Here is a 144,179-nt window from a genome sequence, read left to right on the forward strand (position 1 = left end):
GTGTTATCTCTGACTCCAGCATCAGCAGTTCTTACTATCTCTGATAAGTTTCTCCTTTCTCCCCATAACTCTTGATCCCCTTGACAATCAAGACCATATCTATCTCTGTCTTAATCATACTCAATGGCCTGGCCTCCACAGCCCTCTGTGGCAGTGAATTCCATAGATTCCCCACTCTCTGGCTAAAGAAGTTTCTCCTTATCTCCGATCTAAAAGATCTTCCCTTTACTCTTAGGCTGTGCCCTCAGCTGTTGTCTCTCCTGCCAATGGATACATCTTCCCAACATCCACTCTGTCCAGGCTATTCAGTATTCTGTAAGTTTCAAACCCTCTTATCTTTCTAAACTCCATTGAGTATACATCCAATCCTCAAACGTTCTTCACATGTTAAGCTTTTCATTCCTGGGACAATTCTTGTGAGCCCCCTCTGAACTTGTGCCAGGGCCAGTTCATCTTCCCTGAGATATGGGACCCAAAACTGCACACAATACTCCAAATGTGGCCTGACCACAGCCTTGCAGAGCCTCAAGAGTACATCCCTGCTTTTACGTTCAAATCCTCTCAAAATAAATGCCAAAGCTGCATTTGCCTTCCCAACTACTGACTCAACTGCAAGTTAACCTTGAGAGAATCCTGGACTAGAATTCTCAAGTCTTTTTGTACTTCAGGCTTCTGAGTTTTCTCCTCATTTAGAAAATAGTCCAATCTTCTATTCTTCTTACCAAAGTGCATGGCTTCACACTTTCCCATGTTGTACTCCATCTGCCACTTCTTTGCCCACTCTCCTGACCTGTCCGAATCCTCAATACTACCTGTCCCTCTACCTGTCTATATATCATCTGCAAACTTAGCCAGAATACCCTCAGTTCCTTCATCTAGATCATTAATATGTAAAGTGAAAAGTTGTGGTCCCGACACTGATCCTTGTGGAACACCACTTGTTACCAGCTGCCATCCTGAGAAAGACTCTTTTATAATCTCACTCTCTGCTTTCTGCCAGACAGCCAATCTTCTATCCATGCTAGCACCTTGTCTCTAACACTATGGGCCCTTATCTTACTCAGCTGCCTCATGTGCGGCATCTTGTCAAAAGCCTTCTGGATATCCAGGCAGATAGCATCCGCTGGCTCTCCTTTATCGAAAGTGCTTGCTACTTCCTTAAAGAATTCTAACAGATTTGCCAGACGTGACCTCCCCTTGATAAAGGCATGCTGATTTTGCTCTTTTTACCATGCACTTCCAAGTTTTTGGAAATCTCATCCCTCACAACGGACTCTTAAAATCTTACCCACGATCGAGGTTAGGCTAATCGGCCTGTAGTTTTCCATCTTTTGCCTTATTCCCTTTTTAAGCAGGGATGTCACGTTAGCGATTTTCCAGTTCTCTGGGACAGTCCCTGACTCTAGTGATTCCTGAAAGATCACCACTCAAACCTCTGCTATCTTTTCAGCTATTTCCTTAAGAACTCCAGGGTGTAGTTCATCTGCTCCTGGTGATTTTAGCCACCTTCAAGCCATTCAGTTTTTCTAGCACCTTCTCTTCGGTGATGGCCACCACACTCAGTTCTGCCCCCGACTGTCTCAAATTTTTGGGATACTACTTGTGTCTTCCACTGTGAAAACTGAAGCAAAGTAATTATTCAGTTCCTCAGCCATTTCCTTGCTCCCCACTACTACCTCTCCAGTGTCATTTTCCAGTGGCCCGATGTCCACTTTTGCCTCTCTTTTGCCTTTTATATATCTAAATAAACTCTTACAGTCCTCCTTTATATCACTAGCTAGCTTACACTCATATTTAATTTTCTCCCTCCTTATTTCTTCTTTAGTTTGCCTCTTGTTGGTCTTTGTAAGCTTCCTAATCCCCTGGTTTCCCACTGCTCTTCGCCACGTTATATGCTTGCTCTTTTGTTTTCATGCTATTCCCGACATCCCCATTGAGCCATAGTTGCCTCATTGTCCCTGTGCCATGTTTCTTTTTCCGAGGGATGAATTTTTGCTGTGTTTCCTGAATTACTTCGAGAAACTCCTGCCATTGCTGTTCCACTGTCTTTCCTGCTAAGCTCCTCTCCCAGTCAATTCTGCTCAGGTCCTCCCTCATGCCTCTGTATTGGCCTTTATTCAGCTGTAATACCATTTGCTCTGATCCTGTCTTCTCCCTCTCAAATTACAGAGTAAATTCAATCATATTCTGGTCACGGCCTTAAGCTCCCTTATCAAGTCTGCCTCATTGCACAACACTAAATCCAGTACTGTTCGTTCCCTGGTGGTCTCCCACCAGAAGCTGCTTCAAAAAGCCAACTCATAGACATACCACAAATTCCTTTTCTTGCAATCCACTACCAACGTGATTTTCCCAGTCGAGCTGCATATTGAAATCCCCCATGATCACCATAATGTTGCCTTTCTTGCACACCTTTTCTATCTCCCGATGTACCTTGCACCCCAGCTCCTGATTACTGTTTAGAGGCCTGTGCATAATTCCAACTATGGTTTTTTTAACTTCTGCAGTTCCTCAACTCTACCCACCCCGATTCTACACCATCTGACCCTACTTCATTTCTTACTGTTGATTTTAATTTTATTTCTTACTAATGAGTTAGCCCCATCCCCTCTGCCCACTTGCCTATCGTTTCAAGAATATGTATATCCTTTGGCATTCGGCTCCGAATCCTGATCCCCTTGTGAGATAATAGGAGCTGCAGATGCTGGAGAATCCAAGATAATAAATTGTGGAGCTGGATGAACACAGCAGGCCAAGGAGCATCTTAGGAGCACAAAAGCTGACGTTTCGGGCCTAGAGCCTTCATCAGGAAATGGGGAGCGGGCGAGGGTTCTGAAATAAATAGGGAGAGAGGGGAAGACAGATAGAAGACGGATAGAGGAGAAGATGGGTGGAGACAAGAGAGTTGCAGTGGGAGAGAGATCCCCTGATGTTTGTCTGGAGGGAGGAGGGTAACTTCTTCAGGTTAGGCATCCCTGGAAGAGGCTTCGCAGTGAGGTTAAAATTGTATCAGAGATAATAGGAACTGGGGTCTAGGCCCAAAACATCGGCTTTTGTGCTCCTAAGATGCTGCTTAGCCTGCTGTGTTCACCCTGATCCCCTTGCGGCTGTGTGTTTGTGATGTTAACCACGTCATTTCTGTAAGTTTCGATCTGCACCACGAGCTCATTCACTTCCTTTCTTATACTGCGTGCATTCAGATGTAACACCTTCAGTGCTGTATTAACTGTCCATCTTCTCATTGTCACTTGTTGAACCAGTGTGCTTAAAGTTTGATTCTCAACCCTTTCCAAAGACTCATCCTACTTATGTCTGTATTGTAATGTCTGAAGACTTTAATAACCTCTCTTGTGTTCTCCTTTCCTGTCATTTTTCTTTCATATTTTTCTACTCTTTGGAATCTACCCCTACAGGTGTTAGCCTATTGCTTTGTTTCCCCACCGAGGTAAGATTTATCCAGCCCCCCCACCACCCCCCACTTTCTAGTTGAAAATTCTGTTGACCAGCCTATTTACCCTTTCCACAGGAACATTGGTCCCAGCTTGGTTCAGGTGGCGACCATCCCAGTGGTACAGATCGCTCCTGTTCTAATGCTGATGCAAGTGCTCCATGAGAAGGAACCCCTCTTCCCTGCACCACTCCTTTAGCTACATATTTATTTCCCTTATTCTCACGTCTCTATACCAATTTGCCCGTGGTTTGGGCAGTAATCCAGAGATTATAATTCTTGAAGGACCTGCTCTTTAATTTCGTTCCTAACTCCTGATAATTCCTGAACAGGTCCTCTTTCCTAGTCTTGCCTATTTTGTTTGTTCTGATGTGGGCCACAACAACTGGATCCACCCCTCCCTCTCCAAAATCCTTTCAAGCCAGTCAGATCTATGTTAAAGTACTTGCAGTGATTGAGCCTCTGAAACGCTCAGAAATAGAGAATTCCAAACATCCACTTTCCTCTGAGAGAAGACATTCCTTCGCAACACGGGTTTAAACAGTTGCTCCCTTATTCTGTAATTATATCCAGTAGTCTGAGGTTCCTCCACCAGTAGAAACATCTTTTCAACATCTACCCTGTGAGGCCCACTCATAATCTTGTGTGTTTCAATACGGACACTCCTCATTCTTCGAAATTCTAAAGAATAAAGGCCTAACCTGTTTGGTCATTCCTGATTAGTCAACACATGCATCCTAAGAATCAGCCAGGTGAGTCTCTTTTGAACTGCCTCCAATGTTAGTGCTTGTCTGTTATAATATTAGATTTTAAGATGACTTAAAACTATGCTTCCACCAAGACTGCCTATTTCGATCTATCCAGTACACTTTGTGATGCGTAGACTTCCTGAGACTTATTGTTCTTTTGGTTTTAATGATTTCCTCTCTAATTCCTTTTGATCTCTGAAACGTACCCAATATTGCAGCCTGATTGTTTTCCAATGCAGCCAGTTGTGTGGAACGGTGAGACTTACATGACCCACCTACCTGGGGTTAATGCTGGCAAATTTTATGGAATTACTTTCTTTTAGTTGTCTTTTCCATCCTGTTGACAATGTATCTGATTACACCCAGGAGCTTAGTAAACCAAAGGGACAGTAAATGGCTGCTGCTGTCATGGTGGGATCTATAGAAGCTTTTAGGGGCTAAGTAGACTGGGTGGATTCAATAGCTTCATTGGTTTGGTGGAATTTGGCCAATTTCTCCAATCTGCATGTCTGGTTCAAAGCACTCTCCGCAAACCTGAGATAATGGGAACTGCAGATGCTGGAGAATCCAAGATAATAAAATGTGAGGTTGGATGAGCACAGCAGGCCCAGCAGCATCTCAGGAGCACAAAAGCTGACGTTTTGGGCCTAGACCCTTCATTAGAGAGGGGGATGGGGTGAGGGTTCTGGAATACATAGAGAGAGAGAGGGGGAGGCGGACCGAAGATGGAGAGAAAAGAAGATAAGTGGAGAGGAGAGTATAGGTGGGGAGGTAGGGAGGGGATATGTCAGTCCAGGGAAGATGGACAGGTCAAGGAGGTGGGATGAGGTTAGTAGGTAGGAGATGGAGGTGCGGCTTGGGGTGGGAGGAAGGGATGGGTGAGAGGAAGAACAGATTAGGGAGGCAGAGACAAGTTGGACTGGTTTTGGGATGCAGTGGGTGGAGGGGAAGAGCTGGGCTGGTTGTGTGGTGCAGTGGGGGGAGGGGACGAACTGGGCTGGTTTAGGAATGCGGTGGGGGAAGGGGAGATTTTGAAGCTGGTGAAGTCCACGTTGATACCATTGGGCTGCAGGGTTCCCAAGCGGAATATGAGTTGCTGTTCCTGCAACCTTCGGGTGGCATCATTGTGGCACTGCAGGAGGCCCATGATGGACATGTCATCTAAAGAATGGGAGGGGGAGTGGAAATGGTTTGCGACTGGGAGGTGCAGTTGTTTATTGTGAACCGAGCGGAGGTGTTCTCCAAAGCGGTCCCCAAGCCTCCGCTTGGTTTCCCCAATGTAGAGAAAGCGACAGTGGATGCAATATACCACATTGGCAGATGTGCAGGTGAACCTCTGCTTAATGTGGAAAGTCATCTTGGGGCCTGGGATAGGGGTGAGGGAGGAGGTGTGGGGGCAAGTGTAGCATTTCCTGCGGTTGCAGGGGAAGGTGCCGGGTGTGGTGGGGTTGGAGGGCAGTGTGGAGCGAACAAGGGAGTCACGGAGAGAGTGGTCTCTCCGGAAAGCAGACAGGGGTGGGGATGGAAAAATGTCTTGGGTGGTGGGGTCGGATTGTAGATGGCGGAAGTGTCGGAGGATGATGCGTTGTATCTGGGAGGTTGGTGGGGTGGTGTGTGAGAACAGGGGGATCCTCTGTGGGCGGTGGGGGCGGGGTGTGAGGGATGTGTTGCAGGAAATGCGGGAGACGCGGTCAAGGGCGTTCTCGACCACTGTGGGGGGGAAGTTGCGGTCCTTGAAGAACCTGGACATCTGGGATGTGCGGGAGTGGACTGCCTCGTCGTGGGAGCAGATGCGGCGGAGGCAGAGGAATTGGGAATAGGGGATGGAATTTTTGCAGGAGGGTGAGTGTGAGACTGCTTCCGCACCTACACAGGCCCCAAACTCCCCGTCTTCCTCCGTTACATTGATGACTGTATCGGCGCCGCCTCTTGCTCCCCAGAGGAGCTCGAACTGTTCATCCACTTCACCAACACCTTCCACCCCAACCTTCAGTTTACCTGGGCCATCTCCAGCACATCCCTCACCTTCCTGGATCTCTCAGTCTCCGTCTCAGGCAACCAGCTTGTAACTGATGTCCATTTCAAGCCCACCGACTCCCACAGCTACCTAGAATACACCTCCTCCCACTCACCCTCCTGCAAAAATTCCATCCCCTATTCCCAATTCCTCTGCCTCCGCCGCATCTGCTCCCACGACGAGGCAGTCCACTCCCGCACATCCCAGATGTCCAAGTTCTTCAAGGACCGCAACTTCCCCCCCACAGTGGTCGAGAACGCCCTTGACCGCGTCTCCCGCATTTCCTGCAACACATCCCTCACACCCCGCCCCCACCGCCCACAGAGGATCCCCCTGTTCTCACACACCACCCCACCAACCTCCCAGATACAACGCATCATCCTCCGACACTTCCGCCATCTACAATCCGACCCCACCACCCAAGACATTTTTCCATCCCCACCCCTGTCTGCTTTCCGGAGAGACCACTCTCTCCGTGACTCCCTTGTTCGCTCCACACTGCCCTCCAACCCCACCACACCCGGCACCTTCCCCTGCAACCGCAGGAAATGCTACACTTGCCCCCACACCTCCTCCCTCACCCCTATCCCAGGCCCCAAGATGACTTTCCACATTAAGCAGAGGTTCACCTGCACATCTGCCAATGTGGTATATTGCATCCACTGTCGCTTTCTCTACATTGGGGAAACCAAGCGGAGGCTTGGGGACCGCTTTGGAGAACACCTCCGCTCGGTTCACAATAAACAACTGCACCTCCCAGTCGCAAACCACTTCCACTCCCCCTCCCATTCTTTAGATGACATGTCCATCATGGGCCTCCTGCAGTGCCACAATGATGCCACCCGAAGGTTGCAGGAACAGCAACTCATATTCTGCTTGGGAACCCTGCAGCCCAATGGTATCACTGTGGACTTCACCAGCTTCAAAATCTCCCCTTTCCCCCACTGCATTCCTAACCAGCCCAGTTCGTCCCCTCCCCCCACTGCACCACACAACCAGCCCAGCTCTTCCCCTCCACCCACTGCATCCCAAAACCAGTCCAACTTGTCTCTGCCTCCCTAACCTGTTCTTCCTCTCACCCATCCCTTCCTCCCACCCCAAGCCGCACCTCCATCTCTTACCTACTAACCTCATCCCACCTCCTTGACCTGTCCGTCTTCCCTGGACTGACCTATCCCCTCCCTACCTCCCCACCTATACTCTCCTCTCCACCTATCTTCTTTTCTCTCCATCTTCGGTCTGCCTCCCCCTTTCTCCCTATTTATTCCAGAACCCTCACCCCATCCCCCTCTCTGATGAAGGGTCTAGGCCCGAAATGTCAGCCTTTTGTGCTCCTGAGATGCTGCTTGGCCTGCTGTGTTCATCCAGCTTCACACTTTGTTATCCACAAACCTGACTCCTGCTTCATTCATGAAAACTATTTGATATGTTTCACCCCATTTACCAATACTCATATATACTGATTTTGGGAATTAAGTGGGTATCTATAAATAACACCAGACAACTTGTGTTTGCGTCTCAGTTAATGAAGGCAAGTATCCCACATATGTTCTTAGCCACTTTATTCACCTATCCTGATAACTTAAGGGTCCAGTGGACATGCATGCCAAAGTCCTGATGGCCCTAGGTGCTTCCCAGTGAACTACTATTTATCATAGATAATGGGAACTGCAGATGCTGGAGATTCCAAGATAATAAAATGTGAGGCTGGATGAACACAGCAGGCCAAACGTCAGCTTTTGTGCTCCTGAGATGCTGCTTGGCCTGCTGTGTTCATCCAGCCTCACATTTTATTATCTTACTATTTATCATATATTCCTTTGCCTTGTTTGTCCTGCCCAAGTGCGTCATTTCACATTTATTCATGTTGAATTTCATTTGCCACTGATCAGCCCACCTGACCAGCTGGTCTATATCCTCCTGTAACATAAGGCTATCCCCCCTCACTCTTTAACACCCCACCAATTTTTGTATTGTCCAGAAAAATGTCCACCAAAATGTATCCATAGAGGGAGAAATTGTGTACCAGTGTAAATACATAGAAAGCATACTGTTTTGGTGCATTACGGCCTGGTATGGCAACTGCTCTGCCCAGGGCTGTAAGAAACTACAGAAGGTGGTGTGCACAGCCCAGACCATTGCGGAAGCCAATCTTCCATCCGTGGATTCCATTTATATGTCTCATTGCTGTGGAAAGGCTGCCAACCACAAAGACCCATCCCACCCCAGTAGAGCTCTCCTATAACCTTTTCTGTCACGTAGAAGATACAGAAGCTAAAATACACACAACTACAGGATCAAGAACAGTTTCTTCCTGGCCATTATTAGACTGATGAATGGATTCTCTAACTTTAGATAATGTTGATCTTGCTAATGTTGATCTTTCCACGTGCACGCCCTGTGTGTTGTAACCTGTTTGCCTTACCCTGTCCAAGCTTTTATTCACCCTTTTGATCTGTATGTCCTTGCTAATGATGATATGCCTTAGCTGCTCACAAACAAAACTTTTCACTGTACTTAAGTACATGTGACAATGAATCAAATCAAATCAATCAGTAATTTGTTTTAAAACCGCACCATCTCCTTCCACGCTTTCTTTGGTTTAAAGCAGTCCATTTTGGTCCACACTCCAAAACTAAACAGAAAAAAGTCTTCAGCTTTATAAAAGATGAAACGCCACTGTAAGAATCATGCACTTCATCGCAAGACATCTGACACATAAGCAAAAAAAAACAAGGTTTATGTTTGTTCTTCCTCCCCTCCTTATATAATCTTTCAGCACTTTTTAAAACTTTAACTGATTCCATCATTTTAACTTGAGACAACACATCTGTGATCATATTACCATTTCCAGCAGTATAATCTTTACATTGAAAGGTTGAAATAGTAGTATACATCTGAACAGTCTTACATTTTCAATGAACACTATAGATTATGGTCAGTGTAGAATAATATTTCTTTGTTCCTGTATTGGACAGAGACTTCGAAGTGTTGAAGTATCTTGTTTAGCTGCATTCCTGGATCAATTAAACAGGTACACTTTTGCTTCTTTAGAAAGCCATACTTTAGTTTTAACATCCTGTTCTCCTACTTTTTGGACCATTTGTGCTATGCTCTATTCACTGCCCCTTCCATCCTATTTGTATGGGAACATAGGAATTAAGAGTGGGAGCAGACAATTTAGCTCTTCGAGCCCATTTCACCATTTAACATGATCATGGCTGATACTATCCAGGTCTCAACTCCACTTTCCTGCCTGCTTCGCATAGCCATTTATCCTGCTTTTCATTAGAAAAGTACACATTTCTTTCTTGAATCTATTGATTGATTTCTGCTTCTACTGCATTCTGGGGCAGTAAATTCCACAGATTCACAACCTTCTGAGATATTAAGGCGTAGAGCTGGATGAACACTGCAGGCCAAGCAGCATCAGAGGAGCAGGAAAGCTGACGTTTTTGGTCTGGTCCCTTCTTCGGAAAGCTTTCCTGCTCCTCTGCTGTTTGGCCTGCTGCGTTCATCCAGCTCTATACCTATTTATCCCAGATTCTCCAGCATCGGCAGTTCCTACTACCTCTGAGACAAGTAGTTTCTCCTTATCTCAGTTTTAAACCTACCTCCTCTCACTCCATATCAGTGACATCTTGTTTGAGACTGACCCACAAGGGGGAGTATCTGTTCAACGTCCACCATATCAATCCCTTTTAGCAATTTATATACCTCAGCAGATTCCACTCATTTTTCTAAACTCCAGTGAGTACAAGCCCAAGCTATTCAACTGCTCCACACGTAACTGCCCTTTCATTTCTGGAATCAACCTGGTGAACCTTCTTTGAACTGCCTCTAGTGGGGTATACTGCATCCACTGTGCCCGTTGTGGCTTCCTCTACATTGGGGAAACCAAGCAGAGGCTTGGGGACTGCTTTGCAGAATGCCCATGCTAGATTCTCAATAAACAACTGCACCTCCCAGTCACAAACCATTTTAACTCCCCCCTCCTATTCCTCAGATGACATGTCCATCCTGGGCCTCCTGCAGTGCCATAATGATGCCACCCGGAGGTTGCAGGAACAGCAACTCATTCTGCTCGGGAACCCTGCAGCCTATTTGTATCAACGTGGATTTCACCAGCTTCAAAATTTCCCCTCCCCCCACTGCAACCCAAAACCAGCCCAGCTCGTCCCTGCCTCTCTAACCTGTTCTTCCCCACACCTATCCCCTCCTCCCACCTCAAGCCGCACCTCCATTTCCTACCTACTAACCTCATCCCGCCCCCTTGACCTTCCTGTACTCCCTGGACTGACTATCCCCTCCCTACCTTCCCACCTATATGGTCCTCTCCACCTATCTTCTCCTCTATCCATCTTCGGCCCACCTTCCCCTCTCTCCCTATTTATTTCAGAATCCTCTCCCCATTCCCCTTTTTCTGATGAAGGTTCTAGGCCCGAAACGTCAGCTTTTGTGCTCCTAAGATGCTGCTTGGCCTGCTGTGTTCATCCAGCTTCACATTTTGTTATCCAGTGCCACCACAGTTTGGTAAGACAAACAAAGGCAGGACTTTTACAGTTAATGGTAGGTTCTGAGGAGTATTATTGAACAGAGACACCTAGGGGTTCAGGTATATAATACTTTGAAAGTTATGTCACAGGTAGACATGGTGGTGAAGAGGGCATTTGGCACACTTGCCTTCATTGCTCAGATCATTGACGATAGGATTTGGGATGTCACGTTGTGGTTGTACAGGAATGAATGAATGATTTATTGTCACACACATCTAGGGAAATACAGTGAAAAGTTTTCTGTTACCACAATCTGACACTGTATTTAGGTACAAAAGAATAAAAAGGAAGTATTTAAATAGAGTTCATCTTCATCAGATGGTGTCCCAAGGCCTCTGCGAGGTCCCTGCTCCAGGTGTACCACAGCCAGGAGACCCCAGTCCACCATCGCTGTCGCTAACACCTGGTACTAATTCCAGGAGTCCTGCCTTCATAGGCCTGAAGTGTGTAATCCCTGGTTTAGTCATTGTCAAAACCACTCTGACCTTCCTGCAAATCAACAAAAAGAAGAAAGGAAGCAAAAGAAAAATGACAAAAAGGAGAGAGAGAGAGACAGACAGACAGACAGACAATAAAAAGACTGTGGCCAGGTTGGAGCAGATGGGCCTACCATACAGGTGCCACCATCCTGAACAGCAGGACCCACTGTCTCCTCTGCACTGCAGAGCCCACTCTCTCCTTTGTTCTAGAGAGCCTGCTCCCTCCTCTGCACTGCAGGGCCTGCACTCTCCTCCAAACTGCAGGACCCATGTTCTCATCCACACCGCAGGACCCATGCTCCCCTCCACACTGCACGGCCTGCTGTTTCCTTTGCTCTGCAGGGCCTATTCTTTCCTTTACGCAGCAGGGCCCACTCTTTCATCTGCACTGCATGATCTGCCCTCTCCTTTGCTCTGCAGGGCCCAGTCTCTCCTCCACGCTCCCGGACCCATGCTCTCCTCCATGCTGCACAGCCTTTTCTCTTCTATGTTCTGTAGGATCCGCACTCTCGTCCGCGCTGCAGGGCCCACTCTCTCCTCAGCATGCAACGCTGTCCTCTCATCTATGCATTGTAGGACCCGTGCTTTCCTCTGCACTACAGGGTCCACCCTCTCTTCTGCTTTGTGGGGCTTATCTCCCCTGATTAAGCTGGGTCTACTCTTGCCCTGACTAAGCCAATGAGAAAGGCTTTTAAAGGGAAAAAAGGAAACAATAACATAAAAAGCAAAAGAAGATCAAAAGTAAAATGTTTTAAATTAAGAAACAAAGAAATCAGATGGAGACAGGCAAGGATGTTTGGTGAGGTCACTTTTGGAGTGCTGCGTACAGTTCTGATAGTCTGTTAGAGAAGGGATATATTTAAATTTGAGTTCATAAAAGATTTACAAGGATGTTCAGCAGACTAAACGGATTGAGTTATAAGGAGAGGGTGGATAAGCTGGGGTATTTTTCATTGGACTGTAGGAGGTTGCGGGGTTATCTTATAAACGTCTGTAAAACCATGAGGGCCACAGATATGATAAAAATCAAAGGATTTTTTCCCTAGTGTAGGGACGTTTCAAACCTAGGGGACATATTTTTAAGGTGACAAGAGGAAGATTTAAAAGGGATATCAGGAGCAGCATTTTCATGTAGGATGAATAAATAAATAAGAACTGTTTAGAGGGATATAGGCCGAATGCAGGCAAATGGGACTAGTTAAGTTTGGGAATCTTGGTCAGCATGGACGAGTTGGGCCAAAGGGTCTGTTTCCATGTTGTATGACTCAATGACTCCATAAACAGACCAAAACTGGACACAATATTCCAGGTGAAGTCTCACACATGCCTTATATAATTGTAGCAACACTTTACTTTTATTATCCAGTCTTTTTGCAATAAATGCCAGGATTCCATTTGCCTTTCTTGTTATATACAGCACTTGCATACCCACTTTCTCTGATACATGCGCAGAGAGCTGTCTGCACTGATGGCTTTGAATCTGCCACCAATTTAAATAATAATTTGGCCTTTTAGTTTTCTGGCCAAAATGGACAGCCTCGCACTTAGCCACATTAAATTCCATTTGCCAGATTCTGGCCTATTCTCCTAGCTCATCAGCATCCATCTGTAAACTCTGTATCGCCTCATCACAGTCTGCTTTTCCACCTATTTTAGGGTCAAACACAAATTTTGTGATATTACCCTCTGTCCCTCTTTGCACATAGATTGTAGATAGTTGGGGTCCAAGAGCTGAACTGTATGGCACCCCACTAGTTACAGCTTTCTCTTTTACCATTCTACTAATCTACAGCTTTCCCTATCTTTTCTATTTTGCTGCACTTCTTAATGTAATGTGTTATCAGCATAATGCAAATGTTAGTATCCACCAGAACCTTCTGGGATATCTTGTGTCGGTTCACAATCAGCAAACTTTGTTGCAATAATTATTTGAGCTACTTGGGAAAATTGCCCACACAGTGCATTGAACAGAATACTGCCTCCATCATGGTTAAACAGTGAAGGTTTATTACATAATAGTTAGCTGGTTACATTACATATGAGTACCTGAACTTGGGCTACACTGTACAGTTTTGGACCCTATATTTAAGGAAGGATACTGTAATTAACAATCTCCAGACCATTGTCAGACAGAACAATAGAGTTTATGGCAAGGGCATAGAGTCTGTGGTTGGCCAAAGACATAGTTTTGGCCTTCCCATTAATTTGTTGGAGGATGCTGGTGGAGGTTAGGATGTAGGTAAGAAATAAGGATCCAAGAATAGAATTTTTTGATGAGTAATGAAAATGACTGTACAGAATTCAGAAAAGAAGCAATTGTGGATGATTCCCTGGCTAAAGTTAAATGTATAAAAATGGAACAGATGGGTGATAAAAGCAAAAATCCCAAGTATAAGAAGTTTCAAATTTTTAAAACATTGCATTCCTGTGATGAATCTAAAATGAAGCTGAATACACCTGATAGTACAGCTTAATGGTGTCGGACACTTCTATCCATCAACGAGGAAGGTGTAGAAAAGAAAATAATTCTTGTGAATTTACTTTTCTTGCATCTCTTTCTACAAAGACCCTTTCTTGTATCCTCCTATATTTTATCTTTTCTTGTTTACTCAAGTTATTAAAGGTTTTTATGACCTCAGTTGCCCAATCAAGAGCATTTGCAAAGCTTTGGGAAAATTTGGTCAGTGGGTGTTAGACAGCACTGTTTCACTCAGATTGCGATTAGATAAATTTACCATTAATTTTTTTTATCGAAACAAACTGAGGAATTGCGCACCTCAAATCCGGTTTGTTACTACAGTAACCAATTTACGAAGTCAGTATTTCCTTCCCTAATTAAACTCTAGTGATGCCTTATATCCTTTGATGTTACCAATATCCTTGATGGCTGTCAAAGTTAAATGCCACTGTTCAATGATTTTATTGTTTCATCTCAGGCCGTGCTTGAACCTAGCTGAATATCCCCTTATTATGAAAACCTACAGTGACTAATGTTCCTGTGTTGCTTTCATACATCATATACTGAGTAGTTGATACCACAGACCTGACTTTAAATCTGGGCAAGTGTGTGGGTTTTAAATTCGTTAAAATAGCGCCCAAAATTCAAGTTAATAAGAGAATAAAAGTCAGAGGAATTAATGGCTGCCTATACATATCCTCTTTGTTGCAAGTTTCAGCCATTTAGAAAATCCAGGTCTTGGACTCCTGACTCATTCTATTAAGAAATATGCACCTCAGCCTCAAGAATCCCTACTCCCTAATCTAGTCTGCTAGTGGAAGTGATATCTCATAACACACTAACCTAGACTAAGTCCATTATAAAGATGAATGGCTGATTTGATGTTACTTCCACCTTTTAAACACTATTGAGTGGTGTTGAGGTTGGTTGGCTCACTGAGCTGGTTTGTTTTGCAGACATTTAGTTACCATGTCTGGTAACATCCTCAGTGCAGCCTCCGATGAAGTGTCAGTGTGTTTTCCCGCCTGGCTTTTAAACTCTGGGGTCCATTGAGATGGATTGCCTCACTCCGAGTTTTCATTTAGTGGAATGTATATGGGGTCGAGTTCAATGTGTTTATAAATAGCATACTTCATGGAGTGCCATGCTTCTCGGAATTCTCGTGCTTGTCTCTGCCTAGCCTGTCCCAGTTGAAGTTGTGGTTTTCCTTGTCCATGTGGATTGAGATGAGTGAGTATTGGTCGTGTCTTTTTGTAGCCAGTTGGTGTTCATGTACTCTTGTTGTTAGCTTCCTTCCTGTTTGTCTGATGTAGTGTTTCTCGCAGTCTCTGCAGGGTATTTGTAGATGACATTGGCCCTGTCCATGGCAGGAGGTGGGTCTTTAGTTCAGGTGAGCACTTGTAGGGTTGCCGCGGGCTCGTGTGCCACTCTGCTGCCCAGTGATCGTAGGAGTCTTGTGGTGAGTTTCGATGTAATCCTGATGTAGGGTAGAGTGATGAGTGTATTGGGGTGTGTAAAATCTTTCTGATGCTGTTCGTGTACGCACCTTCTGACCCAGTTCTTTGGATATCCATTATCCTTGAACACTTAGAGGTAGACTTCTTCCTCTTGGCGTAGTTCCATGTTTCTGCAGTGTGTTGTTGCCCTTTTAAATAGTGGTCGCATGCAGCTTCATTTGTGTGTGCTGGGATGGTTGCTATTGAAGTTTAGTACCTGGTCTGTGTGTGTCATTTTGGTGTATTTTCCTTTGCAGTTCCCCATTTGTCTTGGGCTCTACCATGGCATTCAGGAATGGGAGTTGTTTGTTCCTCTTCTCCTCCCTGGTGAATCTTATTCTGGTGAAGGTGTTGTTTATAATTTTGCGTGTCTATCCTAATGATGGCAAAAGTGTCGTGTACATAGCGTATTCACAGTTTAGGTTGGATTTGTGGAAAGGTGGTCCTTTCCAGCAAAAGAACCAACCATCTCAGTGAGCCAACCAACCTCAACACCCTCAACCCGAGCTACAGAGCTACTCCAAACTATTGAGCAGTGAATGACTCGGGTTCATAAATTCTTCCTCCTACAAAGCATGCCTGCTACAGATTCTGCCAAATGTCTTGTTATCATGGGATGATTTCCTAATCAATGTAGCAATAATACATCATTGTGTCACTTTAAGCACATCTCAGCTATTTATCAGAGTAAAAGTGATGGGAAGAAACTAAGTCTTCAAGTAATGATTTTGTTGAAATTAAAAACTTCAAAGCTTCATTGAGGAAGGCCCAATCAAGTCTCAGCCAGTGACCTTTTTCAGCGTTTCGGCCATGGAAACTCCACAAGACTTGTGACAGTGGTTTCCAGTGAGTGCATTAACGAGGGTTCTTTCTTGTGGGTTGTAAGTCCAAATGCTTCCAGTTATATGCTGATTAAATGAAGTTTCCCATGTAACTTGCACATCTCGCAAACTGCAAAAATTAGTTACCATGAAGTTGTGAAAGAAGTTGGATTTGCGTATCACTCAAGAATAGCAACCCGAGTCCTTTAAATCTTCAGGTCCTTTAAAATCAAAAGATAGCACGTTTACATTTCAGATGGGATTTTCTGTTTTAGCATGTTCCATTTTAAACTCAGTGGAGAAGGATTTTCAACTGCCCCTAACTCACTGTATTTCGAAACCTTAGCAATTGTGTGGGAATTAAATAACTTGAAGATTTCCAGCTGGATCTTCGAAAGAGATAATGAGAACTACTGATGCTGGAGTCAGAGATAACCCAGTCTGGAGCTGAAGGAACACAGCAGGCCAGATAGCATCAGAGGAACAGGAAAGCTGACTTTTCGGGTCAACATCCTTCTTCAGAAATAGTGGAGGTGTAGGGGGCTTGGATTGCCTCAATGTGGACTTTACTAGCTTCAAAATCTCCCCACCCCCAACCTTGTCCCATGACCAACCCTCCCTCTCATCCCTGCCTCCTTGACCTGTCCATCTTTTCTCCCACCTATCTGCTCCTCCCACCTCACTGACCAACGCCCACCATTGCCTACCTGCACTCACTATCACCAAGCCCCACCTACCACCCCCAGCCCCACCCCTCCTCTCCCTATTTATTTCAGAATCCCATTCCCCTCTCCCATTTCTGAAGAAACATCAACTTTCCCTTCCCTTTGCTGCCTAGCCTGCTGTGTTCATCCTGCTCCACACTGTGTTATCTCCAGCTGGATCTTGTTCAGATTCCTGCCACTAGATGTATTCCTATGAGAGACAGCAGAGGGGAGAGCAATGGCAGGAGGTAGAGAAAAAGGCTGTAGTGGGTTCCAGGTGCCTGCTGAGCAAATATTTAATCAAATACAATTTTAAAAGCATTTTTAAAAATTCCGTGTTGACCAGGATTATCAATCCCCTAACCATTGATTCATCAGGCAAAGTGGCTTGCTAAATTCCCTGGCATTCCTGCAGGAATCCTAGCAACATAACAATATTTTTAGGGCTGTATTGATATGATACACATGCCAAGAAAAATGGTCTTGGTATATTACCTTTCCTAAAAAGGTCTATGTTGCATGCTTAACTTGCCTTTAAAACAGTCCATCTCTAAGAACTCAATAAGGTGTGTGCTTTTTTGAGGAAGTGACATGGATGATTGAGGACAGGGTGGTGGATTTTGTCTACATGGACTATAGCAAGGTCTTCAACAATGTCCCTTATGGCAGTCTGATACAAGAGGTGAGGTCAAAGGATCTGCAGTGAGCTGGTAAGACGGATACTGAACTGGCTTAATCATCGTCTTTTATGATTAAGCTAGTTCTGCATCCATCTTAGCAGAAGAGAATACTGGTGTAGGTGTATTTTTTACAGTAAGGAGGTCTGTGACCAGTGGTATTCCACAGGGATCAGTGCTGGAACTCCTATTGATTGAAATATATATAAATGATTTGGAGGAGAATGTAGATGGTCTAATTAGGATGTTTGCACACAGATTCTGAATCTATGGATAGTGAGGATTGCCATATGATTTAATAAGGTGTTGATAAGCTAGAAACTTGGGCTAAGAAATGACAGGTGGAGTTTAATCTGGACAAATGCAAGTGATGTATTTTTGGAGCTGTGATTCAGGAGGGACATATACAATAAATGGCAGTCAGTAGCATCAACATGCAGATGGATCTAGGCATACATGCCTACAGTTCCCTGAAAGTAGCATCTAGCAGCTAAGGTGGTCAAGAAGGCTTGTGGCATGCTTGCCTTCATGAGTCAGGTATTGAGTATAGAAATAGGCAAGACATGTTGCAGCTGCATAGACAACATTTGGAGTACTGTGTACAGTTCTGATCACCACACTCCCAGAAGGATGTGGGGGGCTTTCGAGAGGACACAAATGTTTCACCAGAATATTGCCCGGTTTGCTATAAGGAGAGATCGGACAAATTGGGTTTGGTTTCAAGCGGCCTGATAGAAGTTTGCAATGTTATGAGAGGCATGGATAGAGTGGATAGTCGGAGTGTTTTTCCGGGGTAGAAATGTTAATTACTAGGGGATGTAGGTTTAAGGTAAAAAGGGATAAGTTGAAGGGAGATGTGGGAGGCAAGTCTTTTATGCAGCGAGTGATAAGTGCTAGGAATGTGCTGACAGAGGTGTTGGTGGAGGCAGATACAGTAGCAATGTTTAAGAGGCATCTAGACAGACATATGAAGAGGTAGGGAGTAGAGGGATACAGACTGCATATCGACAAAAGGTGTTTAGTTTGGAAGGCATCATGTATTGGTGCAGTCTGGGTGGGCTGAAGGGCCTGTTCTTCTGCCGTACTCTTATTTGTTCTTTGTATACAATGTTGTGATTATGCCTGGTAGTATACTGTGAATATGCAAGCTGTGCCCACAGATATCAGTGGTTACTGTAATATCTACTTCAAAAGTCCTAATCATTTTTCCTGTTTCAAATAAACTGACCCACAGAGTTAATCAATCTCTAGAGAGTGGTTGATTATTCAACCATTATTATTAACATAACATGATAAAATGCAGTAGGTAGCAACATGCTGATGAGGCCTATAGTGCTTGAACAGCCAGCATGCAAAGTAAGCTACCGGTGAAACATATGATATAAACTCTTGAATCATTACCAAAGGGCATGAGACTATCCTCAATGGCTTTGTTTGTTACAATGAAGAGTGTTAAAACTAAACGTCACAATAGTTTCACTCTCTCAATGAGAGAGGTGGTAATTTAACCTGAGGGTCAACTTCATTGCAAGCCAAACATCCAGCTGATTAGGTACCTCCATGTCCATTTCAAGCCCACCGACTCCCACAGCTACCTAGAATACACCTCGTCCCACCCACTCTCCTGCAAAAATTCCATCCCCTATTCCCAAATTCCTCCGCCTCCGCCGCATCTGCTCGGAGGATGAGGCATTTCACTCCCGCACATCCCAGATGTCCAAGTTCTTCAAGGACCGCAACTTTCCTCCCGCAGGGGTCGAGAACACCCTTGACCGCGTCTCCGGCATTTCCTGCAACACATCCCTCACACCCCGCCCCCGCCACAACCGCCCAAAGAGGATCCCCCTCGTTCTCACACACCACCCCACCAACCTTCGGATACAACGCATCATCCTTCGACATTTCCGCCATCCACAATCTGACCCCACCACCCAAGACATTTTTCCATCCCCACCCTTGTCTGCCTTCCGGAGAGATCACTCACTCCGTGACTCTCTCTTGTTCGCTCCACACTGCCCTCCAACCCCACCACACCCGGCACCTTCCCCTGCAACCGCAGGAAGTGCTACACTTGCCCCCACACCACCTCCCTCACCCCTATCCCAGGCCCCAAGATGACTTTCCATATTAAGCAGAGGTTCACCTGCATATTTGCCAATGTGTTATACTGTATCCATCGTACCCGGTGTGGCTTCCTCTACATTTGGGGAAACCAAGCGGAGGCTTGGGGACTGCTTTGCAGAACGCCTCCGCTCGGTTCGCAATAAACAACTGCACCTCCCAGTCGCGAACCATTTTAACTCCCCCTTCCATTCTTAGACGACATGTCCATCATGGGACTCCTGCAGTGCCACAATGATGCCACCCGAAGGTTGCAGGAACAGCAACTCATATTCCGCTTGGGAACCCTGCAGCTCAATGGTATCAATGTGGACTTCACCAGCTTCAAAATCTCCCCTTCCCCCACCGCATCCCAAAACCAGCTCAGTTCGTCCCCTCCACCCACTGCATCCCAAAACCAGCCCAGCCTGTCTCTGCCTCCCTAACCTGTTCTTCCTTTCATCCATCCCTTCCTCCCACCTCAAGCTGCACCTCCATTTCCTACCTACTAACCTCATCCCACGTCCTTGACCTGTCCGTCTTTTCTGGACTGACCTATCCCCTCCCTACTTCCCCACCTATACTCTCCTCTCCACCTATCTTCTTTTCTCTCCATCTTCTCATCGCCTCCTCCTCTCTCCCTATTTATTCCAGAACCCTCTCCCCATGCCCCTCTCTGATGAAGGGTCTAGGCCCGAAACATCAGCTTTTGTGCTCCTGAGATGCTGCTTGGCCTGCTGTGTTCATCCAGCTTCACACTTTATCTTGATAAACAAACTAACCTGATTTAGAGGCAGAGATAATGGAAACTGCAGATGCTGGAGAATCCAAGATAACAAAGTGTGGAGCTGGACATCCAGCTCCTCAAGGTGTGTACCGGATTGATAGCATGTATGGGAAGTTCAAATGCACATGATCAGAATGTCCACAAAGTTCCTTAATGCAAATTGGCAACAGCAACATTCTCCTAACAGAATTTAAAATGTTTAAGCAACATTCAGAATTAGTGTTTCTAGATTTAGGTGTGTCCAATGCAGAAAAGCAAAACATTAAGATTTAATTAGCAGTTTGGAATGTAGGTCTCCACAAACTTAACACGTCAGGATTAACAGCCAAAAAGTTGAAATATCTTCAAAACATATGGACTACGTTAACAGATCAATTTGGTGAGATTAAACTTCTGTATTTATCAATTAGAATTTGTGTCTCTTAGAGAGAAGATGCAGAGAAAAGGACTTTTTTTTTGATTTTTCAGATGCAAAGGTTGTCTCAGAATCAACTACATTACTCTCTATCTTAATGAATAATTCCATCATATTACAGTCACTCTTTCCCAAAGGCCTTGCACAGCTAGATTGCCAATTATTCCTATCTCATGACACAATACCCAATCTAGGATGGCCTGTTCTCTAAGTGGTTCCTCAACACGTTGATCCAGAAAACCATACCCTGCACACGCCAGGAATTCCTTTCTGAGGTATCGTTACAGATTTGATTTGCCCAATCTATATGCAGATTAAAGTTGCCCTTAATTACAGGTGCACCTTCATCATTTTCAACTCTAATTTCCTGTTTAATGCCTTTCCCAGCATTGTTACTACAATTTGGAGTCGATCTACAACCATCATTCTTGTTTTCTTCCCTTTGATGTTCTGTCAGACCTATAACCTCCCACTGTTATTTGTTGAAATGGCCTACACTACCTATATCAAATAAGATGAAATAATTCAGATGTCCATGTAGAGGCATTATATAGTCCTTTTACAGGAAAACTTCCATGTCATTGTGTTTTATATTCATTTATGTGCTATAACTGCACAAGAATCACCTTTCTGGTTCTGATGCTCCCCACAAAAAAAGCGCACTGATCCCAAATGGATGCAACTAGGCTTGTGCTATTATTACTGTTGTAGCCCTATGCAGAAAATGCAGAAGAAACCAACACAATACTTGTAATATTGGTGGGGACTCCTCTAACCTTCAATCCAATTTAGTGATTCCTTCGGACAAACCTGCCTGCTGTTCTTTATATAGAAACATGGAAGCTAGCAGCAGGAGGCCATTCAGCCCTTTGAGCCTGCTCCATCATTCTACACAATCATGATTGATCATCCAACTTAATTGCCTAACCCTGCTTTCTCCCCATAACCTTTGATCCCATTGGCCACAAGTACTATATCTAGTTGCCTCTTGGATACATTCAATATTTTGGCATCGACTACTTCCTGTGATAATTAATTCCACAAGCTCATCACTCTTTGGGTGAAGAAAGGGTGCCTGATTGTGCATTTACATGAAGTTATTAAAGGCCTTTCCTTTGGCAGTTTTCCTAAGTGCCAGACGCCCAGGCCAATTTTTACTCTACCATCTGTAGGGATCTATCAGTGGTGTGGTCACCAGACTGTACTTTCAAATCTAATTCAGTTAAAGTACCCTCAGAACTGAAAATCTCTGAGCTGGTGGAGGGTGGAAGTGAAAACCTTGTTGGTACATCCTCTGGTGGTTGAGTGGTTTGCTCCTCACAGTGAGGGAGGAGATGCTGTGCTGATGGTGCCTGCTAGAATCCAGAGAGGGTATTGTTGGGCAATACAGGTTGAAGCTTCAGAAACTTAGCAGAGTTGATAATGGAAGATCAGTGCATTGCAGCACAATGCGTCTTACTGAGTTGGCTAGATATGGAGCTATCAGTACTGTCACATGAGCAATCTCAGTCATCTCCTGCCATCTCCAGGATCTTGTTCTAAAGAGGCTGTGAGGAGCTAAATGTTCCCACCCCCCACAGCACCCATCTTTCGCCTCTCCACTAGTGGTTTCTCCAGCAATGAGACAAAAGGAGGGATTGAATGTCTTGGAAGTTAATGAAAGACCAATTGTTTGTGATGCATGAGCAGGAGAGGTGGTGAAGGTGTTCCCAATAGGCAAGTAGGAAGCCCAGAGGAAAGAAAACTTGGAAGAGTGAAGTGTGTGTGAGAGGGGCAGTGGAAACGCTGCACGCAATAGTGACCATTGTAGCCTTGGAAATCTTTGTGAGCAGCAGCAGCATTGAAATAAATCTAAGATAGCAGAGACATGTTGGTGATACTTACCCTTGTGAGGGGCAGATGATCACTAACCTTCTACTTGCATTGCAGCACATTTCACTTTCTCTAAGAAATGGCTCTGAAATCATAGAATCATAGGATCCCCAGAATGTGGGGCAGCACGGTGGCACAGTGGTTAGCGCTGCTGCTGCAGCGCCAGTGACCCCAGGTCGATCCCAGCCTTGGGCGACTGTCTGTGTCGAGTCTGCACATTCTCCCCGTGTCTGCGTGGATTTCCTTCGGGTGCTCCGGTTTCCTCCCACAGTCCAAAGATGTGCAGGCTAGGTGGATTGGCCATGCTAAATTGTCCGTAGTGTTCAGGAAGGTGTAGATTAGGTGGGTTATAGGGGGATGGGTCTGGGTGGGATGCTCTGAGGTTCGGTGTGGACTTGTTGGGCCGAAGGGCCTGTTTCCATGTTGTCAGGATTCTATGTAGGGATTCTAGGCCATTCAGCTCATAGAGACCACACTAACCCTCTGAACAGCACCCAATCCAGACTCATCCCTCTACCCGAAACTGTTGACCCTGCTTTTCCCATGGCTAATCCACCTAGCTTGTACATCCCTGGATGCTATGGGCAATTTTGCATGCCCAATCCACCTAACCTGCACATCTTTGGGCTGTGGGAGAAAACCTGAGCACTCGGAGGACACTCTCACAGATAAGGGGAGAGTATACAAACTCCACACAGACAGTCGCCGGGGTCCCAGGTGTTGTGAGGCAGCAGTGCTAACCACTGAGCCAGCGTCCATCACTATCTGGACCATGACTGGCTTGGCCTGATGATGTGCCCAGCTCTGCCAGTCTGTGGCATTGTTGTTGACCCTCCTCTCCACCAATTTATCGACCAGAATCTCCAGGTTCCCTGTCAGTAAAGCAGAGTGTGGTTTTTCCCTTCTGGGCCATGTCCTCAGGTGATAATTGCCGAGACCTACTGTATAACAGTCAGTTCCTGGATTGCAGTGTCTGAAGTGCTGTGGAGCTGGGTTTTCGATATGGAAAAAGCAGCGTGAACATCATAAAGTCCCAGCAGCAGTGAGTATTTCCACCTCTCCAACTGCATGATTGCCAAAAACGCCGATTGAATAATTACAGATTGGAAAGTCAGATGGTTGCATGAGAGAAGTTAATATGGACGATGGTAGATTATCTGCCATGGACTTGCCTAAAAACGACATGAAAAAATTCAGCCAGCTACTGTCTGAATCATAGGATTACTACAACTGCTGCACCACAGTATGATACAATGTGGCTTTGCTTTTTGTTCTCCACAAACTATGTTCCTGATTTTGGGATGAAAAAAAAGTGAAGCAATGACAAACCTGTCAAAAGGAAAGGTAATCTGCGCAGTTATCACCAAGTTCAAGAAATAAAAATCTGGGAGAGTTTTACATATGCATTGCCTTGCTTATCAAATGGTTTATTGCATAGCAGGATCTGGAGAAAAGGAATTGAAAACAATTCTAGAATACAATATAAACTTGGAGGTGTCTTGAAAATACCAGCATGGCTTTGGCATTATCAGAAAGGTCTTAGAAATTCATAGCACTCAATTCACGCTATTCAATGTACTAATCTAATCCCATTTCACTGGGCTCACTGTTTCAAATATTTATCACTTTTCCCTTAAGATGATGTAGTCTTTGTCTGAACCATTCCCTACAGCAAAACATTCTAACAGCTTTCAACAGAAATTTATCTGAGCTTCTCATACCGTGCAATACTTTCTCCTGCTATGAAGTTTAATAAAACCTTGAAATATGATTAAGTGTGAGTTGTCATCACATTACGCAGGAGCTGATAATGTAATGCAGCATCAGAAAGTTCAAATGTGTGACGTGTAGCTCAGGTAATTTCAAAACCCAAAACGAAAGGAAAGCAAAAATCAATATATACAAACCAAAAATGAAACATAATGCCATTGTGCACAATAACCATTCAATGCTTTATGTACCAATAGAGATATCATCATGGAGAGCTGGCTGTACACTACATATTTCTTATTTAGTTTATCAAAACCCCAAACAAACCATCATCAATGCTACTTTGAAATTGTTAAAGGATATGCCTCATATGTGGATATTGTTGCTTTACAAGAATTGGGGTTTTATTTTGTCCATGAGATGTGAAATGATTCTACACAGGAGTGACTTACTGGAATAATTCCAGGTATGAGAACCTTCAACTGTGAGGATGGATTCCGTGGAGAAAAGGAGGCTGAGAGGAAATCTCAATGAGGAATTCAAAATCATCAGTGGGTTGGATGGAGTAGGTAGGGCAAATATAGTGTGCAGGGATATAGAGACAAGGCAGGAAAATGGCACTAGATAATGGAGCCAGAGATAGTAGGAACTGCAGATGCTGGAGAATCTGAGATAACAAGGTGTAGAGCTGGATGAACACAGCAGGCCAAGCAACATCAGAGGAGCAGGAAAGCTGAAGTTTTGGGTCTAGACCCTTCTTCTTATAGTATTTGGTGGGAGAAAGTAACTGGCCTCCTTCTGAGTTCAAACTGCACAGAGACAGACATACACAACTGCCCTTTTAGCAGTTTGAGGGGGTCTCCTGTATTGTTCACATCCACAAGCTGTTCAGCGACACATGAAAAGAGAGTTTTGTCTAGGTGTAGAGCTGGAGGAACGCCTTGTTATCTCAGACTCCAGTATCGGCAGTTCCTACTACCTCTGAAGTCTGTTTAGTCTTTGGCATCTATGACTGGTCACAATTGCACAAATCAATCAGCTACATCTTGCCAAATCTCATTCTGCACACACTCTCAAGTGCCCTGCCATCTACAAACATCTTCCCCTACTGTTTGAACAAAGCAGCAGTGTAAACATCTTATAAATTGAGTTTCAGTAACTTTTGTTTTTAAACATGTAGCAATTCCTCCCACAATGCTTCACTTAAAATGACCCTTTTCCTATTATTTCACAATCAAAATTTCAGAAAATAAAATGATATTGTCTTTACAATATGAAAGTAGACACACAAAAGCTGTACATTTTTGGAGCCATTGATTGAGCAAAAAGGTTTTTAATCAATAATGGAATTTGTGTGCTGTTGGAAAAGGTATCTGATGAAAAACAAACTCAAACATTCAGAATCAGTTTATAATCTGTTCAAGAAACATGGTGGAATTTCTATATGGTTTGGTTCTCTTTACTCATTGCTTTGTCTATTGTTTTATTTCTCTTCACCTTCTCTTCACACAGATTGGCAAATTGTAACACACTGACATTTTAAAAAATCTTAGCCCTGTCAATTACATAGACAGCATTCATGTGAAATGTATCAGTGAACTATCTACATCTCTACATAAGTCAGCACAAGCTATAAAACTATCAAACATGAAGCAGTCAAAAGAGATTTATGGCAATTCAGTTATTTTTTTATGATCTGTTATTTTTCTCCTTTTATGCTCAGTGTGAAGGATGAAAATCCTTCAATAGTAAATGCACCTAAACCTTGGAAAAATACCTCCATTTTGTTCATACCTTTCACAAGTACAGTACATTTTTGTAACTGTCATCCAAGGAATGAGAGCAATATTTTTTACTGCATTCTGTTGATCTAATTTGACAGCCTCGAGGCCACTGGGAACAAAATAAAGTATACCAGAATTGGAGGCCGTACAACCGTTTCAGGAGAGGGCTTTCATCCCATTAGCTCAGATTGTATTCTAAACTTGGGTCCAGTAATGAAGAATCCGATTCCACTATACTGTAAATCCAGTTCAGCATTCAGAAATCATTATGAATATTGTACGTGTCCTGCACTTCGACATCTAATACAAACATGGCAACTGATTAAGCCTTTCGGTCCCACTGTTGTTTTACTTCTTTGTTGCGAACAAATTCCAAGAGCATTGCTGTTCTTCTTGACCTATCTGAATATGAATAATAGTAACACATTGATGTGCTTTCCACTGGAATAGCCTTTGTTTGACCTGTTCCTATCCACTTGGAAATAATCAAACATCTAATGAAGCATTGACACATGAAAGACAAATTTTAATAAATATGCTTCAAACTTTTATCACAAAATATACTGGAAGTACAATATCAAAGTGAGAACACTGGAGTCAAACAGTGCAGTTACTGTAGCCAAATGTTAACATTGCGTCAAGTGGTTAAGAAATGCTTCTGATGTAACTGCAGGAGTGATTAAATGCCATATGGCTGTCAAAGAAAAGCATTATTACTTCACTCTTCCTGCAGGGATAATGAATAATAGTAGCATATAATTAAATCCCTTCAGTTTTCCTAACTCCAAAGGCAGTGAAAGTAATGTTAAGTTTTATGGCTGGGGAGTCTGTCCTCTTCATGAAGTCAACTGAGCAGCTGATGTAGTGACTCTTCTTTTTCTATAATGAGGGGAAAAAAAAGTATCCGCTATGAATCTAAAACATTTTATCACTAGTTTGTTTGCATCTTGGTGAATAACATCAAACTTTTTGTTTATTGCTTTCTTAAAAGAGGTTTGAACATATTGAGAATAAAATTCAACCTTGGCGGTGTTGCAAAATAGGCTGTGCAAAATTAAATGTCCAATGTGAAACCCACATGATATTCAGTTTCATGAATTCAAATGAGAAATGGAAATTCCAGATGAACAGGAAGCAGATAAAGAAAACCTTCAAGGTGCAGAAAACGAAGAACATTTTGGCTTAAAAAGATTTGGATTAAGAGTATCAGATTAAACAAAGATGGAGGCGGATTCTCCTTTTAATAAGTGGAAGAATAAGTTGTTTTTAGGGGTAGTGGGAGAGAAGGTCATGGGATTTGAATGGGTGCCATCTCTCAATGACCTGGTTGAATGTGTGTTTTATAACTTATTGAGGTAACACACTGAAAATTAAGGGAATTGACTTCTTACCCAATCAGGGAAAAACATGAAAATGATGGTTGAGGTTTCTCATGGGACAACTGCACAACTGGTTGCCATTCTGTACATTGTGCAGTGCCTTCTGTTTGGAAGACCTATCCAATTTAGCCTATTATGTTTTCTTTCCCCATAGGTCAGTGTTGTTCCAGTATTGCGATTTTTCTACCTAGCCTTCATTTTTCTCTCCAGGCTCTTGTTTGGGCAACTACTAAATATCCCTCTTCCTCCTCAAGTTACAATGAGTTCTGATAAATGATTCACATTCTCTTCTTTCTTCCCATGCCACCTCTGCTCTGAGTCAATTACTAAGGCAATGACAAAAGGCTCCATGATGTCCTTTCTGAGGAGACGAACTTAGTGAAATATATCAGATCCCGAGGGGGCTTGACTTGGTAGATACCTGAAGGAATTCTGGGAGAAATTAGAATTAGGAATCTATTTTAAAAGAAGAGATAAGGTGTTTTTTTTTCTCTCGGTGGCACGGTGATTCAGTGGTTAGCACTGAGGCCTCATAGCACCAGGAACCCAGGTTCAATTCCACCCTCGGACAACTGTCTGTGTGGAGTTTGTACGTTCTCCTGTGTCTGTGGGGGTTTCCTCCGGGTTCTCGGGTTTCCTCCCACAGTCCAAAGATGTGCAGGCGAAGCGGATTGGCCATGCCAAATTACCCATAGTGCCCAGGGATGTGTAGATTGAATGGATTGTAAGGGAATGAGCCTGGATGGGCTGCTTTGAGGGTCGGTGTGGACTTGTTTCCTCACTATATGGATTTCGTGAATCTATGATGAATGTCATCAGTACATGGAATTCTCTCCCTCAAAAAACAATGGATGTTAGGTCCTTGATTTTATCCAAGACTGAGTTGGATAGACTTTGATTGACAAGAAAGTCAACAGTTATAGGGATAGACAGAAATATTTGTTTAAACTACAGCCAGCTCAGCCATGAATTTGTTAAATGGAGGAGCAGGCTCAAAAGACCAAGTGGCCTATTCCTGTATCTAAATCTTGTTTCCATACCGGAGGTCCAATCCTGGTGGATCATGTAACATTAACTTTCATTGACTTTGGCTTTACATGAGGCCTAGCTTTATATCAATTCAAGTGGTGAGACGTTCAGAAGCAATTCAAATAGTAATTTTCATGTATATTGAGTGTGCAGTATGAGTCATTTCATTATTTCTTCTTCTATATACAGATGCTTGTATATTCTGTCTAGGAACTAGTTAGATACATTAACTAAATACTGAAATTAAAAAGACTTTTGAGATTTTCAAGCTACAGCTTAAGTTTACAAATAGACTCCAATGATTTTATTGTATTTACCACGATAAATAAATGCTTAAGAAATGTTGCATGTATTAGTTTTAAAGGGCTGAATAAAGGAACGTAGGAGCAGAGATCTGTCAGTTGGCATCTTGGACTCAGTTAAGTCATGTTGATGCTCATTTACCCTATGTTAGCTCCACATCCCCTGATACTGTTAGTTAATGTCTATGGATCTCAGTCATAAAGCTTCAAATGTCCCACCTCCAAAGCCTTTTGTGGGAAAGAATCCCTGAACTTTCTATACATGTTGTATCATTAAAGAGCTTCCTGATTTCCATCATAAATTAATTTAAGATTTCTTTTATTTATCTTAAGAATATTTCCTCTTATTTTTGATTTCCTCTACCGAAGGCATGGTTTCTTTCTATCTGCCTGAATGAATCATCTGAACGTTTTCAACACTTCAGTTATATTACCATTTAATATTTCAATGAGATTCCATTGATATTTTTTATCAGCATATAAATAAAATATTGGTGGTTAATGAAAATGCAATTTGGTGTTGTCATTCCAGTATTGGTGTCCCTATCTCCTAAGCCAGGAGCTTTGAGTCTGAGCTCCATTCAGGACTTGATGGTCTAGGAAACTTGTTTGCAAATGGTCAAACAGACCGACTATCAACTTGTAGGTATTTCCAGCAATTTCTGGTTAGCCTCCTGATTGGAAAAAAACAAATGCTCTGCCTTTACTATCCATAGCTCCAGGCTACAACATACTTGGAAAGTGTGCTATCACAGCAATTTTAAATCGTTTGGAACAATGAAATGCAACAAGGCAGATATAGACAAAAACATAAAAAATTGCATGGAGGGAAATACTGGGAAGGAAGTTCAATGCTTACTATCTGCAAGGTTCTCTGAAATGACCCCTTTGATTTGCCATGACTTCTTGCTCTTTGATATCTCTTCTCCAAGTGTTTCACTGACTTACACAAGATTGATTCACACCTTTATATTAGGTCTGATTTATTGGTTAATAGCAGCAGCTCACAGCAAGCTGGTGAGAGGAAGTAAATTGATTCTTCCCAGTCATTATCTTTCTCTACTGCAAATTAAAATGACTCCTTCCCTTTCAGAGATCCAAAGGCTTCTGATCTTATTGTTCTCACCCACAAGCAGTTCAGTAACCCGGAGGACCATCATATTGGTGTTGGCAGGCAGATAGCCTTTGTCATTGGCAACTGATCACTATTCCACAAACCAACCAGCAACTTGATGCTAGCCAATTCTCCCTGCATACATATGCCTTGACACCAACTTGTCTGTAGTAACATCCTTTCCACAAATGACTGCTTGAGCACGCAGTAATATAAGCACCACTTTCAATGTCAATAGATTGCTTTTAAAATGTGCTCCATTTCATTTCCACAATCCTTGTTTTGAAGCATTCCTTTTCCCATTTCAATTAATAATGTGAAATATAGAACTATAAAGAGATACAGTTGGAATTGGGCAAGTGGCTATTGAGTATTCCACTTTTGGCAGAATACTCGGATTGGATGGTAATTCAGATTGGTCAGTCTGTTCATAACCCAAATGTTCCTTTTGCTTTCCCTTTCCAAAGGGAAAGGTTGGGTTTTTTCATAAATCTTCCACCTAAATCAGGGAAAGGTATGAAAATGAAGGCTGAGGTTTCTCATGGAATGACTGCACAGCTGGCTGTGTTCAGCACTCTGTGCAGTGCCAACTCTTTGCGATAGCTATCCAGTTTAGCTTTTTCTGCATTCTTTCTACATAGCTCTGTAAATTTTTACCAGTAATGCAATTTTTCTACCTAATCTTCATTTTCATCTCCAGGCTTTGGTTTGGGCAACTACTAGCCATCTCTTTTCCTACTGCCACACTTAAATTACAATGAGATCTTGTAAGCTAGCCCTATTCTCTTTTTTTCTTCCCACAATGCGTCTTACTCTGAGTAAATTACCAGGTCAATGTTGAAAGACTCTATGATGTCCTTTCTGGGGAGACGTATAAGATCTTAAGGGATCTTGATTTAATGGATACCAGAAGCAATTGTTGGGGAGTTTAGAATTAGGGGTATACTTTAAGAATAAGAGAATCTCCTTTAAGGCAGAGATGAGAATTTCTTTCCTCAGAAGATCATCAGTGCATGGAATTCTCTTCCTCAAAAAACTGTGGAGACCAGGGAATTGATTTTATCTAAGCCTGAGTTGGATGGATTTTGCGAGACAGCACAATCATCTCAGCTCCAGGACATCTCTGCAGAAGATCTGTCCTTGGGCTCAACCATCTCCTGTTGCTTCATTAATGACTTTCCCTTCATCGTAAGGTCAGATGTGGGGATGTTCGCTGATATTTGCATAATGTTCAGCACCATTCGTGACTCCTCAGATACTGAAGCAGCCCATGTTCAAATGGAACAAGATCTGGACAATATCCAGAATTGGGCTGACAAGTGGCAAGTGACATTCATGTCATACAAATGCCAGGCTATGACCATCAACAATAAGAGACAATCTAACCACCAGCCCTGGACATTCAATGGTGTTACGATCACTAAAACCCCATTATCAACATCCTGGGTGTTATAATTGACCAGAAACTCAACTGGACTCACCACATAAACACAGTGGCTACAAGAGGTGGCTAGAAGCTCTGAATATCTCAGCGAGTAACTCACCTCCTGACTCCTCAAAGCCTGTCCACCATCTACAAGGCACACGTCAGGAGTATGGTGGAATACTGCCCATTTGCTTGGATGAGCGCAGCCCCAACAACACTCAAGAACTTGACACTGTCTAGGACAAAGCAGCCCACTTGATTGGCATTACATCCACACCCTCCACCACCGACGCTCAGCAGCAGCAGTGTGTGCTATCCACAAGATTCACTGCAGAAATTCACCAAAGATCCTCAGACAGCACCTTCCAAACCCATGACCACTTCTACCTAGCAGGACAAAGGCATTAGACATATGGAAACACCACCACCTCTAAGTTTCCCTCCAAGTCACTCACCATCCTGACATGGAAATATATCACTGTTCCTTCACTGTCGCTGGGTCAAAATCCTGGAATTCCCTCCCTAATAGCATTGTGGGTCAACCTACAGCTGGGGGACTGCAGCAGTTCAAGAATGCAGCTCAGCACCACGCTCTGAAGGGCAATGAGGGATGGGCAAGAAATGCTGGCCAAGCCAACGATGCTCACATTCCACTAATGAATAGAGAAAATAAGACAGGGCAGTCAACAGTTACAGGGACAGACAGAAAAGTTGGTTCAGACCAGAGCCAGATCAGCCATGACCTCACTTTCCCATCACCAACCGGATGGCCAGACTGTTAGAAAGAGTGCTACTCCCTGTTTAAAATTTAAATAGCGAGACCCGTTGATATCAGACGTAGCGCTGAGGTAACAGAAGTTCAGCACCACACCTCTTACCTCCAGTGCCCTCATCCCCTTAAGTCCTCTGGGAATTTTGAAGGTACTATTCCTCTTATAGAAAAAAATCCATGCCTTCTATTGTCCGTGAACGCTGGACACAAATATTAGTTGTGAAGGTACTATGTGGACAGTGGTTTGTTAGAAATTCATTGAACATGCCCTCTATAACACATAATCTTGATCTCCCCAGTTCTGTCAACTCAAATACTCATGTAATCATTTTTGCAATTGGCTTTTAACTAATAGGACATATCTTGACTTAGTGCAACTCTATAAAATGAGTGGTAGTGAAACTGATGAAGGGTCTAGGCCCGAAACGTCAGCTTTTGTGCTCCTGAGATGCTGCTTGGCCTGCTGTGTTCATCCAGCCTCACATTTTATTATCTTGGTAGTGAAACTGATAGTCTTTTATACGTCGCTATCCAATTATTTTTCAAATGTGGAGATGAAGAATGGTAAAACTGGCTGCAAATTCTATCACACTAAATGTCAGAAAATTGTTTTCCATTACAAATCATAATTTAAGATGTAATTAATTGCCATATAATATTATCACATCACTATCATTACATTTCATATAATATTTCCCATTAATGGCATTATTTGACTATTATTACACAATTACCTCATTAATTTGTATCATTCTCTGATTATTCAGTTTTAGTTCACTTCAACAGAATGCAGTCTAAGATTGACATACCTGCAAGTCTGCTGTTAAATTGGAGGGAGGTTTTGGTTAGTTAGATAGCATTATTTGAATGTTTTATGGATTACAGGGTTGAAAGTATATCATTATGTCGCACTGCCTTGAGAATATGGCATGAATGAGAACTACTGTTAAATAGTAACAAAATGTGCACATATTTTAATGAAGAATAATGGCCTTTCCAGGAACTTTTCATTTGTCAGTTTCTACGTAATACCTACCCTGACTTTAAGACATCAGAAGATGTACTTTATAAAGGATAATAATTTTCAGTGGGTTTGACAAACCATGCAACTGTTCTTCCATATTTTTGTGGCTTGAAAGTTTCACACACCTGAGCTTTTTACTTCTGCTAAATATGAACATAACTAGATTTAGCAAACAGCAAGTTTCACAATGGACAGCTGAATGGCAAATGTTTATAGGGTTGAAAATGACCAGAAATTGACTGAGTAGACTCCCACAAGAGAAAATGACATCTCTGCATCTACGCTGTCAAACCCCTAAAAAACTTACATGCCTCAATAAGGGGCCTCTCATTCTGCTAATGAGCACAGATACAAACTACTCAACCTCTCTTCATAAGACGATCCCTCCGTTCCTGGGGCCACCCTAACAAAACTTCTCTGGACTGCCTCCATTGCCAATATATCTTTCCATTTATAAAAGAACCAAAACTGTTCACAGTGTTTCGTCCGTGGTCTGACTGGCGCCTTGCATTGTTTTAGTAAAACATCCCTAATTTTTATATTCCATTGCCATTGAAATACCGGTCAACAACATGTGCCTCCACTATTACCTATTGAACTTGGATGCTGGATTTTTGAATTTTTATGGATTAGGACTCCCAGTTCCCTCTGTGCTGTAGCTCTCTGTTTAAGCAGTATTCTGCTTCTCTGTTCTTCCCGCTAAAGTGCATATCCTCACATTTTCCCAAACTATATTGTAAGATTTTGTCCACTCACTTAGCCTGTCTATATCCCTCTGCAGGTTCTTTATGTCATCTTCACCACTTGACTTCTCACTTATTTATGTGTCATTTGCAAAGTTGACTACAGTACACATACTTTCTGCATTCAAATCATGAATATATTGTACATTATTATCCCTGTGGTGCTCTACTAGTTGCAAGTTGCCATCCTGAAAATGCATCCCAACTCTGTGTTCAAGTAACCAATCCTCAAACCAGGCTAATACAGTACCTCCAGCATCATGGTCTTTTCTCTTAAGTATTCAAGTTTGCAGTGCTTTTTCAATGCTTTCTGGAAATCCAAATGCATTGTATCCATCGCTTCCCCCTTATTGTGCCTGCTTGTTACATTGAGTAATTCTAATAAATGAGTCAGGTATAATTTCCCCTTCATGAAGCCAAGCTGTGCTTGATTATACTTTATATTTCTAAATGCTTTGCTACTATCTTTTAAAACACACTCGAGCATTTAGCAGGTATTAAGCAAACTGGCCTAAGGGGAAAGCAACCACAAACCAACAATTCTCAGCGCACATTGGTGGCACAGATGACACTTCATTACACATGCAAGTATGTTGTTGCTGTTTAGAACCAAGCTACACAGTTTACGCATCTCTAGCCTCATCTTATGTTACAGCCCTGACAAAGTCAGTGCTGGTCTTTCTTCAATGTCCACTGCAGCCCAAAATCTGCCCTTTATTTAATTTGAGACTGTCACATTGAGGGAAGACTTCAAATGGTTCCAAACCTTCAATTTAGTTCAGCAACAGCAGAAGCAAACAAATAAACAAACAGACAAATTTACAAACAAATTTACAGTCAATAAATCGTCACTGCACCCAGTTCACATCTACTAGAATTGAGTGTCAATTAAGACTTAGTTAGAGACAAAACAACTGCAGATGCTGGAATCCAAAGTAGACAAACAGGAACAGCGTAGACTGGGTGACCGCTTCACAGGATGTCTTCGTTCTGCTCGCAAAAAAGACCCTGAAATACCTGTTGCCTGCTACTTTAAAACACAACCCTGTTCCCTGGCCAAAATCTCTGCCTCTGGCTTGCTGCAGTGTTCTCGCGAAGCTCAGTGCAAGTTGGAAGAGCAACACCTCATTTTCCGCTTTAGGACCCTGCAGCCCTCTGGACTCATATTATTGAGTTCAATAATTTTAGGGCCTAAACTCTCCCATGTCCAAGCCCACTACCTCACACACCAGGCCTTGTTACCACATAGCCTGCCATTACACACTGCCAGTTTTTGGTCATTAATAGTCCCCATTAACAACTAGTCACCTCCCAGCCTGATCGTTGTCAACTCCTTTGTCTGTCCAACAGTTCTTCTCTCTCTTTCGGCTCTATCCTATTGATTTACTCCCTACCCCACCCACCTCCCTATTTTCTACATATAAGCCGACATTTCCGAGCTGACATTAGTTCTGAAGAAGGGTCACTGGACCCAAAACGTTAACTCAGTTTTTTTTTCTTCACAGAAGCAGCCAGACCTGCTGAGGTTTTCCGGCAACTTTGTTTTTGTTCCTGATTTACAGCATCAGCAGTTCTTTCAGTTTTTTATTTGATAGAAAAGCAGTAGGCTGGAAGAACACAGCAGGACAGGCAGTATCTGGAGGAAAGAATCAGCCAATGTTTCGGATGTAACCCTTCTTCAGGGCTGCCTCCATTGCCAGTATATCTTTCCATGTATAAAAGACAAAAACTGCTCACAGTATTTCATCCGTGGTTTGACTGGTGCCTTCTATAGTTTTAGTAAAACATGCCTATTTTCTATCCCATTAACTTTTAAATGCCTGTCAACAACATTTGCCTCCACTATTACCTGTTGAATGAGCCCTGAAGAAGAGTTACACCTGAGGACTTTGTTTGTGATATACACAAATAATCTGGAGGAAGGTATAGATGGTCTGATTAGCAAGTTTGCTGATGACACTAAGATTGGTGGAGTAGCAGATAGTGAAGGGGATTGTTGGAGAATGCAGCAGAATATAGATTGGAGAGTTGGGCGGAGAAATGGCAGGCGGAGTTCAATACAGGCAAATGTGAGGTGATGCATTTTGGAAGATTCAATTCAAGAGCGAACCATGTGGTAAATGGAAAAGCCCTGGGGAAAATTGATGCGCAGAGAGATCTGAGTGTTCAGGTCCATTGTACCCTGAAGCTGGTAACACAGGTGGATAGAGTGGTCAAGAAGGCATACAGCATGCTTTCATTCATCGGACAGGTTATTGTGTACCAGAGTTGGCAGGTCACATTGCAGTTGTATGGGACTTTGGTTCGATCACATTTGGAATACTGCGTACAGTTCTGGTCACTACATTACCAATAGGACGTGGATGCTTTGGAGAGGGTGCAGAGGAGGTTAACCAGGGTGTTGCCAGGTATGGAGGGCACTAGCTATGAGGAGAGGCTGAGTAGATTAGGACCATTTACACTAGGAAGACAGAAGTTGAGGGGACATCTGATTGAGATCAACAAAATCATGAGATGTACAGGTGGATAGCAAGAAGCTTTTTCCTAGAGTGGGGGATTAAATTAGTAGGGGTCACGTTTTCAAGGTGAGAGGGGAACAGTTTAAGGGAGATATGCATGGAAAGTTCTTAATGCAGAGGATGGTGAGTGCCTGGAACGCATTGCCAGAGGACGTGGTAAGAGGTGGGCACGATAGTGGATTCAGAATTGGTTGGCTGACAGGAGGTAGAGAGTGGTTGTAGATGGTAAGTATTCTGCCTGGAGGTCAGTGCTGAGTGGTGTCCTGCAGGGCTCTGTTCTTGGGCCTCTGCTCTTTGAAGTTTTTATAAATGACTTGGATGAGGAGGTTGAGGGGTGGGTTAGTATGTTTGCTGAGGACACAAAGGTTGGAGGTGCTGTTGATAGTATCGAGGGCTATTGCAGGCTTCAGCGAGACATTGACAGAATGCAGAGCTGGGCTGAGAAATCGCAGATGGAGTTCAACCTGGATAAATGCAAAGTGATGCATTTTGGAAGGTTGAACTTAAATGCTGAATACAGGATTAAAGGCAGGATTCTTGGCAGTGTGGAGGAACAGCGGGATCTTGGTGTTCAAGTGCATAGCTCCCTCAAAGTTGCCACCCAGGTGGATAAGGTTGTTAAGAAAGCATGCGGTGTTTTGGCTTTCATTAGCAGGGGGATCAAGTTTAAGAGCCGTGAGGTTATGCTGCAGCTCTACAAAACCCTGGTGAGACCATACTTGGAAAATTGTGTCCAGTTCTGGTCGTCCTATTGTAGGAAAGATGTGGAGGCTTTGGAGATGGTGCAAAGGAGGTTTACCAGGATGCTGCCTGGACTGGAGGGTTTGTCTTACGAGGAGAGGTTGACTGAGCTCGGACTTTTCTCTCTGGAGAGAAGGAGGAAGAGAGGTGACCCGATCGAGGTGTACAAGGTAATGAGAAGCATTGATAGAGTCGATAGCCAGAGACTTTTCCCCAGGGCAGGATTGAATGCCACGAGTGGTCATAGTTTTAAGGTGTTAGGAGGAGGGTACAGAGGAGACGTCAGAGGGAGGTTCTTCATCCAGAGAGTTGTGAGCGCATGGAATAGTTTACCAGTGGTAGTCGTGGATGAGGAGTCATTAGTGACATTTAAGCGACTGCTGGACATGCACATGGACAGCAGTGAATTGAGGGGATTTGTAAGTTAGGTTATTTTATTTTTGGATTAGGAGTATTCCACGGCACAACATCGTGGGCCGAAGGGCCTGTGCTGTGCTGTACTTTTCTATGTTCTATGATAGTGCCATTTAAGATGTATCTAGACAGATACATGAAAGGGCAGGGAGCAGAGGGATACAGATCCTTGGAAAACAGGTGAAAGGCTTAGATGGAAGATCTGGATCGGCACAGGCTTGGAGGTCGAAGGGCCTGTTCCTGTGCTGTAGTTTATTTGTTCTTTGTTCGAGTTTTTGCTCCTTTCCACCCGATGCTGCCAGGCTTGCTGTGTTCTTTCAGCCTCCTGTTTATCAATCATCTGGCTTACTGTGCTTGATCTGCATTGTTCTATCATACAGGATGGGATAGAGCATTGGAAGCTCATCTTTAGGAGTCCTATTGTCTACTTCACCATGGCATTGTTTAAAGAATGGTCTGTATTGTATCGACACTTCTTCTCGGTCAGGGGGCTGTGTACTGAATTCATGGTCATAGAGAGTGGCTCTCGTCTCTCAGTAACCATTGTCTGAAAGCACTTGGACCTTGACAGAAACCAAGAGAGTTTTCAAAGATGCGGATATCATGGCAACTCCCAGAATGTCTAGCACAGACTTCAAACATGAGTTGTATATTGGTGGAATGGATCTTTGTTCTATAGATGACCTCAGCTGATTGATATGACCTTTTCAATGTGAATTGTGTAAAGTCTCTCGTAACCTTCACCTGGGTGAAGCTAGTTATGTGAACAAAGTCTACTGTCCATGTTGTACTCCAGGAGTGGACTTTGCAATCATCGTGAGCCTGGAGGGTATTGTGGAAGAATTTGTTGTTAATGAAGGGTTAGCTCCAAACATTACAATTCTGTAGTGATTCCATCCCTCCTCCATCCTCTAACCAAAAAAAAGGGAAAGGCATGGTTCAGAGGGGGATGGGAACCAAAATTGTAGTTCGAGTATAGAAAAGGTTGAGAGTAGGGTGGTCTGAAATAAAGTTTCAGGGACGCAAGATGGCACCGGCAAGCAATAAGTTGGTTTGAAGTGTGTCTACTTCAATGCCAGGAGCATCTGGAACAAGGTGGGTGAACTTGCAGCATGGGTTAGTACCTGGGACTTCAATGTTGTGGCCATTTCAGAGACTTGGATAGAGCAGGCACAGGAATGGTTGTTGCAGGTTCCGGGATTAGGATGTTTCAGTAAGAACAGAGAAGATGGTAAAAGAGGGGGAGGTGTGGCACTGTTGGTCAAGGACAGTATTACAGTTGCAGAAAGGATTTTTGGGGTCTTGTCAACTGAGGTAGTATGGGCTGAGGTTAGAAACAGGAAAGGAGCAGTCACCCTGTTGGGAGTTTTCTATAGGCCTCCGAATAGTTCCAGAGATGTAGAGGAAAGGATAGCAAAGATGATTCTCGATAGGAGTGAGAGAGACTTTCCAAATATTGGCTGGGAACACTATAGTTCAAATGCTATAGATGGGTCAGTTTTTGTCCAGTGTGTGCAGGAGGGCTTCCTGACACAGTATATAGATAGGCCAATGAGGGGCGAAGCCACATTAGATTTGGTACTGAGTAATGAGCCCGGCCAGGTGTAAGATTTGGAAGTAGGTGAGCACTTTGGTGATAGCGATCACAATTCTGTTATGTTTACTTTAGTGATGGAAAGGGATAGGTGTATACCACTGGCCAAGAGTTATAGCTGGGGGAAAGGCAATTACGATGAGATTAGGCAAGATTTAGAGAGCATACGATGGGGAAGGAAACGGCAGGGGATGGGCACATTAGAAATGTGGACCTTATTCAAGAAAAAGCTCCTGTGTGTCCTAGATAGGTATGTACCTGTCAGGCAGGAAGGAAGATGTAGAGCACTGGAGCCGAGGTTTACGAAGGAGGTGGAATCTCTGGTCAAGAGGAAGAAGAAGGTTTATGTTATGATGAGATGTGAAGGCTCAGTTAGGGCGCTTGAGGGTTACGAGGTAGCCAGGAAAGACCTGAAGAGAGAGCTCAGAAGAGCCAGGAGGAGACATGAGAATTTGTTAGCAGATAGGATCAAGGTAAACCTTAAGGTTTTCTATAGGTATTTAAGGAATAAAAGAATGATGAAAGTAAGACTAGGGCCAATCAAGGATAGTTGTGGGAAGTTTTGTGTGGAGTCAGATGAGATAGGGGAAGCACTAAATGAATATTTTTCAACAGTATTCACTCTAGAAAATGACAATGTTGTCGAGGAGAATACTGAGATACAGGCTACTAGACTAGGTGGGATTGAGGTTCACAAGGAAGGGGTATTAGAAATTCTACAGAGGGTGAAGATAGATAAGTCCCCTCGGCCAGATGGGATTTATCCTCGGATCCTCTGGGAAGCCAGGGAGGAGATTGCCGAGCCTTTGGCATTGATCTTTAACTCGTCATTGTCTACAGGAATCGTGCCAGACGACTGGAAGATAGCAAATGTGGTTCCCCTGTTCAAGAAGGGGAGTAGAGGCAACCCTGATAATTATAGACCAGTAAGCCTTACCTCAGTTGTTGGGAAAGTGTTGGAAAAGGTTATAAGGGATAGGATTTATAATCATCGAGAAAAGAATAAATTGATTAGGGATAGTCAGCACGGTTTTGTGAAGGGAAGGTCATGCCTCACAAACCTTATTGAGTTCTTTGAGAAGGTGACCAAACAGGTAGATGAGAGTAAACCAGTTGATGTGGTGTATATAGATTTCAGCAAGGCGTTCGATAAGGTTCCCCACAATAGGCTATTGTACAAAATGCGGAGGAATGGGATTGTGGGAGATATAGCAGTTTGGATCGGAAATTGGCTTGCTGAAAGAAGACAGAGGGTGGTAGTTGATGGGAAATGTTCATCCTGGAAACCAGCTACTAGTGGGGTACCACAAGGGTCAGTGTTGGGTCCACTGCTGTTTGTCATTTTTATAAATGACCTGGATGAGGGCTTAGAAGGATGGGTTAGTAAATTTGCAGACGACATTAAGGTCGGTGGAGTTGTGGATAGTGACAAAGGATGCTGTAGGTTGCAGAGAGACATAGATAAGCTGCAGAGCTGGGCTGAGAGGTGGCAAATGGAGTTTAATGCAGACGAGTGTGAGGTGATGCACTTTGGTAGAGTAACCGGAAGGCAAAGTACTGGGCGAATGGTAAGATTCTTGGTAATGTAGATGAGCAGAGAGATCTCGGTGCCCATGTACACAGGTCCTTGAAAGTTGCCACCCAGGTTGACAGAGCTGTTAAGAAGGCATACAGTGTTTTAGCTTTTATTAATAGAGGGATCAAGTTCTGGAACCGAGAGGTTATGGTGAAGCTGTACAAAACTCTGGTGCGGCCGCACTTGGAGTATTATGTACAGTTCTGGTTACCGCATTATAAGAAGGATGTGGAAGTTTTGGAAAGGGTGCAGAGGAGATTTACTGGGATGTTGCCTGGTATGGAGGGTAGGTCTTACGAGGAGAGGCTGAGGGATTTGAGGTTGTTTTTGTTAGAGAGAAGAAGGTTGAGAGGTGACTTAATTGAAACATATAAAATAATCAGAGTTAGATAGGGTGGATAGGGAGAGCCTTTTTCCTAGGATGGTGATGGCGAGCACGAGAGGGCATAGCTTTAAATTGAGGGGTGAAAGATATAGGACAGATGTCAAAGGTAGTTTCTTTACTCAGAGTGTAGTAAGGGAATGGAACGCTTTGCCTGCAACGGTAGTAGATTCGCCAACTTTAGGTACATTTAAGTCATCATTGGATAAGCATATGGACGTACGTGGAATAGTGTAGGTTAGATGGGCTTGAGAACGGTATGACAGGTCGGCACAACATCGAGGGCCGAAGGGCCTGTACTGTGCTGTAATGTTCTATGTTCTATGAGATAGAACACCAAGAGAGGAAGCTCAGCAGTGAGAGTTGCAGTAGGCAATGGTGTGAGAGCCTATACTGCTTTGTGAAACTGTTGTCGATGAATAATAGGTAAGTTTGGAGAAATTGTTTTGGAGCAGACAGCATCATAAGCTTCAACTTAGTCTTGGAAATATTTAGCATTGAAAGGGTCACTTCCCCTAAAGGGGTAAGACATGGCAAGAGAGCTCCAAGTCGTAGTCTGCTCCTCTTGGCTGATGTGGGAAGCCAAGCACATTTCCTGTGCCTGGGACCTGCATGTGTGCAGGAAGTGTGTCCAGTTGCAGCTCCTGCAAGCCTGTGTTTCAGAGTTGGAGCAGCTGCTGGGGGTATTGTGGACCATTTGCCAGGCAGAGATTGTCATGGATAGCCCATATAGAGAGGTAGTCACACCACAGACAGGAAGGGAATGGGTGACCATGTGGCAGAGCAGGAGGGTTAAGCAGGCATTTCGGATACTGTCAAAGAGAATGGCCTCTCAGGGGATAACAATATCAGCTTATTTCATGGCACTGCTGCAGAGGGAGGGAGAGATATTCATGGGAATGTTTTTGTTACAGTAGATTCAATTGTAAGGAGTATAGATAGGTGTTTCTGTGGCCACAAGCAAGGGTCCAAAATGGTGTGTTGCCTCCCTGATACTAGGGTCCTGGATGTCTCAGAGCAGGTGCAGGATATTCTCAAGGGGAAGTGCCAACAGCCAGTGGTTGTAATACACTTTGGTACAATTGACAGAGGAGCGAAAAATGAATAAAGTCATAAATGCAGGATATAAAGAACCAGGAAGAAAGTTGAAATGTAGGACCCCAAAGGTAGTCACTTCAGGATTACTACCAGTGCCGCCAGCTAATCAAAGTAGAAATAGCAGGATAAGTAGGATGAACATGTGGCTGAAAAGGCGATGTGAGGGGAGGGTTTCAGATTCATTGGACATTGGGACTGGTTCTAGGGAAAGTGGGGCCTGTACCAACTGGATGAATTATACCTGGTCAGGATCAGGGCTGATCTCCTTGAGTGGGAGCGGCATATTTGGTGGAGTGGTTGAGGAGAGTTTAAACTAGCATGCAGGAGGATGGGAACCAGAGGAGTATGTTGGTAGATGCAGACATTGTGAAAGAGGTAGAAACCAAGGCAAACACAGCTAAGAACAAGAACAAGCAGGGAAATTCTGCTGAAAAGAACAGGGGAGATGGTCTGAAATGCATGTGTTTCAACGTGTGAAGTATAATGGACAACGTAGATGAACATAGTTTTAAGTACTAACCAAAGTTCTATGTCCTTATTGAGATTACAGAAACTTGGCTGAAAGATGATCAGGACTGGCAGCTGAATGCCCCAGGTTTTAGATGCTTCAGTTATGATCGAAAGGGGAATAAAAGGTAGGGGAGTTAAAGGGTAAAGGAGTATCTCACAGCTATTCTGACGGAAGATACATCAGAGGACTCATGCAGCAAGACAATATGGGTAGAACTCAGGAATAGGAAAAGTGAAATCACACTGCTAGGGGAATACTACAGGGCTCCCAGTGGGAGATAGAGGACAGGCTATTTAGACAGATTTTGGAAAGATATGAGAAGAACAGCGTTGTTGTGATGGGTGATTTTAAGTTTCCCTATATTGACTGGGGCTCACTTTTATGCTAGGAGCTTGGACGGGGCAGAATTTGTAAGGACCATTCAGGAGGGGTTCTTGACACAAGCCAGGGAAGGGGTTGTACTGGACCTTATTTTGGGAAATGAGCCCAGTCAGGTGACTTAAGTTTCAGTGTGGGAGCATTTTGGGAATAGTGACCATAATATAGTGAGTTTACGGATACTCATGGAGTCAACAGTCCTCGGGTGAAGGCGCTAAATTGAGGAAGGCGAATTGCAATGATATTAAGCAGAAACTATAGAATTTTGATTGGAGGCAGCTGTTTGAGGGTAAATCTATATCAGACATGTTGGAGTATTTCAAATGGCAGTTCATAAGAGTTCAAGAGCAACACCTTCCAAAAGAATGAAGGATAGGTACAGCAAGTTAGGTAAACTTTGGATTATCAAGGATGTTATGACCTTGGTCAGAAAGAGAAAGAAGGAATACTTAAAGGCTGGGAGGATGGAAACTGATGTTGCCCTTGACGTACATAAGGAAAGTAGGAGAGAACTAGAAAGGCTAAAATGGGTCAATAAAAGTCATTAGCAAACAGAATTAAGGAGAATCCCAAGTCTTGTCATGCATACATAAAAACCAGGTTGGCCCACTCATGGACTAAGGAGGAAATCTATCTGTGGAGCTAGTAGAGGTAGATAAGGTCCTAAATGAAAACTTTGTGTCAGTATTCATCAAAGAGAAGGAATTGGTGGAGGATGATCTTAGGGAAGGGAGTGTGGAGTTTCTAAGCCAAGTTGCTCTTGAAAAAGAAGAGGTGCTTTGTCTGTTAAAAAGCATTAAGGCAGGTACGTCCCTGGGTCCTGATGGGATCTATCCCAGAATTTAGAGAAAGGCAAGAGAACAAATTGCTGGAGCAGTGACAGACATCTTTATATCCTCCTTGGCCATGGGTGAGGTCCCAGAGGACGAGAGAATAGCCAATGTTTTCCGAGATAATGGGAACTGCAGATGCTGGAGAATTCCAAGATAATAAAATGTGAGGCTGGATGAACACAGCAGGCCCAGCAGTATCTCAGGAGCACAAAAGCTGACATTTCGGGCCTAGACCCTTCATCAGAGAGGGGGATGGGGAGAGGGAACTGGAATAAATAGGGAGAGAGGGGGAGGCGGACCGAAGATGGAGAGTAAAGAAGATAGGTGGAGAGGAGAGTATAGGTGGGGAGGTAGGGAGGGGATAGGTCAGTCCAGGGAAGACGGACAGGTCAAGGAGGTGGGATGAGGTTAGTAGGTAGATGGGGGTGCGGCTTGGGGTGGGAGGAAGGGATGGGTGAGAGGAAGAACCGGTTAGGGGGGCAGAGACAGGTTGGACTGGTTTTGGGATGCAGTGGGTGGGGGGGGGGGGGGGTGAAGAGCTGGGCTGGTTGTGTGGTGCAGTGGGGGGAGGGGACGAACTGGGCTGGTTTAGGGATGCAGTAGGGGAAGGGGAGATTTTGAAACTGGTGAAGTCCACATTGATACCATTAGGCTGCAGTGTTCCCAGGCGGAATATGAGTTGCTGTTCCTGCAACCTTCGGGTGGCATCATTGTGGCACTGCAGGAGGCCCATGATGGACATGTCATCTAAAGAATGGGAGGGGGAGTGGAAATGGTTTGCGACTGGGACAAAATTAATAAAGCTAAAGTTAGACACATCTCCTGGCCCTGATGGCTTATATCCTAGGATCCTGAAAGAGATAGCTACGGAAGCAGTGAATACATTGATTGTAACTTTCCAAAAATCTTTTAATTTTAGTGACGTACCATATGACACACTATTCAAAAAGGGGTTGGGGGAGGCAAAAAGTAGGTAGCTATAGGCTGATTAGCCTAATATCAATTGTTGGAAAAGTATTGAGTCAATTATTAATGTTATACTAGCAGAATATTGGAAAATCATAATCGAATCAAAGTTAGCATGGCTTCATGAAAAGGAATTCTTGTCTGATTAATTTATTAAAGTTACTGAAGGAAGTCTCAAACCACTTCCACTCCCCCTCCCATTCTTTAGATGACATGTCCATCATGGGCCTCCTGCAGTGCCACAATGGTGCCACCCGAAGGTTGCAGGAACAGCAACTCATATTCCGCCTGGGAACCCTGCAGCCTAATGGTATCAATGTGGACTTCACCAGTTTCAAAATCTCCCCTTCCCCTACTGCATCCCTAAACCAGCCCAGTTCGTCCCCTCCCCCCACTGCACCACACAACCCGCCCAGCTCTTCCCCCCCACCCACTGCATCCCAAAACCAGTCCAACCTGTCTCTGCCTCCCTAACCGGTTCTTCCTCTCACCCATCCCTTCCTCCCACCCCAAGCCGCACCCCCATCTACCTACTAACCTCATCCCACCTCCTTGACCTGTCCGTCTTCCCTGGACTGACCTATCCCCTCCCTACCTCCCCACCTATACTCTCCTCTCCACCTATCTTCTTTACTCTCCATCTTCGGTCCGCCTCCCCCTCTCTCCCTATTTATTCCAGTTCCCTCTCCCCATCCCCCTCTCTGATGAAGGGTCTAGGCCCGAAACGTCAGCTCTTGTGCTCCTGAGATGCTGCTTGGCCTGCTGTGTTCATCCAGCCTCACATTTTATTATCTCAGCCAATGTTGTCCCGCTGTTTAAGATGAGTAGGAGTGATAATCCTCAAAATTGCAGGTCTTTAAGTTTCACGTCAGTAATAGGAAAATGATTGGAAAAGATTGTCAGGGTAATTCTGGGGTTTATTCAGCCTAGCCCCAGTATCTTTGGGTATCAGATGCTTACATTGTTAGTGAATTAGAAATGACAGAGGTGTTAAACAGATATTTTGTATCAGACTTTCTGGTGGAAGTTACTTCAAACATCCCAATAATGCAAAAGAAAATGGGGGAGGAATTAAGTAGCATCACTAAAGAAATAAAGTTACCATAGTCTTACCAGACTAAGGCTGTCCCCTAATGAGAGAGAGAGAGGACTGGTGATGGTTTAACCTGAGGCTTGACATATCTCAGGCAAGGGGTAACGATGTGAAAGAGAGTCAGCCAGTGCAGGAATTGAGCCTATTGGAATTACTCTGGATTAAAAACCAGCTGTTCAGCCAACTGACTTAACTGACCCCTATTGTTAGACAAAATTAATACAGCTAAAGTTAGACACATCTCCTGGCCCTGATGGCTTATATCTTAGGATCCTGAAAGAGATAGCTACAGAAGCAGTGAATACATTGATTGTAACTTTCCAAAAATCTTTTAATTTTAGTGACGTACCATATGACACACTATTCAAAAAGGGGTTGGGGGAGGCAAAAAGTAGGTAGCTATAGGCTGATTAGCCTAACATCAATTGTTGGAAAAGTATTGAGTCAATTATTAATGTTATAATAGCAGAATATCGGAAAATCATAATCGAATCAAAGTTAGCATGGCTTCATGAAAAGGAATTCTTGTCTGATTAATTTATTAAAGTTACTGAAGGAAGTCTCAACCAGAGTTGATAATGGAGAACCGGTAAATATGTTATATTTTAACTTCCGGAAGGAGTTCAACAAGGTACCTCACAAAAGCAAGCTACAAGAGATAAGAGCTAAGACTACTGGAAGTAATATGTTGGAGTGGATACAGAATTAGTTAGCGGACAGGAAACAGTGAGTGGGGATAAGGGGTTGTTTTCCAGTTTGGTAACCTGTGACCAGAAGAGTTCCACACAGACCACTGCTGGGATGACAACTATTTACAATATATGTTTATGATTTCAAGGAAGTAAGTGAATGCATTGTAGCCAAATTTGCAGATGACACAAAAATAAGTAGAAAGGCAGGTTGCAAAAGGGACGCAAACAGTTTACAGAGAGACATTGATAGGTTAAGTGAGTGGACAAAATGTTGGCAAATTCAGAGATAATGGGAACTGCAGATGCTGGAGAATCCAAGATAATAACATGTGAGGCTGGATGAACACAGCAGGCCAAGCTGCATCTCAGGAGCACAAAAGCTGACGTTTCGGGCTTAGACCTGATGAAGGGTCTAGGCCCGAAACGTCAGCCTTTGTGCTCCTGAGATGCTGCTTGGCCTGCTGTGTTCATCCAGCCTCACATTTTATTATGTGGGCAAATTCAGTTTGGAAGGGAGAGCAATGAAAGACAAAATATTATTTAAATGGAGTATAACTGCAGAATGCTGCAATGCAAAGCGACTTAGAGATCGCTGTGCATGAAACACAGAAAGCTAGGACACAGATGCAACAGGTAATCAGGAAGATTAATGGAAAGTTGGTCCTAATTTCAAGGCAGATGAAATATGTGAGTCGGGAAGTCTTACTGCAAATATACAGAGTGCTGGTAAGACCATATCTGTAATACTGTGAACAATTTTGTCTCCTTACTTAAGGGAAGATATCATTTCATTGGAGGCAATTCAGGAAAAGTTCACTAGGATGATTTAGAAGCAAATTACTGCAGATCCTGGAATCAGTACTGAAAACAAAAATTGCTAGAAATCGCAGTGGGTTAGCACTGATGTCAAGCCATCTAGACTCAAAACATTAGCTTGGTCTCTCTCCACAGATGCTGCCTGATCCGTTGAGATTTCTATCATTTTTTGTTTTCACTAGGATTATCCCTGGTAAGGAGGGATTTTTATAAGAGCAGAGGCTAAACAGGCTGAGACTGTACTCGCTGGAATTTAGAAGAATGAGGGGTGATCTCATTGAAACATATCAGATTCTCAGAGGACTTGACAGAATAAATGCTCAGACAATATTTCCCCTTATGGGAGCGTCTAGGACCAGAGGACACAGTCTCAGAATAAAGGGGCACAAATTTAGGACTGAGGTGCGTGAATCTTTGGAACTTATTGCCAAAGACAGCTGTTGGGGCAGAGTCCTTGTGTATATTTAAGGCTGTGATAGATAGATTCTTGAACAGTACGGGAATTAAGGATACACGAAAAAGGCACGAAAACGGATACGATGAATGTCAGATCAACTATTATCCTATTGAAAGGTGGAGCAGGCTTGAGAGGTCAAATGGCCTGCTCCTGTTTCTATTTGTTATAGTCTTACAGTCTTATGCTGTAACTAAAAGCATTGCCTTCTTTAACTCCCATTCTTTGTTGTTTTGAGCATACAGTAAGTCTAAATTTTGGGTTTTTCTATTACTATTTTCCATTACTTTTTAAAATAGTAGTGTTCCTTACCATAACTCAGCAAATGTAAGTAATAGACTTTAATAATGGTCCTCCATTCATTCCATCTTTTACATAAATATTTTATATTTAGTTATACTTTACAGATACAAGAAAACATTTATTTAGAATTGTTTCTCTATTAACAAGCACAATGAACTGATAATACATCTTGCACAATGATTGCACAATGAACTTCTCCAGAAGAAGTTAAATAAACTAAACAAAATTTCCTGGCATTTTCACAACACTCCCTTTGTCTCATTGATGATAAATACATCTCGTAATTACAATTTGAAGCTGATTTAATAATAGCAGGTACCAAATACATTTTTTCCAACTTCCTTTCCAATTTGTGGCATCGTGTCACAGTCCTACATTGGACAGTTTACGTTGCCTCAGGCTGCCTCCTTCACAGAACTCCAACTGTTTTTGTTACCCTAACAAAACTAATAAGGGGAACAGAAAAATAAAGCAAATGTTTTCTCATATTTCTCCTGCCCTTAATACTAACTTTGTCTAATATTAATCCTTTGTCTAGCAGTTTGATCATATCAGCACTATGACAGCATTTTACGGTGCATAAACAGTGAAGCAGATCAAAAAGAGTATTGAAGTATATGGAGAGAATTGGGTTTTGCCAAAATATGCATCTCTGTTTGTAAATTTAATCTTCTTAAAATACTTTATTGAATCAGTTTTATCTGGATTAAAACAAATGTTCCCTGTCATGCATCCCAAATTATTATTTTTGAGGACGGAGCAAGCATGATTTTAAAAAAAGCCTGTCTGGTAACAAAACCCTTTACCATGACAAAATACTTTTGGTGCAGTGTTTATGGTCTTCACACTTCTGAACCAATTAACTTCGCACCGTGTCTGTATTTTGCACAGATGCTTGCAACTGTCTTGTGATTTGGGGCTTAATGAAGTTACAGTCAGACAGTGCTTTTGTTGTCAAATTTCAAAGTTCTGCTTAAAAAACATTTGTATAGAATAAGTTCTGTGTCATGTGAACTTTGCTCTCAAAAAACAGCAGGAGATTTAAAAGGTCACTGTTCAAATAACGTAAACTGTAAAAATGAAGGTGATTGCAGTTCATACAGAAAGGTAGGTTAATGTAGTTTGCAGCATTGGTTGTTCAAACTTAACCACAGGTTTCTGCTGGTGCACAGTTCAAGAGACTTTGCCATGACATTATACAGTAAGGGTAGTTTTGCACTTAGAGCTCAAGCCAGTTCTATGATGATGAGCCCAAGTCCCGGGGAAGGTTCAGTTGTATTGCCTCAGCGCCGGCTGTATACTTGGCTCCAGGATTGTTGGCATCCATTGTAAACAGTTTGCATGTCTTTGAGTTTTCATGGACTGGGGTGGATTTCTTAGAAGACACTGGTGAGTTTGTGGGGCTGAGCTGGACTGCTGTCGTGTCTTGCACTGTATGCTCGCTGGTCTCAATCTCAAATGTGGCATGGCCTGGCTTAATGATGCCAATGTTGGAGCCAGGTTTGGACTTCCTCTGGCCATGAGCTGGAGGTCTCCGACTGCAGATGCAACAGGCTGCAAAGAAGGCAAAGGCAACCACCAGCAAGATGGGCCCAATGATGATCGGGGGATTGTTCACTGGTAAGAAGGTACCAAATGCAAAGGCTCCCACAAGAGTTATGTTAATTCCTGCCAACATGATGCAGAGGCCACAGGCACAACAAAGAGCTGGAGATGGAAGACCCTGAGGCCTTGTCTTCTTCTGTCCGGGCTTCTGAGGTACAGTAGTGTTAGTCTTCTCAGTGAACATTGTACTGTTGATTGTGAGTGTGCTAAACCATTCCCACTCCAAGTCACACGTTAAAATAGCGTTTAATGGCCTTAGCTGTGAAAACAGAAAGCATATGCGTCAGCTAATTAACAGATCCAGGCTCATCTGAACTGAAAGCTGTTCAATTTACAATCATTGCAAACACGGTACATTCTGTCAACCCATGTTTATTAAGTATACTTATAAAAATTTACATATGATCAAAAATAAAGTTCTTTGATGCACATTGAAATAGAAAGTAAATATAAATATTGGAAGAAAAGTAATTGATGAATAGTGACAGAAAGATAAATTGATTAATAAGAAGATTTATGCTCAGGGAATGTGTGATGACAGACCAAATTCCCAAAATTGTGAACTACAGCATGATACGTGTGATAGCCCATGGAGAATCACGAATTAATCTGTCTGTGGAACTCAGTATGAGTTCCTTTGGTAATGGGTAATGGCCTACCCAGTAGGATCTCATCACCTGAGCCCTTTGAAAAACAGACCCGTTGGTCATTTCTGCCAACTCTCTGCCCCGCTTCCCCAATTACATTCAAGCCTGGATGTCATTGGAGAGTGCGCACGTGGTGTCCATCAACTCTTGATGCCTTTAAAATAAGGTGGGCACCATAGCTGATATGGTACTTTATTTCTCCCTTCAACTCCATTTTGAATTAGCCTCCCTTTCAGCCCACTACCCCACCCACCCTCTCAGTTGTTGATGGTAGCATTGGCCTCAACAGGCTTTCCTTGCAAATATTCAATTGGCCAAATAGGTGTTTTCCTGGCCGGAAAAAGTACAATAATAAACTTTATTCATAAAAATGTCTTAATTTTCTGTCTCTCTGTAAAAAATGAAATAATAAGTTGTCCAGGGGTAATTTGGAGAAAAAGATTAAAACAGACATATGGACCCTCTTGTGGTGTCGCCACCTCTCAACCAGGAAGCCTGGGTTCACATCCCACCTGCTCCATTGGTGTATAATAATATCTCTGAACAGGTTTAAAAAAGAATGGAATTAATCACAAGTGATTTGGGAAAGAATAAACTAAGCAGACCCAGGGGCCCTAAAATGAAGGAAAGGCAGATGCCTCCCTAGTTCCTCTTCAGTTTTGATGGTTTGCATGGGCTTTGCATATAACCTTCTAATTGGCAACATGGGTGATTTACTGGTGGTAGTTAATCGTTGGAAAATAACACTTCCAGATATAAAGAGAAAAAAGCAGACCCATTTTAGAGAGATCTGGTCTCTGCAGGAGTTAGTTATTTATCTCCCCATCCAGCTCCTTGGAAAAAGAAAATTTGGCTGTGTGTGATAGCACTTCCAGGTATTAAAAAATTCCAAAGCAGACCCTATCCATTTTGACTTTGTCCCTACCTCCCCCTCATCTTCTCATGATTTATATTGTTCTAAAGGGCTTTGCATGTGAATATTCAATTAGCTACATAGTTGATTTACTGGTGACGATTACTATTAAACAAAAATCAGGAAACAAAGTAAAGGGTTCCAGTTCTGAAGAAGGGTCGCCGGACCTGAAACGTTAACTCTGTTTTTTCCCTTCACAGATGCTGCTATACCAGTTGAGCTTTACCAGCAACTTGGTTTTGTTATTAAATTGGCCATGTTGGTACTTTACTGATGGGAGAACAAAAAGATAAAGCAGGCCCAGGCGTGAGTCCACAGACCTACCTGTCCCATCCTCGGACGAGCCTATGTTTGCTACGACTAGTAGCTTGATTTTGGCATTCAACAATAAATTACGTTCCTTTTTCTATTCGGGCTTCCTGAGTTATCACATTGGCAATGAGGTCAAGAAAAGCTTTGGACCCAGTAGGATAGTGTTGGAAATTGGAACCTTCTGACATGGGTGAGAAGGATTAGCACCTGTACGCCAAAAAGAGATACTATTTTTTGGGTAAATGGGATAGAAATGGATCACTGACAAAAAATCATTCTCCTGACCACTTGTGGAGCCCCAGCTTTCAGCACTGTAAAAGGTTTGGCCTACCCTGCAGCCGCGTAGTCAAAGTCATCTGGCAAACTGATAAATAGGATAGCAGACAATTATGACCATCTGTTATATTGCTGGTTTAAAACAGCAAATAGATGCCCTGGGAAACCAGTCACTGGATTCTTGATGAGACTGTGGAAATTTGTGGAACACTGAGAGTGTGGGTCAGCACTTCAGGAAAGATTAAGCGATTGGTTAGTTTGTGGAATTAATGATGCACCCCAAAGAAAGCTACTGACTGAACCAGATCTGGGCTGCAACAAAGCCATAGAACTGGCCCTTTCCCACAAAAATGCACAGCAAAGTCTGAAAAGAATCAGGATCCATAGACAGTACCATCCTCATCCTTGAGTATTCCTTTACCAGAGAGCTGAGTTCCCAGCAGATAATTCTCAAGGCTCCTGTTGGTTGTTAAGCAAGTGGATTGGAGTTGGAGGCATGTAAGTTTCCAGACCAGGTGAAAAGTTTATCTACAATACTGAGGAGCAAGACTGTATATGCCACACTCATAGTGACAGAGTGCACTCCAGACAAACCTACGGAAACAGGCGAAACACGTACCTCCCAGGTCAAAGCGCAAAGTCACCTCAAGACAGAGCTTTGCAAATAAATCAGCCTGAGGATGAGGAATTGATGCAGCTAAGTTACACCACAGCTCCCAAAGTGGTCCCAACTAACAGTAAACTTCAGGCAAATTGTCACCCACTAGACATAGAGGTAGACACCACAGATTGCTCTATGTATTGTTGAGGAGCAAACCTTGCGGAAACTCTGGAGGATCTAGCCTTTAAGCCTGTAGACTGGTCACATGCACTGGGGAACCCTTATGTATTATGGGATCACTGCAATCTCAGTTATGCGGGGGCAACAGACAGTCCAACTCACTTGGTGCAAGAGCCAGGTCTCAATGTTTTAGGAAAGGACTGGCTGCAGAAAATCCACTTAGATTGGTAGGAGGTCTTTAAAAGGGGTGGTGGAGATCTGTAATAAATCATTGGGAAGTATCCTGAAGTGTTCAAGAGTGCCTAACAAAAATAAAAAGGTACCAGGGCCAAATCTATGTAGACCCAGAGACCTGATCTAATTACATTAAAACATGATCAACCCCCTATACCCTATGTACCAAAGTAGAGGCTGAATTGGAACTTCTAGAGGAACTTGGCATCATATGCCGGGTGCAATTTGCTGAATGGGCATGCCATTGGTTCCAGTTTTAAAACCTGACGCCTGATCCATCTCTGTAGGATCATGCATTGACAGAGTTTGCTGCTTAGACATATACCCTTTGCAATGCATAGAAGATTTGAGTGAAAAGCTGGGTGGAGATCATATATTTTCTAAGCTGAATATGAGTTATGCCTGGATCTTGAGGTGCCTTCCCAAAAGTGTGTTACCATAAATACACTCAAAAGACTGTATGAGTATACTCACTTGTCCTTTGGAGTATCTTTGGCTTGCACCATCTTTCAAAGGGTAATGTAAGCATCCTCCAAGTATTAACATCTCATTTGAATTTGAATGATGTGATAATATCTATGCTTATAACAAAATTGTATACCAGTAGCCTTCATCATTACATTGAAACCAAACTTCCATGGCGTTTGCGGTGAGAGGGACTGTCAGTGGACGTGAGCTCTACTGGAAACAAGAGAGATCAAGGTGCATCCATCATTGAGCTCAATGCTTGCTCAAAGGACCTGAGCTGAAACATCAACATTCTTACTCCTCTGATGCTCCCTGATCTGCTGTGTTCCTCCAGCTCCCACTCAACTCCACTGCTGAGATGAAGAACTTACCTTCCTGGCAGCCCCCTGGTCCTCGCTCTCACCGCTCCAGCTGCTGCTGCAAAAATAGAGGTGAGGTCCCAGAGGATTGGAGAATTGCTAATTTTGTCCCCTTGTTTAAGAAGGGTAGGAAGGATAATCCAGGTAATTATAGGCCAGTGAGCCTGACGTCAGTGGTGGGGAAGCTGCTGGAGAAGATACGGAGGGATAGGACCCAAATACATTTGGAAGAAAATGGGCTTATTAGTGACAAGCAGCATGGTTTTGTGCAGGGAAGGTCATGTCTTACCAACTTGATAGAATTCTTTGTAAACGTGACAAAGTTGATTGAGGGAAGGGCTGTAGATGTCATATACATGGACTTCAGTAAGGCGTTTGATAAGGTTCCCCATGGTAGGCTGATGGAGAAAGTGAAGTCGCATGGGGTTCAGGGTGTTCTAGCTAGATGGATAGAGAACCGGCTGGGCAACAGGAGCCAGAGAGTTGTAGTAGAAGGGAGTTTCTCAAAATTGCGAACTGTGACCAGTGGTGTTCCACAGGAGTCCATATTGGGACCACCATTGCGTGTGATATACATAAATGATCTGGACGAAGGTATAGATGGTCTGATTACCAAGTTTGCTGATGACACTAAGATTGGTGGAGTAGCAAATAGTGAAGGGGACTGTTGGAGAATACAGCAGAATATAGATTGGAGAGATAGGCGGAGAAATGGCAGACAGAGTTCAATCCAGGCAAATGTGAGGTGATGCATTTTGGAAGATTCAGTTCAAGAGCAAACCGTCATAAATGGAAAAGCCCTGGGGAAAATTGATGCACAGAGAGATCTGGGTGTTCAGGTCCATTGTACCCTGAAGGTGGCAACACAGGTGGATAGAGTGGTCAAGAAGGCATACGGCATGCTTTCATTCATCGGACGGAGTAATGAGTACAACAGTTGGCAGGTCATGTTACAGTTATGTAGGATTTTGGTTCGACCACATTTGGAATACTGCGTACAGTTCCAGTCGCCACATTACCAAAAGGATGTGGATGCTTTGGAGAGGGTGCAGAGGAGGTTCACCAGGATGTTGCCTAGTTTGGAGGGCGCAAGCTATGAAGGGAGGTTGAGTAGATGAAGATTATTTACATTAGATAGACAAAGGTTGAAGGGGGACCTGTTTGAGGTCTACAAAACCATGAGATGTGCAGACAGGGTGGATAGCAAGAAGCTTTTTCCTAGAGAAGGGACTCAATGACCGGGGGTCACGATTTCAAGGTGAGAGGGGAAAAAGTTTAATGGAGATAAGCGTAGAAAGATGATTACGCAGAGGGTGGTGGATGCCTGGAACGTGTTGCCAGCGGAGGTGGTAGAGGCGGGCATGGTAGTGTCATTTGAGATGTATCTAGACAGATAGATGAACGGGCAGGGAGCAGAGGGATGCAGATATTTGGAAAATAGGTGGCAGATTTAGATAGAGGATCTGGATCGGTGCAGGCTTGGAGGGCCGAAGGGCCTGTTCCTGTGCTGTAGTGTTCTTTGTTCTTTCTCCACACTTTCTTGACTCTGGCTCCAGCATCTGCAGTTCTTCTAACTCCTGCTGTATCAGCCTACTATTCAAGTATTGTTTCAAGGGGACTGCAATGTCTATCCCTATCAACAAAGAAGTAATAAGTAAGGAAGCACCTCCAGTGGCTCTTGCTGCCTTGCATGAAATGTGAGGCTGTCCCACTGACCTTGCAAAGTTTGGCAATGTCACTGTTGGAGGATATTAACAGGAATGATCTTACCCACCCATTTCAGGCTGATACAGCTGCAGTGCTTCAGCATTTCTCAACTATTATATTTACTGCATTCACCTACATGACAGCAGTGATTACATTTGCAAGCAATTCATTGATATGAAATGTTGCATAATGTTGAACACTGCTACATGCTACAATAAATCGTCATTTCTTTACTTTTGTTATTTTATGAACCATTCTTTACCTACTATTTTCATGCATCAAATGAGATTGAAATTCTGATTGCTTGTCAGTTGCTTGCCATAAGTGTGCTGACAAATGCAAATACATGTGCCTTTATGTCAGTTTCTACTTTAACTTGTCATACTTAACTATACCTTACTCTCCTGCACTTCAATCATAACAGCATTACCATTTTTATCTTGTTTATCAATCTACATCTTGCTAGGGGAAGCTATTTATGTTTTTCCCTTTGCTTCCATTTTTTAAAATTAAATCCAAACTTTTAAACTGAATAAATTGATACTTGTTTCGGAGATAGTGGGAACTGCAGATGCTGGAGAATCTGAGATAACAAGGTACAGATCTGGATGAACACAGCAGACCAATCAGCATCAGGAGCAGATAGGCTGATGTTTCAGGCCTAGAAAGGTTGAGGCCGAAAACGTCAGCCTTCTTGTTCCGCTGACGCTGATTGGCCTGCTGTGTTCATCCAGCTGTATACCTTGTTATCTCACAATAGGATATTTAGTGATACTGTGCTGTAATACAGCATAAATTCTACCTCAGTTCATTGTGTGGCGTTCCCAGTGAATGGATTTTAAGCTTCTCATCCAACCTTACTGGCAAAACTTTTACAGGTAGAAATTTCATTCTACATCCTCACTTTCCATCACTCCAGTGAGCCTTCTTTTCTCATACTTTCTTTACTATGCCATGAAAAGTTGATATTTCAGCCATCATGCTCCTACCCTCATCTTCCAAAATCACTTCTCTTTGTGGTCTCTACTGCTGTATTCATATGCCTCCGACAATCTTGTTTATTTGAAAATGTATCACTGGGGAATCAGGACCACCATGAATCCTTTTCCTCCCTCCAAAACCAATTTACCATCCTACTTAACAATCACCAGTATTGATTGAAATGAACTGTTCTCTTCCATGAGAAGCACTCAATTTTGTTTTCTGATCTCAGCCATAGCTGCTAGGGAAGGCACCAAGAGAAGGTGCCAGACACCATAGGAAAGCAGGTCAAGTCCACAGAATAATGGAAATAAGATCAGATGGACACTATGTTAAGTGATTTCTGTCCATTTCAATCTGGCCAGCTCAAGTATGAGATCAATAGGAGCACAAGCACAAATTGCCCTTTGACCTATTCAGCTGAGCAAAGCTGCTTGCAGTAGAGAGATCGAAACTAAGGAAAACCAATAACTAAGCTAATTTAAGCATCTGTATCATATTCGCCTAGGAGTTCAAATAAAGCCTTGGATAAATCTCAGAACGCTGCACCATTTCAGTCCTCTTGGATGGTAGGTTCTGTAAAACCTTTAGAAAGGTGCAATGAAAAGTTAAAGATATAGCATCCACATTAATACACATTTGTTACCCATATCTGATTATTTGCTGTAGAAATGTAAAATCTGTTTGAGATTTCTTAACGTCACAAACAATGGAGGAACTAAACTGTTTACATGTTGAAAAAATATTGGTGAATGCATGAAGATTCATGCCTATCAGTTTAAAGAAGAAGGTTAGATGCCAGGAGGCCTTTCTTTCCTCTGACGATTGTGAGCCTGGGAAGTGAGTTGTCTGATCATGCATCGATGATGTATTTGCTGCAAGTCTTCAGAACAGAGCTAATTTAGTCCCTTGCTCAGGCTGAGATCATAAGCACAAAATTTTTATGGAACATTTTACTCTCAGGAGCAGGGCAGGGTTAGCGCAGATGTTATTGGGTTAGGGTACACAAAAGCTGAATGAACTAGCAGGACCTTTTGCCAAGAAATGCTGAGATTATATCTGAGACAGCAAAGGTGGAAACTGCTCAGCTTTAACAGTTGTCCAGGTCTCATCATGGTGGAGGAATGCACTGAGGGTACAAACTAGGTAGGTTTGCAATCTGATGTTCTTGGGTTGTTGCTTCACTCACTTTCCAGAACAAAGAACAAAGAAAATTACAGCACAGGAACAGACCCTTTGGCCCTCCAAGCCTGCGCCAATCGAGATCTTCTGTCTAAGCCTATCATCTATTTTCCAAGGGTCTATATCCCTTTGCTCCCTGCCCACCCATGTACCTGTCCAGATACATCATAAAAGACACTACCGTGCCTGCCTCTACCACCTCCGCTGGCAATGCATTCCAGGCACCCACCACCCTCTGCGTAAAGAACTTTCCATGCGTATCTCCCTTAAGCTTTCCTCCTCTCACTTTGAACTCATGATACCTAGTAATTGATCCAGCTTTTAAAATTGTGTGTGTTGATTTCAGCATCACATGACTGATTGCTGGTGGATGTGGAGCTGGCAAATAGGGGAACCTTGTGAACATTGATTGATGGTTTGGCAACATGGACCACAACATTTATCTTTCCAATGCTGTTGTGGAAGAGATTCCTCTTTCTTTCTCCTCATTGTGATTCTTGGACCTCAGAATTACAAGAACAAAATGCACATGGTAAAGAGGGTTTTGCTCAACTGTAAATTGCATGGTTTATTCAGTCATCAAAATCACATTATAACCTCCTTCATGACTTGATTGAAACTTACACCACCCACATGACTGGTCATTATCAGTGATGCTTGTAGGACTGAATCTGGAGATTACTGGTCACTATTCAACTTCACCTGACTGCAATTACCATTCTTCAATATGGTCCTTTCTTATAGTGTCTAAATCACACTGTCATGCACCTGGCCCTCAATTAAGGATGTAGTTAATAGCCTGCTGGTTGCCTGACATTTCAAGATAATGAAATGTGAGGCTGGATGAACACAGCAGGCCCAGCAGCATCTCATACATATTTAGCTTGGTCTTTCAGCCTCTGGCTGTTGGTGCTGGTACATTTTGGGGAAAGAGATGTGGTGTTCTGATGGCCTGAGGAGGGTGCATGGAGCATTATGCAAAGTTAGTGGTGTGAGAATCTGAAGTGGAGGGAGGGCAAGTGATGGAAAATACAGCAGACGACAGTGAGAATGGTACAGCAAGAGACTTGGTGGGTGATGGATGTCGTGGCAGAGATAGAGTGTGTGTGAGCTGCAGAGAAAGAGTGTGCACTTAATCTGCTAGGGCAAAGAAGGTCTTTTTTTGCATTTTTGGCCATTCCTCCACTGCCTGGAGACTTCATTGATCCAGGTAGTAACCTCAGACCAGGCTAGCAGTGTAAGGTGACACAGTCTCTTAGATCTCTGGGAAGGCTCAGTCTCCATCAGAGAATCATAGTGTTCTCTTGCCTTCTCTGATATCTTCTGACCCTGTGCACAGCTAAACAGGGTTGCTTTGGAATGTCAATGCTCATTTAGGTGTTCTGTGACAGTTATGAAATGTGCAGACAAAAAGGCTGCTGGTGTTTTGGTGGATATCCTCTGCACGGTGAATTGTTCAGTGAACAGTACATGTTAAGATATGTTGGAAATCAACATGAGAGGAACCTTAATGGCAAAGTAGATGATCCATGCTATGAGTTTGGTCAGAAACAACTTGCTAGGCTTTGCAGAGACAAACTCAAAAAAAAATTTAGCATAACTCCGACTTGGCCAAAACAATGTAAGATTCAGCCCTACGTGATTTCCTGCACAGTTATCAGCACTTTGGTCATAGTTTGTTCATGTTCAGCTGTCAATGTTCCTTCTATTCTTGATAAGAACTGATCATGGTTCTTAAGGAAGGCTGAAGCATTTGTAGCAATCTTCAGCTAGAAGTGATGGATGATCTATCTCAGCCTCCTCCAGAGTCTCTAGCATCATGCAAACCAGTAATCAGCAAATTCCATTCACTCCATGTGATATCAAGAAATGGTTAGAGACACTGGATATTGCAAAGGCTGTAGACCCTGACAGCATTCCAGCAATAGTATTGAAACCTTGTGCTTTAGAGCTTGCCACTCCACTAGCCAAGTTCTTCCATACAGTTATAACACGGGCATCTACCTGGAAAATTGCCCAGGAATGTCCTGTATACAAAAATCAGGACAAATCTAATCTACTGGCAATCAACAGTAAAGCAACAATGCTATCAAGCACTTGCTCAGTAATAACCTATGTACTGACATCCAAGATAATAAAATGTGAGGCTGGATGAACACAGCAGGCCAAGCAGCATCTCAGGAGCACAAAAGCTGACGTTTCGGGCCTAGACCCTTCATCAGAGAGGGGGATGGGGGGAGGGAACTGGAATAAATAGGGAGAGAGGGGGAGGCGGACCGAAGATGGAGAGTAAAGAAGATAGGTGGAGAAGGTGTGGGTGGGGAGGTAGGGAGGGGATAGGTCAGTCCAGGGAAGACGGACAGGTCAAGGAGGTGGGATGAGGTTAGTAGGTAGCTGGGGGTGCGGCTTGGGGTGGGAGGAAGGGATGGGTGAGAGGAAGAGCCGGTTAGGGAGGCAGAGACAGGTTGGACTGGTTTTGGGATGCAGTGGGTGGGGGGGAAGAGCTGGGCTGGTTGTGTGGTGCAGTGGGGGGAGGGGATGAACTGGGCTGGTTTAGGGATGCAGTGGGGGAAGGGGAGATTTTGAAACTGGTGAAGTCCACATTGATACCATTAGGCTGCAGGGTTCCCAGGCGGAATATGAGTTGCTGTTCCTGCAACCTTCGGGTGGCATCATTGTGGCAGTACTGACATCCAGTTTGGGCTCTGCCAGGGCTATTCAGCCCCTGAACTTATTTCAGCTTTGGTTAAAACATAGACAAAAGAGCTGAATTCCAGAAGTGAGGTGAGAGTAACAGTCCTTGACATCAACGTTGCATTTGTGTAGCATCACGGAGCCCTAGAAAAACTGGAATCAATGGGTATCAGGGGACAACTGGAGCCATATCTGATACATAGAAAGATGATTGTGGTTGTTGAAGGTCAGTCATCTCAGCTCCAGGACATCTCTGCAGGAGTTCCTCAGGGCTACGTCCTAGGCCTAACCATCTTCAGCTACTTTGTCACTGACCTCTCCCCTTCATAAAGTCAGAAGTGGGAATGTTAAGCAATGATTGCACGATGTTCGGCACCATTTGCAAATCCTCAGATACTAAAGAAGTCCTTGTTCAAATGCAACAAGATCTGGGCAATGTCCAGGCTTGGGTCTATAAAATGGCTAGTAACGTTCATGCCACACAAATGCCAGGCAATGAACAGTAAGTGTCAATCTAATTGCCACTCATTGTCATTCAATGGTTACCATCACTGAATACTCCACTATCAACATCCTTGGGGTTACTGTTGGTCAGAATTCAACTGGACTTGCCACATAAATACAGTGGCTACAAGAGGCTACTCATCTCCTGACTCCCTACATTCTGTTAAACATTTGCAAGGCGCAAGTCAAAAATGCAATGAAATATTTCCCAACTTGCCTGATGGGTGCAGCTCCAATATTCAACAACCTTGATACTCCAGGACAAAGTGTCCAACTTGATTAGCACCATATCTACGAACATCCACTCCCTCCACCATCAACAATCAGTAGCAGCAGTGTGTACTATTTACAAAATACACTGCAGAAATTCAGATAGAACCTTCCGAACTCGTGACCGCTTCTATCCAGAAGGACAAGAGCAGCAGATACATAGGAATGCCACCATCTGTAAGTTCGTCTCCAGGCCACTCATTATCCTGACTTGGGAATATATTGCTGTTCCTCTGCTGTCACTGGGTCAGAATTCTGGAATTTACTCCCTAACAGCATTGTGGATCAATTAACAGTAGCGGTTCAAGTAGGCAGCTTACACTACCTTCTCAAGGGCAATTAGAGACAGGCAATAAATACTGGCCAGCCAGTGATGTGCACATCTCACAAGCGCACAATGAGAAACATTACAGTTAACCTGAAGTATTGTTCAGTTATCAAGGATTTCCGAAAAGAGTCAGAATTTCAATTAGTTCATTGTTCCTGAACTTCAAGGTTAACCGTCGCATGTCCTCAAATGGTCAAAGCCTTTACCATTTTCAGAGAGCCTGTCCATTTTCACTCCTTTAGTTATCACCATGATGCTTCACATGGATCTTGCAGCAGTATTTATAGAAAAGTTTTTATCGTTCACCGACATAACAGTGTAAAACTGACAACAACTTTAAGAGTCTGCATTTGTGCAGTTAAACATGAAAATCACAAATGTATTCTATGTCTCTCCACAGGATGTTCTATTTAAGTGACCCCAAAAAAAACAATCAATTGGAAATCACTAGAATTTTAAAAACCTGAAGTACTGTTTGTCTAATTTTTAAAATTTAAAAGTTATCAAATGAGATATAACTGGGTTTTTAATTATAATGTAAATCATGACATCAAGTCTCACAAACAAAAATAAAACTAAGAACATTGAATGCTGGGGACTTTGAAAAAAAAACAGAAACTGAAATTTCCGGAGAAACTCAGTACCTTTGTCATCATCTGTGGAGAGAAAACAGTTGATGTTTTGAGTCCAGTTACCATTCTCCAGAACTGACTTTACAAACAGTTGTGCATATGCACTTGACTCACAATAAATCCAGCATACAGTCATAGTCATTGAGTCATAAATTTAGACAGCATGGAAAAGGGACCCTTTGGTCCAACTAGTCCACACCAACCATGCTCCCAAACTAAACTAGTTCCACTTGCCTGGATTTGACCCAAAACCCCTGAAACGTTTCCTATTCATGCACTTATCCAAATGTCATTTAAATGTTGTAACTACACCTCCATCCACCACTTCCTCTGGCAGCTCACTTCACTCTCTGTATAAGAAAGTTGCTCCCAATATCCCTTTCAAACCTGTCTCCTCTCACTTTAAAGATATGTCCCTTAGTTTTAAATTTCCCCAACCTAGGTAAAGGACCCATGCTATTTGCTTTATTTATGCCCTTCATCATTTTATAAGCCTCTATAAGGTCACCCTTCAATCTTCTACGCTTCAGTGAAAAGTCCTAGGCTAACCAAGACTATAACATCCTGGTAAATCTTTCATGAACCCTCTCCAATTTGATAAAATCCTTCCTATAGTAGGTTGACCAGAAATGTCTCCAGTACTCCAGAAGAGGCCTCACCAACATCATGTATAACCTTAACATGATGCCCTGACTTCAATGTTCAAAGGTCTGAGCAATGAACACAAGTGTGCTAAATGTGTTCTTAACTACTCTGTCCACCTGTGACAAGAATTTCAAAGAATTGAACCCCTAGGTCTCCTTGTTCTACAACACTACCCAGGGCACTACCATCAATTGTACAAGTCCTGCCCTTGTTTGTTTTATCAAACACAAAACCTCATATTTATCTAAATTAAACTCTGTCTGCCATACCTCAGCCCATTGACCCAATTAGAGTCATAGAGTTATACAGCATGAAAATAGACCCTTTGGTCCAACAAGTCCTCATTGACCATGTTCACAAACTAAACTAGTCCCACCCTCCTGCTCTTGGCCCATGTCCTTCCAAACTTTTCCTATTCATGTATTTATCCAAATGTATTCAGTTCATTCCAGGCATGAACCACTCTCTATGTAAAAACAGTTGCCCTCATGTCCTTTTTAAACCTGTCTCCTCTCACCTTAAAAATATGCTCCCTAGTTTTGAACTCCCCCGCCATAGGCGAAAAATCCTTTGCTATTCACCTTATCTGTGTTACTCGTGATTTTCTATGCCGCAACCTCCTGTGCTCTAGTCAATAAAGTCCCAGTCTTTCCAGTTTATTTTTATATCTCAAAACCTGGTAACATCCTAGTAAATCTTTTCTGAACCCTTTCCGGTTTAATAATATCCTTCCATTAACAGGGCAACCAGAACTGCACACAGTGCTCAAAGATCTCTTTATAATCTTAGATAAACTTTTTCACTGCCTACTGTACCACCAATTTTGGTGACATCTGCAAACTTACTGACCATGCCTCCTGTATTTTCATGCAAACCATTTCTATAAATGACAAACAAAAATGGACCCAGTATCAACCCCTGGAGCACACCACTGGTCCCAGGCTTTCAGTCTAAAAAACAACCTTCCACCACCATTCTTTGTCTTCTACCATGAAGCCAATTGTGCATCCAACTGGCAAGCTCACCCTGAATCTCATGTAATCCAACTTTAGTAATTAGTTGGAACCTTGTCAAAATCTTTACTAAAGTTCATGTAAACAACATCTACTGCTCTACCCTCATGAATTGTTTTGGATTCTTCCTCAAAAAACTCAACCAAGTTTGCGAGACATGATTTCCCTCGCACAAAACATTGCTGACTATCCATAATCAATCCTTGCCTTTCAAAATGCATGTAACTCCTGGCTTTCAGAAACTGTATAATGTCACTAATGTACTATTGCCAGCCAATGTCAGCTGCATTGCACAAATGTTGACATGGCTTGCTCAGGCAGGCACTCTCTCTGGTGTGTCCTGTACATTGCTGGTGCTCTACCATCATTGTTCTGAGCCCTCACCTACAGCCTGCATTGACCGGTTTTCTCCATTGCTCTAGCCCAGGCTTTCTCCCAAGCTGAATCATCTGTCCATCTCTGGTCCACTCTGTCTTTTGCCCCAAACACTCACCAGACCTCTCCACAGCCGTCACCAGCTTTCTCTTAAGATCTCCCCTCACCGGCACTCTCGTGAATCCTTGCCACAGAGTGCATGTATCAGCCATCATTTAAAGCTACAGTCTATCTGGTAGTAGTGATAATCAGTTATTACAAGGTGCCAAAATTACTCTGCAACTCACTACATGCATAGAAATCCTAGTATCTTTCACAGCACATTCAGATTTTTTTAAGGTGTTAATATGAGAAATTATGTAGCAAAAGAACTTGTGAACATGTTTGCAACCCGAGACATTACATGCAGCAAACTGCAGCACTGTAAGCAGAATTTGCTCACTACCGCTGGGCTAATTTTTAATTGAGGATAGCAAGGTACTTGGCTCAACAACGAATTCTATAAACCTGCTGTAGTCCTTCTACACCTTTTTTGTCTTTTAATAACCAGAACATTTGCTGTCGGTAGTCTCAAAATTCCATTAGTGACAGAGTTCCAGGATTTTCAGTCAATGACACTGAAGGAACAGTGACTATATTTCCAAGTCAGCATGGCATGTGGCGTGATGCGAGTTACAGCTGGTGGTGTTCCTTTGTATCTGTTGCCCTTGACCTTTCAGATGCTAGTCGCTGTGGATTTGGTTTGTGTTTTTGAGGGAGTTTTAGTTAATTTACCTTCTGAACCCACAACCGCTTCCACCTAGGAGGTCTGGCACAATCTGTGGAGAAAATTAGAGTTAACATTTCTCATACTGTGATCATTCTGAAGAAGGGTCACAGGGCTCAAAACATTAACTCAATTTTCTCTCCACAGATGCTGCCAGACCTGTTGAGTTTCTTTAGCAATTTCTGTTTTTGTTTGATCTCTAGCATCTCCATTTCTTCATTTTTTTAATCATCTGGAAGGACAAGATATTTAGTGGAAATCATATAGTTGGAAGGTGCTGTCAAACAGTTTGATGAGTTGTGCACCCTGTCGATAGAAACATACAAATATAGAAACATAGAAGATAGGAGCAGGAGGAAACCGTTCAGCCTTTCAAACCTGTTCTGCTAATCTTCACAATCATGGCTGTATGTCCAACTCAATAGCCTAATTCTGCTTTCTCCCCATAACCTTTGATCTCATTCGCCCTAAGTGATATATCTAGTCACCTTTCGAATACATTCAATGATTTGGCATCAACAGCTTCCAGTGGTAATGAATTCCACAGGCTCACCACTCTTGTGTGAAGAAATGCCTCCTTATCTCCATTCTAAATTGTCTCCCCCAAATTATCATACTGTGGCCCCTGGTTCTGGACACACCAATCATCAGAAACATCTTCCCTGTATCTACACAGTATAGTCCTGTTAGAATTTTATAAGTCTCCATGAGATCCCTCCTCATTTGTCTGACTGTAGCAAAAACAGTCCCAACCAAGTCAATCTCTCCTCATATGTCAGGCCAGCCATCCCTGGAATCACCTGGTAAACCTTCACTGCACTCCCTCGAGGGCAAGAGCATCCTTCCTCAGAACAGGAGACCACAATTACACACAATATTCCGTTGTGGTCTCACCAAAGACTGGTATTACTGCAACAACACAGCCCTTCTCCCATACTCGAAACCTTTCGTAATGAAGGCCAACATACCATTTGCCTTCTTTACCACCTGCTGCACAAGGACACCCAGGTCCCCCTGCATACTCCCGTCTCCCAATTTATATCCATTCAGGTAGTAATCTGCCTTCTTGTTTTTACTTCTGAATAACCTCACATTTATCCAAATTATACTGCATCTGCCATTGATTTTCCCACTTACCCAACCTTACACACTGAGTGTCAATGCTGGAGGAAGTGAATGTTTAAAATGGTGGAGGAAGTGACAATCAAGCTAGTTGCTTTGTCCTGCATGGTGTTGAACTTCTTGAATGTTGCTGGTGTTGCATCCATCCAGGCAAGTAGGGAATATTTCATCTTATTGTCACATTCTTTGCTTGTACCTTGTAAATATGTGAACAGGTTTTGAGGATTCAATAGGTGAGTCATCTTACAGAATCACCAGCATCTGAGCTGGTCTTGTCATCACAGTTTTTACATAACTAGTTCGGTTCAGGTTCTGATCAACGGTAATATCCAGAATGTTGATAGTGGGGATTCGGTGAGAAAACATCAAGGACCAATACTTAGATTCTCTCATTGGAGATGATCATTGCCTGGCATTTGTCTGGCATGAGTGTAACTTTCCATTTATCAGCCAAGCTGTATACTTGGTGCAGATCTTGCTGCATTAGAACACAGACTGCTTCAGTATCTGAGGAGTAGCAAATGGTGCTGAATGTCATTGCTCATGGACACCTAGAGACCCACTTGGCTCGGCATGAGATTTAAACTGAATTGAGGAAAATGGAAATTCATGCCCCAATAATTGCTTGATCTCTGTGGGCAGCTTTTAACCAGGTCTGCAGTGAGTATCAGCACTTCATCGCTGACTCTGAAATTGGGTGCTTGTAAGTCAGGCTCACATCTGTGGTACCACATGGTGAATTTCAATTCAGCTATATTACAAAGGAGAAAGAAGAAATAATCACCTATGAGAGAGGATATAACACGGAGGACTGCATCAAAAAAGATACCTTTCAATCAGAACAGTCACATGTTGGGAACATATGGCTTGTCCCTCTCACATGGCCAGAAATACTATGAACTCAAAATGAAAACGCAAATAATTTTTGAAAGGTACACTTGATGGAACTCCACTTGTAAAATTAATCAATGGTTAATTATCTTTGTGGTTAAAGTTTCATTGATGCAAACTAGACGACTTCAAAGAGCTATTGTGTATTATTATAAATTAGCTGAAGCAAAACCATAATCCAGACTGACAGTAAAAGAATACCTTCTATTATTTGATAGTTATGACTTTCAATCCATTGAGCTTGTCCAAACTCAGTTCCTGGCATGCTCAAAAATCCACAATATAAAACTGCGTACTGTTAAATATTTGGCTTTCTGTTTAAATGTTTCCTGCTGAGATAAAAGGGAAATGTTTGCAAGCCTCCTGTTGTAAGAGATACCTGTAGCTGACACCTTGTAGCAAGCGATAGTTGTGCTGAATTTCTTCCTTAAAGATGTATAAAGATCTTGTCATTATCCCCCTTCTAGCACTAGTTGAAGGCATCCTAAACTGCAAAGGTGACCACGTAGATGTCTTGGAAGAAGAGACACACTCTTGAGCAGCAAGAATGGTTTATTACACGGTAGGAGGTTAGCACTTTAGAGTAGTGTAAGACTAGGTAATGACTCTAACACTTAGTAAGAGATATTATTGTCTTCTATAATGTAGAAGCCAAGTCTAAACTACATGGGTACAGACTTCATAAATTAACTGCAAACTGGAGATGGCTGAAACATTCTGCAGACTGGTTGGCTCTCTCCAGAGATTGCCACTTATGTATCAGTGGACAGAATCATATAAACATTCCTCAATTAACTCTTGTAGACAGTGTATGACATTGTGTAACTGCTTATACATTTGATATGAATATGGAGTGAAGGATTGGATATAGAAGTCATTTTATTCCTCCTAATTTTCTGATTTCTATAAATTGTGGGCCAAATACTCAACAGTTTTAAAGCTATTAAACTCTTGAAAGGAATGGGGGGCGGCGGGGGTGAGTCACAAATTATTCACTTCTTTTTGTTAAACTTTTATGACTTCCAGAAGAAGGTATCACTGTACATAAAGGGAGAAAGGTTTGTGTTGTGACAATTCTATTACATAGACTTGCCTTGATTTCCCCAAGGGCTGGAATTGAGGAAAACCATGCAGATTACGAAAGTAGTGGCCTGTGGCATTGCATGAGCCAAGGAATTGAGCTAAGTCTGCTTAGCATTACTATGCAAACACATTTCTCTACAGAACATTTTTCTATTTTCTAAGCATAAATTGCAAATGCACATAAAATGAATGATTAATGTAAAGATTCTCAGAGCAGAATTAATTGTAATTTATTTGTCGCAAAGTTGAGGTAAAGAGATGTAAAACAACCATTATGCAAGTATTAATCATTTGAGGTCAATATTGTCAAAGGGCTTTTGTGAGCTGTGAGGTCTGGGATTTCCTCCTAAAGGTGTCAATCTCTCTCATCTCCTCTAGCACTCTTGCTTACAACCTACCTCATTGAATAAGCTTTTGGTCATTGGCCTTATTGGCTTCTTCTTAGCTAATTGCTCAGTGTCAATTTTTGTCTCAATATGCACTTGCAAAGTGCCTTGGAAGTTTTTTGATCATATTAAAAACCTCTATACTAAGGTGTTGTGCTGTAACAGATTAACAACTTCAAAATAAAAAGTAATGATTATTTTCTGGGGTTGGAATTAAACTGACAAGACTGACCCCTAGTCCTGAACATCTACATCTTAGTCTTAGCAGGAATATTGGGGATTCATTGGAGGTAGCATTTTGATGTAGAAAATGCAGACGCCAGATATTTAATCACTGCAAATAGACTCTGAAAGAACGCTTATATGTAACAATAAAGGATCTGATTGACGTGTGCCAAACCAGAATCGAGAGTGTGTGTGGAAAAAATGTATAGCGAATTGGTCGGTCAAGAAAAGCTCACAATTCATAACATTATCCCAGATTGATGTCTGTTTCCATGAGCAAACCACAATTTCTTGGACCTCGATGTTATGAAAATTGAACCTATCAGCTTTGACCCACTTAACAAAGTCAGATCCCTTGCCACCAATGCATCTCTCCACCTTGCTTGAATTCTCAATTTTACTACACTCTTTGACCTTGTAAAGGATTTGAAACTGAATCCATGACAAAGGCCAGTTATTTCCACCTCAAGGATAGCATCTGCCTTTGCCCTATTTTAAACCATCTAACGCTGTTATAAATGATTTTGTCATCTTTTTCATCTATGTGCTTCAGTATTCTCTTTGAGAACTTTCAACTAGTCATCGTTCAGAAACTTTTATTCCTCCAACAATGATATGGACATCATGTTGCACATTTAGTCCCTTTCACTTTTCACCCATATACTTGATGACCGGCACTGGCTTCCCAACTCCCGAGCTTCAGCTTCCAAAACTATGATGACTAACAACCAAAAGGATGAGGGTAGCAGATACAGGGGAAAACCACGATCTGCATGATCCTGTCCAACAGACAAACTTTCCTGATGTGAAACTATATTGCTATTCCTTCATTGTTGCTAGGATAATGTCTCAGGATTCCTTTCCAAATAGCACAATGGTTGAATCTACACCACAGGTTTACAACAGCTCAATTTACCTTTTAAATGACTTTTAAGGATGGACTACAAATTCTGGTCTAGTCAGTGATGCCTGCATACCATGATTGTTGCTGGAGCTGCAGTCGTTTAGGCAAGGAGAATGTATTCCATCACGTTCCTGGTTTGTACCTTTCAAATGGTGGATAGGCTTTAATGAGTCAGGCAGAGAGTTATTTCTAGCCATGAACTGCTCTTGTAGATGCTGTATTTATATGGCACATCCAGTGTATGAAACATTCAGTTTCTAGCCAATGGTAAGCCCCACGATGTTGATTCTGGAGGAACTGAGTGTTGGTAACGTCATTCAGTGTCAAAGGGAGCAGTTAGACAGACAGGTTCTTACTGGAAATGGTCATTGCCTGACATTTGTGTCACACAAATGTTGCTTGCTAATTTTCTGTCCAAGCAAGGAAAATGTTCAGGTCTTGCTGCATTTGGACATGTACTGCTTCAGTATCTGAGGAGTCATGGATGGTGCTGAACATTTTTCAATCATTGGTGAACATTCCCACTTCTAACAGCTTGATGTAAGAAAAGTCATTGATGAAACAACTGAGGACAGTTGGGGCCAGTACATGACCTTAAAGAACTGCTGTCATGGAGGTAAGATGACTAAAGTCTAACAACCACAACCATGTAGATGCCAGTGTTGTAACTGTACTGAAAGATCTTGGCTAATGGAATGGCAATTTGTGGAGCACAAGTCTTCAGCACATTGCTGGAATACTGTCACAGCCCATAACCTTTCCAGTATCCAGTGCTACCAACCATTTCTTGATATCACATTGAGTGAATTGAATTGGCAGAAGACTGGCAGCTGTGATGCTGAGGACCTTTGGAGGAGAGCAAGATGGATTATTTTACTTGGCAACCTAGATGAAGATTGTTGCAAATGCTTCAGTCTTTTCATTCACATTGGTGTGTTGGGTTTTTTTCCATCACTGAGGATGGGGATATTTGTGCAGCCTCCTCCTCCTATAATGAGTTATTTAATTGTCAACCACCCTTTACGACTGGATGTGACAGGACTGCAGAACTTGTATCTGATCTGTTGGCTGTAGGATTGTTTAGTGCTGTCAATTACTTGCTGCTTATGCTATTTGGCATGCAAATAGCCCTGTTTTGTAATTTCGCCAGACTGATACCATACTTTTAAGTATGCCTGTTGCTGCTTCTGTCATGCCCTCCTGCATTCTCCATTGAACTAGCGTTGATTCAGTTGCTTGATGGTAATAGTTGAGTGGGGGATGTGCTAGGCCATGAAGTTGCAGTTCTGCTGGAGTACAATTTTCCTGCTGATGATGACCCAAAGTCTTGAGTTTCTAGAACCTGTTTGAAGTCTGTGCCATGTAGCACATTGTTAGCTCCACACAACACAATGGAAGGTATTTTCAATGTGAAGGCAGGACTTCACCTCCACAAGGACTGTGCAGTGGTCACTCTTACGTACTGTCATGGACAGATGCATCTATGCCAGGCAAATTGGTAAGGATGGGTTCAAGTATGTTTTTCCCTCGTGTTGATTCCCTCACTGCCTGCCAAAAACTCAGATTAGGACCCACCCAGCTAGATCAGTCACGCTGCTACTAAGCCACTTGATGATAGATATTGAAATCGCCACCCAGAGTAGATTCTGTGGCCTTTCCACCCTGAGTTCTTCCCCCACATATAATTCAACTTGGAGGGGCACTGATTCTTCATCCAAAGGGAAGCAGTATGTGGTGATGAGCAGGAGGTTTCCTTGCCCATGTTTAACCTGAGGCTTTAAGAATTCCAGGCAGCTCCATCCTGACAGTACCACTGTGCTGCCTCCTGTTCTGGGTTTGCCCTGCTTGTGAGACAGGATATATCCAGGGAGGGTGACGGTGGTGTCTGGGAAATTGAATATCTCAGGCATGACTAACCTGTGAGAAAGCTCTCCGAGTTTTGGCAGTCACCCCAGATGCTAGTCAGGAGGATTTTGCAGGGTTTACGTTGCTGTCTTTGCCATTGACGATTCCAGTTTCTAGGTAGTATGCCTGTCTGGTCTGCTTTGAGACTTTGTTGCAACTGAGTGGTTAGGTTGCTAGCTGATGTTAGCAGGTAGTTAAGAGTCAACCACATTGCTGTAGATCTGAAGCCACATACAGCCTAGGCCAGGTAAGGGCAGTAATTTCCTTTGGTGAAGGGGATTAGTGAACCAGATAGGGTTTTCCAACAATCAGAAAAGATTTGCTGGTCATCATTAGATTTCAGTTTTTTAAAATTGAATTCAAATTCCACCAACTGCTATGGGGGATTCAAACCTGTGTTCCCAGAATATTACCTTGAGTTTCTGGATATATAGTTAAGTAATAATAACACTAAAACATTGCCTCCAAGCTGTTGGGAGTGTGTTTGTAGCTTATCAAACACCAGGAGGGAAATAGAAAGCGACGAAAGTGAACAATTTAAAAGATTCAAACAGAAATTCAATTGGAGAAGAGCAAGACAGGCATACCTGGAGAGAGATAGTGAATTAAACTCGCAAATAAAAGCTGTTGAAGATCTGAAATGAAAGCAGAAAATGCTGGAGAAACTCAGCAAGTCTGCATCATCAGTGGAGACAGAAACAGAGTTACCAGTCTGGCAAAGAGCCATCAGATCCAAAATGTTAACTCTTTGTGTCTTGTCAAAAGCTGTCAAACCTGTTGCATTTCTCTGGCACTTCTGTATCTATGGTATTCTACCTTAGTTACAGGGCTCCATTTCATATGAAGTTGTGAACTGGAGAGTTTAGGCTGAGTCAGTAATGTAATCTACTAATTGAAGCTAGGAACCTAAAAGGCTAGTTTCCATTGAGACTGTTTTTGTAATAAATCCAATATTGTACGAAAGCTTTCAATATGAGGAAAACCTAAGCTATGAAGTTTCTATTTTCAAATAGTTCCACCTTGGTAAGAACTAAATTGAATTCAAAATGTACTAAATGTGGAAATGATATTTATGACAGAAAATCAAGACTGCCATGTTTTTAATTTTTATTACATTGACACCTTGTCTGAGAAATCCTTTTATATAGAACTCAATTCAGAAGTTAGGCATGCCACTCAATCTGACACTGATCTAAAATTTAAGTGCGCACTACCTATGCCAACAAATGAAGTGATTGAGTAGAAGCGAAATTCATTTGGGACAGGAACCCAGACCTTGCATCTGCCATCAATTAAATGCCCTGGTATTCAATTTCACTGAAATCAACAATCTCTTTCCATCCTTCATTCAATATTCTGGCTGATTTTTAATGTCATTTTATTTTAATGTTCTCTTAACCACCTTTAGTTCTTAAGACCTGCCTTCCTTGTTAGTCTGTTTGTAGCATACTCATCTCTGAATCACCAGGTTTAAGTCCCATTCCAGGACTTGAGCACAAAAATCAAGGTTGATCCTGAGGAGAATAAAAGAGTGCTCTGCTGGTGGAAGTGCTATCTTTCATATTAAACCCCATTAATAGCTCAGGTAAATGTAAAAGGCCCTATGGCAGTGTTTTGAAGAGCAGTGGAGTTACTACTAGTGATCTGGTCAATATTTATTCCTGAATTAACATTACGAAAACAGATTATCTGATCACTGATAACACTGTGTGAAGCTGAATGAACACAGCAGGTGAAGGAAAGAGGAGCAGGAAAGTTGACGTTTCAGGCCGAGACCCTTCTTCATAAGTGGGGGAGGGGAAGGGGATGCTGAAATAAATAGGGAGAGAGGGGGAGGTGGATGGAATATAGATAAAGGAGAAGATAGGGTGAGAGGAGACAGACAGGTTGAAGAGGCGGGGTTAGAGCCAGTGAAGGTGAATGAAGGTGGGCAGTTAGGGAGGGGATAGGTCGGTCCAGGGAGGACAGACAGGTCAAGGAGGCGGGATGAGGTTAGTGGGTAGGAGATGGGGGTAGGGCTTGAGGTGGGAGGAATGGTTAGGGAAGCAGGGACTAGCTGGGCTAGTTTTGGGATGCAGTAGGGGGAGGGGAGATTTTGAAGCTTGTGAAATCCACATTGATACCATTGGGCTGCAGGGTTCCCAAGCGAATCATAAGATGTTGTTCCTGCATCTTTTGGGTGGCATCATTGTGGGAATGCAGGAGGCCCAGGATGGACATGTCATCTGAGGAGTCGGGTGGGAGTTGAAATGGTTCGCGACTGGGAGGTGTAGTTGTTTGTTGCGAACCGAGCGTAGGTGTTCCGCAAAGCAGTCCCCAAGCCTCCACTTGTTTTCCCCGGTGTAGAGGAGGCCACGACGGGAACAGCAGATACAGTATATCACATTAACAGATGTGCAGGTGAACATCTGCTTGATGTGAAATGTCTTATTATGGCCTGGGATGGGGGTGAGGGGGGAGGTATAGGGGCAGGTGTAGTACTTGCTTTGGTTGCAGGGAAAAGTGCCAGGGGTGGTGGGGCTGTGGAGTGGACAAGGGAGTCACAGGAAGAGTGGTCCCTCCAGAAAGCAGACAAGGCTGGGGAGGGAAAAATGTCTTTGGTGGTGGGGTCGGATTGCAGATGGCGGAAGTGTTGGATGATGATGCGTTAGGATCTAGAGGTTGGTGGGGTGGTATGTGAGGACGAGGGGGATTCTTCTTTGGTGGTTATTATTGCGGGGACGGGGTGTGAGGGATGGGTTGCAGGAAATACGGGAGACATGGTCGAGGGCATTTTTGATCACTGTGGAGGGGAAGTTGCGGTTCTTGAAAAAAGAGGACATCTGGGATGTTCAGGAGTGGAATGCCTCATCTCAGGAGCAGCTGCAGCAGAGGTGAAGGAATTGGGAAAAGGGGATGGCCTTTTTACAGGAAGGTGGATGGGAGGAGGAGTATTCTCGGTAGTTGTGGGAGTCAGTAGGCATAAAATGGATATCGGTTTCGAGGTGGATGCCAGAGATGGAGACAGAGAGGTCCAGGAAGGAGAGAGAGAGATATCAGAGATGGTCCAGGTAAACTTAAGTTTGGGGTGGAAGGTGTTAGTGAAGTGGATGAACTGTTTGAGCTCCTCACGGGAACATGAGGTGGCACCGAAACAGTCATCAATGTAACGGAGGAAGAGGTGGGGTTTAGGGTCAGTGTAGATGCGGAAGAGAGATTGTTCCATGTGACCTACAAAGAGGCAGGCATAGCTTGAGCCCATGCGGGTACCTATGGCCAACCCCTTTGTCTGTAGGAAGTGGGAGGAATTGAAAGATCTGTTTGTGGGAGTTTGATAGTCACAAATTAGCTTTTCCAACAATACAACAGTGTTCTGGAGTTCAAAAGCTCTCCCTAAACTGTTAAGTGCCTCGTATATTCAATGGTTATGTAAGAGCTATACAAATGGAACTCTTCTTAAATTTCTTCTGTCATCCTCCTTCATCTCTGATTCTCTGTATTTTTTGTTTTTGTGTTTTATGTTATATTTCCTTTCCTCTGATACATTGTGAAAGCAGCAAACCCCTAAGTAGCACTGCAGCAGCACAAGTCTTCCAAAACCAGAGGAACCCCAAAGACACTCTAAAGCTTCCACTGGTACACACTTCTATTCAATTACATAAATTTGGCAAGGACTTACTGCAAAGCCGTAAACAAGATACAAGTTCCAGAACCATACTTCTCACACATTGTTGAAAACACAAAAAAAAACTAATTTTCAATGGCTTTTTCCCCCACTACAAGGAATAAACAGGTTGTTATCATACAATGTACACAAAAAACTAGAAATATTTCATTCTGGAATTCAGTTCCATTGTTCACGTTTGAACTAGGGTTCTAATGAAGTCAGGGTCTGAGTGGTCTCAGTGAAACAGATTGGGGCAGGTAGTATGGAGGATGTGGGGAAGCTACAGAAGGATTTGGACAGGTTAGAAGTGTGGGCAAAGAAGTGGCAGATGGAGTACAATGTTGGAAAGTGTGAAGCCATGCACTTTGGTAAGAAGAATAGAAGCATGGATTATTTTCTAAATGGGGAGAAAATTCAGAAGCCTGAAGTACAAAGAGACTTGAGAGTTCTAGTCCAAGATTCTCTCAGGTGGAGTCAGTAGTTAGGAAGGCAAATGCAATTTTGGCATTTATTTTGAGAGGACTTAAATTTAAAAGCAGGGATGTACTTCTGATGTTATATAAGGCTCTTGTCAGGCTACATTTGGTGTATTATACACAGTTCTAGGCCCCATGTTTCAGAAAGAAGTACTGGCCCTGGAGCAGATTCAGAAGAGGTTCACAAAAATTTTCCCAGGAATGAAAGGTTTAACAAATGAGGAATGTTTGAGGACTCTGGGTCTATGCTCGATGGAATTTAGAAGGATGTTTGGGTATCTAATTGAAACTTTCAGAATACTGAATGGCCTGGATAGAGGATCTTGGGAAGATGTTTCCATTGGTAGTTGAGACCAGGACCTGAGGACACAGCATTAGAATAAAGGGAAGACCTTTTAGAATGAAGATAAGGAGAAACTTCCTCAGCACGAGAGTGGTCATTCTAGGGAATTCACTGCTACAGAAAGCTGTGGAGGCCTGGTCAGTGAATATATTTAAGATGGAGACAGATAGGTTCTTGATTGTCAAGGGAATCCAGGTTATGGGGAGAAAGCAGAAAAATGAAGTTGAGAAACATATCAGCCATGATTGAATGGTGGAGCAGAATGGGCTGAATGGCCTAATTTCTGTTCCTATGTCTTATGGACATATGGTCTAAACCCAACTGAGGCTCAGTGAGCAGATGATTAAGAAGGTGCTGTTTGACAGCACTGTTAATAATACTTTCTATTACTTTACTGATGATTGACAGTAGACTGAAGAGGCAGTAACAGTAAGGGTTGGATTTGTCATGCCTTTTTTATACCTGGGTATTTTCCAAATTGTAGTTTAGATGCCAATACTCTCTAGCTCTATTAGAACAGCTTGGCCCAGAGGATGGCATGACCTAGAGTGCAAGTCTTGAGAAACATTAGCAGAATTCTGTCACAGCCACTGGATATATGTAGTGCCTCCAACGGTTTCTTGCTATCGCAGGAAGTGACTAAAAACTGGCGCCCGTGTTGCTGGGGACCCATGGAGGAGGCTGCATTTGTAGCATAAGATGCTAGCACATGCTGCAAAGTGATGTTGCCATTAAATCAGTTTAATGCTGCTACCGAGTTGCATTGCATGCAGGGGTAGGCACCCATCTCATGCATCAGACTAGGCTGCAACTCAGAGTTTCTAGCTTGCTTGACTGATCACTGATGTCAAACATGTCAATCTGGTGTTGTGCCTAACCTAAAAGGCAAGATAGTGGTTACATGAGGCTCTGAGTTCTGAATGAAACCACAACATGAAAATAGACAGGGGAAGACATTGGCAAGGAGTCTGCAAGCGTCCAAGGAGTGAGATAAAGAGAGCAAGCTAAGAGGTCTGAGATGCAGCTTGGTCTGTGCATGAATTAGGTGCCTGTTCCTGCATACAATGCAGCCTGGCAGCAGCATTAAAATGCAACATTTCAGGTACAGAATTGAAGTGCTGAATTGTATCATGAGTCGAAAAGTGCCACAATAACATGGTGAAGCTGGTGCTTATCTGACGTCAACTTCCATGGACAAGGGGTGCTGGCAGTCACTGTCCATGGAGCATACCCTGGGAGCTTAGGGAATGCTGGCCAAGATGCTGGCCTGGGGTTGAGTTGGAGTCACAAGATACCCATTCTGACTCTCAAGTCAAGAATTGTTGCTATTCAGTTCTTTCTGCTGTGTGGGAGGAGTAGGTAACTGTGCAAACAAATGAGGTAAGCACAGAAAATAATGAGATGTAAATGCTTGCAAACAGGCCTCTTGCTGCTTGCTAATGACACTCTTGTTTCGCCATTAAAACCTTGGGTGGAAAATTGGACTTTTATTTTCTCAGCTTTAAGAATCTAATTTCTTTGGTCTTGCCATATTTACCCAACTGACACGCTATTCAGCAGGTGGGAAAATTCCACCCGTAATTTCTATACTTCAACACTTAATACTTCTTTATCTGACAGTTTTGAAGCCTCTATTTCAAAAATATTATAGTGTTGCTGAAGGTACTCGTGGCTGTGGTCTAATTGCACGCATTGTGTGTTGTTAGATACTGATTGCCCTTAATTGATATTTGCTTTTAGCATGTATATTTTTTTTATTGAAAGGCTATAAGCAGGATAGAATGACATGAATAAAGAATGCACTGAGACTCAGAGGGTGTCTCAATATTCCTTTGTATGTTTAGATGTTTTGACTAGAAATATAGGTGACGTAAGTTTATTGGCTTCAAAACTCTTACAATTTGATTTGAGGAAATTAGGTTATAATGCCTGTGATAATTCATCAAGAAAGAAACAGTTCGATTTGAGAGGTGAATTCTCACCATCAATACTCCTACACAGTCAGGAAGTTAAATCAGTATCAGGAAAAATATAGGGTGGAATCCTGCTCTCCTGGGTGGGGTGTGAGTAATGGTGAGAAAATACAGTGAGAATGGGGAAAAAAATCAAATTCTCGATAGCAAAAAAGATTTTCCTCTTACGCCTTATGCTGATTTCAAGACTTCCAGTTTACTGGCTCCAGCCACCCACATGGATGTGCAATCCCTTTACACATCCATTCCCCACCCGGAGGATCTTAGGGCTCTCCACTTTTTCCCTGGAACAAAGACCTGACCCATCTCCACCCACCACCACCCTCCTCCGCCTGGCTGAGCTTGCCCTCACCCTTAACAATTTCTCTTTCAACTCCTCTCATTTTCTTCAGGTAAGAGGGGTTGCCATAGGTACCCGCACGGGCCCTAGTTATGCCTGTCTCTTCGTGAGGTTTTGGAATATTCCTTGTTCCAGTCCTATTGAAGCCCCCACCCACAAGTCTTTCTCCGATACATCGATGAAATCATTGGTGCTGCTTCTGTCTCTCGTCTAGAATTGGAAAACTTCATCAATTTCGCCCCTAATTTCCACCCTGCCCTCACTTTCACCTGGTCTATCTCTGACTCCTCCCTTCCCTTCCTCGACATTTGTATTCCATTTCTGGGGATATACTGGACACTAATATCCATTACAAACCCACCGAATCCCACAGCTACCTGGGCTATACATCATCACACCCCACTTCCTGTAAAGACTCCATCCCATTCTCTCAGTTCCTCCATCTCTGTCGCATATGCTCAGATGAGGCCAACTTCGACAAGGAGTCTCCGAAATGTCCACATTCTTCCTCAACCGAGGATTCCCCAGCTCCGTTGTTGACAGGGCCCTCAGTTGGGTCCAACCCATCTCCCGCACTCCTGCCCTCATCCCTTCTCTTCCCTCCTGCAACAGCGGTAGGGTTCCCCTTATCCTCACCTACCATCCCACCAGCATCCACATCCAGAAGATAATCAGATGCCATTTCTGCCACCTCCAGCAAGATGTCACCACCAGACACATATTCCCCTCCCCTCCCTTGTCTGCCTTCTGCAGGGACCATTCCCTCCAGGACACCCTGGTCCATACTTCCTTCACTCCCCAAAACATCTCCACAGCCCTACAGCACCTTCCCCTGTAACCAGCAAAGGTGCAATACCTGCCCATTTACCTCCTCCCTCCCCACCATCCGAGGGCCCAAACACACCTTCCAGGTGAAGCAACACTTCATCTGCACTTCCAAGAATTTAGTCTACTGCATTCACTGCTCACAATGTGGTCCCCTGTACATTGGGGAAACGAAGCGTAGACTTGACGGCTGCTTCACAGAACTTCTACGTTGTGCTCACAAAAAAGACCCTGAACTACCTGTTGTCTGCCACCTTAATGCACCACCCTGCTCCCTGGCCAACATCTCTGTCTCCGGTTTGCTACAGTGTTCCAGTGAAGCCCAGCGCAAGCTGGTGGAACAACACCTCATTTTCTGCTTGGGGACTCTACCGCCCTCCGGACTCAATACTGAGTTCAGTAATTTTAGGGCCTAAGCTTTCCTATGCCCCAGACCCCATCCCACACACCAGGCCTTGTTACCACATAGTCTGCTACTACACACCCACTGTTGTTAGTCACTAACAGTCCCCATTAGCAACTATTCACCCTCCCAGCCCGATTGTTAGCAACCCCTTTGTCTTCCAATTGTCTTTGTCTCTCTTCAGGCTCTATCCTATTGTTTACTCCCTACCCCACCCACCTCCGTATTTTCTGCACATAAACTGACATTTTCCCAGCCAACATCAGTTCTGAGGAAGGGTCACTGGACCCAAAATGTTAACTCTGTTTTCTCCCCCACAAATGCTGCCAGACCTGCTGAGCTTTTCCATCAACTTTGTTTCTGTTCAAGATTTTCCTAATATTCCGCACTCCCCAGCCCAAATCTTAAATGGCAACTTCAGAATTTTACCATCAAGCGGGAAATGCCTTATTACATAAAATCCCTATGGTCAAATGGCCTCTTTCCAGACCAATCAGGTCTACATCAACCATATCCCCATAACCATGCATTTACCATGGCTAAGTCCCTGGACATTGCAGGTGATTTAGCATGGCCAATACACCAGCCTTGCACACATTTGGACTGTGAGGAAACCAGTGCACTCGAAGAAAACCCACACAGACATGGGGAAAGCATGCAAATTCCAGACAGTCACCCACAGCTGGAATCCAGCCTGGACCGCTGATACTGTGAGGCAACATTGCTAACCACTGAGCCACTGTGCCACCCATGTGTTACAATGTGTTTTCTATTCCTGATGGGATTCTCAAAATTGTTGAGCACATGAACGGTGAAGCATCAACTACAGAGAGAGAATGTTGAAGAGCTGCTTGAGTCCCATTGTGAAGACTTCTGTCTAGCTGATCTACAACAACTTGTTGCTGAGTGGGGAAGTGGAAGCTGGAGATGAAGAAGATGAAGTCCAGGATGTAGCACCATGAGAACTTTCCATTTCTGTTTTGTCTTCTATCCTTAGGAAATTGAGAAGCTGTTGCACTCTTAGAGGACAGTGATTACAAAGTAGAACGCAACAGGGTAGCAGTTCGGGGAATAAGATCTTATTTGGCACCCTATGAACCAGCAAAAAACTGGATTTTTTTTTAAGCCAACCCCCAAGAAACAGTTAGAAGAAAATGAACCATTACCATCCACTTCTGTATTAATTATTTTTCTCCCTAACCCTGCAAATACAACTGCACCTGATAGGGATTATGAGGATGGTGGTGACCCTCAGCACCTGGTATTAACAACAGAGCAACCTCACAACCACCTCCCCATCAAATCATCTTCAAGGTAAGATGTTAAATTTACTTTTATTTCATTATTGGACATAAATTAAACATTGATTCAAACTATGTTATCCTTTGTGCTAGGCTTTTGAGTGAGTTTTGATTAATTTTCAATGATACTTTTTGGTAGACCGTCCCAACCCTGCTTTTCCCATAGGCCCCGATAGTTCTGTAACGCAATTTTCAATAACATGATTATAGTTTTAAGCTGGTTGGAGGAAAGTATAGAGGGGATGTCAGAGGCGGGTTCTTTACACAGAGAGTTGTGAGAGCATGGAATGCGTTGCCAGCAGCAGTTGTGGAAGCAAGGTCATTAGGGTCATTTAAGAGACTGCTGGACATGCACATGGTCACAGAAATTTGAGGGTGCATACATGAGGATCAATGGTCGGCACAACATCGTGGGCTGAAGGGCCTGTTTTGTGCCGTACTGTTCTATGTTCTATGTTCTATGTTCTATGTTCTATGATATTGCGCAGGAAAGCAACTGTCGCGTTACAGCAGAACCGAATGTATTTCCGCTTCATCTGACCGTTCAGTTGGTTGCATGAAGATTAATTTAAAAAGTATTCCCTTCTTTATGGATGCCTTTCTCCCAGACTAAATGAAAATCTGTTTCAGAGTGGCTGGTTTAATCAGGCTTTCTTGACAAAACTCTTAACAGAAGAATGAGTTCATTGGTTACTAAACACAAGAAGAAATAACACAATATATGAGCACAGGTCAAGAATGAAAACTGCAATCTATGCCTCAGTTATATAAATAAATGCTTGGTAATACTGAACTTAAATGTTGCTAATAGAAGATGAAAATTGGATACTTTTCATCATGCATTCGTCACATCTAGGAAACAAGAAAAATACTTGAAGAAAATGCATTATTTTGTACTATCTGAGAAAAGGGCTCTGATTGGGTCGTCATTGTCATGAAGATGCGATAAGAACTGCTGGTTGTCAATTTTTATTCTCAAGCCAGGCAATTGGATGATAAATTAGGAAAAAAGTGAAAATTAACAGATAAATAATTTCATCTCTGGGTCATTTATGAAGAGTAGATAGTGCAGTGTTGATAGGCAAGCAGTCAAGTTTCAGATTCCTGGCTTTGCACTTTGATTGTAACTATTTTATCCTGTTTACTTTTGACTGGCTTTCTGACTAGTTGGCTTCTTGCACTCCGAGAGATTAATTTATTCTTCAGCAACACAGAGGTGACTCGTGGGTGGTCCATTAACTGATCTTCACAGCACACTCACAGTCATGCCTTCTTTCACTAGACTCACAAACTGGCTGAACTGGTGTTTAAACTGGCCACAACACCGGAACAAAAAACAAAATTGCTGAAAAAGCTCCGCACCTCTTTTGGGTTTAAACTGGCCATTCTTCTGCATTCTTGAAAGGGGAGGGCGGAAGATATATCTCTCACCCAGATTGTTATGTTTCCTCCCGATGTTCACATAGCAACCAAGGGATTACAGTTTTCAATTTGCAATTCATCTCTTCCTTTTATTTCCGTCTCTTTGAAACTTCCTTGACACCTTGTCAGATGTGACATCCAGGATCTCTCTCTCTCTAGATGGCTACTGAATTTACATCTAGTTATTATTTTGATTGTATGTCTTAATTTAAAGAAAAAAACATGTAAATACGAGCACAATATATCTATTAGTGATGTGGGTTATAATCTATTGTCATACTAATTTACATTTCCAACTTGCATTATCTATATGCCACTTCCAATTCTCACCTCCTTCACTGAGAAACTGAATGGCATAGAGTCCAACGTGTAAATCACGGCAAGTATCAGGCAGCCGCCGCCTTCTCATTAAATGCTTGTTTCAGTCATCGCCCGACTGTGCCTTCATCACAGCACCGCCACATGCTCCATGGTCACTATCCTCCTCATCCATGCAAGCAGGCATCAAACAACTACTGGTCTCCTCATGACTTGTTAGCTCTCAGAAGGCATCAAACAACAATCCAACCTGGAACATTTTATTTTGGACCTCAGGAAACTTGGGACGTGCAAGCTTCTGGCAGGACACTTTGCACATGGGAACATGCTGTCAGTTTGCTTTCTCAGTGTACACTCACTTTTCCTCTTATGTGGAGACAGTCAGTTTCTGAATAAGGTCAGAAGTCACATGACACCAGATAATTATCCAACAGGTTTATCTGAAATCATGAGCGTTTGGACTGCTGCTCCTTCATCAGATGAAGCACTCCTAAAGATAATGATTTCAAATAAAATGCTGGGCTATAACCTGGTGTTGCGTGACTACTGACTTTGTTCACCCCAGTCCGACCCTGGCACCTCCACATCGCAGTTTCTGTGTTTCTCATATTGTTTTCCTGGTGCACACTCACTTCACGTTGATTTAAAGGTTACCCGTCTCAATGTAGTCTTGTTTTTTTGTTTGTTTTTAAAATTCTTCACAGTATGAGGGCATTGCTGACTAGGCCAACATTTATTGCCCATCTCTAATTGCCCAGAGGGCAGTTAAGAGTCAACCACATTGCTGTAGGTCTGGAGTCACATGTGGACCAGAACCGCTAAGGATGCCAGCTTTCTTCCATAAAGGACATCTGTTAACCAGATGGATTTTTCCTAACAATCAACAATGAATTCATGGTCATCAATAGAGTTTAATTCCAGGTTTACTTTATTCAGCTCAAATTTTGCCATCTGTCATGGTGGGATTAAAACCCAGGTCTCCAGAGCATTATATGGGTCTCTGGATTAAGAGTCTATCCATAATACTACTAGGTCATCATTTCCCTAATGAGTGCGCAGGGTCTTTACTACATAGTTACACGTTGCCAGCCTCTGTGGCTTACATTGCTTTTTATTTAGAGAAAGAGGAAAGTAGCTTTCAACGGTGGTAGGGTGCACTGAATAATCAATCTCTTGGTTGGAGGGTGCAAATTGTCCCTGATTGATAATTGCATTTTCCCTTAATGATTGGTTTCCCTTCACTTCTCTAAGGATGGGTCCCCTTTGACTTTCGTAAATGGCCTTTGGCTTGAAGCACATCCAGCATATTTTTGCTGCGTTAACTACTGGCACGTGCTACAGATCGGTCGGGGAAGCTATCATTGTCAATCAGACGCCTATCCTATTCCAGCCTGTAATAACTGTACAGAGGCCAGTATCCCATCACCAAGTCACCCCTTATTTACTTGTGCTCAGTACACTCGCTGCGGCCAGCCAGCTCAGAATCAGTTGCCTGAACTGAGGACATTCTAATCTCTTGGTTATATTTGTCAGCCAGGTTTTTCCTGGTTGGTCAAGGTTAACAACTCCAATCAACAACCTTGTAGTCAATGAGGCCAACCTAATTCCAGTCACAACCATTGTCCATGGTATTGATCTTGGTCAGTCAGGTTCTTAGTTCAACCAGAGTCTCGGGATCTCTATCCTAGCAGTCTGGGGATTTAGTTTCAGTCAGCCTGACAGTGAAGTACAAGCAGTCCAGGGACTATAGATAGGCAATTCATTACTGAGCTGTTAGTCTTGAATTTGCACTGTGGTCAGTTGGGGCTGTTCAGCTGGTCAGTCTGGATTTTAGGCATTGGTTATTCCTAGGCACTGAACAAAAATAGGTGCTGACCTTGGGGTAGCCCATAGAAAATACTGGAAAAGAGGGTAACTCAAATCTGGAGATGGTCTTCATTGTTTTGGGTCACTGAAGGAAAGAAACAGTGTGATGTTCATGGCATATTATTTGGATTATTACGATAATTAGTATTTTGAAACTTGCGTTCTAAAGTGGACAGAACCACATATACTTCTAAATTTAATTTGTACTTCTATATTGTGTGGCTTAAGAAGCAAAGGTCATAATCATAGTTTCATTTATGAGTTTTGTGAATAATACCAGATTGTCTGAAAATGCACGTAGATGAGGCTTCTAAAAAAAGAATTGAGGTGAATAGCTCAGTGTTTTAGAAACCTAAGAATGGACCAAATGAAAAATACTAGACTGTTGCCTAGCCATTATGATACAGAGAAATAGAGAAAGTTAATTTTAGAAAGACAAAACTAACCAGAAATCAGTGAATGTGCAATGAATGAAGTAGAGAATAAAGTATGTCACTCAGATGGAAAAGGCCTCTAACAGCAGCAGTACAGTTTAGCAGTCTCCAAAACAGTCAAGCAGAAGAAATTAAGTCAAGATTGGCTTTGATACTTGTGACGAAGAAGCTCCAAAATTAGAATAGTGTGTCAGAGAGGAGGACATCCAACATTAACTAAAGAAGATAGCATCAAGTGGAAGAAGACATTTGCTGAAAAGAAATCAGATCCTCTGTGCCCTTGAACATGAAACTTTAAAGTTGACCATTAGTGTGGTTCAAATATCTATACCTTTGTTGCTGAGGATAAAAGAATTGAATTTTTATTTCTGATATTTGTAATAAGATAGTTTTACATTATGTAAAATATGCAAGAGATAGTGTAAAATAGATTTTTCTTTAAAATTTTATGTATAGTAGAATTTGCTTTAGTCTTGTTGCTTGCGTACTCGCAGCCTCTTGTGAATATATTCAATGGCTGACCACCAAGTTAAACAAATTGCAAAAGTAAAACTAATGGTCTATCAAGCTAGGTTTTACTATGGAATCCGAATTATCCAGCATTGATGAGCTGGATTCACAACAAAGTGAGACCTCTTTCTGAAATTCTCTGAATTTAAGAGGGTTCAGTAGATGTTTAAAAATGAGCATGTGCCAGTATGGTGCATGACAAAATGAAAAATGTTGTTAAGTGTATTACATAGTTTAGAACTTCAAAGTGGCCGTGACTGTTGCTGAGATATTTTTGTTAGCAGAAGACGTAACAGTCAATTATTTGAAATCTTTGATTAACATTAAATGGAAAGAGTAAGAGGATAAACTGAAAGTAGAACAAAATCAGGATGTCATAATGATGAGTAAATAACCAGCACTTAGACTTAAATGGAAGAATTGCTGATATTGATGTTTCACTGTCAGAATGAACTAAGATTCAATTAGAAATTAAACACATGCATTACAGGAAAAATAAAAAGAGCAATGTGAAGAGAAAGGAAAGAAAATAAGGAAAGATGTGACAATAACAAAGCATGGATTGGTAAGAAAAAAGAAAAAAAGCAAAGATAAATGGAAAAAGAAGTAAAAAAGAAATAGGATTTCGAAAGCCTGAAATGAAAAGAAAGAAGAAAATCAGGCAACACGACTTGCTTAGAAAAAATCTTAGAGTAAAGGAAGAAAGAAGAGCTCAAGGATCCTTCTGGTTCCAGTGAAGGATTTGTTATCACTTGTATCCTTTGTTTAAAGCTCACATTTACAGAGGAGGAAGGTGAAAGACATTTCACCTCATTTTTAAAAGATAGTTGTGAAGTTGAAGTGACCAAAGGTTGCTTGCAGCTTAATGTTACAGTGTATTGATAGGTAGGTACAGCAATGAATGCATACACCAGTTTGGTAGAATGTCAGTCTGCAGGCTATAAAGCTGTTAAGAGAGTAATGCTCAAAGCTTATGCCTGCAGTTTGTCAATTAAATTATTTTACTAAAAGAAACATACCTAATCAGACATTTATAAAAATTCCAGGAGAAGAGAAATGTTGTAGGATTCAGAGTTTCAATGTCTGAAGTCGGAGAAAAAATTGAGAATGTGAGATAAATCATGATTATCAATAAATTCTAAAATATCCTGGTAACTCTTCTTGTTTAGATGAAAATCAAAGAGTAAAAATGCAAAAGGCAGCAGTTTTGACAGTTATTTCACAAATGGGAAAAAGGCTAAGACCATAAGATCATAAGATCAGAATCAACCTACTGAGCCTTCTTTGTATCATATCCAATGTCAACATATCCTTCTTCAGAATAGGGGGCCAAAGTTGTCTACAGTGTTTGAGGTATGGCCTGACCAGTGCCTTGTATAGTTTTAGCGAGACCTCCCTATTTCTGTACTTCACCCCTTAGAAATAAAAGCCAGCATTTCTTTTGCCTTTCATAAAAATAGTTTGATATTGTTGTTTATTTCCAAATGCTCTGCTATTACATCCTTTATAATAGATTTTAACATTCTCCATGTAGAAATCAATAATAAAACTGGAGGTGTGGAAAACCTGGGGATGGAAAATGTATGTTTGGGAGTAAATAGATGGATGTCAAAATAATGCAGTACAAGGGCCAGATCCAAAATTGAAATAAAAAAGACAACATGCTACCATTGAGATAAGATTAATGCTAACGTCAATTGTTGGAAGTTAAATGGGAGACCAACTGCAGTAGTAAGTGTGCTAAAGGAATCTGCAGTGAAAAGGGAGCAACAGGAAAGGAAATGGATGTTAAGCATTAGCAGTAGTGGAGTGTGTTCTCTCAGAAGCTATTCAAAAGGCAAAGATGACCCAGGGCAATCAAGGCTTTTTCCCTAGATTATTAATACAGAAATTCAGACCACTGGGGATTTTGAATATTTTATGCCAATGCAAGGAGTTTTTCCTCATTCTTTTAATGAAGGAGACAGGGCATTAAGATATTAAGAAACATGGAAGAAGGTCAGACAATGATGCTAGCCCACAATATGTCCATCTTGAAGACAGTATGCATGAAAAATATCAAAAGGAGATATTTGTAGAAGTTACAAAGGAGCCCCATTATATGGAATTGAATTCAGCATTATTGTCAGGAATGTTGTAGTAATTAGTGCAAAGGAAATCCTTAATTAGTATTAGCCATTAGGGATACTACTATTGATCCACAGGATTCAGCCCTTTTTAACATGAGGTGAGGGACCCCTTAACTTAATTTTAAGAAATACTATAAACCAAAATTCAGAAACCACACCATCAACCTATGCATCAGGTTTTCTAGAAAAAATCTAAGGGCATTGGATAAAAGGTGTTCAACATACAATGAAAGTCTGAACAGATAAAAAGACCGAAACGTGAAATTTTGTTGATGGAGACGGGTGTTAGTATTGTGGCTTTTCTCCAGGCAATCAGTAAAAGAAAGGTTCACCTGACCATGTAAAATAAAACGAGAAACTCAGTAGAATGAATTTGTATTAAGTATTCCAGTGTGGAAAAGATATCAGTGAGTCCGTGATGTTAAAATATTTAAATAATATTATGACTGGAAAAATCTTCAGGACAGAAGTGCATTTTCAATGATAAAAGAAATAGGTGAGAAATAAAAGTATTAGAACAATTTGAGCATAAAGCAAAAATTGAAAATTCAAAAATTGATCCTTCAAAATCAGAATGAATAATACAAACTTGCTTGAAGAGTTAGGTGGTATATTATGATCTCTCCCAATAAACCATCAAAATGACTTACAAAAGCAATTATAGACTCATAAATCCAAGGCCAGGAACAATTTCTTCAGCTATTAATGATTTCAATGCGACGATGTATTATCAATAAACAGCATCCTCCCAGATTCAACCCAAGAAAATTGGCTCACTTGAAGAAATCAAGTTCAAGAGGTACAAAGATATTATTGAACAGTGTCATAATAGCCAGAGCCTACCTGTTGTGATGATGCCAAAACCAAATGGAACACAATAATTATGTGTAGATTATCGCAAAGCCTATGCTGTAACAAAGGTGAAATCAGATTCAGATTCAGATTCATAATTGGACAATTCAATTGAGATGATTTGACAAACATCATTTGTTGCTGAAATTGTCTTGCTAAAAGGAAATCAGCAAGTTTCATTGACTGAAACGACCAAAGAAATAAGAGTTTTTGAAACGCTGGATGGTGAAATCATGCTTTCCTGAATGAAAAATACGCAGGAGAACTTTTCAACGTATAACCAACATCATTGAATAATTATGCTACTGTCATATACATAAACAAAGCAGTTATTTTCAGCCAAACAAAACATTTAGAAAATTTGAACATGTTTTCATCTTTGAAAACAGTCAATTTGGTCACTAAAAATGAATTTTGCCCAAACAAAAATGACTTATGTAGACCACACTGCTGGACAAGACAAAGTAGAACCTGACAATAGCAAAATATTAGGCCTGTCTTGAATTTTCCCACATCTAAGATGAAATGTGAAATTTGTATTCCATTAACATGAGTGAACTTTATTGAATGATTGTTTCAAATATAGTCGCTGTATAGTGGCTGCTTTGACGAATCTGCTAAAGTAAAGCAAGAAATTTGAATGGGAATGGGCAAAAGAAAGTAAAATGCCTTGGATGATGTGAAAGTTGTACTGATTACTGCACAAGTTTTGATAGCCAATTTAAATGACTTAGTACAATTTGCTATCAATACCATCAGCCTTAGTGTTCGTGAGGTGTTATTACAGGAAGACAAAGGGGGGGGATAAAATGATCAGCCAGTTATTTTGCTCAAAAGTTAAATTTGAGCTCGAAGAAAGAAACTTTTAGCTTGGGATTGGGTCTACAACACTTTCTTGCACACACATCTAGAAAGCTCTGAAGAAACTGTTATTTACATCGATCTTAATCCTTCAAATTATCTATTTAACAAACACAAATTTGATATTGTTTTATTTGAGTTTATTGCTCCAAATATTCAATTTAAAAGTAATTCACATCACAAAGGTGATGCATGAGAAGGAGAGGTGAGGAAGGGCTAGTAATTTGGGAGGATAAAGTGTATGAAAGACAATGACTGGACATGATGCATGTAGTACTAACTGCTGCAGCCCATAAGCTTTAGTGAGAGGTGTGTACAGTGGCAGATTTAGAGGGGTGGTGGCCCTTTGAATGTGAGGTGGCAGACAGAAGATGGTGACGCATATCCTTGTGGAACTTAAAAGATCAGTAGCCTTCATCCTGTACTACTAGGGATCCCAATTCACTTGGGGCACAGAGCTGACCCAGGCTGCAGTTTGTTTCAAGGCTGCCATGGTCTGGTCCTGCAACCTCCTATGTTATTTGACTGGAGAAAGGACTGCCCTCCTTGCCACAACACCATACAACTCCATAACCAACGTATTCAGTTCCTGTCTGTGAAACAGGGAGTGAGCTCTCCTCTCCTCTGGGCAGTGTCTTCAAAGTTGACGCTTGTCCATCACCGTGTGCTCCTGCAGTGTCTGAAGTAGAGTGCCACTGGGATTTAATTATGATGTCAGACATGTGAAACAAAAAGGACTTAGCAGTGGCAAATACTTCCACTTTGCTGGCAACACAGAAAGACATCCAACAGCCTGGTTGCATAATTATGGTGCAAAGGATTGAATAAGAAAAGTTGCTTTAAGCCAAGGCTGACCATTTACCATGAATCTCACTCCAAAAAATGCTTCAACTGGAAATAGAAAAAGTCTGCCCATGATTTTCAGATATTGTATCATTGAAAACAATTCAAACAGTTTTGAATATATAGACATACATTGACATTAGAAAAATTGGTTCAAATGTTTTTCTGATATAGTTGGAGACACTGGATTTAATCAAAGAAGGGACAAAGGGATTGTATCATTTATATTTGTAAGGGTAAGGATAACATTTGTACATTGGCAAGGCATGGCATTGTTGGACATAAAGGCACTCCATACTGTCACAAAAAGATGTAGAGCTGGATGAACACAGCAGGCCAAGCAGCATCTTAAGAGCAGGAAAGCTGATGTTTCGGGCCTAGACCCTTCATCAGAAATGGAGGAGGGGAAGGTGGTTCTGAAATAAATAGGGAGAGATGGTGAGGCAGTTCAAAGATAGATAGAGGAGAAGATATGACTTTCTGTTCCTGCAACCTTCGGATGGCATCGCTGTGGCACAGTAGGAGGCCCAGGATGGACATGTCATCTGAGGAATGGGAGGGGGATTGAAATGGTTCGTGACTGGGAGGTGCAGTTGTTTAGTGCCAACCGAGCATAGGTGTTCTGCAAAGTGGTCCCTAAGCCTCCGCTTGGTTTCCCCAATGTAGAGGAGGCCACAACGGGAACAGCAGATACAGTATACCACATTAGCAGATGTACAGGTGAACAGCTACTTGATGCAGAAAGTCTTCTTGAGGCCTGGGATGGGGGTGAGGGAAGAGGTGTGGGGTCAGTTGTAGCACTTCCTGCTGTTGCAGGGAAAAGTGCTGGGTGTGGTGGGGTTGGAGGGGCGTGTGAAGCGGACAAAGGAGTCACGAAGAGAGTGGTCCCTCCAGAACACAGACAAGGGTGGGGAGGGAAAAATGTCTCTGGCGCTGGGGTGGGATTGCTGATGGCGGAAGTGTCGGAAGATGATGCGTTGGATCCGGAGGTTGGTGGGGTGGTACGTGAGGACAAGGGGGTTTCTTTGTTGTTTGTAATTGCGGGGATGAAGTGTGAGGGATGTGTTGCGGGAAATGCAGGAGACACGATCGAGAGCGTTCTCGACCACTGAGGGGTGGGAAGTTGCTGTCCTTGAAAACAAGGACATCTGAGACGTACGGGTGTGGAATCACTCTCTCAGTGACTCCCTTGTCTGCTACCCAGTCCTCTTCCAGCTCCACCACACCCGGCACTTGTCGCTGCAACCGCAGGAAGTGCTACACCTGCCCCCACACCTCCTCCCTCACCCCCATCCCAGGCCCCAAGAAGACTTCCCATAACAAGCAGATGTTCATCTGCACATCTGCCAATGTGGTATACTGTATCCATTGTACCCATTGTGGCCTCCTCTACATCGGGTAAACCAAGCAGAGGCTTGGGGACCACTTTACAGAACACCTATACTCGGTTCGCAATAAACAACTGCACCTCCAGTCACGAAACATTTCAACTCCTCCACCCATTCCTCAGACGACATGTCCATCCTGGGCCTCCTGCTGTGCCACGATGATGTCATCCGAAGGTTACAGGAACAGCAACTCATATTCCACTTGTGGACCCTGCAGCCCAATGGTATCAATGTGGACTTCACAAGCTTCAAAATCTCCCCTCCCCCTACAGCATCCCAAAACCAGCTCAGCTCGTCCCCGCCTCCCCAATCTGTTCTTCCTCTCGCCTATCCCCTCCTCCGTCCTCAAGCCGCACCTCCATTTCCTACCTACTAACCTCATCCCGCCTCCTTGACCTGTTCGTCCTCCCTGGACTTACCAATACCCTCCCTACCTCCCCACCTACACTCACCTTTACTGGCTCCATCCCCACCTCTTTGACTTGTCTGTCTCCTCTCCACCTATCTTCTCCTCTATCCATCTTTGAACCACCTCCCCCTCTCTCCCTATTTATTTCAGAACCCCTTGCCCTCCCCCATTTCTGATGAAGGGTCTAGGCCTGAAACGTCAGCTTTCCTGCTCCTAAGATGCTGCTTGGCCTGCTGTGTTCATCCAGCTCTACAACTTGTTGTCTCGCATTCTCCAGCATTTGCTGTTCCGATTATCTCTGACTCCATTCTGTTGGATCACTTTCCCATTGACTAAATATGCTAAGTAAAACAAGTTAAGAGCAGACGTAATTGATTATAACTGGATAAACTGTCAATTTTATTCACTGAAGTCTCAAGGGTAGTAGGTGAAGAATTTAAAATTCAACAATTAACTCTTCAATGCATTTGTGTCAGACGTGGCTCATAGGTATCGGTTTTACTTCTGAGTCAGAGGTTGTCTTTTAAGTCTGACTCAAGCAACTTAATTATAAAAATCCAGGAGGACAATCCATTGAGGCACTATAGGATCACACTCTTTTAATGAATTGTTAAATTGCAGTTTGTCTGTTCTCTCAATTTGATGTATTAGATCCTGACATGCTATTCTGGAAAACAACACATTAGTTCTTGCTAATGCTGTGGCCAATATTTATTCCTCAGTCAACATCAGTTGTGTTTATGTTTGTAGGAGCTCGGGCATATGGACTGCTGTTTATTGCTTTTAGTGACAGTATTTTCTTGTCTTCAAAGTACCTTGGAACATCCAAATCTTGATAATGTTCAAACACAACATACAAAGGTTATAGCCTCAGGAACGCTATCATTCTACTCTTACACAATGACTTTCTGAGTTGAAGATGCACCATATGACCATTACTGCTAACCAATTGATGCAAAGTATACAAATTACCCCACTGAATCAAGAAACTACACAAATTAAGAAATATTAAGATCAATTCAATTCACCTTTATGGTGTCCTATTGCACTCAAAAATTATGAAGATGAATTAAAAGCCATTCTTTTGCCGAACATATTCATCCACAATATGTCAAAAAATGCAGATCACCACAAGCATTGCTTCGTAATGGTATGCATAAGTATATAGACCTTTAATTGATGTTACTCTAAAATGTTCAAGCAAGTGTTTCAAAACTGAAAAAAAAAGCTGACCAAGCTTTTGTAGAAAACAGTACGTCTGAGGTACAATTCATGCATGATTTCACAAATTTATTCATGAATAGCATGATTGTGATGATAATAAAACAAAAAAAACTACAATTGCCGCAAATCTTAGACAAACACAGAAAAACTCATTCGGTCTGGCAGCATCGGTAGAGAGAAAGCAAAGTTTATGTATTGGTTCAGTGATCCTTTGTCAGACCAGAACTGAAGAATACGTTCTAGAGAATCACAGAGCTAACTGAAGGAGCAACATCACATCTTCAGACAAGGCACTTTACAATCTTGTGGACTTAACATTGATACTTTCAGATCGTGAGTTCACTCCCATTTCTTCCTTTTCTTTAGCTTTCCTAGTTGCATTCTCTGTCACCATGTCTTCTCTCCACTCCCCCAACTTCAGCGGGACCACATGTTCAATCCAGTTCAGCAGTTAGATTCACCATTGGTCTGCCATTCTCACATTCTGATTGCCTAATTTGCACTATCAGCTCCCTTTCTCCCTCAGCATTCCATCCCCCACTATTGGGTGGGGCCAATTAATGGTAGTGCCTTGGATAGTGTTGGAGAATGGAGGAACCTAGGGGTGCAAGTACATAATTCTTTAAAGTTGGCATCACATACAGATAGGTCGGTTCAAAGGGCATTCGGCCCGCCTGCCTTCAATATCAGTCCTTTGAGTAAATGAGTCAGGAAGCCACGTTGAGGTTGTACAGGACAATGGTAAGGTCTCTTCTGGAAGACTGTGTTCAGATCTGGTCACCCAGTTTTGCGAAGGATACGATCAATCCGGAGAGGATTCAGAAGAGGTTTACCAGGATGTTGCCGGGTATGGAAGGTGTGAGTTATAAAGAAGGCTGGATCGGCTGGGACATTTTTCACTGGCGTGTAGGAAGTTGACCTTATAGAAGCTTATAAAATAATGAGGTGCACAGATAGAGTTAATAGTAGTTGTCTTTTTTCCTAGAATGGGGGATTTCAAGAGCAGGGGACACATTCTTAAGTTGAGAGGATTGAGATTTAAAAGACATGAGGCATTTTTTTTTACAAAGAGGAGGAATGTTCTTCCTGAGGAAGTGGTGGATGCAGGTACAATTACAATGTTTCAAAGACATTTAGATAGATACCTGAAGAGGAAGGGTTTGGAGGGATATGGCGAGGAGCAGGCAGGTGGGAATAGTTTAGTTTGGGATTATGTTTGGCATGGACCGGTTAGACTGAAGGGTCTGTTTGTCTGTAGTATGACTATGGCTCTACAACTGTATCACATAAATGCTGCAACACATTTCACGTCTGCTCTGTTGAAGAGTTGTCTGAACTCAAAAAACTAGCTTGTTCTCTCTCCACCAATGCTACCTGACCCACTGTGATTTCCAGCATTTTTTGTTTTCGTTAAAGAATGATCACTGTGATTGTGATTATTTACTGCTTTAAATTATTTAATTTTTTTGCTGTGAACATGTACTAACTCACATTTCTTAAGGTAAGTGTATAGGAATGTCATCAAGCCTCTCACATATGCTGTACAAGGTTACCATGCTGTATTGGATTCAGCCACAGAACGCTACTGCTTCTATATTGATTCCAGGAGTCTGGTTTTCAATACACTATCTTTGTGTGTTGAAAGAAAGATTGCATAAACCTGTTTTTTTTAACAGTTTAAATTTCTGCCCCAACTCTCATTTTAATCTTGGATCAGTCTTGTGCGAATGGTCAACACTTTCAATGAGAAAATCAACCACTGCTCCAGTAGTATTAATAGTCTCTAGTAGGTGGGTAATTGTGACAATTTTTACTGCCTTTCCACCCCATAGCTGCCAGTTTCCACTGTTCCATGTTGGAAATCCCCACAATGGACAGTTTCTTAGAGCTTCCAAGTTTTAAATGGATCTATTGCATCTTTGTAATCAGGATATAGTGAACACAAGATCTGACCCAGGATATTATACAGTTTAAGCATAGCTTCCTCTCTATCATATTCAACTATCTTGGTTATAGAGTTCAACAGGATGTATGTTTTGGTGACAGCAGATTTAAAGGGACTGGTCATGTTAATGCTCTAACCACCAAAACTCTTGAGTCACTGAGAACTTAACACTTAGTTATGTCAGTACAGTTCAACACTTTCCCAACATGGCTTTAGATGACTCATGTCTATATCTGATTCATTTGAGGAAGTAACAATGTGATTCAACCTACTATAAGAGATTAAAGGATTTTTATAATCTTTCATGTGAAACATTCACATGAAGTTGCACCATTCTGCCTCAGAACTTAATGAGATGCATCAAGAGATTAGCATTGTTTCCACTGCTGTTTCAAGTTTTGTCCATATATTTGGATTGAGAAATGAATCACATTTTTAGGTAAAACCATATCATGAAACAGTATTGAAATTGGTAGAGGTAACGCAGAAACTACAAAACAGGTTAAACAAAGATGCAAGTGAGTCATGCAATGGTAGATTAAATTGGATGAAAGCCAATCTAATCTAGATGTGAAGAAAAATTGCGTGCAATATATTTCATAAGTGGCGCTTTTTGTTATTCTTTCATGAGATATGGGCATGGCTGGCTAAACTAGTACTTAATGCCCACCCCTAACTGCCTTTGAGAAGTGGTGAGCTGCTTTCTTGAACTGCTGAAGCCTACCTGGTATAATAGACCCACAGAAATTTGAACAATTGTTCTGAATAGCTCAGTAAGAGTTTTGAAGAGCCTAAGGACTTGGCATTTTTCTACAATTGAAGTGAACTAATGGGAGAATCAAATAATGAGGCATGTTGCTGAACCTACTTCCCCCAGACCTTCAAAAGGACTCCTACTGGTTACACTTCTTAACATCAACATATTTAAATATTGATGGGGGCTATTCTCCGATCCACCTGCTCCCAGGACTGGCGGTAGAAGAAGGCTATAGGCCCAAGCTAGTGGTAAACAACCTAGTTTATGCTAAATATCAAAGTCCAATGGAGGCAATTGGATGCAGAGGAGAATTGTTCATGGCTTTACTTCTAGGTTAAAGATGCCAAATATCTTAGATGTAGGAATGGAAGTAGACTATTCAGCCCATTCAGTTTGCTTCATTGTTAAATGAAATCACGGCTGATTTGATAATCCAAGCCTACACTTACCTGCCTTTTCCCTATAATTCTTGATATTTGATTAACTCTTAACTCTTGATTTCCTTACTCATTAAAGATCCATCTAACTCAGCCTTGAATATAATTACTGACCAAACCTCTATAGCCCTCTGTGATAAAGAATTCCACAGATTCACTGCTCTCCAAGGAAAGACATTTCTTCTCATCTCAGACTTAAATGTGTGACTCCTTATTCTGTTATTATGCCTATTGGTCCTAGACTGTCTCACATCTACCCTGTCAAGACCCCTAAGAATCATATGTATTTCAATAAGGTCACTGCTCAGTCTTCTAAACTCCAATGAATAGACACCCAATTTATTCAACCTCTCCTCAGAAGACAATCATTCCATACCTGATTTCAGCCTACTAAGCCTATCTGAACTGCCTCCAATGTCAATATATTTATCTTTAGAAAAAGGGGCAAAGGGATGTTCAGAGTATTCCAGCTTGTATCCAGTGCTTTGTACTGTTGTAGCAACCTACTTTTATATTCTATTCCCTTTGAAATAAAGACTAATATTCAATTTGCCTTCCCATTTACTGATTGAACTCGAAGGCTAATGTGTACGTGTACGTGTACGTGTACGTGTACGTGTACTCCAAAATTCTACATTTCTGTGGTTTCCTGCAGTTGTTCTCCTTTTAAATAATATACAACTCTTCTATTCTTCCTGCCAAAGTGCATAATACCACAATTTCCCACATTAGATTCCATTCACCAAGTTTTTGCACACACACTTAGCCTGTGCACATCCCTCTGCAGATTCTTTGAATAAGAATCATGTTTTATTCATTCACAGGATGAGGGCATCACTGGCTCAACCATCATTTATTGTCCAACCTTAATTGTACAGAAGGCAGCTCTGAGTCAACCACAGTACTGTGGGTCTGGAGTCACATGTCTACCAGTTTAGGTAAGGATGGTGCTTTCTTTCCCTAAAGAATATTAGTGTGAATCCGATGTTTTTTTTCTGATAATTGGCAATTGACTCATGGTCAACATTATACTCCAAATTCTAGATATTTATTGATTCAAATTCCACCAGCTGCCACAGCAGGATTTGAACCCAGGTCCCCAGAACATACTTGGCTTCTTACCTATTTTTCTGTCATTCACAAACTTGACTATAGTACATTCACTTTCCTCAACCAAATCAAGGATATGTATTTGAAATAAATTAGCCTGAAGTCCCCAGGAATGGAAGATTAATCAGGTTAATCTCCAGAACACCATTGCAAGCAAGCCTGGAAGAAATCATAAAGGCTAATTTTTAAAAATGTACGTCTTCAGCTTTTTTTGTTTATTTTTTATTTAGAGAAATATTGAATATATGGAAAAATAGGTTATTTGACTATCTAACAACAAATCAATTAGATAAAGAGAATTCTTTTCACCTTCCTATTGGTATTGAGGGTGTGAGCCATGTGGACAGGGGTGTTGGGTGACCAGTGGCAGAAGCTTGAGGAATTCACAACTACATTTTCACCCACAAGGCCATGAGAGATCCTAAGCGGCAATACAGGACCAAGTTAGAGGTCCAAACTAACCACACAAACACGTCGCCTGTAGCAAGGCTTACATAACACAATAGGATAAAAGATGAAGCGGGCACCAATATATCCTTCCCTCCTGCCCTTAATGTTATTTATAAATGGTTCAAGAAGAATGTCAGTGGCTCGATGTCACCTGCTCCGACAGCCCCAGATGCACCTGTTCACTCAGTCACTGCACAGAAGTCAGTTCAGTTTTCTTGAAAGTAAACCTGAGGAAATGATGAGCCTGGATACAGGAAGGAGATAGAGTGCTTGGTGTCATAGTGCAATGATTACAATCTCTCTCCCAATGTCAGAAAACAAAAAGAATTCCTCCAGCTCAGGAAGAAAGGATGAGGTTATGCCCCTATATACATCAATGGAGCTAAGATGGAGATGGTCAAAAGCATCAGGTTCCTAAAAGTGATGATAACTAGCAATCTTTCCTGGACCTCACCCATGGATGCAATGGTCAAGAAGGCATAACAATGCCTCTTCATCCTCAGGATGCTCAGGAAATTCAACATTCCATAAGGACCTTCACCAACTTTTACAGGTGCACCATGGAAAGCAATCTACCTGGGTGCATCATAGCTTGGTATAGCAACTGTTCTGCTCAAGGCCATAAGAAACTACAGAAAGTTGTGTACACAGCCCAGACCCATCATGGAAGCCAACCTTCCATCCATGGACTCCATCTACACCTCCTGTTGCTGTGGAAAGACTATCAACATCATCAAAAGTCCCTCCCATCCCAGTAACATTCCCTTCCAATGTCTTCCATAGGCAGAAGATACAGAAGGTTGAACACACATTCCAACAGGTTTAAGAATAGCTTCTTCCCTGATGTTGTTAGACTGCTGAATGGAATTCTCTGATTTCAAATCTAATGTTGATCTTGCTTTTGTGCACCTCCTGTGCAGCTGTAACCTTATATGCTTTGCTTTGTCTACATGCCCTATGGTCTGTATGCCCTTGTATGTTTTGATCTGCCTGTACTGCTCAAAAACACAAACTTTTCATTGTACGCAGGCATGTGACAACAATAAATCAAATCAAATCAAATCAAACCAAACCAGAGGTGGTAAACTCAAACTAAGTTACAGTTCCTTTATAGGTTGCAGATTCCTCCTTTGTCAGGTTTTTTTTGTTTCTTTAAGGTCATTCATTGTTTTTTTTCAGATTCTAAAATGGTATTAATGATGAAACCTTTAAATTCATTTTCTTGGCACTGGGAATCATGCATTGTCAATGACATCTGACCCAGGGGAGCATTAAAGCATTAAGGAAAAGTCCAGTCCTACAGGTACCAAATGCCAGAAACTTGAATTCCAGCCAGCCCTCTGAACCTTCACCATCCCCTGTATAACCAATACCAAACAGAATAAGCATAGTCAATAGAATATTGAACTACATGACTGAAACTGCACAAGTCAGAAGGAGTCATAACCAAACTGCACAGCGCTCTTGTTAGGCTGCATAAGTTTTGTTTCAAATACGAAGCTCAAAAAAGGGTTACCAGACTCAAAACATTATCTCTGTTTCTCTCTCTACAGATACTACAAGAACAGTTGGGTTTGTCTAGGAAATTCTGTTTTTGTATCAAACTTTCATCATCTGCAGTTTTTTTTTTGTTTTATTTTACTCAAACATCAATAGTTCCTTCCCAAGCAGTTTCAGCAGTCTCAAAGTGACAGAAGTTATACAAATCAAGATTGACTTTTTATTGGTACATTTCACTATTCAACTTTTTAGCATTTAGCTCTAATTTCATCTAATTCATTTTATTGAGTGTTTAACCTCCATTTCATCACATAGCTAATAATTCAAACTTTCTCCTCACTGACTGAATTCAGGTTGCTCTTCATTACTAATATAATTGATATCTTCCCTCCAGTAATAGTAGATTCAGAAAATCTGAAGCTTGCAGATTTGGTCCTTGCCTTGACTTTCAAGTGTTGATCTTTATCAGAATGATAAAGTTCTCAACCTTTCCCTTACTGATGGACGTTTCAAACCTCTCTCTAATGATAAGGCACCGTGTGCATTGTCTAATGATGTAGAAAATTTGTATTTGCATGCACCTTTCCTGACTTCAGGTTCGCCCAATTACAGCCAAAGAAGTAAATTGGAAGTGCCGGCACTGCTGTAATGAATAACAACCTAACGGCCAATTTATGCACAGCAAGCTTCCACAGATAATAAAATGATCATGACAAGATCGTTTGCTTTGTTGCTATCTATTGAATGATAGATATTGGCCACTACTTTTTCTTCTGAAGTGTAGTGGGGCATTTTGCGTCCAACAGTTAGGACAAGGGGTGTGGGATTGTTGATAGTTCTTGACAGCTGTCAGAACCTTGGACAGCGCATTGCTCCCTCAGTACTGGATAGGGTAGAAGTGCCCAGTGAGACGGGAACAACAGTTCCTTTCTGGGATCGCAAGACGAATTCGGCGTTTGCTGACTGGAAACGCCAGAAACTAAAAATCTGTGCAAGCTAGGCGCAAAGGGCTAAGCAGTTTCCTGCGGCTGAATGCGGTAATTTCCACTCCAGAATCAGCATGCACACCAGCTACATGGACACCGAGGTGAGGACATGTGTTTCTTTAACTGGGACCCATTCTGCTCCCTGACCACGTTTTGTATTCTCGAAAAAAAATCAGATATCAGCTGCATCTTCATGTCATCAAGCAACCGAATGACTGTCAACTCTGAGGCCGCTTGAATTGCTGATAGAAGGAATGAAAAAGGGTTGAAGAAGTGAATGAAAAACGAAGGAATAAACCGATGGGGGAGGGGCGGGTTACCCCAGAGGATGAGGAAAGAAAGATTGGGGACTGGGAATTATTGAAGGGAGAATGCAACACGCAAAGTTTATAAGACATCAAAGTGACGGTAGGGAAATCTGGAAGCGGTGGGTTAGAGATTTGAGTGAAAAAGGAGGAAAGAGCATCTAAGGTTTCAGGGAGATGAGTTCGGGACGGCGTATTGGATATACACGTAATACCCCGGTAGCAGTGATTTAAAGCTACCAAGGTTCTTCATTCGAAAAGCCACTGGCCTTCTCATTACCAAAGGACTCTTAAAACCTCTCAAAGATGAAATGTGAGCAAAATATGTAAACAACGTGATGGTGAGACTCAGACAGAAGAGGAAACGCAGATTCCGGAATCTTCACTCTGTCCAAATACAGCGAATGAAGGGAAGATGAGGGTCTGCTCTAAAAGGAGCCGCTACTTCGACTCAATGTTCAGACCCTTAACAGCGCAGAGCAAACACCGCATTGGTCTCATCATCTTGAATTTTGTTAACTGCAATTTAGAAAACAAAACCTCGCTGTTCTTTGGTCTGTCTTTCAGGGAGACAACATTACCATTAGCCAGGTGGATATCCCTGATGCACGGGCTGATGTCTGAGGAGATCAAACATCCTATTAATGTAATATTTGCAACAACATAAAAGGTTCAGATGTGTTTTTCCTGTTATAAATATGCATGAAGAATGGAAAGATCTGAAAGCTACAGGCATCGCTTGTATCTCAGGCTTGACTCTAACTGTAAAGTATTCCTCTCACCTTGTTCTCGCGGATCCTTCTTATCGCCCTGACATCAGACACCGCAATGGGGTCAGTCCGCTCAAGCTCCAACTCAGAACCGCTCCTCCTCTTACAGCACCAGGGCTTCCGTTCCCGCCGTTATCCCCATCCCTCAGCCCACACCGACAGCAGCCTGAGGAGAGGCGGAGTGGGTGTGTATCAGTCAGATTCGAGAGGAAGGGGATTCCGTCTGTGCTCCGTAGCAGAGCCTAGAAGGAATGTGAAACAGCTTTGCTGGGATAATTGCTTTACCGACAAGTTAACCAACATTGTTCACACACACACAAAAACAAACGGCGAAGTGACTATACGAAGCACAGTTGCTCGTTAAACAGTCCACAAACATGTCAGCTGTAAATATCAAGCTCTTTATGAAGGTTCAGCCACATTCTATTCCCAGGCTTGCTGCTCTAAAGCTAAAGGCAACAGGGAAAAAAAAATGTTAACAGGTTCGAAATCACCATTGAATAAATCTTCCTCACAGAGGGGCAAATGGTGTACTGACGGTACACTGGAGCTCATATCAGAAAATGTGCTTCTCTCTCCCACTCCATAGACACTTAGTGAAAAGGTCTGCCCGCCCTCAGCACAGCCCCTCCGGCACTTTCCGGGTTGTTAAGTGAGGTGAGTAAAGACTGCAGCGTCTCCTTGCTGCTGTGAGCCGTTTCCCGGCCAGTGCCCTGTGTACAGGACATGAGGGGAATTGCTGTACTGCTCCAGGCCACCCAGCGCCACGCAGCCTGCAGCCGTTGTGAGCCCCAGGGGGATCGAGCTGGTAGGGGACATCATGCCGCTGTACATGATGTTGCCTGTGTACAAGCTGCAGCCGCTCTCATACGACTCAGATGTGGATAGGGTCGGATCAACGTTCGGCCGTGCCTTTCTGATCCACGTATCCTCGGTGGTCCCAGGGAGATGAAATACCCCTCTTCCGTTGAGATTGCACCGGGTGAGGTCTGAGGAAGGCAGTGATCTTGAATGAAATCGTTTCTCTGCCTCCCAGTTGCCCTGCCGCTTTATAAAGACGAGCTGGAATACAGACATATGATACAAATCTAATCAATAATTTTGTAACTGGTACTGCCTCCATAGAATCAGCCCCTTGTATAAATCAATTAATCTATTACTCTGCTTCCGTCTCTGTCATCTTTTCACTCAAGAACTTTATATACATATCTGTGAAATATTCATTTAAATGCACTTTCTAGCCACATTAATGCCTCGAAGTCTGTCTCATCTGGATCTCTCCCCGATAACGCACGCACATCTGATATTATTTCGCCTTAATCCATTCTTCCTGTCTGGTAAATAAAAGCAGGCATTTATTTCGAGATGCCAGTCAGTGATGAACGTGTGTGTGTATGTACATAGGGATAAATGGATGGACTGATAGGGATGTTACATAAAAGATTAAGATGGACATGACCTTCCCTCAGAACCCTCTTTTCTCCACAGATGCTGCCTGATTGTTTCAAACGTTTTCTTCTTTTTTCACATTTCCAACATCTGCAACATGTGCGTCTTAAAACAAAACTGTTTCTTTTTCTACATTTGTAGAGCTGCTTCAGTGGTACCTTAAGGGGTTAAACTACTCACCGCTGATTCCTAACAGGTGAAGCCAGCATGGTGCACACTCCATCCGCCTTGAGCTTTAAAATAACTCAGCATTGCACCCCATTTTGTTAACTTAATGTGGCTTCCATCTGATTACATGTTGGAGATGCTCTTGTAAGGGCTCAAGTTAAACTGGTGATGCCCAGCATGATAACAGAACACAAAGTACAGTGGTTACTAATGTCCAGTTTCCACCAGGCTGCCCTAGTTAAAATCAGACTTCATGTGTGCACCAGATGGCATTAATCTAAAACATTCCATTCTGTCAACATTAATTTGTCATCATTATTGCTATCCTGCTGATAAAAGCCAATCTTCCAACTACTTGTAACTAGTATTCCGAGTATTGTAGTTGAAAGTCATTCTCACTGTAATCTGAAAAATGTAGTGAGGAGCAGCTGATGAGTACACATTTGGCCTGCCTCTAATAAAACCAACATATTCAGTCCTAATCTCATGCCTGAATGGTAAGTTACTGTCTTGACTTGTTTCTGAGAACAGCATTAACATTCACTGTTGGTGAATGGATCAAGAGGGCTCGAAAGGCACACAAGCCAGAAGAGGACAGGCACCGTAAGGATTGCAGAAGGGAGGTAGAGCTGTGACATAAGATAATTTGAAATTAAGACGTAAGCAACAAAAGCATGGCACAAAATATAATGTTATTTATACATCCATCCTGATTTATCACTCATCATCCTTTTCTCTTCCAGCAGCATCTTCTCAAGATGATGCAATGGCAGCTGGTGGTAACAAAGTTTTAAATATTTCATTGCAGGTCTCACTACATACGCCACCTCATGCCAAAATCATCACAAGTCCAACTATCCAGGAAGAAAAGTGAAGAATGATTTGCATTTATCATGCACATTTCATGACCATCGCATGTCTCCAAACGCTACACAGCCAACAGAGTACTTTGGAAACATTACTGTCATAATGTAGGAAACATGTTGGGTAACTTGTGTACAGTGAGCTCCTACAAACAACAATGTAATAACAGCCAGGTAGCCTGTTTTTTGTTGTGTCAAATGATTGGTATGTATTGGTCAGGGTGCCAGTGATAACTCTGCTGCTCCTTTTTGGAAAATGTACCATGGACGTTTTATCTCAACCTTGGATGCGAGATGGGATTTATGTCTCAATTTGCAAAATAGCACCTCTGACAGTGCAGCACTCCCTTAGTCCTAAACTGAAGTGGTAGTTTTGAGTTTTGTTCTCAAATCTTCAATTGGGATATGACTCCAAGGGCTGATTCAGAAGCAGAAATCCTCCCAAATGAACTAACTGAAAGTGGCATAGCTTCTTTCAAAAAGAAAGCAAATAGGTTGCATGTATAATGGTATGATTTAGGAGCCAAGACAGTCGATTCAGCCCTTCAAGCCCACTTCAACAGTTAGTAGGATCATGATCGATCTGTTTGTGTTCCAGATTCCATATTCCCATTTATCCCTGATAACCTTGAAGTCTTTCACCTAGCAGGAATCTGCTTACCTCAAACATTCAATGACTTACCTCCAGTGGCTTCTCAGCTAGAAGGTCCAAAGAGACACAACCCACTGAGAGAACCCTCTGTCCAGAAAGGGTGACCCCTAATTTCAAAACAGTGCCCCTTAGTTCTGGATTCACCCACTACAGTAAACATCCTTTTCACAGCTACCTTGTCATGAAATTCAATACTGTCTAAACTTAAATCAAATATCCCCTCATCTCTTGTAAACTCCAGTGAGAACAAATCCAATCTTTTCTTAGAGGTCAGCCCACTTGCTCTAGCTATCAATTTAGTAGGCCTCCTCTGAACTGCCTCAAATACATTTATATCCTCCCTTAAACAAGGAGACCAATGCTTTGCATAATAACAGCATAACATCTTTACTTTTATATTCAATTCCGCTTTCATTTAAGGCTAGAACCCCAAAACCTTCCTGATTGTGTGCTATACTTGCATATGAACATTTTGCAACTTGTACTAGAACACTTAAATTGGCACTTTGAAATTTTTCAGTTGTTCTCCATTCAAAGTGAACAGCTTCACAATTCCCTGCATTATAACATAGAACATAGAACATTACAGTACAGGCCCTTTGGCCCTCGATGTTTTGCCGACCTGTCATACCAATCTCAAGCCCATCCAACCTACACTATTCCATGTACGTCCATATGCTTATCCATGACAACTTAAATGTACCTAAAGTTGGCGAATCTACTACCATTGCAGGCAAAGCGTTCCATTCCCTTACTACTCTCTGCGTAAAGAAACTACCTCTGACATCTGTCCTATATCTTTCACCCCTCAATTTAAAGCTATGTCCCCTCGTGCTCACCGTCACCATCCTAGGAAAAAGGCACTCCCTATCCACCCTATCTAACCCTCTGATTATTTTATATGTTTCAATTAAGTCACCTCTCAACCTTCTTCTCTCTAATGATAACAGCCTCAAGTCCCTCAGCCTTTCCTCGTAAGACCTTCCCTCCAAACCAGGCAACATCCTAGTAAATCTCCTCTGCACCCTTTCCAAAGCTTCCACATCCTTCTTATAATGCAGTGACCAGAACTGTACACAATACTCCACGTGTGGCCGCACCAGAGTTTTGTACAGCTTCACCATAACCTCTTGGTTCCGGAACTCGATCCCTCTATTAATAAAAGCTAAAACACTGTATGCCTTCTTAACAGCCCTGTCAACCTGGATGGCAACTTTCAAGGATCTGTATACATGGACACTGAGATCTCTCTGCTCATCTACACTACTAAGAATCTTACCATTAGCCCTATACTTTGCCTTCTGGTTACTCCTACCAAAGTGCATCATCTCACACTTGTCTGCATTAAACTCCATTTGCCACCTCTCAGCCCAGCTCTACAGCTTATCTAAGTCTCTCTGCAACCTACAGCATCCTTCGTCACTATCCACAACTCCACCGACCTTAATGTCGTCTGCAAATTTACTAACCCATCCTTCTAAGCTCTCATCCAGGTCATTTATAAAAATGACAAACAGCAGTGGACCCAACACCGACCCTTGCGGTACACCACTAGTAACTGGTCTCCAGGATGAACATTTCCCATCAACTACCGCCCTCTGTCTTCTTTCAGCAAGCCAATTTCCGATCCAAACTGCTGTATCTCCCACAATTCCACTCCTCCGCATTTTGTACAATAGCCTATTGTGGGGATCCTTATCGAACGCCTTGCTGAAATCCATATACACCACATCAACCGGTTTACTCTCATTGACCTGTTTGGTCACCTTCTCAAAGAACTCAATAAGATTTGCGAGGCACGACTTTCCCTTCACAAAACCGTGCTGACTATCCCTAATCAATTTATTCTTTTCTAGATGATTATAAAGCCTATCCCTTATAAGCTTTTCCAACACTTTACCAACAACTGAGGTAAGGCTCACTGGTTTATAATTACCAGGGTTGTCTCTACTCCCCTTCTTGAACAGGGGAGCCACATTTGCTATCCTACAGTCATCTGGCACTATTCCTGTAGACAATGACGAGTTAAAGATCAATGCCAAAGGCTCGGCAATCTCCTCCCTGGCTTCCCAGAGGATCCTAGGATAAATCCCATCCAGCCCAGGGGACTTATCTATCTTCACCCTCTGTAGGATTTCTAATACTTCTTCCTTGTGAACCTCAATCCCACCTAGTCTAGTAGCCTGTATCTCAGCATTCTCCTCGACAACATTGTCGTTTTCTAGAGTGAATACTGTTGAAAAATATTCATTTAATGCTTCCCCTATCTCATCTGACTCCACACACAACTTCCCACTACTATCCTTGATTGGGCCTAATCTTACTTTCGTCATTCTTTTATTCCTTAAATACCTATAGAAAACCTTAGGATTTACCCTGATCCTATCCGGCAACAACTTCTCATGTCTCCTCCTGGCTCTTCTGAGCTCTCTCTTTAGGTCTTTCCTGGCTACCTCGTAGCCCTCAAGTGCCCTAACTGAGCCTTCACATCTCATCCTAACATAAGCCTTCTTCTTCCGCTTGACCAGAGATTCCACCTCCTTTGTAAACCAATTATGTTGCATTTGCCAGGCTTTTACTCACTCATCTCGTATATCTATGTTAGTCTGCATCCTTATATATCCTCTTTACAGCATACGTTCCTATGTATGTTTCTGTCACCTGCAAATATAAATTATAAAAAGGTGAACACCCAGCACAGACCCATGTCTGACCACATTTGTAAGATGCTGCCAAACTGAGAAAGATATTTATGCACACGTTATAATTTCTGCCAGTCAATTTTCTATCTATGCAACTATGTTACCCCCATACAATGATCATACAATGATACAATTTTGTGTGATATATGGAACCTGATAAATGCCTTCTAGAAATCCAAATACAGTATATCAATTGGCTACCTGATATCCTCCACAAATGTTGCTTCATTCTAACTAATTGATTAAGCACTATTTTCCTTTCACAAAACATGCTGAATCTTCCTGACTACCTTGAGTATTTTTTTAAATGTCCAGTTATTACCTCCTTAATGGTCAATTCTTACAGCTTCCCAAAGATGATAGCAAACTAATTAGCCTACAGCTCTCTGTTTTCTGCCTCTCTGCCCTCTTGAATACAAGTGTTATATTTGCTACTGTCCGGTTTGATGGACGTTTTCCGCAATCTAAAGGAATTTTGGAAAACTAACACCAATGCATTAACTACTTAATTAGCTAGCTCTTTTAAGACCCTAGAATAAAATCCATCAGGACCCAAAAAATTATCAATCTGCAGGTCCATCATTTTTCTCACTATCACTCACCAAGCTGATTATATTTTCACCAAGTTCTTTCTCTGGTTCTCTTATTTGCCTCACTGGCACTCACACCCTCCTGACCCCAAAGTCAGATGACCATGTCCTAAAGATTGCAACTGCCTCCTGGAATAAAGTGGACAGGTAATTTCCTCCATCCCTGAAATGTTGCGGTGCCTGCAGCTTGCTCTCCAAGAAAGTAACACTGAGCTGAAGTTCCTGGAGGTGAAAGCATTTGCTACAGTTCCATTTGCCTTGGATCCACCAACATCCAGAGGTTCCCACATTTTGCAATTGTAGCTGTGACAATAACATCAGCCTTAGCTTGAAATTCTCATCCAGTACCTCATGCAAGTATCACTTGCCACCTGGAGTGTTGGCTTGCAAAATTAACTCTAATGAGTCAAAGAAACAACCTGTAAGTGAAACACAAATTAAATGAGTTGATATCAGAGAAGCCTCAAGTCATGAAACATCAAGTTGTTGAACAGGCGTGCAACGTTATCTATTTTCTAGTAAATGAGCAAAGAATTATCATCCTAATAGCTCAACTTTAAAGTTGAAACCAGAAAGATAATTAATGAGCGAAAAAATTATAAGACTTATTCTTATACTGCAAAGCTCTGCTAAATATTTTGGAAGGGTTATCAATGAATGCACAACTGGCCCAACAGTAGAAATCAACAACCATCGTACACAATGGTGCATGATGTAACTGCAAAGCTATTTACACAAATCAAATGGGGGAAAGTGAACTGAAATGGGGAACTAAGCCACATCATGAATGTTGTGACTGAGACACTTGTGACCGTTAGTCATATTTTCCAATTAACATTTGCCTTTAATAACTCCGTACCGCCAATGGTGGCTAATAAGCTGAAAGACGTACAGTTAGGACTCAGTCATACACTGCATACTGAAGCCACACCTCTGACCAATGCATTCATTTCCAGTCCTTGAGGTGCAAAGAAAACTATGGCATTAAACTACAGTCATTGTAGATCATTAAAGCTGATCCTCAGTAGTAAAGGGCTGAGTTATGAAAAAAAGTTTGGAAAATGCACACTGTTCAGTTTGGAAAAGAAGTGAGTCGGCACAACATTGTGGGCTGAAGGGCCTGTTCTGTGCTGTACTGTTCTATGTTCTATGTTCTATGTTCTATGTTCTATGAGTCAGAAAGGTTATTACATAAGATACAGTGGAATAGAAGAATTCATCTGAACCTATTGAAAGCTAATATCAGAAAATCTTGGTTTAAGCCAATAATAAATAAGGGCTGAAATGAGGAATCATTCAAAAGGAAGTTTAATGCTCTGATTAAGAGTCTTAAGGTTTTTTAGAAGCATGGGGTAGAAAAACCAAGTCACATTCCTCCATTTGTTATTATTATTGGATGCTGAGCTGAGTCGTCTGCAGTTTGATTGGTGGCACTTTCACCTCTGAGACAGAATATTGCAAAAACAATTCCATTTCAGGGCATTCAGTACAAAAATCTGGCCAACCTTCCATTGAAATACCGGGGGAATGTTACACTGTCAGAAATCCTGCCTTTTCATTTAGACATTGGTTTTAATGCCTGGCTTGAATAGTCAAATGGATGTAAAAGATCTTAAGGCACTGTTTCAAAGAAGCACAGTGGACTAATCCTTGATCTTTTGAAAAGTATTTATGTCTCACTGACTGTCACTAGAATAGATTATTTGATAATTATTACATCATTGTTTGTGGGAGGCTGCTTTGTGTAAATTGACTCCAACATTTTCTACTTTATATCTGCAACTACATTAATAGATGCAATTTTCTTAGGGACAAGCTGATGTCATAAAAGATAAGATTTCAATATAGACAATGCACATATTGCAACGATAATCTGAAGAAGGGTCTAGGCCTGTACCGTCAGCTTTCCTGCTCCTCTGATGCTGCTTGGCCTGCTGTATTCATCCAGCTCTACACCTTGTTATCTCAGATTCTCCAGCATCTGCAGTTCCTACTATCTCTGAAACTATGCAGCAATGTCCATTATTGATACTTGCAATTGATTTTCCATGTAAATTACTCTGAACCTATCACCAATGTCAAAGATGCAGGCACTGCTGTAGAACTTCAAAAAATTACTACAGTAACAAGATGCGGTAATTTTTCATAATCCTACAGAAAATAAACAATTATTGATTTTCTGTAACGCTATTGTCCATCCCGCCTGGATATCACTTTCTAATTGCATTTTTCATTGCTCTTTCATTTTTGGCTTTTTTTTTCATTGGCCCATTACCCCAGTAGTTGAATAACGAGCTCGAATTAATTCTTCTTTCAAGCTATGAATGGCAAAAGCTGTCCTTATATAATGCTTAATCATATCTTCATTAGTATGATTCAAACTTGCTCCAGATTATTTATTTTATGTCCAAACAAAATTCATCAGTACACTCATTTTTCAAAGGAATTGAAAGATGAGTCTGTAAAAAAATTAATCTGGATAGTGAGTCAATGGTTCTCAACGTGCAGTCTCACATTAGCTGTGGTCCAAAATGCAAGACACTATGTACAATGCCTTGGCGAAAACCATACGAGATAACAAGCCAGAATCACCAGTCCCATGAAACATACAAATATTTAGTCATAGCCATACAGCACAGAACACATCAATGCTGACCAGACATCCCAAACCGACCTAGTTCCATTTACCACCATTAGGCCTATAACCCTCTAACCCTTCCTATTCATATACCCATCCAGATGCCTTATCAATGTTCTAATTGTACCTGCCTTCAACACTTCCTGTGGCAGCTCATTCCATACACGCACCACCCTCTGTGTGAAAACATTATCCCTCAGTTCCTTTGTAAATCTTTCCCTTCCGACTTTAAATGTATGATGTCTAGTTTTGGACTGCCCCACCCTCGGAAAAGGACCTGGTCTGTGTACCCTCTCCATACCCCTCATGATTTTATAAGCCTCTATAAGGTCACCTCTCCAGTGCTTTTGGGAAAAGATGCCCCAGTCTATTCAGCATCTCCCTATTGATTGAACGCTCTAGTCCCAGAAACACCTTTGTGAGTCTTTCCTGCATACACTCAAGTTTAACAACATCCTTCCTAAAGAAGGGTGACTAGAATTGTCTGCAGCATTCCAAAAGCACCAACATCCTGAATAGCCGTAACATGAGATGCCAAATCCTACAGTCAACATTATAACCAATGAAAGCAAACAAATGCCTTCTTCACTACCCTGTTTACCTGCAACTCCACTTTCGAGAAACTATGAACCTGCATCCCTATGTTTCATTGTTTGACAACACTCCCCAGGGGTCTACCATTTACTGTATAAATCCTACCCTAATTTGCCTTACCGACATACAACACATCGCATTTATATAAATTAAACTCCATCTGTCACTCCTTAGTCCACTGAACCATCTGATCAGGGTTCCATTGTACTCTGAGTTAATCTTCTTTGCTATTCACCATTCACTACGCCATGTATTTTGGTGTCATCTGCAAACCTACTCACCATTTCTCCCATATTCACATGCAAATCATTTATATAAATGATGAAAAGCAGTGGACTGACCAGTGGACAGATGTTAAACATTGATCTTTGTGGTACACCACTGGTCATGGGCCACCAGTCCAAAAAGCATTCCTCCACCATCACCTTCTGTCCCTTATCTTCAATTTTGCATCTAATTGGCTAGATCCCCTGATCCCATGTGATCAAATCTTATTAACCAGTGTACCATTCAGAGCCTTTTTGAATACTTCGCTGAAGTTCATATAGACAACGTCTACCCCTTTGCCTTCATCAATCTTCTTTGTCACCTTTTCACCAGGGATAAGGGATAATCCCTACAATCATCCACAATACCAATCTAGTTTTATAAGGCAGAATTTATGCTATTGATGACTTTGTTTGCTCAAAATAGATGTGAGACAAGTAATTGATTCTCTGAAGAAGATTATTAGGTTGATTTTACAGTACTACTGCAGAGGCCATTGGCTCCCAATGCCAGTGAATCCAATCCTCCTGCAAATTTCCCAGCGACAGCAAATTAATCCACCAATGCCATCCATTTAGACTGCATGCCAGGAGATGTGAGCACAATTCTGAGATCAACAGCATTATGATCTTTGTCCTCAAAGGCATGCATTAAAATGAAAACTGTTGAGGGCCTAAGCCACTAGGCCACTCAGGAGTGAAATCCATCCCAATTTGTTTATGCCACGGATGTGTCCTTTGCTTCCGATGGAATTGCTACTGGGGCACAAGGCCTCCGCCCCTGATAAGACATTCACTTGGGAGAACCCCTCCACTGAGCTGCTGAGCTCTTCGTTGGTAATTACTGGACACCCATCCCTTCCAAGCTCACCAACATTTTTAATGAGATTTCCTAGAGGTGGGAATGCATCAAGCCACCAAACTTTGCATTTTCCTTACAGTCCTAGCTCCCAAAGTTGCTTCCAATGACCTTATATGATTTCACTCAAGGAGTCTATCAAGGAATATAGGTAGGTCAAATGAATAAATAAGAAGATGATAGGTGAATCATAACATGGGAAAATTTGAGATTGTTTGCTTTGAGAAAAGCAAACTATTTTTAATTGGAACAAAGCCTTCAAATGGTTGATATTCAAAATATTTGGTTGGTCTTGTACAAAAAACTAAGAAAGTAACATACAGGTCCAAAAATAGGAAGAAATGTAACTGGCATGCTATGGTTTATGGAAAAGGGGTTGGAGTACATGTATGCTGTAATTTTTTTTCTATTCATTTGTGGGATGTGAGCATCACTGGCTTGGGTAGCGTTTCTTGTTCATCCCTAGTTGTCCTAGGTGGTGGTGAGTGTCTTCTTAAATCGCTGCAGTCGTCCAGCTGTGGATTGACTCACAAAGCTATTAGGGAGGGAATTCCAGGACTTTGAACCAGTGACAATGAAGAACAGTGATACATTTCCAAGTCAGGATTATGAGTGACTTAGAGGGGAACTTGAATGTGGAGGTGTGTTCCCATATGTCTGCTGCACTTGTCCTTCCAGCTGGAAGTGGCCATGGGTTTGGAAGGTGCTATCAGAGGATCTTTGGTGAATTTCTGCAGTGCATAATACGCACTGCTGCTATTGAGCATCAGTGTTGGAGGCTGTGGATGTTTGTGGATGTAATGCCAATCTAGTGGACTGCTTTGTCCTGGATGGTGTCAAACTTCTTGAGTGTTGTTGGGCAGCACTCATCCAGGCAAGTGGGGAGTAGATGGTGGACAGGCTTTGAGGGGTCAGGAGATGAGTTACTCGCGGTAGTATTCCCAGTTTCTGGCTTGCTCTTGTAACCACTGTGTTTATGTGATGAAATAACGAAGTGTAGAGCTTGATGAACACAGCAGACCAAGCAGCATCGTAGGAGCACAAAAGCTGACATGTCGGGTCTAGACCCTTCATCAGAAATGGGGGACGGGGAGAGGGTTCTGAAATAAATAGGGAGAGACGGGGAGGCAGATCGAAGATGGATAGAGGAGAAGATAGGTGGAGAGGAGGCAGACAAGTTAAAGAGGCAGGGATGGAGCCAGTAGAGGTGAGTGTAGGTGGGGAGGTAGGGAGAGGATAGGTCATTCCGGGGAGGATGTACAGGTCAAGGGGCGGGATGAGGTTAGTAGGAAGGAAATGTGTGTGCGGCTTGAGGTTGGAGGAAGGGATAGGTGAGGGGAAGGACAGGTTGGGGAAGTGGGGACGAGCTGGGCTGGTTTTGTGATGCAGTAGGGGCAGGGAAGATTTTGAAGTTTGTGAAATCCACATGGATACCATTGGGCTGCAGGGGTCCCAAGCGGAATATGAGTTGCTGTTCCTGCAACCTTCGGGTGGCATCGTTGTGGCACTGCAGGAGGCCCAGGATGGACATGTCGTCTGAGGAATGGAAGGGAGAGTTGAAATGGTTTGTGACTGGGAGGTGCAGTTGTTTATAGCCCAATGGTAACAATGGTATCCAGGCAAAGGAATTAGGAGTAGGGGATGGAATTTTTGCAGGAAGGTGGGTGGGAGGAGGTGTACTCTAGGTAGTTGTGGGAGTCGGTGGGCTTGAAATGGATATCGGTTTCTAGGTGGTTGCCTGAGATGGTGACAGAGAAGTCCAGGAAGGTGAGGAATGTGTTGGAGATGGTCCAGGTGAACTTGAGGTTGGGGTGGAAGGTGTTGGTGAAGTGGATGAACTGTTTGAGCTCTACTTGGGGGCACAAGGCGGCGCCAATACAGTCATCAATGTAACGGAGGAAGAGGTGGGGTTTTGGGCCAGTGCAGGTATGGAAGAGGGACTGTTCCATGTAACTGCACCTCCCAGTCATGAACCATTTCAACTCCCCCTCCCATTCCTTATACGACATGTCCATCCTGGGCCTCCTGCAGTGCCACAATGATGCCACCCAAAGGTTGCAGGAACAGCAACTCATATTCCGCTTGGGAACCCTGCAGCCCAATGGTATCGATGTGGATTTCACAAGCTTCAAAATCTTCCCTCCTCCCACTGCATCCCAAAACCAGCCCAGCTCATCCCCGACTCCCTAAACTGTTCTTCCTCTCACCTATCCCCTCCTCTGACCTCAACTGCACCTCCATTTCCTACCTACTAACCTCACCCCGCCCCCTTGACCTGTCTGTCCTCCCTGGACTGACCTATTCCCTCTCTACCTCCCCACCTATACTCATCTTGACGGGCTCCATCCCTACCCCTTTAACTTGTCTGTCTCCTCTCCACCTATCTTCTCCTCTATCCATCTTCAAACTGCCTCCCCCTCTGTCCCTATTTATTTCAGAACCCTCTCCCCATCTCCCTTTTCTGATGAAGGGTCTAGGCCCAAAACGTCAGCTTTTGTGCTCCTAAGATGCTGCTTGGCCTCGTGCGTTCATCCAGCTCCACACTGTGTTATCTCAGATTCTCCAGCATCTGCAGTTTCCATTATCCCTGGATATTGTCCAGATCTTGTTGCATTTGAACATGGACTGCTTCAGTATCTGAGGAGTCACCAATGGTGCTGCACGTTATTCACACATCAGCGAACATCCCCACATCTGATCTTATGATGGAGGGAAGGTCATACATGAAGCACTGAAGATGGCTGGGCTGAGGACACTTCCCTGAGGAGCTCCTGCAGAGATGTCCTGGAGCTGAGATGAATGACCGCCAACAACCACGGCCATCTTCCTATGTGTTAAATATGACTCCAACCACAAGAGGATTTGCCCCCTAATATCCATTGATTCCGAGTTTGCAAGGGATCCTTGATGCCACATTCAGTCAAATGCAGCCTTGAAATCAAGGGCTGTCACTCTCACCTCACCTCTGGAATTCAGCTCTTTTGTTCATGTTGCTCTAATTGCACAAACCATGGGGATTACCACTGCAATATTGAATGTCTAAAATGGACCCTGGATTATCCTTTGAGGAGAGATTGAGAAGCTTAATTGGTCCATATTCTCTTCAATTTAGAAGAGTGAGAGGTAAACTTGAAGAAACATATGAGATTCTGAGAGATTTTGATGAAGTAGATGCAGAGATGTTGTTTGCGCTGGCTGGAGTTCCTAGAACTAGAAGGATATCATAACAGAATAAGAGTAGAGCCATCTCAGATTGAAATGAGGAAAAATATCTTTACATAGGGTTGTGAATCATTCTCTCTACCTTGGAGTGTTGTGCATCGACTACACTCAAGACTGAAATCAACAGAGTTTGGACTCTAAACGTATCAGTCAACATGAAAAAAATTGGCAGGAAGTTTCATTTGCAGTCAGGGGTTAGACATGATCTTATATAATAGCACAGATGGCTCAAGGCTTTCTCCTGCTACTACTTTCTGTGGATTTTTAATTAAAATATTGTACACTGGTATCTAAATCACTCAAACAAAACTGGTAGTCAGGCCTAGCAGCATACGTTGAACATGCAGAAATGACTTTTTCAGATAATTTTATTTAGACAGCAATCTCCTCTTCTGAAAAAGCCAATTAGGCTCAGGATCTGTAGTTAAAAGAACAAAATGAATTGATGATCTGGATCTTCCACTGACACAGCTAATTACATTTCTTATGGATGCCTCTCAGTAGTGCTACCTGTTCAGTGTCATTATCTACACCCTGCAGATATGTATATCTTGTTACAGTCCAGTTAAGGACCATTAAGATGATTATGTCCAGTACAGACATGTCATTTTATAAGCTTTCAGTCAATGCCATTAAAAATGACCACACACAATTTGTTAAGGTGGTTGCTGTAAACATATAATTTTTAGCAAGACTGAAGAAAGAAACAAGTGTCCAGTGCATAAATAATTAAATATAGAGATAGATGAGAGGTATCCAGAGCCGACAGTGAAATTTACATATCCTATTGTTTAAGTAATTAACTGAAAGACTAGGGAGTTTCCAGACTGTTTGTCCAATTCAAACTGGGCAAAAGTAAATATCAAACCTAAAGCCATTATAAAGTATTGCATCATGACGTAAAAACGCAAAGTGTTGGAGGAACTCAGCCGTTCTGGCAGCATCAATGGAGAGAGAAATAGTGTTAATGTTTTGAGTCTATTATGCACCTTGTGAGTGTCTTCTACCTTATGCACGTGCAAATATTTAAAGTAGAAATCTGAACACCTTATTTAAATCAATATTACCGTGGCACCTGGTTTTATCTTAATAAAGCAGAACACAATTATTTTTGTGTACAAAACAAATTGAATAAAACAATCACAATTGACTTAACATGGTTCTATGTATGTTATGCACTCAGGTTTAGTTCTTAACGTTCAAAGCAATTTTAAGTTAGCAATCAAAAAATTATTTGTTCCTGCAGTGATCACTCAGAAGTATGACATTGTCTTCTTGTGGATTCTCCTCAGCTCCTACAATTATCAGAGTGAGGCATTCATGCACCATCTCTTGTTTTTGTATATATCATTCTGTTAGTTTGATTACTCTTCCAATACTTGCAAGCTAATTTGTTGGCAATTCTCTTTTTTAAACATTTCTCTGTGAATGATCACAGTAGGTTCTTCTATAATTTTTACTCTGCTCATAGTGCAGGCCTATCTAGCTGTCATTTATTTTGGCCATCTTCTTCCAGTGGACTACAAACCAAACAAAGTCCAATCTACAAAAAACCTCTCGTTACTCATTTACTATTAACGTACTTATAGAATCTCTTTGGATTCTCCATAACACTATTTTCCAAAGCCATCTCATGCCCCCTTTTTACCCTCCTGATTTTCCTCTAAAATATACACCTAAAGCCCTTATACAACTACTGCCCTTATGTTTACTCAATCTCAGCTGTCTATACCTGAAAAATGCTTTGTCTTTCTTGGCCATTGCCTCAATTTCTCTAGGCATCCATCATTCCTTGCACCTACCAGCCTTGGCCTTCACACTAAAAGGAACATACTGTCTCTGAACTCTTGTTGTTTCACTTTTAAAGACCTCCCGTTTCCCAACCATCTCTATATTGGCGAATAACCTATCCCAATCAACTTTTGCAAACGCCTGTCTGTAACCATCAAAATTGGCCTTATTCCAATTTAGAACTTTAACTATTTGATCAGTTCTATTCTTTTCCATTCCTTTTTGAAACTAATAAAATTATGATCACTTGCCCCAACGTGATCCCCTACCGACGCCTTATTTCCCATCTGAAGATCAACTATTTCTCCTTCTCAAGTAGGTACACCCATATATCGAATAAGAAAGTTTTCTTGTACACACTTAACAAATTCCTCCCCATCAAAGCCCTTAACACAATGACAGTCCCAGTCGATGTTTACAAAGTTAAAATCCCCTACCATTATAGCCCTATTATTCTCAGATATCTGAGATCTCCTTCCATACTTTTTCCCCTGGAGTGACAGAGGCTGGTAGGTAACCTTATAGAGGTTTACAAAATCATGAGGGGCATGGATGCGGTGAATAGCTAAACTCTTTTTCCTAGGGCGGAGAAGTCTAAAACTAGAGGCATAGGTTTTAAGTGAGGGGGGAAAGATATGGAAAGTAACTGAGGGGTAACTTTTTCATTCGGCAGGCCATGGGTGTATGGAAAGGACCAGCAGAGGAAGTGGTGGAGGTGAGTTCAAATACAACATTTAAAAGTCATCTGACTGGGCATATGAATAGAAAAGATTTAGAGGAATATTGGCCAAATGCTGGCAATTGGGACTAGGTCAGATTGGGATATCAGGTCAACATGGATGAGTTGAACCAAAAGGGCCTGCTTCCATGCTGAATCATTCTATGACTCTTTGATTCTACCAGGAAGCACTGAATAAATGTTCTAACTTCCACCCATCTTTATGAAAACGTTAAGATTAATTATTCCTCACATCCAATTTCTTTTATCTAATTAAGTGAATACTTTTGAACTAACATAATTCTAACTCTGAAAACAAAAACATTCTTCTGAAATACCCTCATTGAAAGGAATGCAGACATTTAGTTTCCAGTTCTATGGCCAAGTAAGCCCACCATGTTTGTTTTAGCTCTATTTCTTCTATTATCCCTTTATTTTTGAGCTGATATTCCTATATGTGTTCTGGACATCACTGAATTCCAGCATTCTAATTACCCTTCCAAATTTTGTCTCTCCAGAACTATAGAATTACATCTAAAAGATTAGCATGAACCATAAACTAAACTGAAAGTTCACAACAATCTGCGATGGTATTTGTGTCACGGAATGAGATTGATGCTAAGGTGAGGTGCTAGTTTGTTCTGTGTTATTGGAAAATTAAAATTGAATAGTAAAATATGTTTTTTGTGTGTGTGTGTGTGTGTGTGTGTGTGTGTGTGTGTGTGTGTGTGTGTGTGTATGTGGAGAGAGAGGGAATGAGTGAGAGAGATTGAGAAAATGAGAGAGAGATAAAACAGAAAAATCACATTAATACTTTTGAGTTTGCCATCAATCTGCTTCACTTTCTCTGATAGGTATTTGGCTCTTTAAGCTTCTGCAAAGGTAGTCAAAGAGCTGGTTAAAGAGTTTTACACTACAATACCCATTTGCGTCTGTTTTCTTCCATTATGTGTCTTCAGTCCTGTAGGTTAATGGTTTTTGAGATCTTGAAGGGCACAAAGTAAACTTAAGTCTATCCTGCAGGCTAATAAAATGTGAGGCTGGATGAACACAGCAGGCCAAGCAGCATCTCAGGAGCACAAAAGCTGACGTTTCGGGCCTAGACCCTTCATCAGAGAGGGGGATGGGGGGAGGGAACTGGAATAAATAGGGAGAGAGGGGGAGGCGGACCGAAGATGGAGAGTAAAGAAGATAGGTGGAGAGGGTGTAGGTGGGGAGGTAGGGAGGGGATAGGTCAGTCCAGGGAAGACGGACAGGTCAAGGAGGTGGGATGAGGTTAGTAGGTAGCTGGGGGTGCGGCTTGGGGTGGGAGGAAGGGATGGGTGAGAGGAAGAACCGGTTAGGGAGGCAGAGACAGGTTGGACTGGTTTTGGGATGCAGTGGGTGGGGGGGGAGAGCTGGGCTGGTTGTATGGTGCAGTGGGGGGAGGGGATGAACTGGGCTGGTTTAGGGATGCAGTAGGGGAAGGGGAGATTTTGAAACTGGTGAAGTCCACATTGATACCATATGGCTGCAGGGTTCCCAGGCAGAATATGAGTTGCTGTTCCTGCAACCTTCGGGTGGCATCATTGTGGCAGTGCAGGAGGCCCATGATGGACATGTCATCAAGAGAATGGGAGGGGGAGTGGAAATGGTTTGCGACTGGGAGGTGCAGTTGTTTGTTGCGAACTGAGCGGAGGTGTTCTGCAAAGCGGTCCCCAAGCCTCCGCTTGGTTTCCCCAATGTAGAGGAAGCCGCACCGGGTACAGTGGATGCAGTATACCACATTGGCAGATGTGCAGGTGAACCTCTGCTTAATGTGGAATGTCATCTTGGGGCCTGGGATGGGGGTGAGGGAGGAGGTGTGGGGACAAGTGTAGCATTTCCTGCGGTTGCAGGGGAAGGTGCCGGGTGTGGTGGGGTTGGAGGGCAGTGTGGAGCGAACAAGGGAGTCACGGAGAGAGTGGTCTCTCCGGAAAGCAGACAGGGGAGGGGATGGAAAAATGTCTTGGGTGGTGGGGTCGGATTGTAAATGGCGGAAGTGTCGGAGGATAATGCGTTGTATCCGGAGGTTGGTGGGGTGGTGTGTGAGAACGAGGGGGATCCTCTTGGGGCGGTTGTGGCGGGGGCGGGGTGTGAGGGATGTGTCGCGGGAAATGCGGGAGGCGCGGTCAAGGGCGTTCTCAATCACCGTGGGGGGAAAGTTGCGGTCCTTAAAGAACTTGGACATCTGGGATGTGCGGGAGTGGAATGTCTTATCGTGGGAGCAGATGCGGCGGAGGCGGAGGAATTGGGAATAGGGGATGGAATTTTTGCAGGAGGGTGGGTGGGAGGAGGTGTATTCTAGGTAGCTGTGGGAGTCGGTGGGCTTGAAATGGACATCAGTTACAAGCTGGTTGCCTGAGATGGAGACTGAGAGGTCCAGGAAGGTGAGGGATGTGCTGGAGATGGCCCAGGTGAACTGAAGGTTGTGGTGGAAGGTGTTGGTGAAGTGGATGAACTGTTCGAGCTCCTCTGGGGAGCAAGAGGCGGCGCCGATACAGTCATCAATGTACCGGAGGAAGAGGTGGGGTTTGGGGCCTGTGTAGGTGCGGAAGAGGGACTGTTCCACGTAACCTACAAAGAGGCAGGCATAGCTGGGGCCCATGCGGGAGCCCATGGCCACCCCCTTAGTCTGTAGGAAGTGGGAGGAGTCAAAAGAGAAGTTGTTGAGTGTGAGGACGAGTTCAGCTAGGCGGATGAGAGTGTCGGTGGAGGGGGCCTGGTCGGGCCTGCGGGACAGGAAGAAGCGGAGGGCCTTGAGGCCATCTCCATGCGGAATGCAGGTGTACAGGGACTGGACGTCCATGGTGAATATGAGGTGTTGGGGGCCAGGGAATTGGAAGTCCTGGAGGAGGTGGAGGGCGTGGGTGGTGTCACGGACATAGGTGGGGAGTTCCTGGACCAAAGGGGAGAAAATGGAGTCCAGATAGGTGGAGATGAGTTCGGTGGGGCAGGAGCAGGCTGAGACGATGGGTCGACCAGGGCAGGCAGGTTTGTGGATTTTGGGAAGGAGATAGAAACGGGCCGTGCGGGGTTGGGGAACAATGAGGTTGGAGGCTGTGGGTGGGAGGTCCCCTGAGGTGATGAGGTCATGAATGGTGTTGGAGATGATGGTTTGGTGCTCGGGTGTGGGGTCATGATCGAGGAGGCGGTAGGAGGTGGTGTCGGAGAGTTGGCGTCTGGCCTCGGCGATGTAGAGGTCAGTGCGCCATACTACCACTGCGCCACCCTTGCCGTCGAGACATCAACCGCCTCAACCTCTCCACCCCTCTCACCCACTCCAACCTCTCCCCCGCAGAACGGGCAGCCCTCCGCTCCCTCCGCTCCAACCCCAACCTCACCATCAAACCCGCAGACAAGGGTGGCGCAGTGGTAGTATGGCGCACTGACCTCTACATCGCCGAGGCCAGACGCCAACTCTCCGACACCACCTCCTACCGCCTCCTCGATCATGACCCCACACCCGAGCACCAAACCATCATCTCCAACACCATTCATGACCTCATCACCTCAGGGGACCTCCCACCCACAGCCTCCAACCTCATTGTTCCCCAACCCCGCACGGCCCGTTTCTATCTCCTTCCCAAAATCCACAAACCTGCCTGCCCTGGTCGACCCATCGTCTCAGCCTGCTCCTGCCCCACCGAACTCATCTCCACCTATCTGGACTCCATTTTCTCCCCATTGGTCCAGGAACTCCCCACCTATGTCCGTGACACCACCCACGCCCTCCACCTCCTCCAGGACTTCCAATTCCCTGGCCCCCAACACCTCATATTCACCATGGACGTCCAGTCCCTGTACACCTGCATTCCGCATGGAGATGGCCTCAAGGCCCTCCGCTTCTTCCTGTCCCGCAGGCCCGACCAGGCCCCCTCCACCGACACTCTCATCCGCCTAGCTGAACTCGTCCTCACACTCAACAACTTCTCTTTTGACTCCTCCCACTTCCTACAGACTAAGGGGGTGGCCATGGGCACCCGCATGGGCCCCAGCTATGCCTGCCTCTTTGTAGGTTACGTGGAACAGTCCCTCTTCCGCACCTACACAGGCCCCAAACCCCACCTCTTCCTCCGGTACATTGATGACTGTAGCGGCGCCGCCTCTTGCTCCCCAGAGGAGCTCGAACAGTTCATCCACTTCACCAACACCTTCCACCACAACCTTCAGTTCACCTGGGCCATCTCCAGCACATCCCTCACCTTCCTGGACCTCTCAGTCTCCATCTCAGGCAACCAGCTTGTAACTGATGTCCATTTCAAGCCCACCGACTCCCACAGCTACCTAGAATACACCTCCTCCCACCCACCCTCCTGCAAAAATTCCATCCCCTATTCCCAATTCCTCCGCCTCCGCCGCATCTGCTCCCACGATAAGACATTCCACTCCCGCACATCCCAGATGTCCAAGTTCTTTAAGGACCGCAACTTTCCCCCCACGGTGATTGAGAACGCCCTTGACCGCGTCTCCCGCATTTCCCGCGACACATCCCTCACACCCCGCCCCCGCCACAACCGCCCCAAGAGGATCCCCCTCGTTCTCACACACCACCCCACCAACCTCCGGATACAACGCATTATCCTCCGACACTTCCGCCATTTACAATCCGACCCCACCACCCAAGACATTTTTCCATCCCCTCCCCTGTCTGCTTTCCGGAGAGACCACTCTCTCCGTGACTCCCTTGTTCGCTCCACACTGCCCTCCAACCCCACCACACCCGGCACCTTCCCCTGCAACCGCAGGAAATGCTACACTTGTCCCCACACCTCCTCCCTCACCCCCATCCCAGGCCCCAAGATGACATTCCACATTAAGCAGAGGTTCACCTGCACATCTGCCAATGTGGTATACTGCATCCACTGTACCCGGTGCGGCTTCCTCTACATTGGGGAAACCAAGCGGAGGCTTGGGGACCGCTTTGCAGAACACCTCCGCTCAGTTCGCAACAAACAACTGCACCTCCCAGTCGCAAACCATTTCCACTCCCCCTCCCATTCTCTTGATGACATGTCCATCATGGGCCTCCTGCACTGCCACAATGATGCCACCCGAAGGTTGCAGGAACAGCAACTCATATTCTGCCTGGGAACCCTGCAGCCATATGGTATCAATGTGGACTTCACCAGTTTCAAAATCTCCCCTTCCCCTACTGCATCCCTAAACCAGCCCAGTTCATCCCCTCCCCCCACTGCACCACACAACCAGCCCAGCTCTTCCCCCCCACCCACTGCATCCCAAAACCAGTCCAACCTGTCTCTGCCTCCCTAACCGGCTCTTCTTCTCACCCATCCCTTCCTCCCACCCCAAGCCGCACCCCCAGCTACCTACTAACCTCATCCCACCTCCTTGACCTGTCCGTCTTCCCTGGACTGACCTATCTCCTCCCTGCCTCCCCACCTACACCCTCTCCACCTATCTTCTTTACTCTCCATCTTCGGTCCGCCTCCCCCTCTCTCCCTATTTATTCCAGTTCCCTCCCCCCATCCCCCTCTCTGATGAAGGGTCTAGGCCCGAAACGTCAGCTTTTGTGCTCCTGAGATGCTGCTTGGCCTGCTGTGTTCATCCAGCCTCACATTTTATTATCTTGGAATCTCCAGCATCTGCAGTTCCCATTATCTCTGATACTATTCTATCCTGCAGGCATTTCATTGTATCAATACTTAAATAAGCATTGTTAAACTAAGTTGAACAAGAAGGATTTACTGTTTGAGTGATAATGGGAACTGCAGATGCTGGAGAATCCACGATAACAAAGTGTGTAGCTGGAGGAACACAGCAGGCCCAGCAGCATCTCAGGAGCACAAAAGCTGACGTTTCGGGCCTAGACCGATTTACTGTTTGATGTGCTTTTTAAGTGACTAGCATGAACTAAACAGTTCAGTTCTAACCTGCAGCCCTACAGTGTGACAGACATATCTGGTACAAATTCTAAAAGCAGTAAGGCTACCTATAAATTTTATACAGGTATCATGTAAAGAGTGACAGGTAATGAGTAACCTTATCTGGCATACCGCATTTGAAGCAGCTACTTTGTGCTAGAAACTGTAAGGCTGCCATACTTTCATAGCTGCCCTGAAATCAATTTTTTTTATTATTTGGAGTCAGTCTTGTGAGGTTTACTGACAGTATTCACCTTCCAGCTGTTTCTTACCGATATTTCAGATCGCTGTTATGATAACGGGGAGGGAGATTTGTAAAGGAGTATAAGATTGCAGAGCAACAACAGCTTTAATTCTCCTCCACTTGATAAAGCTCTTGCCATGTTTTAGAATTCATGTCAGTTGTGCAAGCATTCCCCCAAGGCAGTCTGCTGTGCAGATGTGAGTTCGTGCTGGTTAGTTGATGCATGCACGTCATCAATCTAAAAAACCAGAATCTCCCACATTTTTCAATTCAAATCAAAACTGAGCACAAAAGGAATATCTGACTAAATATTATTTCCTTCCACATTTGGAGAAATTCCCTCAGATGGGGGGGGGGTGGTGTGGGGGGGGTAGCTGGTGTGAATTCTCATAATGATTAGTACTTGAATGCATATTGGTTAAGTACAGCATAATGTTTTCTGTGCTGCTTTCAAACTTCCATTATATTAGGATTTTTCAAATACTTTAACCATAATAATTTATCAATTTAATAAAATATTTCATGACATGACATTGATACTGAACCCTGTAAGAATATTGAAGGCTTTCATTCAAAGGCAAAAGCTGGGCTATCTCCCTGGAATTGTCGAGGATATTTCTGATGGCGAGCATTTAGCAATAGTGTTTGCTTACCATTCAAGTAAGTCATTTTTCACTTTATGTCACCATTAATTTACTATTACATCATGTTAAGGCACTGAATTAAGTAGTAATATTATGAATCACATGGTTTAATAAGTGTGACTTATTTTACGTTAACATTACCCAAAGTCAAGTAATGTGATAAAGCCCAGTCAAACCATATGGCACATTTCAGGATGAACATGAGTAAAGAAAGCTCCTTTTGATCATAATCTAGTGTCTTCCTTCAACACGAAATGGTTTGACACCCAAATTCAAAGACATTCTTTTAAAGTGCTTCGCAAACCTTAATTTGATATTCCTATCTGGTACTACAAAACACATAACTGATATTTTGTGCAATGAATGTAAAAGGCCAGTCAGATGACTTCATGGATATCATAAGATACAACTGCATGCATTTCTCTTATTTTGGATGGCTTTCTCAGCGCTGGGTGCTTAAAATGATAAAAGTATGCAGAAGGGAAAGTACAGGGAAAACTACTTCCTAGTTGTTATGAGGAAAGGTCACTGGACCCAAAATGTCAACTCTGACTTCTCTCTACAGCTGCTGCTGAGTTGTTCCAGCAATTTCTATTTTTGTAACTGTTTCCTTGGGTAATGAAAGCCAGGGCAAGGAGTCAAATCTTAAACCAAGTGACTTAGGAGTGAAATCAGAAAGTACTTTTTGCATACCAGCAGTAGTGGAAATCAAGGCCTCTCTCCCTTAAGTGAATATGGATGGTATGCAAATTACAATTTCATGACTGAAATTAGATTGTATTCAGTAAGAGAAAAGATCAATAAACGGAGTTAAAATTCATATAAACCATGGTCTAAATGAATCAAGAACCAGCTTTGAGTGTTGATTTTTTTTTCTGTTCATGTGATCATTGTGATTCTTATGATTATGTTCTTATAATCGATTACCTCAAAACTGTTTATAATTACAAAGCTGCTACAGTAGTTCCAAAGTTGTCAAAAAGCTGTAGAAATCACATAAGTTTTGATTGTCTTATATTATTTTATTTGTTATCTTGGACAGGTATGTCAAAGATATTTTAATCATATCATGTAAAATAGTAGAAGTTCCTCTTCCTTATTAAGTTTGTCAAAGAGATGCAGTGGCCAGACATTAATTACATCTGATAATGATTTTCTTTTCTTTTGTTGTTCCAACCCTGAATTTCCCTAGCTATATCTTAACTATCTTATTATCCCAATGGTTTTTCTATTTTATTTTGAGAAATACGCAGTATCTATAGAGCTGTACAATAATAGTTGCTTGTGGCTGGAAAAGGACACAGTTTGTTGAAGTTTTTCTCTCTTCCGCTCATCAGGACTAGTCACAAAAATATCAAAGGCAGCATTTGAGCCATATGTGAACAGAGTTCTGATTAGTAGAGGCATCACCATGGACAATGCACCAGTTACTGAAGAATGACAATTACCTATGAAGCTTTGTTTTAATTTTAAACAAAAGGCAGGTTGTCTCTGACTAGTCAAGGCATTGACCTGAAAAACAACCAGAGAATAGCTATCAAGATAATAAAATGTGAGGCTGGATGAACACAGCAGGCCAAGCAGCATCTCAGGAGCACAAAAGCTGACGTTTCGGGCCTGGACCCTTCATCAGAGAGGGGGATGGGGGGAGGGAACTGGAATAAATAGGGAGAGAGGGGGAGGCGGACCGAAGATGGAGAGTAAAGAAGATAGGTGGAGAGGGTGTAGGTGGGGAGGTAGGGAGGGGATAGGTCAGTCCAGGGAAGACGGACAGGTCAAGGAGGTGGGATGAGGTTAGTAGGTAGCTGGGGGTGCGGCTTGGGGTGGGAGGAAGGGATGGGTGAGAGGAAGAACCGGTTAGGGAGGCAGAGACAGGTTGGACTGGTTTTGGGATGCAGTGGGTGGGGGGGAAGGGCTGGGCTGGTTGTGTGGTGCAGTGGGGGGAGGGGATGAACTGGGCTGGTTTAGGGATGCAGTGGGGGAAGGGGAGATTTTGAAACTGGTGAAGTCCACATTGATACCATATGGCTGCAGGGTTCCCAGGCGGAATATGAGTTGCTGTTCCTGCAACCTTCGGGTGGCATCATTGTGGCAGTGCAGGAGGCCCATGATGGACATGTCATCAAGAGAATGGGAGGGGGAGTGGAAATGGTTTGCGACTGGGAGGTGCAGTTGTTTGTTGCGAACTGAGCGGAGGTGTTCTGCAAAGCGGTCCCCAAGCCTCCGCTTGGTTTCCCCAATGTAGAGAAAGCCGCACCGGGTACAGTGGATGCAGTATATCACATTGGCAGATGTGCAGGTGAACCTCTGCTTAATGTGGAATGTCATCTTGGGGCCTGGGATGGGGGTGAGGGAGGAGGTGTGGGGACAAGTGTAGCATTTCCTGCGGTTGCAGGGGAAGGTGCCGGGTGTGGTGGGGTTGGAGGGCAGTGTGGAGCGAACAAGGGAGTCACGGAGAGAGTGGTCTCTCCGGAAAGCAGACAGGGGTGGGGATGGAAAAATGTCTTGGGTGGTGGGGTCGGATTGTAAGTGGCGGAAGTGTCGGAGGATAATGCGTTGTATCCGGAGGTTGGTAGGGTGGTGTGTGAGAACGAGGGGGATCCTCTTGGGGCGGTTGTGGCGGGGGCGGGGTGTGAGGGATGTGTCGCGGGAAATGCGGGAGACGCGGTCAAGGGCGTTCTCAATCACCGTGGGGGGGAAGTTGCGGTCCTTAAAGAACTTGGACATCTGGGATGTGCGGGAGTGGAATGTCTTATCGTGGGAGCAGATGCGGCGGAGGCGGAGGAATTGGGAATAGGGGATGGAATTTTTGCAGGAGGGTGGGTGGGAGGAGGTGTATTCTAGGTAGCTGTGGGAGTCGGTGGGCTTGAAATGGACATCAGTTACAAGCTGGTTGCCTGAGATGACATCAGTTACAAGCTGGTTGCCTGAGATCCATCCCAGGCCCCAAGATGACATTCCACATTAAGCAGAGGTTCACCTGCACATCTGCCAATGTGATATACTGCATCCACTGTACCCGGTGCGGCTTTCTCTACATTGGGGAAACCAAGCGGAGGCTTGGGGACCGCTTTGCAGAACACCTCCGCTCAGTTCGCAACAAACAACTGCACCTCCCAGTCGCAAACCATTTCCACTCCCCCTCCCATTCTCTTGATGACATGTCCATCATGGGCCTCCTGCACTGCCACAATGATGCCACCCGAAGGTTGCAGGAACAGCAACTCATATTCCGCCTGGGAACCCTGCAGCCATATGGTATCAATGTGGACTTCACCAGTTTCAAAATCTCCCCTTCCCCCACTGCACCACACAACCAGCCCAGCCCTTCCCCCCCACCCACTGCATCCCAAAACCAGTCCAACCTGTCTCTGCCTCCCTAACCGGTTCTTCCTCTCACCCATCCCTTCCTCCCACCCCAAGCCGCACCCCCAGCTACCTACTAACCTCATCCCACCTCCTTGACCTGTCCGTCTTCCCTGGACTGACCTATCCCCTCCCTACCTCCCCACCTACACCCTCTCCACCTATCTTCTTTACTCTCCATCTTCGGTCCGCCTCCCCCTCTCTCCCTATTTATTCCAGTTCCCTCCCCCCATCCCCCTCTCTGATGAAGGGTCCAGGCCCGAAACGTCAGCTTTTGTGCTCCTGAGATGCTGCTTGGCCTGCTGTGTTCATCCAGCCTCACATTTTATTATCTTGGAATCTCCAGCATCTGCAGTTCCCATTATCTCAGAGAATAGCTATCACCTATTTTGTTGCATTAAAACAAGTGACACATGTATATAATTATTACTGCCCCATCATAGAGTGTAAGTGTTGTTTCTTGTCTTTGCTTTGGTATTTCTTGCAAATTTTTCCAATGAAGGCAAGCTGATAAGATTTGGCAAAATGTGTCTTTTTCAACAATTTTTGAGATTTATTATACCAAATGTAACTAACAATAGTAATTTGGGAACATGCAATGCTATACATTATGGTGTGGGACATTAGTTTTCCATAATATGCACATTCAGAACAATTTTGTGAAGCTGTAGTCAAAATCCCATCTCGGGTTTCTGGAATCAGCACATTACACACTTTCACTGGTTCATTTAAGGGACAAGCCTTTCTCAATGAAATAAAAATTCTAAGGGCCTGTTTACTATCATGCTGTTTACAAATTAGGTGGGTGGAGATATATCAATTACCTCATAGCCCTCTATCTCTGATTATCACACCTAATTTATTGATGTCCTGTTACTGAATTTCTATGGACTTTAGCAATTTTATGAACATAAACAGGAATAATGGGCACCCTGCCATTAGGTTGATAAATGGTAATGCAGTTGCGTGTTCAAATATTTTTCATTTGCCCTCTGGCTGTTTTTCAGACTTAATTGCCTACAATTTCATCTAAAGTTAAGCATGTGTAATTGTAATGATATTTTGTTGTGAAATGTCACCTTACTTAATGTAACAAGACAGCTAGAATGAACATCTATAAGTAGAAACTGTTTTACAATGTAAAAGTGATAATATAATTGATAACTCATATGCCTTAGTTGCAAAATATTCAGCTATAGGCATTTTTATTTCCATTAAGATCATTTTACAAATATGATAATGGAAACATTTCCAGTAAATTTTATGAAACATAAGAACAACATTGATGAAGAACTTCGAAGTATCCCGTCTCATTTCATATCAGATAACAAATTAAGAATGGAGACTTGCCAAAAGCATTAGTCAGCTTTGTTGTGATTCTAGAGGTAAACACAGAGGGATTCAGGGAGAGGGTATTCCAAACGCTAGCGTTAGCTCGATAGGAACACAGGAAGCCAGACTCAAAGCAGTGAAGGCCATAAGCTGAGAGAAGGTTGTAAATGAAAAAGGCCTTGAAGGAACCTGTAAAAAGGACAAGAATTCAATGTGTTTTGGTTCATACTAATTGCTTCCATGCACGAATATCACGGAACCTTTATCTCTCACGATTAAATCATCAGTACAAACTGCAGATTAATTGCCCTTCCAAACATCAGCAGTTTGAACAAAATCAGTTACATACCAGTTGTCAGGTACACAAGTCAAAAAGAGATCATAAATTGTTTGAAAAAGTATATATTTTTAAAATATGGACTTTGCTGGACTAAAGCATGGCTGTTGCTGATCATATTATGCAAGTTGACTACAATCAACTTGTAGTACCGAGTACAGAATTTTAGATACAATCCAATTGGAATCTAATAAGTTGACATTGTATGTGCCTTCTAGACAATAAATAAAAAAGACAATATGTATCATGTATCCCCAATAGGATCTGGTAAATCAAGAGTGACCTTGAACTGCATTGTGCCTGAGCAAGCACTAATGTTTCATCGTCTAGTTTATATGATGAACAGTGGTTTAAATCAGATGAATAGAAATTACACTATTAAGTGAAGTAACTCCTCTAGCAATCCTATCACATTTCCTAAACTCCTCTGGTTTTTGGTAAGTTATGAAACCTTTTCTTAGTCTAGTAAAAATCAGTCGACTGTTAATTTTTAAAAATTTATTCACAGGATAAGGTTGTCTCTGGCCAGATCAGCATTTTTTCCCCCAGTCCTAATTGTCCAGAGGTAGTTAAGAGTCAATCACTTTGCTATGGGTCTAGAGTCACATGTAAGCCAGGTAAGGGTGGCAGTTTCCTTCCGTAAAGGCCACTAGTGAACCAGATGTGTCTTTCCTGGCAATCAACCATGGATTCATGAACATCATTAGGACTCCTTATTCCAGATTTTTATTGAATTCAAATTTCAGTATCTGCCATGGAGGCAGTAGAACCTGGATCTCCAGAATATTACTTGGATCTGTGGGTTAATGGCCCAGCAATAATGGGCCATCACCTGCCCCCCTTTATTGGGGTTACCATAGACAGAATCCAGGCTTAGCTAATCCTGCCTCTTATCTGAGCTTCCTTAAAACTTCGGTCCTAAAGAATAATTGTATTGGATGGAAAAATAAACCAAGTTTCTCTAAAAATAAACCTAATACCTACAAAACAAATTCTGCAGCTCCTACTTTGGATGGCCAAACCTTCCTGAATCTGACTTCCTGCAGGATAGAATGTTCACTGTAGTCTAAATATCATGCAAATTCATATTTGCATTTTTAAGTTATTCTTTGTTGGAAACTTTTCTGTTTCATTCTTCTTTGAATGCATGTATGTTGTGACAATTATCTCTTAGGTTTGAACGCATGGATAAGCGCTACTTCTAACTAAACCATAGAATTTGTTGTAGGTCATTTTAATAAATGGACTCCACAAAGCCACAGGCTGTTTAAAAGAAACAAAAATAGGAAGAAAAAGCATCCCTGCTCATGCACACCAGCACCTGACAATAAAAAAAGTCAAACTTACGTCTTTTCCTTTATGTAATGCAGTTGATAGAAATGCTGACTTTCAATCTTGTTATTTTATATTAGACACAATTTATGGTCAGACTATAGGAATCAGCTGAGCTCAAATGCTGTTTCCCTGCTGAAGTATAAGAAATAAAAACAGAAGTGGATATAGCCTAGTGAAAGATTTTGATACACGAGATGCAGAGAAAATGCTTCCACTTATATGATTGGTCAGAACTAGAGGCTGTAAGTTTAAGATAATCAGTAATAAATCCAGTAAGGAATTCAAGAAGTGGTTTGAATACGGAATTCACTACAACAGGGAGCATTTGATGAGAATAGTGCCAGTACATCATAGCAGACATTGGATAAACATGATGGAGAAAGAATCAGAAAGATATGTGGATGAAATTAGATTAAATGTTGAAATGAGGTAAATAGATTTCTTTGGCCACAGTGGGTTGGATCTGCTGGCCTCAAATGTAGGTGCATCTGCCTTTTTTCAAAATGCAGGGCTGGAAGTTTGTAGAAAAGGTAATAAAATTAACACACATCTAAGAGAGAGTGTAATAATCTCCTTTTAACACATTGTAGTTAACCACAGAAAAAAAAAGGCAGATTGATCTCAGAGCAAACTAAATGCAAAGTTTCTTTCACAAATAAGCTGATGCCCTGGCCATATATAGGCTTTACTGTCACAAAGCATCAGAAAATTCTTTCAATATCCTTGACTCAGACTGGATACTATTTTCATTACAAATTAACATTATTTGTGTGCTAAGGCTTAGTTAACAGAAAATTTCAAAATGGAGATTTGTTGATTTTTATTGGACAAGGATTTTAAATGAGAGGCAAAAGTTGAGTTGAAGAACAGATTAATTATAAGCTAGTTGAATACCTTGAAGAGTTCAAAGGGCTATTCCTGTTTTTGTGTTCTTCAAGGCTAGTAGAGGGAGTGTTATGTCATTGTAGGGATAAGGAAAATGTGCTCCAACTCAGTTTGGAGTAAGGTGCATCTTAAATGAAGAAAAATTGGATAATGTTTGTTTTTGGGCTTTGGGATTGGGATGTATGAATACTTGTTGCTTGATTGAGTTGAGGCTGCCTGCTTATCATAATGACTAAGACAATGCAAAATGTGCTGCTGTTTGGGAGCATGTTTAGCTGGAAGCCAGGAATCAGAGTGAATATTGCAGTGTACAACAGGCCTGAGCCTCCCCAAAAACTCCTACTTAAATATTAATAGTACCTCATGATAAGTTCAATTCACAAAATGCAGCAATACTCTTCGGACATTATTAGCTGACATTATTGTGCTCCAAGGACACAGAATAGCAAAGCATAGTCAATCCAGCACAAATACCTGTACAATAATAACTTGTGGAAGGAGGCAATATTTGAAATAATTTCTTGCAACCTTTATTCAGCAGGTGTTTAAGTGTGTACACTGCAACTAAATGTAAATATGTGAGATATTACAGTTGTTATCAGTTTTAATTTTAATCAAAGAACTAATAGAAACTGTAGGACAATCCACTTGTATTTATTTTTATTTAGAATGTTTGCTGCAGGTATGGGGAGTCAGGATAGTTCCCGGGCACATTCTGTTTCTCAACAATGTCAGAGCCCTTGGACTTTCAGTCCTATCTCTTCAAAAATATGATAATTAATCACAGCATGCAAAATACATTATCCACAGCACAGAACGTTTCTTATCAATATTGCTTGCAGACAGCCTCAAACTGAAGCGGTGTTAGATTATCCTTGATATTTGGAATATTTTAGATGTGTCGCTCTGTGATTTGCTATATTTTTGATGAGATAGCACACATTCTTCTCACAAGATGCTATTACTGTGTTCTGTTTTATCACACACTGCCAGTCAAAAATAATATACCATAACACTTCCACGTTCTTTCTGTCTGAATTCCAACATTGAATATAATTAAACAGTTATTGTAAAAAGATTATAGTAACAAAGTTTAATACGAAGGGATTCAGGCTAACGTACGCAATCAGATATTTATCACCAAAAGTTTAATTGAAATTTTATAAATCATCCCAACAACCACTTGCTTCTGTCCCGTCCCCTGTAACTTATTGCTGCCTTGCCTCCAGCATTGTGTTCCTGTATCTTGTAGTGACGTTTCCACCACCCCCCCCCCCGCCGCCCAAGGCCTTGTTACACATTGCTGTGCTATCCTATGACATGTTTAATGTACAATGCTGTTCTACTTTAAAACCTGTTGCTATAATACAATATAAAACACTTTCTATTTGCTGTTTTAATACATGTCATCCATCCATCACATTCATTGACTTCCTGCTTGTTACATTGACACTTAAAGAAATTCTGGGGACTTGTCAGGCTGTCTGCGTCTACGCAATGATTAGGTTCTAGTGGATATAGAGTAAAAGGTTGATACTCACAAATGTAAAGTACGTCAGCAGTGGTGCAAGTGAGCACATGGTGTGGAGAATCTGTAAAGGGATGCTACTATGCAGGCCATAAGTCTAAGAGTATAAATAGATAACAGAATGTTGAATGATACATGACCTTAGAAAGACCTTAAACTCCTGCACCCTCTCAAGTGATGGAGAGCACCCGACCTCTTCCAAGACTCACCACTGCAATTACAAATGGTGACAACAAGTGAAAGATTCAGCAGCAAGACAGAGAAGCAAGAAAATCACTAAACAGCCCAGCTATTGAAAAGAACCGGTAGCACAGTGACAGTATAACAATACAATGGGGTCGCAAACTTCAACATAGGAGGCTGTGGAACAGATATCACAGCTACCAGAATTTTTTGAGCATGAGGAAGACCCATGACAATTGAGAAGTGGCAGGATAGGTATTCCTCTTGATACAGGATCTCTTAAGGGTTTGCAGCAAAATCAAATAAGGACCAGCACAGTATCCTATCCTATTTGGTTGGCAGCATTGCAGGCAATGACTTAGAAAGAACATAGAACAGTATAGCATAGTACAGGCCCTTCGGTCCATGATGTTGTGCTGACCTATTACCCTACTCTAAGATCAAACTATCCTGCATACCCTATATTTTACTATTATCCATGTGCTTGTCCAAGAGTTGCTTAAATGTCCCTAATTTATCTAAATCTACTACCACCGCTGGCAGCGTGTTCCATGTATCCACCACTCCCTGTGTAAAGAACTACCTCTGACATCTCCCCAATACCTTCCTCCAATCACCTTAAAATTATGCTCCCCTGTAATAGCCATTTTTGCCCTGGGAACAAGTCTCTTGCTATCCATTCTATCTATGCCTCTCATCATCTTGTACATCTCCATCAAGTCATCTCTCATCCTTTTTAGCTTCAAAGTCCTAAGTCCCTCACCCTTTCCTCATAAGACCGGCCCTCCCGTCCAGGTAGCATCCTGGCAAATCTCCTCTGCGCCATCTCTAAAGCTTCCACTTCCTTCCTAAAATGAGGAGACTAGAACTGAAGACAATATTTCAAAGTGTGGTCTAACCAGGGTTTTATAGAGTTGCAGCATAAGCTTGCAGCTCTTAAACTCAATTCCTCTGCCAATGAAAGCCAACACACCATGTGCCTTCTTAACAAGATTATCAACTTGAGTAGCAACTTTGAGGGATCTATGGATGTGGACCCCAAGATCCCTCTATTTCTCCACATTGCCAAGAATCATGCCATTAACGCTGTATTCTACATTCAAATTCAACCATCCAAAATGAATCATTTTACACTTTTCTGGCTTAATTTTCATCTGCTATTCTTTGTCCAGCTCTGAATCCTGTCAATGTCTTGTTGCAACCTACAACAGCCCTCCACACTATCCACAACTCCACCAACCGTTGTGTCATCAGCAAACTTACTAACCCACCCTTCCAGCTCCTCACCCAAGTCATTTATAAAGATAACAAAGAGTAGGGGTCCTAGAACAGACCCCTACAGAACACCACTGGTCACGGAGCTCCAGGCTGAATACTTTCCATCTACTCCCACCCTCTGTCTTCTATTGGACAGCCAATTCTGTATCCAAACAGCTAAATTTCCCCCAAATCCCATGCCTCTTTACTTTCTGAATAAGCCTACCATGAGGAACCTGATCAAATTCCGTGCTAAAATCCAAATACATCGCATCTACCATTCTACCTTAATTGATGTGTTTTGCCGCATCCTCAAAGAATTCAAAAATGCTCGAGAGGCATGACCTGCCCCTCACTTTGAGGTTATTTGAACTTTGATGCATAATTCGATGTTTGGTGCAATATAATCATTGAGAGAGCAACATTTGACAAAACAAAAACCTAGGAAGAGCATAGATTCATAGTCAACGATCTATATTGTTTAGCAAAAAACTATGACCATGGGCAATTTAAGATGATCTGATTAGAGATCAAATACTGGTCTGATTACTGGAGGAAACCATTTTGGATTTCTTGCAGTCCAAGGAAAATTGACTTTGGCAAAAGCAGTGAAATGAGCAAGACAAGTTGAAGTAAGGAAACAGAACAGAGCTGTTACTTAGGGTAATACAGAGGATTGGTGAGGTAAGAAAAAAGACATTTGGGGCATTCCAATATATTAGGCCAAAGGCGAAGCCAGTGGAGTGTGAAGAAAGGGTACCAGACACCATTATACATTGTTTTCACAGTGGCACAATGACAGTCCTGTCAAAAATGTGGGGTACCATTCATGCAGAAAGGCTGGCCATTTTAAAATTACTATTACAGTAAAAGGATTTCTAACCTCAAAGTAGAAGGAATAAACCATATGAAAGGACAATATCCGGGAGACTGAAATTCCGACAGATGCATGCAAACTGCTCCGACTTCAAGTTTCCTCCAAGTGACTCAGCATCCTGACAAATCCAGGGATTCCATTCCTAAAGACATTGTCAGTCTATTACAGCACATAGACTGCAACAGTTCAAGAAGGCAGCTAACCACCGCTTTGTCAAGAGTGACTAGGGAATGGTAATGAATGTTGGCCCCGCTAGCGGTGCCCATGTTCTATAAGTGTTTGAAAATAAAATAAAAATTCCCAGGAAAATAAAAGACTCAACTAAAAAAGAGAAGCATCGGACTGCTGACATAAAGTAAATGGCCACCAAACAAGTTTCAAATTTGACACTGGGCATATAAATGTTCGGTCAGACACAGTAAAATTGTTGAATCAAGACACACTCCAGCCAACCACCAATCAATTGCAAAGATCAGAATGCATCCAACTAAAAGTAAAAAGGTCAATTTGCTGCAAGACCAGAGTGTAAAGATAGAGCAATCATTGAGACTCTATACTTTGACTCAAAGTGAAGAACACTCTTTGTTGACCAGGAAAGCTGGATCTGAGAATTATTGACATGGTCAATGAAAATCATGGTTAAGAAAAATGAGAAGAATTCAGAATTGAAGTCCCAAAGCTAAAAACCACTTAAAACTTAGGATAATAAATAACAAAATGTGAGGCTGGATGAACACAGCAGGCCAAGCAGCATCTCAGGAGCACCTGAGATGCTGCTTGGCCTGCTGTGTTCATCCAGCCTCACATTTTATTATCTTGGAATTCTCCAGCATCTGCAGTTCCCATTATCTCTGATAATAAATAACGTCAGCTTTTGTGCTCCTGAGATGCTGCTGGGCCTGCTGTGTTCATCCAGCCTCACATTTTATTATCTTGGATTCTCCAGCATCTGCAGTTCCCATTATCACTAAAACTTAGGATAGACGCCAAGCCAATTTGCCTTTTCACCAGTAACAGTCCTGCACCTACTTTGAAAAACGTAAATCATGAAATTGAGATAACACCTCACCGAATAGTGATTTCACCAGCGTCCAAGCCAACAACTTCTGAGATGGTATTATTTCCGGAACTAAATGAGTCACTAATAATTTGTGTGCATTTTATGCAAGCAAGTAAAACAGTAGTGGGAGAAATCTGAATCTATGGCATCTGTGGATAAAAGTTTGGCAAAACTAGCAAAATCCATTGTTCTCATTCACTTTGGTGCCAATATCAGGTGACTCTTTGCAAGCTCCCTGCAGCAGATCTTATTCTAATATTTCTTAAAACTGTGGAATGGTTATAAACCTAAATGCTGATCTTACTTTGTGCACTTACTACGCTGCCATAACATGTATGCCCACGTTGTCTAAACACCGTACGATCTGTATGTCTTTGTTTGCTATGATCGCCTATGCTGCTTGCAAAACAAAGCTTTTCACTGTATTTAGGTACATGTGACCATAATAAATTTCACCAAACAGAATGTACTCACTTCAATAGCTTCCACTGGATTAAGAATCTAAACTCTTCATCATGTTCATCACATTCGAATAATGTTGCTGTAACTGTTTACATTCTCCCCTTGAAATGTTCCAAAGAGAAATGACAAATATCTTAGATGAACTAGACAATGTTATCTGCCATATCAATGACATTCTAATTCCTGACTCAACTTCAATAAGACAACAGGGTGGGAACAATATTGAAAACTTTGCAGGAAGAAGGTCTAAATTTAAATGAGAAATGCAAGTTGTCACAACCTACTGTTGGGTTCTTGGGACACAATGTTCAAGCAACGGATATTGCAGAAGGCCTACAGGAGTTAAGGACAATCAAAGAGTGCCATCAGCCAGCAATGTCATGGAACTGTAGAGGTTCATGGGTTTGGGACAAACCTTGAGCACATCTCACATTTAGGAAACATAGCAACAAACTTCAAACAGGATCAGGCATGGTGTTGCAACAAAAAAAAATCAACAGAAATCCTTTGAGAAATTAAATGAAATGCATATTTCATCAAAAACGTCAGCAGATTATGGGACAAACCTTTAGCACATCTCACATTTAAGAAACATAGCAACAAACCTCAAACAGGATCAGGCATGGTGTTGCAACAAAAAAAAATCAACAGAAATCCTTTGAGAAATTAAATGAAATGCATATTTCAAAAACTTCAGCAGATTATGATCCATAACTATAAATAATTGTGGCTGCTGAAGCATCCTCAATGGGACTAGAAGCCATTCTATCCTAAATTCAGAAAGACAGAAACAGGAGGACAAATCTCCTATGAGCCCAGATCATTGATAGAAACACAAAGAATCATTGGTAATATGGTTGAACACCTATAACATTGCAAAAATAGCACCAAAAATATTCTGATTCTGAGTAAGCTGAATGAAATATGGCGCCACAAGAGAATATGTTTAAGGTAAGCATCCAACCACAATAGATCACGATCAAGAATTCCAAATAAACAATCTGCACCAGAGGAATAGACTTTAATTGAAGGAGCCCTGCAACAGCAAGAAAGTTACAGGAATGTAGATAAGTTAAAAAAAAAGAGAAAGTTTGTTTCATTCAAACAATAAATACTTCCCACTGAGGAATGAAGATTAGGGAAAAAGATGAACCAGGTACAACTTGGTTGCCATAAGCAAAGAAAAATGATGTTTGGATGGAACAGTGATGTACGGGAATGCAGCACAGACATGATCAAGAGCATAAGTGTTATAATAGTCTCTGATGACTTAAGCAATCATTCACAGAAAACTTGGCAAACACAAAACTTTGAAAATCTCCACAGGAACTATAAATGAGATCAAGGAGATTAATGAAACAATCAAAACATTTATCCCTGTGAAACAAAGAACCTATCAGAGAGATGTAGGAAGATGTAAGAATTGTATAAAAAAATTGTGGCAAGTGCAGAGCGTAGGGTTAATAATTAATATAAAAGTGAGCCACGTCTTTGGTGATGCAACAGATCACATGATGGAGAGTCTTTGAAGAGAGATTCTTTTGTGTGCACCTCGGTGTTAAGTCTAAGAGTGTAAATAATTTATAGAACGATAAATGAAAAGTAACCTTCAAAAGACCTTTCACTTCAGTAGGCTCTCTTAAGCAACATACAGCACCCATCCTTTTCCAAAAATCACTACCATGACCACAGATTGAAAAAGAGTATTAGTTTTCTTCATTCCTGTCACCTGCTAATTTGGTTGCCCTGTCTCGAAACCTAACGATATCTTGCTAAGCTGTCGATGCAGAAACTTTGATAACAAGGTGTAAAGCTGGGTGAACACAGCAGGCTAAGCAGCATCAGAGGATCAGGAAGGCTGACATTTTGGGTCTAGACCCTTCTTCAGAAATGGGGGAGGGGAAAGGAGTTCTGAAATAAATAAGGAGAGAGGGGGAGGCAGACGGAAGATAGATAAAGGAGAAGATATGTGGAGAGGAGACAAACAGGTCAAAGAGGCGGGGATGGAGCCAGTAAAAGATGAGTGTAGGTGGGGATTTTGAAAGGGGATAGGTCAGTCTAGGGAGGATGAACAGGTCAAGGGTGCAGGATTAGATTCCCTACAGCGTGGAAACAGCCCCTTCGGCCCAACAAGTCCACACTGCCGCTTGCAGCATCCCACCCAAACCTATCGTCCTATGACCCACACACCCCTGAACACTATGGGCAATTTAGCATGGCCGATCCACTTAGCCTGCACATCTTTGGACTGTGGGAGGAAACCGGAGCACCTGGAGAAAACCCACGCAAACCTGGGGAGAATGCACAAACTCCGCACAGACAGTTACCTGAGTCTGGAATTTAACCCAGGTCCCTAGCACTGAGACTGTAGTGCTAACCACTGAACCACCTTGCCGCCCCAACATGGGGTTGGATGAGGTTAGTAGGTAGGAGATGGGGATGGATCTTGGAGGTAGGAGGAGGGAATAGGTGGGAGGAAGGACAGGTGAGGGAGGCGGAAACGAGCTGAGGTGGTTTTGGGATGCGGTGGGGGAACGGGAGATTTTGAAGCTAGTGAAGTCCACAATGATACCATTGGGCTGCAGGGTTCCGAAGGGAAATATGAGTTGCTGTTCCTGCAACCTTCAGAAGGCATGTTGTGGCACAGTAGGAGGCCCAGGATGGACATGTCATCTGAGGAATGGGAGGGGGCGTTGTAATGGTTTGCGACTGGGAGGTGCAGTTGTTTATTGCGAACCGAGCAGAGGAGTTCTGCAAAGCGGTCCCCAAGCCTCCGCTTGGTTTCCCCAATGTAGAGGAAGCCACACCGGGTACAGTGGATACAATATACCACATTGGCAGATGTGCAGGTGAACATCTGCTTGATGTAGAAAGTCTTCTTGGGGCCTGGAATAGGGGTGAGGGGTGAGGCCCACATATCCACCAGACTTAAATTTACACATAAACATATACACACACACACACACACACACACACACACACACACACACACACACACACACACACACACACACACACACACACACACTTTTGTGCCAACTGTCCTTGAAATTTTGCTGCTGTATGTTTGATTCTCAGGATGGTTGAATAAATTTCCCTTTTTGAATGATGTCTGGCTGCTGAGCATCAGCTGATGTTCTGCAAGAAACCAAGAGAAATAGGCATAATTTTGTACACTGAATGAATTTAACACTTCTGTTCTTCCTGACCTTTTATATTATTCCTTTTTTTATAGATTTACCTGCTTTCTAATATGATCAAAAAGGAGTTAGATACAGTTCTTAGGGCTAAAGTGATCAAAGAGTATGGGGAGAACGCGAGAACAGTGTACTGAGTTGAAAGATCAGACATGATCCAATCAAATGGCAGAGCAAGCTCAAAGGGATGAATGGCCTGTTCCTATTTTCAACATTTTATGTTTGCTGAAGACATCATTTAGAGTCTTCTTGCTGCTAGCTCCCTGCTTTATAATCAGCTTCAAATAGTGCACTCATACTTCAAAGGTTTAGTGCTGGGGAAAAATGGTTTCAGGTTCGCACTAACTGAAAAGAAGTGCAAATTGGCTGTGATAGTTATTCCAAAGTGAAATCTATAGAGAATTCCTGGTCCAGAATTCTTTACTTGTTCAAAAAGGAATAGAAATACAAAACAGATTACTTGAGAGTAGAGGAGTTAATGTAACATAAAATTACAGCACAATTTAAGAAAGGAGCTGATAAATTTCAGTTATTGAGTGAATTCATGTTTTTGGTGAGGGTCCTTACTAATGGAGTCTCAGACATACTCATTAGTTTTCTGTCCCAAGACTGGCAACTATAATATCAAATGGAGGCAACAAGGACATTACTGAAAACCACATGATCATTCTCTAAATATGTCCCTATGACACCAAACTACTTTTACCTGTGGCCTTAGGTTGAATTTGGCTTCAACTTCCCTGCTGTACTAAAGCAGACTGGAGGCTGATCAGTTGAAGAAGATGTTCCTTAAAGTGAGTGTATTTTCTTCTTTGTTGTACTAGATGTATGATGTGAGCACTCCTCTGGGACCAATAGAGAAAGTCAAGGTCCTAGATCTCCCATTCACCCTTTCCCACCTCCTTCCCAACCTTCACCATTCCTGCCCAGACCACTGAACTTCCACATTTCCCCTCACCACCTTGACATATATACTTTGGGTCCATCCAGTGGCTCTGAGCTGTTTGACTTCACATCAATGTCTGAAAGTCAGCAAGTGGCATGCTCACGAAGTCTGGCTGATAAAGTCAGGTATGCTTGCCATTTGCATTGACAAACAAGCTAGCCAATAGCCGCACTGCTTCCTCCCTTTGCATTAAAATTCCTGCCTATTGATTGTACGTTCACAGCGCAGCACCTGATTGTATGTGTGAAAGAGTAAGCCTTGATAGACCAGAGATGCCCAGAACATTACCATGTTTCTACATTACTCTAAACTAATTTTTTTTAACCCGTCTTCCGGTGAATTGGTGTCAGCAATCTTTTTGTCTGGAAGTTTTATGTTGTTTGGTTGGTTTTGTTTTGAAGTTTCTGCGGAAAGAAAATGGATAATTGTCAACCAGGTAAGCCTATGAGGAAAGGTAGACGTTCTTACTTCATGGGAAACATATCTTCCAAAAATCAAAATTTCTCCGGAATCATTAACACTCTGACCGAGGCATAAAATTCCAAAATGTGCAGTAGGTCTTTCTTGCCCATCCTCAGGAAATAATTAAGCCCTTTCTGTTTTGCACAGCTGTCTGGGAGATAGGGATGTGGTGCTTTATTGTCTTTGCCGTCTGTCCCTATGTGCAACCACCACTCTGGATGATATCCTGCACATATCAAATCTGTTGGAGGAGTTCCAGCTTATTGTCATAACAGTGCGACACCTGGCGCCTACAATTAGCCCAAACCACATTTTGATGCCTTGTAATAGCTTTTCTTTACCACTAGAGGAAGAGAAAAGCATCTTCTAGGTATCAGGTAGGAAATTTTATGGAGGTGAACTGCCAGTGCAAGGTTGCATCTCATTGAAATCCCTTGCAGTAGTCCAGGATTAAACGATCAAATGTTATTTTAATGACTTGACCTCAGAAAATTAGCCAAAAAGTGGACAGTCCCTATATGGACTGGCCAGAAGTCACATTTAACCAAGATAACAAAGTATGGAGCTGGATGAACACAGCAGGCCAAGCAGCATCTTAGGAGCACAAAAGGTGACGTTTCAGGCCTTGACCTTTCATCAGCTGTTGACGGGTCTAGGCCCGAAACGTCAGCTTTTGCACTCCTAAGATGCTGCTTCGCCTGCTGTGTTCATCCAGCTTCACATTTTGTTATCTCAGATTCTCCAGCATCCGCAGTTCCCATTACCTCTGATCACATTTAACCATGTTTCTATTGCTGTCACAACAAAGAGCAGGTTGGATTCTGTTGGCAAATTTAAAGGCAATGATCGCTAAAAGTGTTTCTGCACCATTTTGAAAGGCTTCAAGCCTTGTAAATCTTGAGGCCAAATCCACCATAACCATTTGGAGCACAAGCTGGATTTAACATGGAGATGCAAATCAGATATGCAACGAGGAAGGAGTAAGAATTTTAGTTTTTAGCCATTTGTCCTGTAAAAGAGTTGAAAAGTAATCAAAGCATATAGTAAATCAAGTTAATTGACTGTTTTAACTGTTTTATAGCTGTGTATGTCAGGAGTTGTCCTATCATAGAATCATGGAAAAGTATAGCACCACTTGCACCATCCTCCATTTCCTCACTTTCACAAACTCTTGCTGTTGTTTTCTCCTTTAAAAGCCAAAGATTGAATCCATATCCACTATTAAATCACAAAGTGCATTATCAATGCTAGCCACTTGTTCCTGATAAGTATAATATTTATGTAGTCTTTTGTGCTTTTGGCAATCACCCTAAATCCTTTCCCTTTTGTTATCACCCCTTTATGTCCTTGGAAACAGTCACTCTTTATTTACTATGTCCAAACCTTTCACAATGTTAAACAGTTCTATCAAATTTACTTTCAACCTTCCAGGACAAGGGTATGCAGCCTCAGAATGAGGAACAACAGGACAGAAATGAGTCAGAATTTCTTCACGCAGAGGGTGGTGATTCTTTGGAATTCTTTGGGCCTGAGGGCCAGAGGCTAAGACAGTGAATATGTTAAAGGCTGAGATTAACAGATGTCTACGTATTAAAAACATCAAGGGATACAGCAATATTGCAGGAAAATGGTCTCAAAATAGAAGATCAGCTGTTATCTGATGAATAGTAAAGAGGTCTCAGAGATGAATGGCCAATTCCTGGTCCTATTTCTCATGCTCTTATGACTTATGTTCTTCTTTGCTTTAAGGATAACGTGTACACTCGCTCTAGACTATCTAGTAACTGTAATCTATTATCACTGGACCTATTATAGTAAATGACTTCTGCAACTTCTTCAAAACCTCTACGTTCTTTTTTGTTAATTCACTCATGGGACATGGGCATCACTTGCTGAACAGCATAGAACATAGAACATAGAACATTACAGCACAGTACAAGCCCTTCAGCCCTCGATGTTGTGCCGACCTGTCATACCTATCTCAAGCCCGTCTAACCTACACTATTCCATGTACGTCCATATGCTTGTCCAATGACGACTTAAATGTTCCTAAAGTTGGCAAAGCTACTACCGTTGCAGGCAAAGTGTTCCATTCCCTTACTACTCTCTGAGTAAAGAAACTACCTCTGACATCTGTCCTATATCTTTCACCCTTCAATTTAAAGCTATGCCCCTCGTGCTCGCCGTCACCATCCTATGAAAAAGGCACTCCCTATCCACCCTATCTAACCCTCTGATTATTTTATATGCTTCAATTAAGTCACCAATCAACCTTCTTCTCTCTAATGAAAACAACCTCAAGTCCCTCAGCCTAGTTGTCCTTGAGGTGGTGGTGTGCTGCTTTCTTGAACTGCTGCAGGTGACCCACATTGCCCGAAGAGAGGGA

General features: G+C 42.6%; 1 protein-coding gene across 3 annotated transcripts; it reads right to left on the minus strand.

The window, feature by feature from the left end:
* Positions 1 to 48,299: 48,299 nt before the first annotated feature.
* tmem275a (transmembrane protein 275a) lies at positions 48,300 to 102,669 on the minus strand. 3 transcript variants are annotated; one of them, XM_048539644.1, is made up of 3 exons: positions 102,096 to 102,669; positions 101,276 to 101,505; positions 48,300 to 50,096 (listed from the first exon to the last, which is right to left on the minus strand). In XM_048539644.1, exon 3 carries the CDS (start codon positions 50,019 to 50,021, stop codon positions 49,470 to 49,472), a length of 552 nt encoding a protein of 183 aa, XP_048395601.1. In that variant the 5' UTR covers positions 50,022 to 50,096; positions 101,276 to 101,505; positions 102,096 to 102,669; the 3' UTR covers positions 48,300 to 49,469. The 3 variants fall into 3 exon arrangements, with proteins under 3 accessions (XP_048395601.1, XP_048395600.1, XP_048395602.1); XM_048539643.2 differs by lacking the exon at positions 102,096 to 102,669 and adding an exon at positions 101,779 to 102,074; XM_048539645.2 differs by lacking the exon at positions 102,096 to 102,669 and adding an exon at positions 88,270 to 88,335 and having other exon boundaries at positions 101,276 to 102,074.
* Positions 102,670 to 144,179: the final 41,510 nt, after the last annotated feature.

This window comes from Stegostoma tigrinum, chromosome 8, assembly GCF_030684315.1.
Source record: "Stegostoma tigrinum isolate sSteTig4 chromosome 8, sSteTig4.hap1, whole genome shotgun sequence".
Lineage (NCBI taxonomy): Eukaryota > Metazoa > Chordata > Chondrichthyes > Orectolobiformes > Stegostomatidae > Stegostoma > Stegostoma tigrinum.

Bases quoted from the DNA above. Each gene is read 5' to 3' on its own strand.
- tmem275a (XM_048539644.1), bottom strand. From the start codon at position 50,021: ATGTTCACTGAGAAGACTAACACTACTGTACCTCAGAAGCCCGGACAG.